Source organism: Serinus canaria, chromosome 5 (genome assembly GCF_022539315.1).
Source record: "Serinus canaria isolate serCan28SL12 chromosome 5, serCan2020, whole genome shotgun sequence".
Taxonomy (NCBI): domain Eukaryota; kingdom Metazoa; phylum Chordata; class Aves; order Passeriformes; family Fringillidae; genus Serinus; species Serinus canaria.
Genome location: NC_066319.1, coordinates 47,127,465 through 47,266,263, shown reverse-complemented (window position 1 = coordinate 47,266,263; position 138,799 = coordinate 47,127,465). Strand labels below are relative to the sequence as shown.

The window sequence follows — 138,799 nt, the reverse complement described above, 5'->3', positions numbered from 1 at the left end:
ACAAGCTGTCATATTTGAAAAGTAACATATTGCACTTCAAAGTTCTAAAGTTATTGTGAACTATCTTGATTTGTCCGAAATGTACAGATTGATATAAGAACCATAAACAGCCACCAAATCAGAAAAAGTCTGAAGGAAAACCACCACAATTTCCCTTTGGCTAACATAAAATCATATATTAAAAAATTAAAAATGTACAAATGTACAAATGCAACAGCTTGTTATGTTGGATTCCTTTTCTGCTCTAAGTCTCTTCAAGGCCCCCTTATTTTTTCTCTTTTTTTTTTTTTTTCTTTTTTTTGGTAGGCCTTCCAGTTTACTGAAGTATCACTTTTCCAACTGCCTTGCAAGGAAGGAAATGCATCTGGGGATCTCAGATCTATGCATTAAAGGAATTCCACAAGATTGTGGAGAAGGCAAATGCCCTTGACTTTCTTGGTTAGAGAACCAGGTACTCCCTACCCACTTAACATGCATTATTTTAGTAAATCTGGAGCTCCTTGATGATTGAGAACTGAAGCAAAGAATTTCTCATGAGCCTTTTGGAGAACTGCTAGTTTAGCCAGTATCTATTACATGCACAATCACGTGGATATTCTCGCCAGCTATATTTCTTTGAAGATGTGCCAGTACAGGCAGTAATAAAGGGGCACATCAGGTTTTAGTCTTTTAAGACTGTAAAGTCTTGCTAGCTCTGTTAATGTTTTCCATGAAAATTATTGGTCCTCATTTGTAAATCTGTGAGTCATTAGGCAAGTACATCCCATTTTCACCAAAATTTTGCATGCCCACGTGCTGTGTGGATGTCAATGGGAGCTGAAGCCAGCTGTATTGATTGTGTGTACTGCAGGTGGGATTGACTTTAGCATTTAAGTATGGCACTGAAAAAGGAAACAGAAAACCACAACTTCTGTCTAATTTAGGAATACAGCCGTTCCTTCAAATCTCTGCAGGGTCTGTGGCACTCACTCATGAACAGCGCATTTACACCAACCTTTGTTCGACTCTTTTTCAAGAATGGAGTGCACAAAAACTGAGCACTATCTATTCTGTTCTGTGAGGGACCCACTGCAACCCTGGACATTCACCTTCAGACCTGAAAAATCAGTATCTGAAGTGTTGTGGAAGTCCAGAAAGTGGTCAAGGTCACCCTAATAGAGCAGTTCATATGGAAGAACCAGGTCCCTGAAAGAGCAGATGGCTTTGGTTCAAGACTGAGATGCAGATTTCTTTGCTGAGGCCCACATGTGAAAATGGATGTGAAAGTGAGAAAGCAGTATCAGGATTCCTTCTCTCTGACAGCATCAATTTTGAACAATTTAATTTCCCATCTTGCAGGCTGTTTGGTGTGAGAATTTTTGGTAGCCTGTAAGGGTTGTAGGTGGGGAGTAGGTTGTGTAAATGTCCTCTCATAACTTTTAAATTAGTTGGATGATATGAACTAAAAAAACCCCAATGACTTATCTTAAATAAAATTCTGAGTGCTGTCACTTTCCCATCTACATCCCTATCTCTTGCACTCCCTGTGGTATTACAGAAGGAAAGCAAATTAGATAAAAGCTAAACATGAGCCAACTCTCTGACTCAGCCACTGAACCATATGTTGTAAGGATTCAGGGGAAGAATTCTCTGCTGTACCAAGAAAACAGAGGCTTTATTAGTTTCTACAGGTTTCCAAAAATGAGACAGCTTGATCTGGAACTGATCTGAAACTCGTACAAGGGCCTCAGCTAAATTACAGAAACAACTAGAAAAACAATTTAGAAAACGTGCTTTCCTAAAACTGCAGACTTAAAGAAAATAATTTTCCATGCATTTCACCAGAAATATTATTAGCTAGTAAAACTTTCAGAGCACCAGTAATTATGAGTACTGCTTGGTGAATCCAACCATCTGGTTACAGGATAAATATGCCATTGCAGAAATAAGATTTCTGTGGTCAAGAAAACCCTAAAACAAACCTGGCTAAACAGAGGTTCATTGAATATTTCCTAATGATTCCTCTTTTTCTTCGTTTAGCTTCATTTTCCACTGTTTCTCAAAGGTCTCATGAACAAAGAATTTCATTATAAAATTACCCAGGATCATGGCAAAATATCAGTTAAAGCCCAAATGAAGACCAAACTAAGTAAATATTATAGTTAGCCTCATAAGCACTGAGCGGCTGCCTGCCTGGGTGGTGAAATCCCATAGACATAGTAAATCTCTTGTTTATCTTTCAGAAATGAAAACGTAGGAGGAATAGAAGGCCCTTTGGAATTACATGCTATAAAACCCAGAAAAAATTCATTGGAATACAAATTTTTATTGGTTGCTATGTTTACCTACACTAGCGGCCAGAAGAGAACAAATGCCTTAACAATACAAATGTAGTCTGGTCTCTTGTTTTTCATACAATACTACAAGGGCAACACATCAATCATTCTTCTTGAAAAAAGCCCATTTGCCTCTAAAGGTCTTCTCTAAAGGGAGAAATTCTTCTTCCCTAGTTTTACTTCAAGTAAATGGCATAAAATTACTGAATAGCCTATACAGAATGGAAGCTTTCTCTTCTGCGGTATTTCTCCCCTTGTGCTGTGACATCAAGGTTTACAATTCCCTCAAAGGTGGTAACTTCAGCATCTTGCAGAACTGGTGGGAAGGAGCAGGGTGAATCATCCTTTCAGCATCTTCCCCAGAGTGGTCATGCTTAAGGAGCCATTATAACCCAACTGAATTAAGACAATTTCCCTCTCTTCTTACCAGAGCAGAGCCTGATAATTCCTACTCCACCATAAAAACCATAAATACCCTACTTAACTCCTTCAACACTCTAAGGAGTAATTTAATTGTGAAATAGTAGTGTGTGTGGGGAGGTTGAGTTCAAGAGAGATTTTGAAAAAATAATTAGAGAGATCGTCTTAAAATAAGTTCGTGAATCAGCGAATAAGGAGTGAAAAATAACGTAACTGTCTGGCAGTACAAACTGAAACTATCATAATAGGTGAATGAAAAGTGGGAGTTGGTTTCTTCATACCAAATAGGAGCCAAAAGAAAAGTCAGAGTTTGGAAACAAAAAGACGCAATCACCAGTGCAGTAATCACAAAGAAAAGCCAGTGAAATTTTCAAAGGGTGAAAAAACCCTTGAGTCTGAAGGGGTAAAAATGTATTTCTGAAGCCCAGGCAAAAAAACGTGTGCCTCTCACATTCTGTTCATTTAGTTATTCTCACAACAGCCTGGCTGCTCCTCCTAGAGGCAGCCTGGGCTCCAGGGGGGCTGACACAGGCACACAGAGGTCACCAAAGCAGTGAGCATCCTACCATGGGGGTTAGGACTGGAAACATCCAGCTGTGTATGCCAGATCACATTGTTCAGACAGCTGAACTCACAATTATTCCTGCACGTGGACACCCAGGTTTCCCAGTCACATACTGGATCACTCTAATTAACCACTCTGTGTTCTCCTAACAGAGTATCTGATATAAAGCTCCTTACATTGCACTGTGTTCTTAACCAGTAAGTACCATCCTGACCAGCAGTTACCCTGCCTGCTCCTCTGGGCTGGTCTTACCCAGCTGGTCTCCAAGAGTTTTTACCAGACCTTGCGCATAATTTTGCTCTCTGGGAACTTTGGGCTGTTTCATTGTAGTCTGCATCATGCTGAGCCCTATGTGATATAGGAAGCAAAATTCTTAGGGATGTTTTTGAGTGGGCATAGTCAGACTAAGTAACTGGAGCAATACTCACTGCACCGAACCTCTTCATTTATCAATATACCACTTAGAGGCTTCCTATTTAGCCTTAACTGAAGAGCCTCTCATCATGACACCTTTGGCCTAAAGGCTTAATTAATCTTTAAACCACAAAGTTGTTCAACACTCAGATATAAAATAAAATAGGCATATTTTTTTATTTGTGGTCAGCTTAGTGTCTGTCATTAGTTAATTCAAAGTACCACATAAAATATGGCTTCAACTTTGTAATTATTATTTTAATTATTCTTAATATTTCTCTGTATTTGGAAATGTAACTGTCTCTCTCTAGTAATCAGGCATGGGGAAGAGAATAAAAGTGACACAGCTTCAAAGGAGAGGTTGATTTTTCAAGCATGAAATGCAATTTAGAAAAGATGTCTCAAGAAGAAATGTTGTATCTGTAACATGCAGCTAGCACTACTGCTTGTCAGGATTTATGAAGAAAACAACTTTGATTTGTCTGAATTTGGAGCCATGCTGCTGTTTACTTTCCTCTAAAGCACTTTGAATCAGAAAAGCAGGGGAAGGAGAGAATTTGCTACATCCTGCCAGCCTTTTGCTGGAGAAGCTCTGTGAAAATCCCTTCACCCTTTATTTCTGGCATGAACCTTAGGAGACAGCAAGAAGCAGCAGAGCCACTGGGACCCAGGAGCACTCAGTGTTATTTTTGCTCTCTTGTGCTGGCGTGCAGCTGTGCCCGGAAGAGCAATGTCACTGCTTGCTCTACAGCTACTGTATAAACTTTATTTGCTGTTTAATGTATAACAGTGTGTTCACTGTGTAAGCCTGTTCAAACAATATAAAGACAGCACAAAAAGCAGTAAAGGTCAGATGAATGTGATGGAGTCCTTCTGAAAGTGCCATAGATACCATTAGGTTTTAGTAGCTAAGGACATTAAACTCACATTAGTGATCTGTGTCACAGATTAACTCACTCAGTTAATTAATTCATGCCCAGCTGAAGCTCATTAGGGCAATGATAGTCTACTCTGTACAAAGAAGCTCTTTATCCAGCTAAGAAGGCAGATGACATTTTCACTACCACGAAGATGATTTTTAAGTTAAACTTTTAAAGAAAGCAGTAATGCAAATATGGATCACTGAGCACAAATTGTAGAAAGATATAGTATTTTTTGGAAGGTCTAATCCCCATCATTAGTGGATAACTAGGGTATCTGCTTCTTTGGTACCCAGATGGCTTCCACAGACTTCAGCTAGTCAGAACAGAGGCATTCATGTAGCATGAAAAAGATCCAGGAAGTCTCATATCAGAAAACCTGAAGGGAGAATCAGGAAACCCAAAAGCAAATCTGCAGCTTCCAATGAATGGACATCCTACCTGTGGCTGGTTTGGGGTCAGAGTGCAGGGGTCTGAGAGGCACGAAAGAATTTGTGCCAATGTAGAAAATTATGATCAGGGCCTTTTCTGTGAAGGTGACTGAGAGGTGGGGAGGAAAAGAAGGGGCGGTGGGAAGATGGAAATGTTTAAGGGATAAAGATGCTTTGCCACCTCTGAGCCCATTTAACCCTTCCCAGGAAGATCATCTGACACTGCAGGGACAGATCAGGTAAGGAGAAGAGAGTTTCTTCCCCCGGGACACCTTCCTAAGGTTTCTGCTGCAACTAAAGACCCCCGCCACAGTGCAGTTTTCACCCACTGCCTATCTGCCTAAAGTCACACACACAGATGCTCCCACTGCTCTTCTTAATACTTCCTTGTTTGGTTCAGACCCATCAGCTAAATCAATCTTCTTTCTGACTGCATTTCCCAGCTCCCTTTCTATACCCAGCTCAGAAATGTCCATGCTGAAGCCCCATCCTCCTCAGGATGAAAAAGAAAAGCTGCTTAGTAAAACCTCCATTTTTCTGGAAGAATGATGTATACAAATATCCCCTTTCCACGCTCCATTTCTTTCATCATGTATCACCTGAATTTCGGATCACAAGCTGAGAAGAACTGAGAGCACAAAGCATTCCTGGCTCTATATAAACTCATGATACATAACAGGGCACTGCCAAGACAAAAGTCTTGACAGATTCAATGATAGTTGCATAGGGACACTACTGGTAGCTGCTTCCTTTACTGTTGCTATCTGAACACCTGAAGGTAGCCTCCCATTTTGTGCAACTCCACATAATCCTTCTACTGCAGGAATAATTATCTGCATTTGGACCCAGAGTCCTTCACAATCATCTTTGCCTAAAGCTCCTATTCCCAATATCTGTGTGGTAGTGTGCTGACTGGTCAAAACATGGAATATCTAGATAGCTGATCTGCAAATATTAAAGAATAGAGAGAAAATAGACAAGAACAGAGGGAGCCCTCACTGGCGTCACAACAAGCCAGAACAAACACATGGAAATTCCTGATGGAGTTCAAGGTGAAAAGGTTCACTTTGTGATATCCTCAATACCTGTAAATAATACTAGAATGTTGCACTTTGCAATTATTCCTTACATCTTGTGCTTCTGGTGGGGAATAGAGTCCAGGTGAGCAAACAGCACCTACAGGAGAAAAAGGTAGCTGACGAGTCAGAAGGTTGCCAGGTAAGAAGGCTCAAGGGGTCCAACATGCTTTTACTACAAGGGCAAGGCAGCACTGCATGAATTACAGTTCCACTGGTCCTTCACTTTCTCTTTGCTCACAATCAACTGCAGGAGCACTACCAGCTGGTTATTGCCAGGGATGAGATGGGAACTGTAAAAAAGTGTCATGTTTCACGTCTAAGGGCAACAAAGGATATAAATTATGTGCTTTAGACACCTACAGGTTCCACACTGAAGTCCACCCTCTTACAGGCTATCTTTGGCTTCTTGTTGGTTTTTTTTTCATTTCAGTTTTACTGGAAATTTCCCTCCTTGATCCTAACCAGAAACACAGCCTTCTTCCTGCACTGTTTTTTTCCAAAGGTGAATTTAATTTATTGAGCAAACAACTGCATATTTCACATTACTAGATCACCTGCCTCTGCTTATATTCCCTGAGTCCAAAAGACATGGGGCCTCCTGACTGATTGAGGTGATTGATTTCCATCTCATAGCTGGGACCAGCTGCTCTCTCACACCCATCAATACTGTTCTGCTTAAACACTCCTGAAGATAATTGGAAAAAAACCCAAAGTGCAAATGGGTTTCATAAGAACACTACTAAAAATATTTCATTGCAATTGATTACTACAATATTGCATGCATCAATTGTGTCAACTATTCCTTGTACTTCCATGGCATTCAGGAGTTTCAGTTCCCAGAAGCAGGACTCAGCTCTGCTGAACTGAGTGTGCATGGGATGGGAGCCTTTCCCCTCAGAGGCAGGCTGCTGCCTGTACACAGTCCTCCACACCCTTTCCTAATTCACACTGGTCTCATCCCCAGATCTGCTCCTGAGTGAATGAAACACAACACCAGAGCAGCTCTAACAACTAGTTTCAGATTTGCCCTTTGGATGAAAAACATTGTCAGAAAACCACTTTTCATTTTCTGAGTAAATGATCTGAAAGATTCTCCAAGAGATCAGCAGGTTTTGTCCAACCCAGCTGAAAAGCAGCAAATTACTGAGTTAAGGGAGATATTGTAAGAGTCAGACAACATCTTAAAGAAGCTTCTAAAACACTGTTCCAGTTCAGAAACTATCAAAATTAAATGCTTCAGTTTTTTCATCTAAAAAGTATTTGGGAAGAAACTATTCAGCGGATTCCGCAAAAGCTTCAGAAGTTGCTCTGGGCAACCTGACACAACATGTCTGGATGAAGATGAGTTTTGACAGGAGTATTTCACCCTGTCAGAGGCTCTTCCCTCTTCACCATGCAGCCGACCTTCCCCTAACTAGAAATTCTCTTGGCTTTTGTAAAAAAAGAAACACAGGCAATATCTACATTATTTGCTGTTCCTCAGGAATGATTATCTGTCCCTGATCTGGTTAATGTTTATGATAGAGTCTGGGTTTATAACACCATTCAACAGCTGAAAGAATATGAAGAACAGGACAGACTCTGTACTTTAGAGATAATTGACTAGAGCAGGAATAAATGTCTCCAAGAAACAGCCATATTTAGAAATAGCTACTGAGCATCAGATCTTTCACAAACTGAAACCTTCAGAGCCCCAAAACCCTGGCTTTTCCTTTCAGCTTGCCAACTCCAGTCACCTCCATGGCCACCCTCTCGCAAAAGCCGTGTGAGTTTCTGAGGAGTAATAAAGAAGGTAGAAGTAAAAATAAAAGCATAGAAGTCTTCTCATTATAAGCAAAACAAGGCTAGTAATGAAACTTGGCATGAAAATGCATTTTTACTGCGTAAGAGATATTTCAAGCAATTTCTCTTCATCAAAAGACACAGGGTAACTCCTGTCTGCTAATATAGGTGCACTATTTGGCCAGACTGTGTCAGATGTATCTGTATATGCCCAGATGGTCAAGACTAGCTGGGTGTGTTTTCAACATGTCCATGACCACCATCATGTAAATTGTTGCAAAGTAGACTCAATGTCAGCTAAAAACTGAGCTAAATCAGTGCTGAATTTGCACAACTGTCTGTTGAAGTATTAGGAAATGCAGAATTTCATGTGCCACTGACAAGTACATCTCAAGACCCTCTGTGCAGATATCTTTATATTTTCCTTCAGGAAAAGCACCTCGTTGAAAAAAATGCTAGATATTGCTTCTTTCAAGTATATGAATATCTGTGCTTGGAAGGAGATTTGTCCGCATGAAAGGTAAAGAACTGCCAATATTTGTTCTCAGACCCACTCATATGTATTTTGTACTCATGGCTCAAGAAAGAAGAACATAAATCCACTCAATAATAAATGTATATGTGCAAGACAAATGAGTGTGTACTTGAACATTTTTCCAACTGTGTTCTCCTGTGCTAAAGGATTTCATCAGAGATAGCTCTCCCCACTGCAATCACACAACTTCATCTTGGGAGATGCTTTAGCTTGTCCTAAGAGAAGACAGCGAACAATCAGACTTGTTGAGACACTTGCAGTTAAGCTTTTTGCACACTTAGAAACCAAATGGAATTAAATCCATCCTTCTTGAGCCCCCTACTAAGGACACATCTGAAGACTTACCATCTTAAAAGACATATGTGAAAGAAAATGGCCATATCAAATATTTCTTTCATAGCAACTTTTTAAAGTAGCCCATTCAAGCTCACCTCTTCCAAAGTTCACCAGTTTCCATCTCTCCACCTTGTAGGCAGAAAGTGTATCATCAGCTGTAGCCTCCCTCCTGTGACCGCAGGGGCTGTACGGGAGCCCGGCTGGGTGCCCCGGCCCGGCCGAAGATGCCACGCAAAGTGCCACTCCCGGATTCCCTCCGGAACCCTGGGCAGTGGTTACTGTCTGTGGCGTGGGTGGCGCAGATGGGATCTTAGCTATGAGGTACCGAAGCAAAGGAAGGAGGAGGGACGCCCGTATAAGAACCAAGAATCTTTAAAAGCTCTTCCCCGGGGGGGTCAGGGACAGATGACAAAGGGGGGCCGGAGGTGGGGTGCGCTGATAAAGGGAACGGGTGTGATAGGAGGAGACACAAAGCTTACCAATAACGAGGACCCAGGGAGGAGCGTGGGTTACAGCTAAGCCACTGAGGATCACACAGGGGCGGGGAAAAACCCCAGGGGCAAATCACACATCAAATTAAGGAATGACTGACACAGAGAATTCTAGAGATAAGGGGGGGTGGTTACCATGATGGGCAGGGCAGGGCGCAGCTCCAATAGGGAGAAACCATTGTGAGGGAAGTACATGGGGGGAACCGAGGACCGAACCATTATTGAGTTACAAGAGGAATAACCAATTCTAAAAACACACAATGCCACAATTAGCAGGCCTGAATTACAAGCAGGACTAGGGAAATCAAGGCAGCTACATGGATTCCTACTGAGATTCAGCCAGTACTGGGAAGTGTCAACGTCTCTGAGGAGAAGAGCACAGTCCTGTGCAGTGCTGCAAGGCGGCACCATGGAGGGGTGTGAGCCACCTGCCATGGCTGTGGTGTGCTGGAGCACGGCAGATGGGCCACCAGATTTGTTTGTTCTCAGTGTGCATTTTGTGTGCTGTGCTCTGGCAGAGCTGGTGTCTGGGCAGCCAGGAGGAAGCCTGCCTGCTTCCCTTGTGCTGACTCTGCTGGGACATGCCTGAGGACCTGGGAGATGACACTTTCCCAGGAGCTGTTTCAGGGAAAAGCCTCTGGACTCATGTGGTGAGAAGCAGAGAGGAGTTTCCCTGCAGGATGAAATGCAAACTCACAGCACAAGTGGAGACAGGGACTCCTGAGACCATGGTTTCACGGTCATTCCTTGTTAGAAAAGTAGAATTATTTATGTTGGAAGGCACCTCCAATGTTGGAAGGTCATCCAATCCCACCACCTGCTCACAGCAGCACCAGCCTGGAATCTAGCTCAGGTTGCTCAGGGCCACATCCAGGAGGTTTTGGATGTCTTCAAAGACAGCAGTTTCATGGTCTCACACAGAGATGTGCCCTTGTATTTCACCTCCCTGTGAACACTCCTTTCCTTAGTGTTTCCTTAGTCTCATTGGTGCTTCCCTTGCTACAGTTTGCATCCCACACCTTGCTCCTACCACTGAGCACTTCTGGCTCCATCTGCTCTCTAGCATAGCCCATTATGTGGGAGAGGACAGCAAGTGCAGTCTCTCCCTTGGCTTTCTCTTCTCCAGGCTGGAAAAGACCCATTCATGCAGCCTCTCCCCACTTGTCCTGGGCTCCAGCACCCAGAGACCATCAGCCATCCTGGAGAGATGGCACAGATGTAGGGGGATGAGACGTCTCTGGCAGCAGCATCCTATACTCTGGTCAGGGTAAAGCAACTGTGCACCCCAGACTAAGAGAAGGAAGCAGACTCCAAGCCAGATTTTGGAAGTGATGGAACATAACTCTCCTCAGGACCCAGAAGGTCTTGACTTCATTGCAGAAAGGAACTGATACTGCACTGGCAATAACGGAAGGGACTCACTGCAGGGGCCCAGGGGACAGAACTGTGTGTGCCTTCCCTCTCAGACCCTTGTGTCTGAGCAAGACATTCCCCTTTGGAGTGAGCCCAGACCTACTCTGTGGGGCTGGCAGGGGGCAAGACAAATGCACAGCATGAAACCTAAGAAGGAGGAATTTGAAGGTGCAGGTCTGCTGTATTCTCACTTGGAAGCACTAGAGAAGGCACTTGACACAATTTTTCCTGATCTGTATTGGCACCTGGTCCAGCACGTCACTACTGACCTGTTTCATGTAACCACGAGTGCCTTTCCTCTTGAAACACAGAGCTCCACAAATTAAATCTAGCCTGGCAGGGCAGAGTGGGATGCAGCTTTCACCAGCTCCACGCTGACATTTACTCTCAGTGTTCTTGCGGGAGGGACTCTGTGCTCTCTGTACTCCAGAGGGCATCAGCAGAACAGCAGCAACCCACTGTGTTTTAAAATGGCTTTTAGGGAAATTAGTCAAATATTTTATAAAATATGCAAGTGCTTCCCTACTAGAGAAGCAAGCATAGAGTGCTTCTAATTTAAATAATTAATTCTTTTTGGACTACAGTCAGCCTGATTTCAAGGGAATTTATAGTGGATGACTCTTGTTAATGTCGTCAATTCACTAAAAAATGAAACAGTATTATTAAGATATTTTAATAATAATAATAATAATAATAGTACTTTAAGAACTCCAGAGTAACTTGGGGTTCAGAGTAATAAGACACCTAATATTGCAGACCAAGAGTACCAAATTGAAGGGTTGCTGTCTTTCAAAATACCAGAGCAGTGCCTATATAAGCTTACTGCCTGAATAAAAAGAGAGCTACCAGTTTCTATGCAACATATTCTGACATCAAATATTGAAAGAGAGTCTCAGCAAATTTCAGGATGGCTTACGTGGTTGGATGAAACTGTTATATCGATGAGAAAAAGAAAATAGGCATCACATTAGATATAACATTGGAGATTGATATAGACTAGATTTTATTTACTTCATTTTCCCTCTTGCACTCCCATACAAATTTCAGCAGGTACTTCAGGCACTTCCAATTGCAAGAATAAATTGCTCTTAAATAAAGTCATATTAAGTTGATTGGTTTTTCCTTCACTTTTTTTTTTTTGTAACTTTACTCATAGCTGAACTTTTGTGCTCTTATTTTTCTCTCAGTGTGTTGCTCATCTTCAGTCTGAATATGTTTTAGATAGCTTCTGTAAGCTTAGAGGCTATTGTTCATTTGTTTACAGAAAAACAGGCTGTGTGTGCCCAGCTGCTTTTTTCAGTTTGTAAACAATTCAAACACATTTGCTAGCAGTCTGGATCAAAACTTCTAGTGAACTAGTGTGCTTACCTTTGTACAGGTAAGAGGTAGAAGCCAGGAGGGAAAGGATTTGCAGAAGCTCCAACAGCCCTAAATGCATAGAACTTTCCATGCTGTACCTACTGGTAGGTTCACGTGTGCAGGCATACAGGCTGGAAAACAGAGGAGAAGAAATGCTCCATCCATTGTTAATCCCTGAGGAATGGCCCAAAGAAAAATACTTCCAAAACATTTATCCTGTTTTTATAAAGCTTTTCTTTCTGAAAGATTCCCTTTTTAACACGCACTACAAGAAAAGGCATTTTCTTTACAAGAAGGACATTGAGGTGCTTCAGTGTGTCCAGAGAAAGGCAACAGAGCTGGTGAAGGGTCCGGAGCACAAGCTTTACAAGGAGCAGCTGGAGGAGCTAGGGTTGTTTATGCTGGGGAAAAGGAGGCTCAGGGAAGACCTAATCACTCTCCAGAACTACCTGAAAGGAAGTTGCATCAAGGTGGGTGTGGGTCTCTTCTCTCAAGTGATGAGCAATAGAAAAACAGGCAATGGCCTCAAGTTGTGCCAGGACACATTCAGTTTGGATATTAGGAAAAATCACTTCACCAAAAGGATTATGAACACCAGAACAGGCTGCCCAGGGAAGTGGTGGCATTACCATCCTTGGAAGTATTTGACAGATGTGTAGATCAGGCCCTTAACCTCAAAGTTTAGTATGGAGTTCTCACTGCTGGGTAAATGGTTGGACTTGATGGTCTTGGATTTATTTGCCAGCCTAAATGACTCCATGATGTATAGCACCTTTCCTCCTTGAATCCTCTACCTCCCAAGGGGATGATCCTCCTAGATGGAAGGTGTTCACTGGGGCACTGACCTGTGAGTTTTCCAAGCCCTCAATCATACCCACATTAGCACAGTCCCTGTGACTGCCCCTCTGTGGGTGCTGCAGGAGCATACCCTCCCATGGGGCCATGTAAAACACAGGTGGCCTGACCACATGGGTCCAGCTCTGTGTGAAAGCAGGCTCTGTTGTCCTGACCTGCCCTTCCCTGTCTGCTTTTTGGCAGTGCTTGCACCTTATGCCAGCCCGCACTGTGAGTACAAGGCAACAGTTTGTCCTTCAATCCATTGCTGCAGGAGGCATCAGGTGACACCACTCTGGCTGAGGTCTGCTGAGTGCCATGGGGTCCTGGATGTACATCTCAGCCATCATCCTGCCATCCCTACAGCAACCCCCAACCACTACAAATGTCAGTGCTGCTGCTTTTACTTTACAAGGGATGTCCCCAGAAATTGGCCCTTATTAATGGCAATGTAGGTAATTAAGAAATAGTGTATCATTTAAAACAAATATGCCAAATAAAAACTATTAAAAGTCTAGTATAGAGGAAGCAAAATACCTCACTGAAAAATACTAAATTGAGATCTGGCTGCGGCATGCATCCACAGCTGTCTTTTCCTTAGGCTCATGTCTAGTATTATGTATATGTTTCACTTCACTCACTTCAGTTACTTCTACTATATGAACTCATGCAGTTTACAGAAGTTAATGGTGCATGTGAAGCATTTCCCAGAGTGAGTAGCTAGATTCCCATTAGGAGGATGTGTAGAAATGCAGTCAACTTGTAGGACTGTTCTCAGAAAAGGCCAGGTCTGGCCATGCATATACAGCAAAAATTAGGTGCCTGCCCAGAAAAATTGTCTTCACTGTTTACTCTGCACCATTCCTAAAGTAATAACACTTGTCTGTCCTGGTTAATGTTTTCTAGAGGACGTTTTGCTTTCATAATGCTATTCAACTGTATAAATAAGAGAGGGAGCTGCAGAGTAGTCCTGGTGAAGACAGCAGGATCCTAGGGAGCTGCTGTAAGTAGTGATCTTTTTTGCTTCCTATAGAGACTTTAAAAGTGTCTCCTCTTGTTGAATCAATTTTAAATATTTTCTAGGGTTGTATCTTATACTGAAATCTGTCCTATATAATGAGGTTTTTATTGTGGCACCTGGATATAAAAAACATAGGCATCACAACTGAGGGAATGAGTTGCCCACACATTGTCAGGTCATTGGAGGAAGGACTGAGAATCTAAAAGCAGAGCAGTGTCTTGCCAGAAAGCAAGGTGGTCTCTGGAGCCAAGGAATCCTAAAAGGGGAACTTTCCTTGATGTACCTCCTGTTAGAAATAGGCCTTGGGTCATTAAAAGTCAGAAGATGGGTGCTTAGAACTTTTTTTAATGTATTGGTGCTTCTTTTTAAGTAATTCTGGTGATTTTTATACTGAAGGTCTACAAGAAATACCATTGTTTAGGGAATGGTGTATCTAATGTCTGCTTCTGTTTTAGATGAGACATCATTGAGGTAATCATCAGGCTCATTGAGAGGGAAGTGGAGAAACTGGTGATTTTCACATGTTCAGAAGATCACAGTGAGGTCAACATTTTTAATGAGCCAGAAACTAGCCTGTGGTTAGGTGTACACTAGAATGTAGAAACTGAGAACCTGGTCTGATCTGTTCTTGCAGAGAGAAGAAAATCCCCTCTATCTTAACCACTGCAGTTTTTTGTCTATTTTTTATTCTCTTGGCATCAGTGATGCTTCATCCCTGAGTGTGTGCAGTAACTCTGGTGCAACAGCAAACACTCCTGGTGGCCTGGTAGAAGAGTGAGAGCTCATGTTCACCTGTTTCCAGGTAAAAGGAGTCTTGGAGGTGAGTGATGCCACATTCTGGGTGCATTCTCCAATGCTAAGCTGGCTCACAGAAGATAGAAAAAACAGAAAACAGCCCTGTGAATGAACAGTAACACATATTTCTAAAGGATAATGTAAACTAGGCTTCCATATGTCTGCAGCAAAAGAAATTACTTTTAATGAAATATTCACAGTGGTTGGATTCTCTGAACAGTCCAATGGTCTTGGCATGTGTTTGCAATCTCCTCAGGGGCTCAGGCATAGAGGTATCAAAATTCTGAATGACAAGAGAAGTGAATGCTAGATGATCATCTGGAACAGGCCTGGAACCTGTTCAGGTGCATATGATTAAATAAGCAGAGCTTTCTGGCCAGCCAGGAAAGCACAGGTGAGTTTGTGATGCTCCTTTGAATAGGCGGTCCTGGACCTATGAAGCCTGTACCTATGAAGCCTTATGATTTCAGAAGCCTGGCCAGGTTTCTGAGGTTATGTTCTCACACACAGATATGGCTAGTCAAGTCTTTTGTGATTTTTTCTGTGCTTGGGTGATTCTTTTTACAAGTCTCTAAATAGCTGATATTTAGTTCAGCAGACACAACTGGTGGTTGTGGTGCTGTGACTTGATGTGCCTGGTGCCCCCACAGTGCTGCTTTCAGGAAACAAATTTCTCAGATTTCCTTCTTCAGAAACAATCAGGAGGGAAGCAGCACCATCTGGTGAGCAAACAGCTTTTCTATTTATGCCTTCTTATGTTTTTGAGTAGTGCAAATTTTCACGTTGCCTGAAATGAGATTAACAGTGAGGACCCCTTATGGGAGTAGTATGGGATGAATATTGATTTCCTGGAATATTACATGGGACTCTAAAGGCAGAAGGTTGTCTCCAGAATTTCTTCAGTCATTGAGACAGAAATCAGCCCTAAAATGGACAAAATACCTATATCCATATAGAAGCAAGTTCTGTCAGTCAGAAAACTCAGTCCAGCCCACTCCCAGGTTTTCTGGTGGAATTATTCTAAGGTAAATTCAGCTAATCCCAGTGTTCTCCATTTTCTTTCTGAGTTGCATAGTAGGAAATATTGTGTGCTAGGGAAGAGGTAATACAGTCAGCAAATATTGTCACCAAGTCTATTACAGATAAATTGCTGCAAACACTGTCTTCCAAGCACTGGCATGCTCTTGTATCATTGCCTGGTTTGACTGAAAGCTCTTCTTTAAAGCAACCTATTTTTGAACACCACAAGTAAACTGTCATTGTGTAACACACACAAAGAAAAGAGGCAGAGGTTAATGAGTTTCCTTCCAGGTTATTCAGACTAGATTTGGAACTAGAATTGAAGTGCTTTTCACTCCTACTGCTATGTTGATGGATAAACTGTTTTTTTCTGGAAATTATAGAAATAAAGGTCTTAAAGAGCTTTCTGCAAACTTAACTCCTCCATGCTGGAAATTTCCTAAAGGCTTTACAGCACAGGTTCTCAGCCCTTTGCTTTTTAATAAATCACTAGCAACTATGCTCCATAGGAAAATCCATCAGTCTTTAAGACCATATGAGAATCTGCATCTTCTGTTTCCTGCTCAAATGGTGTCAGTTGTCAATTTGTCAGTAGTTGATCACTTGCTAACCCAGAAGCCACAATAACATGAAATGAAATAATAAGTATCAAATATGAAATAAAAATCCACAATCATATTCTGAAGGTTGAAAAAGTGCAAATCTTATTGTAAAAGTACCTTTAGGTTTCAAAACAGAGACTAATGAAGAGGACCACATGTATCTTGAAGTGAATGTCTAGATGATCATATGGAACAGGCCCGGAACCTGTTCAGGTGCATATGATTAAATAAGCAGTATCTTGAAAGCCTAAATAACAAAAAAAAAAAAAAGGCATCTACAAATCACAGCTGCTAAGTCTTTTATAATCTTTTGCCTTGAAAACTAACCATTATCAAGATTTTTTTGAGGTCTGACTCATGAGTCTTGACTGTTTGTGATTGGCCAGTACTGAGTAACAGATGGATGATTCAGATTTTATTTAATTATCTGTGAATTCAGAGCTATAATAAAATGAAATTAATTCCATAAAAGTACATAAATTAACAAAAAAATGTGAACATGTTGTAACTACACAGAGAAAAAATATCAGGATAGGGAAAATTGCCTTCAGAAAACTGTAATTAATATTTTACAGAATACTTACAGCAAAACCATTCTATATCCTTTCACCATAATTTTGAGGTCAAGCCAGATAAAATCCCTTCCTGCTTTGCATTCCAAATAAATAGAATTGGCAGTTTGAGGCGCACAGAAAAGCCAATCTATCAGGTCATATTTTGCAATAAATATTAAATGTGATGAGCTAGAGAACAGGTGGCAACTTATGTTTAAAATGAAATGTTTCTCTTTTTTGGTATTTATGTTATTCTTAATAAATTATGACTGCAGCTGAATAAATAGTTCATAGTAAATAATTTATCCACAGGCAGCTTCTGAATCAGCCTTCTGGATATGTGGAAATAGATTAGGCTTAGCTCTGATGCTTTTGTTTGGGAGTTGATTTCTCTTCAAAGTCTGACTAACACACTGGCTCACTGATAGTAGTTCTAAAAACTCAGAAGTGAAGCTCTTGTGTTGAGTTACAAGTATCTAGATACATCAATAATTATTTCAATGTCAAAATCAGAAGAGACCAAACAATAACTTAAAACTACTGTGTACAGTAATTGAAAATGTAGCTGCCAAGAACCCAACCCTTATGGTTCTTACACTTGTCAGTAATGCTGTTATTGCAAATAGGCATGCTTTTAAAATTACTTATAACAAACATGTAAATGTTTGAATATTTGATTATAGCCTGAAAATGTTTTGTTGTTCTCATGAGTCTATCTGTAAGTGGATATTCAACTACTAATACAAATTGCTCCCTCTGATGATATAGAGAAAGCAGGACCATAAGCACAGCACTTTCTGACAAGTCTCTCAAGTTGAGTCATGCCAGAGATGAAAGGTGCAATTGGTGTAATATGTCCCTCTGTGCACAATTTTAGCAAATCTGGCTCATTATCTCCTCAAACCCTGTGCAACTCTTGCACCATTTCTTTGCCCTAGATTCCTCTTTAGAAATGAGGCCTATTGGGACATTCATACCCCATTTCCAAGGTCTCTTTTTAAGAACTTATAGAGGGCAGAGTGTCAGCTCTGCAATGAAATGTGGCTACCACAGCCAAGTGTAACACACTGATAAACCCTTCACCCTTTGACCAGTGGAGCAGCTGATAACAATAAGGCTTTGTTCTTTATTAATGGCATTGACTGCTTCTGCTGTGCTGAAAATGAACCTACTCCAACAGTTTTGTTGAAGAGACAGTACGTTGTTTCAGGTTCTTATTTAAAACATTGCATTATCTCTATTTAGAAAAAAACCCACCTATTTCTCAGAGAGGTAGGTGCTTATATCTGGTTTGCTACTGAAGAACAGCTTCCATTATTTATCCGTTCTTTAAATAGGACACCTTATCAACCTGACTAAAAGTTTATTTAAAGATCTCCTGCCTGCCTGTTTGCTCAGATTCTATTTCCATGTAGCTACTGAGTGCTGCTCACTTGCATGAATTTCCTCTTTCTCCCCTAACTCACAAGACACCAGACTTCTTCTATGATGAAATTTTTAGGAATTATTCAGACCATTAGTGTCAAAAGCAGAGCTGCACCGATTAGCCAAGAGGTGTTTTGTGATGGGATATGCTCCATTCTCCAGCCTGCTGAGGGTGCTGTGTATTCAACTAATCCATGCTGAATTTTGTCTTTGCAGGTACTTTAGGGTGGGGGTGGCAGAAAGAGTTGGCAGACACTTGCCAGGAAACCTGGAAAAATTTAAAAAAAATTCTGGCAAGAATTGAAGAAACATGGAAACTGAGGACAAAAGAAAGAGATACGACTTTTCGATTCAGTGCTAATGACAGAATAACTCTTTCTACTTAATTAATTTACTTACCTCAGTAACATCATCCCCTTTTTTTTTCTTGTAGGATTTTAGTGCAAGAAGATGAAGACCACATTCTACCTAAGTTTGCTGCTGGCTGGGTTTCACACTGTTGCCCACAGTCAGCTCCCACCCAGTGACCACAATGGACATGACCCAAATGACCCAAAGCACCACATACATCATGGAGGTGAAGCGATGGCTTGCCTCAGACTTGTGCCGAACAATGCTGACTTTGCTTTCCAGTTTTTTAGGGAGGTTGCACAGGAGGAACTAAAAAAGAACATTTTCTTCTCTCCTGTGAGCATCTCCACTGCCTTTGCAATGTTGGCCCTTGGGGCTAGATCAGCCACACAGTCTCAGATCCTGGAAGGACTCGCCTTCAACCTTACAGAGATTCAGGAGAAAGAGATACATGAAGGCTTCCACAACCTAATCCACATGCTGAACCATCCTGAGGGTGGAGTCCAGCTCAACATGGGGAATGCCATCTTTGTAACAGAGAAGCTGAAACTCCTAAAAAAGTTTTCAGATGATGCCAAAGCTCTGTATCAGCTGGAAGCTTTTGCAACTGACTTTAACAAACCCACAGAAGCTGAAAAGCAGATCAATGATTATATAGAGAAGAAAACACATGGGAAAATTATTAATTTGGTCAAGGACATGGACCCACAAACTGTAATGCTTCTGGCTAGCTTTGTTTTCTTTAAAGGTAAGTCTCCTCTAGGGTTCACATTCTCACTATTCATTCTTACCAACAAATCTAATGTTGCCTACCTCAACTGAAAACTGGTCTGGGGAAAATTTCCAATGCTCCTTGCTGAAGGCCAGAGGATCCCCTGATGGCATAGTGAAGGTGGAGAAGAGGTAACAGGAGGAGGGTAATGAGGAGGCAGCTGGAGGCCACACAGTCTTGTTTCTCTTTGTGACAGCTCCAGGAGCTCTGTTCCAAGCCACAGCCTTCTATGCAGCCTGAGTTGGTGTTGCTGGGTTTAACTGTAACTCCAATTGTCTCATATTCTTCTAATTTTCAGTGAAGGCACTGAGACATATATGACCTCATGCCTCTTTTTAAATTATTCATGATTCAATAGCCTAACTTACTACATACTCCTTTTTTTCCCCTATCAGAGTCCTTTATAGATGCACACTAACATTTATAAATGGGAGAAGGTAGTAACAAATAGGGGAGAACATTTTAAGGAACAAAGCAGAAACAATGTGCATTTCTGATGTGGGTTAGATGTGCCCTTAAGCCTGACATAACACCAGTCAGATACGAGATCCTACATTATTTTATCTGCAAATTGAGGCTTATGATTAAAGTCAATAGAAATTAATTGCATGCAATATATGCGTACACAGATGATGTTTACAGAAAGGCCACATAGATTGCCTGAACAGAAAAGCAGTGGTAGGTACAAAAACCCACCTAATTATTTCATTACTGGCATCTGAGACAAAAATTCAAAGTGGAATACAATGCACTCTTTTGAACAGCTAAAAGATCCTTGTGTTACTGTGATACACATTCTAAAGTGTCACATTTGAAAATTCAGTATTTAACACATGGAGAAATATTATTACTAGCTGTAAATATTATTACTAGCTGTAAAAAATTTAGACTATGATGAGGTAAAACATTGGATATTCAATTAAATTCTCCTTCTCTGTATCAGGCAGCTGGGAAAAGCCTTTTGAAGCCGAGCATACTGAAGAAAGGGAGTTCTTTGTGGATGCTGAAACAACTGTGAAAGTCCCTATGATGTACCAGATGGGCAGATTTGACTTCTACTTTGATGAGGAGCTGTCATGCACTGTGGTACGGCTGCATTATAATGGCAGTGCTACTGCATTTCTGGTTCTGCCAGCAAAAGGGGAAATGAAGAAGTTAGAGCAAACTCTGGACAAGGAAACCATCCAGAAATGGTCAGACCATCTCTTCCAGAGGTAACTTGTGCCAGTCAGCTGTAGTGGCACCTAATTTATAGTATTTTTTTCTTTTTGGGGAATGCAAACACTGTGAATGTGGCGATTCTGGGAACTGAGTGGGTTATTTTGGGATCGTGTGCCCTAGTTGTAAAAATCTTGCAGCTGGTTGGTATTTAACTATTCTTTTGTTGGTGGATGAGTGACTTGCTGCTCCCCCAACCAGAGTAGAGATCATCCTATTCCTCTCTAAGGAACAGCAAGCCTAGATTGGTGTTTCTAAAATACTCCATGGACTGGGAGGAATGGTTGCAATTTTAAGCCAAATCTTCTATACTGAGATTTCAGCCAGTGTGTTTTTCCTCTCTTATGTCACTGATACACTGTGACTCAGGCATAAGTCTGAAACTTAAATAAAGCATAACTTACACAGTTTGTAGTAATGTTTTCAGGCATGATATGTCCTACACAATTATCTTGCAGCATTCAAGTTGTTGTTAGAACAGGCAAGTAATTAATTGTGGATGTCCTGATGTCCTGATTTTCTGGCATTTTGCATTGAAACTATAAATATCTAATGAGTTTCTGTTAGTTTCAACCATTGACACCAACATCAGCTAATGCATTTTACAACCTTGTTTGTCTGGGAGAGATCTTAGCAACAGTAGATGAGTAATATCAAGTTAATACTTGCTTAATTTACCAAGCTCTGCCCTAATTCACAATTAATAAGGCTGTGCAGTTCACACCCATATATCTCAGTGCATCATCACAGAAATGCCAGCACAGTCAGTAAAAACCTAATGGGTAGCAAACTGAATATGAGCTAATAATGTGATATCTCAAATATCAAAATTAAAATGTATCATTCTCAGCTGCAATATCAGAAAAGCCTTTATCTAAATGAATTTGTGGTGCAAGGTCATTGAGGATCAATATAGGATTAAGTTCTTCATGGGAGAAACTGTGAGAACAAAATGGCAATTTCTCTTCTACTGTTTTGTTGCAAGGCCGCAAAAGACTTGAGCTACCTAAAGGGTAATCACTGCTGTGGGTGACTGAGGATCCCTGGACACAGCGTGAAAAGAAACTCAACAGAAAACACACTGAGCAGGAGCTGCCTGCAGACAGCTCACAGTCAAAGGCAAATTTGATCATGGCCAGCCCAGAGGAGGAAGACAATTAGAGGACATGGAATCCAAATGTGCAGGCAGCAGGGAGCAGACCTTTCCTGGGGCCATGCCAAATGCCCCAATTATGCCAAAAATACTTATTTGATTTGAAATGCTGGGATTTGCCACACTTCTCCCCAGGCAGACATTGTCAGGACTTTTCTTCAGCTCTCCACATTCCTGAGCATCATGGGCTATCCTTTGTCTCTGCCTGTAAAGAGGGGCTCTTGCTACTATTCTACTTAGCAGAGTGCTCTCAGATATCCTGAAACAAAACAGCAGATAAATACTATTATTGCTATTTTTATTATTAAGAATGATAGTGCCTGTATCACCATGAGAAGCACCAGCAATTGAATTGGTGCTCACTGTACATTCAGTGTCCAAACCCCTGGGATTAGATGCTCATGGGAATTAAACAGATTTCTCACCATCCTTTATATTTATATTTATATTATATTTATATTTATATTTATATTTATAAAGGATATAAATATCCTTTATATTGCTGAAAAATCCTTCTCACCGCCCTCTGTGTTTCTCTTCTACCTAACAGATTTATGAACCTCTACTTCCCCAAATTTTCTATTTCTGGGAGCTATGAAATAAGTAACACCCTCAGGAAGATGGGAATTGTGGATGTGTTCACTGACCAGGCAGATCTCTCTGGCATCACTGGCACCCCAGATCTGAAAGTTTCCAAAGTAAGTCTTTTCTTTCACAAACATGCAGGAAAATCCATCAGTGGTAGCATCCAGAAACACCAGGTATATACAGCTCTCAGCTTCCCAACTTGTCTGCAGCTGTGTCACCCAGGCCTCAGCCTGCAATTTTACAAAAGGAGATTGGCCCTTGGTGACACTGGAGATCAGATTAGATTGCTGCATGTCTGTTTTTTACGAAGAGTGGTATTGGCCAAGACTTTTTGGGCAGTATCTGAAACATAAGAGAAGCATCAACTCCTTATTTCTCAAGGAAAACCACTAATGCTCCCAGGCACAGCACAACCTGTCCTTCTCACCCTGGAGACTCAGACCTGGAGGCACAGACACACAATTACAGGTGGAGCTTCTACCCTTCATCCAGTATTTTGGACTTTTTTAGATTTCCATAGCTCCATCCTAACCCTCATTTAAGCAGCCATGACTACAACAATAGAGGTCTTCTGCCTCTACTCACTTCTCAGTGGATCCCCAAAGCAGGGCTGCTTTAAAAGGACTCTGATTAATTTCGCTAGAGGCTGTTTAACAGCACAGAGTGACTCTATTTTCTTTTTTTCTAGGTTGTCCACAAGGCTTCTCTGGATGTTGATGAGAAAGGTACTGAGGCAGCAGCAGCAACTGCTGTTGAAATAATGCCACTGAGTAGTCCTCCAACCATTGAATTCAGCCACCCCTTCCTCATGCTGATTTTTGACAGAGATACAAACAGTACACTCTTCATAGGAAAAATAGTTAATCCAACTATCACTAGTTAAAGTGACATATGAATTTTGTTTGCTACTACTAATTAAAGATGTGAAAATGCATGACATGATTTATTTCCATTTGTACCAGCTCATATATGGCTCTTTGTTAGTAATAGTTTTTATTTTGTGTCATCATCCAAAATTTTGGTATTGACCATGACACTTGCTGAAGAGGAAGGAAGAAATTGTTTTAAATTCAGCTAGAAGATAATGCCTTTTTTACCTGACTGAAAGACAAGGAAAGACCTAAGCTTTGCCAGCATTTGGAAAGAAATGTTTATATTACAATGGAAGACTCCTGATTAATACGATGTAGTCAGCAGGTAAAATGATGAATAATCTTGCAAACAATGCAGAAGTGGTTGCAATTTACCATAAGTAAATCTGAGATGGGAACAGTTGGATCAACATTGCAGGGTCACAGAAACCTGAGGCTTCTAATGGAGACAGCACTGGGAATGTGAAAAGCTGCCTTCAACAGCCTTCTGTACCAGAAACCTTTTATCATTCTTAGGATCAATCTAGCAGCAAATCTTCCTGAGTTTCTTGCAGCTTAAAAGAAAGCAGGAGGATCAAATCTGCCTTGAATCTGATTTTCACCACCTGTTACCAATTTGACAGATTTAGATGGAGTTACTGACTCCTCACATATGTATCCATGAGTGGTGAGGAGGAGGGTGCAGCTGAATAGGAAGGTGAGGTATTTGGACGGCAATTACTCAAGCATACTGTCAGCAGAGATTTGTGGAAAACCTAAAAGGAGACTGTGGAAAATTAGAGGTCTTTCAAATGCTTTTGTCCTTTTACAGCCAAAGATGTAAGTAAGGAGCATGCAATAAGCAAATCATCTGACCCCGGAGATTGGGCACCTAGGTAGAACATAGGGCAGTTTGAAGGCTGGCTGGGAACCACCTTCAATAGACTTACCTTGGCAACTGGTACCAGAAGGAGTAGAATTAGCTCTGTTTTCCCTAAAGTTGTGGAGTTTGGGAAGAGATGAAATGGTGTTATGTCATTACCAATGGTGCTGGGAGCAGTCAAAGACTTGAGAAGCCAACACAATCTCAGCAAGTTCTTGTGTGCTTGCTGTGAAATTAAGAGCAAATGTTATTTTATTAATTGGTGCAAAGCATTGTCTCCTCTGATGCAGTCTAAAGGAAAGCTCCCTTTCTGCTCTGTGTTCCTTCAAGAATCCTGTTAACCCTCTGTTAACAGGATTCTTGAAGGTGCTTTTTGACTAAATATAGTCTCAGTATAGATGAATTAATCAACAACTCATAGCATCGAAGGCAGGACTTACAGTGACAGAAATCCATGCACATTCCTGCATACTCCTCTATCTGTTTGGGTGTCTTTGTAGCCCAACGCCCACACAGCAGTGATTAACAAGCCCCCCAACCTAACTGGAGGCTTTTCATCTGCCTTAAATACAGCTGGAGGGCACAGCCGCCGTGGGTTAGCTTTAGCTGTTATCACTCCTTCTGGTAACTGCTGCCAAACAACGGGCACCCAAGAGAAGCCACAGTACAACCTTTAGGGGGTAGAGAGCTCAAAGAGGAGAGATCTTTAGTTACAAATTTAAGTCCCGAGAGTTGCAGTTAAAAAATGGAAGTAATTGATTTTAGTAAGATGGTTCTCAGTTGGAAGTGTGGAAGAAAACAGAGTGTGGAAGTGTGGAATCAAGAAGAGTGGAAGAAAACAGAGGCCACGGATGAGTAAAATATTGCTTGCTCCCTTGTAAACACTTTGAAGTGGATGAAGACATAAACACAGAAATACAGCATAGTAGGAGGAGAGTTGTCCCCATGTGGTTCTGGGAGAGAACTGAAGAGAATTTCTCACCTAAACTCAATCAGCTTTTGCAGACTGTTAACCCTTATTTTTGGAAGGAGATTCCTTCCTTTCCTACAGTTAGTGCCTTGGTGCCCTCACAGATGTGCCCCCATCACAAGCAGGATGCTGGAATTGTGTTTTCCTCACATAGTCCAGGGAGCAGAGCCCACGGGGCAGCAGGAGGGAGGCACAGGAGCAGCCGCGCTGCTGCGAAGAGCCGGCCCTTCTCAGTTTGTGCTTTCCTCTCGCTGCATCTCTTACCCTACCTCTGCGTGTCTGTAAATGTGTTGGGAGGTTACGGGGACACTGAGCGGTGCCAGCCGTAGGAGGACAAGGTGCCGGCGGTGAGGAGGGGCGTCTGCCGCTCCCACAGGGGATTTCCTGTCCATCAGCCGGCGTCCAGGAGCCGTTTGCTAGACTTGCTTCATCAGGCAATAGCTCCTGCTGGACTGACATCATGCTGTGATTTTCCACTGCGGGATTTGCCAGAGACAGTGCTGAGAAGAGGCAGGCACCACACTTAGCACAAAAGAGCAGCAGACAGCTTGCTCCCTGCCTACATCCGTGCTGCGCTGCTGGTTACGTGGCCCCTTCTCGTCTCTCCCCCCATCCACCAAGTCCTACTCTCTTAATCCTGCTCTCGTCGCTGCAAGCAACAAAACAAGTTTTCCTCATTACACTCACTCTTCTCATTTCCTCTCCGGACCAACTCTTTTTCGCAGCCTCCCACTCTCCCTCCTGCAGGCTAACATTTCGTCCCTCCCACTCGCCGGCACCGTTTGCTCACGCAGGAGGGGAATGCTGCCGGCTCAGCTGTGGCGCCGGCTCCGCCAGCAGGCCCTCCTCTCCTGACCAAAAAATGGAGAGCAGGAAGAAACAGGGTCCCCTGCCTTCCACAAAACATCTCCAGGACGCTTACAGCACAGCGAGGAAGGCTGGGCAGAAAGGCAGGGCTTCAGGTCACTAGGCTATTGCCATTTGTTGTGATGGGCAATGTGGGAATATAAATGAGCCAGAGACACCTCTCAGGGACAATTAAAGACCAGGTTCGTTAGCCATTGAAACAGCTGACACAGCTATAGAGTGCAAGGATGGAACGGAAGGCTGTGCTTGTGGTCATCCCAGGTTTGGGTGCCCTGCCTGTCTCTTGGCCGGGGGCCAGTCCTGTTTCAGTGACTGCACCCCGGCAATGCCATCGGCAGCAGCCTCCCGCTGCTCCGAAGGGCCCATCCCGAGACTGCCGCCGCCTCCTGGGCTCACACACTGCTTGTCGAAGTGGGTATTCAGGGGTTTGCTCTTCTCCCACCATCACTGAGGCTGTACCTGGAGGAAGGGAACCAAAAGTCCCCTCACGGCCCACCGCACACCCTTCAGCCTCCCTCCGAAGAGGAGTCAAGGGAAAGGCGCCCTACTCACGCTTCAGGCCGCTGTGATCTGAGAGCTCTGGCTCAGCAGGAGGAGGACACAGGTCAGTAAAACCTCTGCCTTTGCAAATGCAGCCGTGTTGTTGTTTCTTGTAACACAGTGGCCTGCTTTTTGTTAAACTAACAGCACAGGCCTTGATTCTTTGCATTTGCCAGGCTGTGCTTGGACCTGCCCAGGCCTGCCTGAGGTTTTGTTTTAGCTACTTTTTGTGTAACAGTAACAATCCAGCAATTGGGTGCCAGTACCCACTTTGTTCAAATTTTTCCTTAGCTTTTGATGATTGTATGCAGATATTTGTGTAACCAGGAGATATTAAGAACAAGGAATTCTGCATAGAATAAAGTGCCTGTGGCCCTAGAAGGAAAAATGAAGGCATGCAGACACAGTGGGGTGATAGCAGGGGATGGGAGAGTACAAGCAGAGAATGGTGCTGGACACCACAGAGCTGAAATCATCTCGCCAGTGGTCAGTCACTGGTCATCAAAGCTTTACAGACCTGGGAGCTGGGTGAAAACAGTTTGGGGCATAACCAGTACCTGCAAGGACAGAGGTTGAGTACACAGTGTATGTGAACGCAGCACAGGTACTGTGTCCAAGTGTACTGTGAACCTGTGAAACGTTGAAGAAAATCAAGGGAAGAACAGGTGAGCAAACGTGTAACAGTGATCCCAAGCAGACCCCAGAGCACAGGGATCTGCCCTTTGTACTCCTCCTGGCAAGGATGTTGCCATCCCTTTCCTTAGGTTGATGGTAGGTGAAAAACTGATGTTTTGGAAAGAAAACATCCCTCCCAAACACCGCTTTGTAGTCAGTCTGTGAGCTCTGCCAAGTGCTTCAAACCTTGTGGATCAATGTTGGACAAAAGGCAAAATTTGGTGTAACAGGGGGAGGAGGAATCAGAGGCAAGGAGCCAGCCCTGGGTGGCAGTCCCAGTTCTCCCCCAAAGACCGTTCCCTGGCCTGCCCTCCCACCAAGCCTGCTGCTGTGTGTTGGGCCACAGGACACTCAGCTCTTGCCCACAACTGGGCAGCAAGGCCATGAGGAGGGCTGGCAGAGGGCCACATCATGGGGCAAGGGGACACCCCCAAGCAGAAGGCTATGATCCACAGCCCAAGGACCTTCTGGGTGACCACTCTGGGGCTAACAGGCATAGAGCTCTGTTGAGATCTGTCCCACAGACAGAATTTCACACTGCTTTCTTTGTTAGTCCAGAAACAGAAGAGAGCAGTACAACAGGCATCAGTAGGACTCCTTTCTCTGTGCCTCCTTATCTTATCTTTTATGCTGATACTCTGTTATTCAGTCACTAGAGGTTTAGCAACTTGACCAAAAGCACCTTTTTTTTTTCCCCTGGATAGCTACAAGAAATAAGATGTCATCATTATTTATTCTGTCTTATCTTCAGGAGCTGAGCCAGTCAGCTACAGATTACTGGAAGGCACGAGCATGACTCTACTCATTGACAAAGGAGAGGAGCTCACTGAGAGGAGGTGAAATCACATCTTAAAACTCTAGTAGGTTGCTTTCTTCATGATTACACAGAAAAACTATTTTAAAACAAATCTTTACAGCTGTAAATGACTGTCAGTCCTGTGACAGCAACACAGAAGCTGCTGTGGCAAAACCCCTGTGTGCTCATTCACGTGTCAGAGTTCCCAGCCTCTGACCAGAACTGATGCTGAAACACCCAGTGTTGTTGGTGTTGGGGCACAGAAAACAGCCAACACTTTTAAGGGCACCTTGTGGCAGGTCACTTGTGAATGTGGTTGTCCAGGTTATTGGATGTAGGAGACAAGCATGAGAGTCTGGTTTTGTTTGTCATCGCTCCCTAGGCTATCTGGATATAATTTGAAGCACTTAGATTACAGCTTGATCTAGTTCTATCCATTATTTTATATCCCTGGCTTGGCTATGCTAATTTGCACAGAGAAACTATTTGCCTGGTAAATGGTGCAGCTGAGAGATTATCAGACTACCTGCTGTGTTGAAATAGCTGGCTTCAAAGCCCGGGAAATAACTGTGTAATCAATGTAACATGTTTGGCCACAGGTAAAAGTCTAGCATGACTTAATAATTGTATAACATTTAAAACTTTAAGAAAAGCTTAGGGGGGGGAAGTTATTTTATTTTATTTATTTTATTTTATTTTATTTTATTTATTTATTTTATTTTATTTTATTTTATTTTATTTTATTTTATTTTATTTTATTTTATTTTATTTATTTTATTTTATTTATTTTATTTTATTTTATTTTATTTTATTTTTGGTGGATTTAATTTAAATATTCTCAGCATATATCCTCAATCCCTTATACAGTCATGGGGGAAAGACCCACTACTGGAGTGTCTCTGCAGTGGAAATGAGCTCAGCCTGTCATGCTGGCCAGTGAAGGTGATGCCATCCCACAGAGCCCAGCAGCATCAGCCAAGAAAACCTGTCTGAATCTGCAGTCTTCCCGAACAGGCAGATTTTCTGTGCATGTTTCTTTGTCAAGCTTGCATCCTTTGAAGAAAACAGAAGAAAACCTTTCTAATGATTTCAGATTTTAGTAAAATACAAATGCAAAGTTCAAGGATGTGTTTAAGCTGGTGGCTGCAGAAAAGCTCAGCCTCTTTGGATAGCACAGGAGGTCATCTTACTCTGCTTCTGCCCATGGCCACCAGAGCTGGCAGTGCTGGGGCTCAGCCTGGCCATGTGTGAGGCCACTTGGGCAGAGAAAATGGGGTATCCCCTGGGGGGGGGGGTGGCTGATGATAAGCAGGAGTTGTGAAAGGAGCCTTGGGGTTGTAGCTCTCAGCCTCACTGCCAGGCAGAGAGCCATTGACCATGACACAGAATCCCAGTGTCATCCATGGGGTGTCCCTGAGTGTGCTGTCCTTCCTTGGGTAGCACAGACAAGGGCATGAGGGGAAAGGAAAGATTTTCATGAAGCTGGAAGTCTGAAGTCAGGAATGTGTTTTTGCTGCCATTTTTGTAGGCATGATCTTCCCTGCAGAAAAAACACCAATTTTCAAATGTGCCCTTTAACATGACACAAGCAAACCCCATAATTTTTAGGATATGACAGCTGAGATCACTGCAGAATCAGGAATAGATACTTGAAGACAGCCAGTGCATTTTGTTCCAGCTCAGCTCTGCCTACCCTGTATATTATATTGTAACCTGTGGAGGTCACATTTACCAACACAGGGCATATCTCCAAAGTGCATCAAGAGATGAGTCTCAGACCTCCTGCAGCTGGGGAAGTGAACAAAACCACACATCAAGCCAGCACAAAATCTGGACATTTTTGAAAATACTGGGAGACTGCGATGACAGCACTTTATAATACAGATTTCTCCCCAGCTCAAATGCATCACTGTTGAGATGACAAAAGCATCAGTGGGGTTTAGGACTCTGCTCCCTCCTGGCTGTTTCTCCACACCACTGAGCAGTGCTAGAGCTGCTTGTCATGCCAGCAGGGCTCCCTCTGTGAGCTGTGCTCCAGCAAGGCATGCTGTCTTCTCAGATTCCTTCCCAAGATCTGCTCTCAGGGTGATTGCAATGTGCCATCATTCCTGAGCAAACCCTGGCTAATGGACAGAGAGACACAGCCCAGGTCCTCCCAGCTCTGCATCTGTTTGCTTAAGTCCTGGCACTCAGGCTCAGTGTCCTATTTCTGTCCTACAGATGCACCCACACACAAATACACTTGCACACACTGATCTTTACTGTATGGTTTGTGGATATCAAAGTGTTAGCCACTGTTAGTATAATTGAACCAAATTACTCTAAAAGAGATGGTGGCTAAGGCACTCAGTGCACAGAGGAGGTTCCATGAGAAAATGCTTTGCTAGCTTATACCTTTGTTTTCTGCTCTCTCAGGGCAAATTTAAGATAAGGCTCATGTTTGCTTTGCAGTGAGCATGCTGACGTTGCATTGTTCTTCCACTCTGACTCCCTATTGCTTGATTTTAAACTAGGAGATAAAACTCTGGGCAAAGACTCCACTGCACAGCTCATTTTTCTTTTCAGCAGAACTGAAAAGAAATGAGGCATTTGCATTTCATGTGTGCTTAGGACAAAATTTCTAGCCCGGCTTCAGCTTTTGCTTTTGCAACCTCATCTGTTAGAGCTTGTTTGCTTGCAGGCTTTCAGTGTCACGCTGTGGACTGGCCTCAGCAGCTGAATCTATCACAACTTCTTGAACTAGACATGCTGTTACCAACATAAACTGCAGCATGTGCATAATTAATTAGTGAAATGGTCCTTGCCTGAGCAAGGGCAGTTAAACCCACAGCCTGCTCAGTGGAGTGATGGAGTTATGTCATTATACCACTGTCTCATAGGGAGACTGTTTATGCCACCTCCCTGAGCAGCATGAACTGCACTGCTACAGGCAAACAGGTGCAATTGCTCCTACAGGGAGTCTCCCCCTGGCTCAGCTCTCTGTGAGAACTCAAAACACCAGACCTCTTGGCAGGTCTGGGCATGCCAAGAGGAAGAGCTGCTGTGCAAGTCAGCTGAGTATGGAAGTCACACAGCCACAGAGGGACAACAGACCAAATCCTGTGGTGCTAACTTGCAGTGGAAGCTGTGAGTTTTACAAGGCTTCACATGTTGAATTTTGGTCAAAAAGGCAGAAAGAGTTAAATAAATTTCCCAAAATTATATTCAGTGATGTGCTGAATCATTCCATCTTCCATTACACTAAATGCACACAAAACCAATGTTCTGCTATGATCTAAAGGACTGGTTAAAATAATATAGTTCTAGATTGAAAAATTTCTGTACAGAAACTTTTGTTCTGACATAAGAAATCTTTTTTTTATTTGTCATCTGTGGAAGAGTTTGAGAGTTTAAGCTCACCCAAGAAGTCACTCATGCTGGAACAGAAGTTCACACAAGGTTTTAGGGTAGTAACACTTTCCCATCACATTCCACTGCATTATTTCCTCAGGTAAACAGCCCTATGTCAGTTAAAATTTACTGATGTAACAATGAAACATCTACAGAGAAAGCACTGGTAGTTTTTCTCCCCTTACTATTGGAACTGTCTGTATCTTGTATGTGTTTTTTTCATTTGAAGAACATCAGTTCTCTAGTTTTGATCTCCTGTTTTGTGTTCCTGATCTGCTGCAGCCCATGGTGTTACACTTACCTGGGAGGAGCAATTTGATCTGCTACACAGCAGCAGGAGGCTGAGCATCTGAGCACATTGTCACATGTGATCCGCGTTGCTGGCACACAAGCCTAAGAAGGAGTTGAGACAGGATGTCTGCAGCAGGTTAAAAGCCAAGATGTTTGCCAGACCAACCTATACAGAGTGCAGGCAGGGTGGATTATCATTGGGTCTGACCTCCCTCAAGCATCACAGTACAATGCAATGACTATATTCTACCTTTAGAATGGGAGCATCTTTGTGTCCAAGCTTAGATCTTCCAATGATTACCATGGCTACCTTGTGCCTAAGCTGTAAGATAACTACAGTCAAGCAGAAGATATAGGTTTGGGTGGCAAGTGTATGAACCATGATTTTAAAAAGTCTGTTATCTTACAGTCTCTTGATAGAGTCCTCAATTCTTTGCTATTACTGCACTGTGTGTTCACAAGAGCACTTGTTTGCTTTTTGGTCAGAGAGAGCAAAGTCTTGTTAAATATAGCCACTTGCTCAATAAAATGTAGCTGAAATATCATATTCACCCCACGCTTATCTTCTACCGAACAGAAATGTTGGCTGACAAGAAGTCTGACCACAGGACTGGCTGTCCTTTAGAAGGACAGTGACTGGAACTTGAAGACACCACTGCTCACTGAAGAAGAATGGGTGGTGTCTTGTAATTTAAGCCTCCTGTCAATGCAAATGCTTCCATGCTCATTACAATGCCAAAAAGAAAAATGAATACCTCCATCAAAAGCAAATTATATGATGCAGGAATCTTGCATTCATTCTATAATCACATGCTGACCAAGGTTACTATCATTTACTATATAGCAACTTCAGTGGGATGCAAAAATTGTTTCATTATATAGGGAGCAAAATAGGTGCTTTCAATCAAAAATGCCTAAGAAGGAACAAGTAAAGATGCTAGATGAGGCCTTCTGGGAGGTAAGAAGGATGGCTTGGATGTGTTCAGTCACTTATTCTGATCTGGCCACAGCCCCAGGAAGTGTCTGAAGTAAGACTGCTCCCACACTAGAGATACCACTCTCTTTAAAGGAATATATAATACAGTGTATTATAGGCTTTTAAATGCTTCAGTTTGGCACAAAATCCTGACTGTAGGAGGCTAGGAATCTTTCCAAGAAAAGGCATAAAGAACAGTGCTGACACTGTAGTTATGACTGTTGCACAGAAAAGCAAGACTAACTTACAGCTGGATTGCCACCGGGGTCCTGACAGTGAAGGTGCTTTGAGCTGACCCATGGTCCACATCCTGTGGGAACACAACTTTCTACTCCAAGTGACCCAGAGAGTTCCCTGAGAGACTGCATTGTGCATGCCAACCTCCTGGGAACGTGCTGCTACTAGCCAAGGAAAAGACCTCAAACAGCCAGTTATGTTTCATGGATTGGTGGAATCTTGGGCCACACTTTGAGTGCCTACAAGGTTCCTTTTTCTGAGCTCTGTTCAATAAAGTCTCAGCTTTCTGCAACCTTGATTTTCATCCTTTTCTTCTCTCCTCTTTCCAGCTGTCTTATCACCCTGTAGGAATGGATACTTTTACAAAAACTGTTATCATGAACATATCTCACTCCTCTTTGTTATCCCAGAAGTGAATATTAAGATTTTATCTGCCTCTGACCCGTTGATGTGATTAATTTACCAGCATAAAAATAAGTATCTGAAAGCAAATGTATTTGCACTTTTTTGGTACATACAAAGAGTTATCTGGCCTGCAGATTCACTGAAACCTGGTTTCCATAACTTTTCTGGTGTGGATTATCTGATGTCTGGCAAAGATGAGCTCACCACTTCCTCCCAGAGTGCAGGCTGTAAAAATGTCTACCCTGGATCAGGTCATTCAGCTTCATGAACTTGGTATATTTCAGACCTTTATCACTTTGTCCCGGTGGATGCAAAAAAAGAATACTTTCAAAGTACATAAAATGCAATTGAGAGAAGGCAAGAGAGAGAGAATGAGATAAAGAAAATATAAACTGAATCTCAAAAAACCCAAGCAGAAAATTTATTGACTCAAAGTTCAGAGTTGGATGGCATTTTAACCAGAAAACATCAGGAGCTGGGACGAGCAGTTCTGGGAGGAGTAGCAGCCTAAAAGAAACCTCTCAAAAGAGCTTTAAACTTAGCACCTGGTTTCCATCAGGACTGAAAGTGGTTCATACATTTGCTCCATTTGCCAAATTTTTTCCAATACAAATTATCTTCTCACTAGCAATGTATGTGCATCCTTAAGAAGCTCTAGGTCAAAGATGAGTAAGGTTGCTAAGTGACATTAGCGCCTAAATCAAGGAAGTGAAAAATTAACACCTCACATCTGGCACTGCCCACATATTAAATGCAGTGTTCTTATGAAACATAAAGAAAGCCACATTTTAGTACCTATACAGCTCATAGACAGAGGTTGCTGTCCACTTAATTATTTTGCCATCTAAAAAATTTTCCTTATGAGAAAGAAAATGGAAATGTAGATACTGTAGATACTGTCTTCAAAATATACATACATAGATCACAACACAGATACTGTCTTTAAAAACCTCAGGAAGGGCCTTGTCACAGACCAGCATTAGAAATTAGTAGAACCAGAGAGGCATGGACATGTCTTATTGAAGAACAAGTAATGTAAAGTGCTGGAGCAGCTTAAACAAAGACACCAAGTCCTGTATGAAAAATAATTCCTGCTTAAATACTCCATGAGAGCACAGCCAGGGAGATAGAAACTTTCTTGAGGACAAGTGTTGCTTTTGAATATCCAATCCGTGCATCCTCCAACAGGAAGAGCACACTCAGTGCCAGGCCTGCACTGGTTACTGCATTAATATTTCTATTCAAATGGAAAAGCCCCTAAGAAGCACAAGTACCCAACCCCAAAATGCAGAGCTCTTTGCCAGTCACTCTAGACAATGCAGGTAGCACTAACTTGCACTCATTTGGTACTTAGTAACCCTCAGCACATTTCACAGGTGCCAGAGGGCACCTTTTGCATGTCTGCTACAGAGGCCACAGTGCAGAAATTTCTTCATTACATCAGGTAATTACTTCAGGACAAACAGTCAAACACTGCAAGTCCCAGGGACTTAGATTCATTATCATAGCAGTACGGAGATGCATGTGCAGTGCATGTAAATATAAAATTTGGATAAGAGGTTACTGACTGTAAAATTTTTTGCTCTTCTGAAGGTACAAAAAAAGGGTTTTTTTCCCCTTAGACATGCCAATCTCTTACACACTTTGTCATTCCTGCCTTTCGAGTTGAATTTTTTCCAGGAATTTAAAATAGAATTGCACTTACATTTTACATCTACTGGAGAAACTTTGAAATGCCCTCCCTGGAGAACAGAAATATCTACCAGTGTAATTTTCTTAAATTTGTGTCTCCTGCCTGCTCAAGTCTGTCTCATGACAAAAACTTAGTAAGGCACAGAGAAGGGCAGCTGTCCAAACACACAAAATTATCCTTCTTCCCATCGGAGAACTAAAGGTTGTGATGACACCTGCTGGCTCCATGGGGACTCGGCAAACACCAGCCAGCCCCTTCTAGAGCTCTTCAATACTTGCAGGTAAAAATGGAGGATAAATAAATAATTGTGAATCAAAATTTTTCGTTGCTGCAAGCCATAAAACCACATCAGACAAGGCTAGGAACTTTAAAAGGTCACTTACTCCATTACCTGAAAAAACCCAGGGTTTGTGCTACTTCCATTATACATTATGAATGATTGTTTTACCTCTTACTGAAAATTGATAGTACTTCTCTGGACACAGTTTTACAGTGTTTCATCATTTTTGCATTTCCTATTAAAGATTCCACAGTAAGCTGTGTTATTAACATACAGTTATACTTTCATTTGTGTGTTCAAGGACAGTTAGACAACCTTTGACTGTGAAATTGAAAGCATCATGGAGATACTTCTGCCCTGTTTATGAGCTACTACAGCTTTACTGCTTTGTCCACCTTGTACAGTAGCACACCCATCCCACCTCAGGTGACATTCAGGAATAGGTGTTTTCCAAAGAGGCTTTCACTACAGCAATCCTGTCACATGAACAGTAGCATAGTTGTACAAAAGGGTCAAGCTTATGAACAGTGTAGGCCTGGAGCAACAGTTGCATCCTGATGATTTCAGTTATTATTGTGCATTTTTGGAGTGGGAGAAGCAGCAGTCACCTTGATGAATCAGCTCGTTGACAAAATAAGTATGTTCAGAAGACTGTATAAGGAGTAGTTTTATAACTGTTGGAGCATGTTAGTTTATGTGTTATGAGTAATTTCACAGTGAGACTTCAAAAGTACAGATCCCTGCAAATCATCCATCCCTTGCACTATTCCTGGGATTTTGTTTAGTCTAAGAAACGTGGAAGAGGTTAGATCACATTCAGCCTAAATATTTTCCTGAACTGACACTTTTTACTTTCTCATCACTCTCCAGTATGGTCAGTATTTCTGACTGATTTCACCTAGATCCCTCAAGACAGTTGTAAATACCCTGTGTCTGCCCTTGGGTACCATATTGGTAGCCACTGGCTGGGGACAGAAATCTGCAGGGTCTTGAGAGAAATGTATCTGTGCAGTTACTACCTTGTTTGAGCAAGGTAAGAAATTCAGTTCCAAAAAATCTCTCACTGGGAAGCTGGTACAGATACAAGTAATTAAACCATCCGTCTCCTTCCTGGAGCCTGCTCTCAGTAGTGCAATCATGCCCACCATATCTCATAGTCCACTTAGAATCTCAGCTGTGGTCTAGTTACAAACTGCTAAAATGGGTCATGGAATGTGGAACAGAGGCATTACTTAATCAAGAACTATTGCTGTTCCAAGGAGATCATAACTGGGAGGAATCAGACTCAGCCCAGGGAACCTAAGCCCCCAAACCCCCCAATATTGGGATGACTGGTTTCTTCATGGTCACAGAAGGTTTCCTAAATCTGACTGAGGAAATTAAGTAGAAGGAAAAGCAGCCACTGAAATAGAGGTGTTGCCAGCCCCGCAAAAATTGCAAAAGGAAGAATTCTGTCTTATAACAGAAACTCTCTGACTATTTGGAACAAGCAGCTGAATCTGCCTGAGCAGTATCTACCCCCAGGTACTCAGGAGTCACAGGGCTTTGTCAAACAGATTGGTGAGAACCTGGACTACATCATCACTGCCAAGTTTTTCAAAGTTGCATATGCATCCAAAACCAGTTGTCTATTAAAGAACAGATTGTGTTTAGCTCAACTGCTGCCCAGCCTCAGCACTGGCACAAGCTCCCAGCAGAGACACGACTGGGCAGCAGTGCACTTGTATTGGCCTTGCTTGTTCTGGTTTCAGAGGTGGTTCTGTCCTGAACTGTGCAATTCTGCCAGAATCACACACTGGCAATCCTTTGTCAGAGTAAATCACTCTGAACATGTATAGTTTGGCAGAGTGTTACCCATATGTTGTGTGGAGTTTAACTGCTCAGAAAGCTCTGTTGAATCCAAAGGGCAACTGACAATATAAATAGGAGTTGGTGGGAGGAATATGTTACTCCTGATAGTGCATGGTGGATACACTCAGCAAGGTGTTACCTGGCATAAAAAACTAGCTAGGGCTTTATGAGTAACTAGAGAGGAAGACAATTTTCTCAGATCTCTATACACAGACAATACATCTCATAACAGCCTCCTTTTTCCTCTGGGTAAAACAGGATTGATATGGGCTTTGTGGTCCAGCAAAGATTTGGCCTAGAGATTCAAAGACTTTAAGGTTTCTTCAAACCCCTCTTTTCAGTACCATCTATAAACAACCTTAATATTTTGAATATTAAACATAGAGTTTCTTAGCTTCTAGCAGTGACCACATGTGTCAGCATCCTGGTGCAAGGAGGAAGAGGCTTGTTTGCTACTCTCATTGCAAATAACTGCTGATTTTGCGGAGCACAAAAGCCAGGATCTGTGTCCATCAAGTTTTCCTTGTATTTTCTTTTGGGCCACAACCACAACACCACAGTCTCCAGAAGACACACAGATTCAGAGGCACACCACAGTAATGCAGCTTTGTTCAACCATATCAGATGCAAATTTCTTCCATGAGATGAGAGGACATTTGAATTACAAATCCAACTGAATTAACCACAAATAGATAAAGACTAGGAAGTAGGAAAAAAAAATCCAGTCACATGGACAGAGAACAAAAGTTTTGAAGTCACTGGAGCATCCACAGTAGAGCTTTTTCATGTTTATGGACTAGACTGCCTGATATTACAGGGCCTTCAGTTTTTAACCCCATCCTATTTTCCCATATTCTATAATACAGTGCCTACACTGGGGGCCTATTATGACTGGGATTGCTTCTAAAAGGAAGAATATTTTAAATTCATTTAAACAAACTAGAATTTAAGAATCTAGAGCCTGTGACCCCTCTGTTGAACTCCTTAAGGCATAAACCCCACAACTGCCCCCCAGTATGGTATCCTTGTAACAAGGATACAAATCTGCTTAGACAACAGAGGGGCTACATTCAGTTCTTCAGTCCTTCCTAATGAAATTTTGCATCCTGTAAGCAAACACTCTTATAGAAGCAATACTCTTCAGCAACAAACAAAAGCCTTTTTTAAATTGAGTCCTGGATGCCCTAATTCTTTATGGGCTTTCTAAAATGTCTAATACATCCATTGAGACTGCATATAATATTTATTTTTTTCATTTCAGTGAAAAATTAGAGACTAGTACCCTTATGTCACATTTTAAAGTTAAATTATTTTTCTTTTACAATCCAAATCAAAATTAAGTGTTCTATTTCATTTGGGAGTATTTTTGAAAACAATTTAGGACCATGAGGGGAAGATAGGGAATTCCATGTGTATCTTTTATCTGGAATTAGGCCAATGATCAAAATAGTGAAGAGTATAGACCATCCCACGCTAGAGAAATTGTTGAATGAACTATCTGTCTTAAAGAATGTGCCTTGCCCAACTAATAAGGCTTAAGACCCAAATCTGTTCAAGCAAGACCAACTGAAAATTTTAAAAATTTATTAATGCCTCCCATAGCTCTGTATAACTTTTTCAGGGATATCAGCTTGGCCCACTTCGTATTTTATGGGAGAACATCCCTCAGTGGTTATCAGGCATTGATGCTGGCAGACTGATACCTCACTGAATACCTGGTACACTCTTCAAAAAGGGAGTGGAGCCCTGGCCTCTCCCCTCAAAGTGTGGCCAAATTGCAGGCCAAGGGAGCTGGTAACACCCCTACCAATGTTCTGTACCTTCTCCCTCTCTCCCTCCTTCATGCTCCCCCTGCCTTGGAGAATATTGACATTTACTTTTATGTAAGGGGATAACTTAAACAGGATTGGATACTCTACTGAGTAGCTCAGAGCCTGCCTGATAAATAATTCTCATGAGCTATTGGATGTGGGGGCCACATCCTGATAGGGTGCTGAAGGGCTAAATGCAAATTGTTCTCTTGTTTCTCATGAAAGACAGAACACATTTACTGGAATATAACCCTCCCTTATTATGCCATTTATAGGAAACACATATTCAGTGTTTATAAAGCAGTTAATTTATAACAGACAAAACCAGATTATCTTTGGAAGAGCAAATATTTGTTCAAAAACTTCTAAATGGGACAGACATCTTCATCTCATTTTTAAACACAACTGATTGAGAAACGTAACAGAAGAGCTACCTAATAGGTAAGATAAGATTTATATGAAGCATTTAGATAGTAAAGGAAAAATTATTATATCTTTTATATATATATAATTCAGTTTTATATATTTATCAATGATTCTCTAGATGTGATGTTTTAAATGATTGTAGACTGTAATCAGCTTCTAATGGATTTTCCTCTTGCTCTAATGCCTTCAGAAGAAACAGAATTTGCACAAGAAGCTTTTTTCTTTGATATTGATATGACTAGAAATAAATACTTCTTTAAATGGAAATAATGTTCACTTTGCTCTAACACGCATTTATTAATGAACTGTCTGCTCTACAAATAAAGTGAGTTGTCTAAAATTAGCAATAAGCTTCACTCAGTTCTAAAAATACAAGTCTATAATGTCTATAATTCTACTTTATTGTTTCCAGAACTGTTTTTCCTAGTTCTAGAGGACATGCTCTATTTCTAACTAGTAAAGGTGAATGATACAGCTGCTTTAATGTTAACTTGAAATGTTTGCAATCTCAGATTTTCAGTGATTACTTAGTGCAATTGCAAGGTTTTTATTCCCATGTTCATTGCACCCAAATCAGTAGCAGATGAATATGTGTTTGCCTGAGGATTCAGGAATCTTGAATGTTGAATAGTTTGGGATAAACCTGTAAACAAGAGCTTCTGCATTTGTCCTGCCCTTTCTGTCCAAAACCTCTCTGTGTTGGGAAGGCAGAGCCCTCTGGAAGGCAGCTCAGCACTTTGCCCAGCCAGTCCCTTCACATCTCCTGGGGGAAGCTGGTGGCCAACTAAGCCAAGTCCTGTCCCAGACCTCCCAGAGAGAGAAGCAACACTGACGTCTGCCAGATGCAACACTGTGCAGGAATTGCACCCTGCCTAGAAAAGCTGAGGAAGGGCTTGTGCTCTGTAATACCTGGTGAGCAGTTAGGCCTGATGCTAACTGCATTTAGAGGGAGGAAATGCTGCTGCAGTGATTGAATATGATCAAAAGCAAAATTTTCCAATCCCTGCCTCTTTGCTAGAGCTGACTCTGCAGTGTCCAAGGATGCTTCTTCAAAGTAGGGATGACTCCCAGAGGAAAGAACCTCTTTCTTTGCTGCCAGGGCAGGTGCAGCATTGCAGCAGGAACAGGACCTCTGTGCCTGTGCTACTTCCCACAGAAGTGGGTCACTACACAAGCAGAAGGAATGCTCAGCAGTTACTGCCCTAGCTCTGAACTGCACTGCTTCAGCCTGCCAGGGGACAGTGAGTATCCCAGCACTCCAGATGTCACAGGCACCGCTTGACCAGCAAGGCAAGAGCTGAAGTCAAGTCATCCCCTTCCCTACTCTAGTCCTGAAAATACAGACACTGGGAATCTCATTAAAAATAAATCAAGGGTTAATGGGAAAGAAAAATAAATAAAAAACCATTCACTACGTATTTGCTGCATATTTTGCTCTGTTCTCTGTCTGCCATGCACTCGAGAGCAGGCATAACATTCATGGAATTCTCTGCCTCCCGATTAAGTCATGACAGCCCATCTGTGTTGCAGCAAGTACAGAACGTGACCTATTATCTCAAAAGAAAATAGCACACCACCTGACTGCCAAAAGCACCTCGTGACTTGGCACCCAAATGTCTCAGTACTCACATCAACATACCTTTTCAGGACTAACTCCCACAGCCTGAATCAGCCAACTGTGAAATTCAGCTGAACTCTGAATAAACCAGATAAAACCAGCTTTCCCAGATGCCAAATCACAAATTATACAATGACCGTAATTTGCTGTTACAGATCTTAGCTTAAAAGGAGTAGTTAACAATTGCCACGTGATTCCAGACTGTTGAATCACTTACTACTTTAATGATGGGCCATATAATCCATCTTTTAATCTCATTTATCCCTTTGCCCACTGCTATACAAAAGGAATCTGTGCAGGTTTGGTGGTCTTGAATACCACGTTTAATTTACAATGGGAAAATGCAACTCCAAAGATTGTAGCCATTCAAAATTTTACCATGAGGTGCAATCCAACACTGCTGTATGGGAGAGAATTCATATATTGCTTTATGAAAAGATGGATGATAATCATATTTGCCCTTTATGTTTGCAAAGTGCATTTCATTTGCAAATTTACACAATGTCTGATGGTGAGGTTTGCCTTAGGTGTCCTGTAAGATCTACCTGGTCTTTTCTGAATATTTTGGAGTAAATACCCTGAAGATGCAGAAAGACCACTTTACTACATTTTTGACCTTTTGCATTGTGAATGGAAGAAAAAACAAAAACGTAATTTTGTTGCCTTTCTTTTTTCTAGGGTAAAAAACAGCTCTAAAGAGCCCATTATTGGATGTCAACATGAAAGCAGGAATCTACATACTTCTCTTAACTGAAATATGTTTTGAATTCATCCAGGCTGATATCAAACCTAAATTTCCAAAGGAGGAAAAAGAGATTAATTTCTTGGAAAGAAATAACATCAGTATTTCCAAAGGGTGGTATCATCACAAAAATATTTCTAAGCCTTTTGAACACCAAGGTTTTGAAGACCAAGGTCTTGAAGACTTCACTCTTCACAACTTCACTGAAAAGACTGCAAATTTTGGTTTTAACCTCTACAGAAAAATTGCAATGACACATGATAACAATGTAATCATCTCTCCATTTTCTGTGTCAGCTCTCATGAGTGTCTATATGATGGCAGCCAAAGGAGAAACACACAGACAAATTGTAAAAGGTCTAAACCTCCACGCTGTGAAGGACAAAGCAGATGGCCAACATTTACCAGCTTTGTTTAAACAACTGACAGGTAATATCACAATGAATGAGGAATTTCTCCTTGTGCAAGGTGTTCTTTCTTTTATTCAAAAGGACTTCAAACTCAAGGAGTCTTTCCTGAATTTATCTAAGCAATACTTTGATATGGAATTCCTGAAAGTGGACTTTGAAAATTTAACACAGGCAAAACTTTTCATCAATCAAAACATTAACAAAATGACCAAAGGAAAAATCCCAAAGCTTTTTGAAGAGCTGGACCGCCATAATAAAGTGGTGCTTGTGGACTACATTTTCTTTAAAGGTAATTGCTGATTTTATTTTCAGAATAATTATTTATTAGGACAATCAAGACTCTAACTTCAGCTACATTAGGGGGAGTTTAAATGAATTTAGATGTCCTGTTTTCTCTATGTCTTTTTCTAAGATTACTTTTTTCTATTCAGCTCATAAATTAGGAAATTATTTTTCATGATAGGAAACCACAGTTCTTCTGTGCTGTCTTCCATAAAACAGAGTCTCAAAGAGAACAAAAAGCCCTGTATCAAACTATCTCAATCCATCTCCAAATTATCCCTCTTCATGACAGAACACAATGTTTTATTTTAATTCACCCATTAAAATGAAAAAGTAGTAATCATAATAGTCTTAAATGCTGAATACTGGGCATAAAATCATGCACTGATTTAACATAGTACACAAAATCATTGAAGCAAGAAATAATTTCTCTATTTCTATCAAGAATCATCTGCCCCAGGGGAACCCAAGTACCCCATTATATTAACTTACAGGGGGAGGGAAAGAAATACCAGTGATGGTCAGGAACCATTCCATGGAGAAGTCAGTGAATCCCCATCCAAAATATTGGATAATTAAATTAAATACAGGATACTGAACAGCTGGTAGCGAATTTCAGAGAAGGTTACATGTTACAAAAAATCAGATGCTCACCAGGCATTGATAAAACAAAGATAACATAAATTCTGAACTTGACGGGCAACTAAACAACCTTAGAAAATGATTTCCCTTCTTTCTGTGCAAATGAAGCAGTTTATTTTGTGGATTACTTTGGGGTTTTTTCTGTAAAAAAAATTTATATACAATAAATATAAAATATACTGAAATTGTCATCCACTTATCCCAGACACAACTGACAGCCATTTCAACTAGATACAGAAAATATCCTATAGTTTTTAAAACTTTTTAGAACATTTTTCTGAACAAATCTAAACATGCATAATGATTTATTTTCTTTCTTTCCTCAGGCAAGTGGGTCTATCCATTTAATTCCAAATTCACGGAAATTGAGACTTTCCACATAAACAAATACAGAAGTGTACAGGTACCCATGATGTTCAAGTCAGATAAAATTAATTCCACTTTTGATGAGAACTTAAGATGCACTGTGATTAAGATACCGTACAAAGGGAATGCCCACATGCTGATTGTTATCCCAGAAAAAGAGGGAGACTACATTTCAATTGAAGACCATTTGTCTACAGAGCTTGTGGAATCCTGGCTTGGAAACATGAAAACCAGGTATTGCTTTGACACTCATGAGGCCCTAATGATGTCTTTGATGTCTCCTGCAGCAAAGCAACAAAGCCCAGCAAAGATTAGCTGGTCTTCCTAAGCCTTTTCCACAGCCCAAGTGGCATGTGAAAGCTGTGACTCAAAGGCAACAAAACTTTGGCTCATTTCAGTTAAAAATGTGATGATTCTGTGAGAGAGGGCATGAGTTTTTCCATATTCTTCCTTAGGTCTCCTCTCTCCTTAAATTTAGTACTGCCAAACAAAAACCACTATAAATCTAGACATTTATTAAACATTTCTTACTAGGGGAAACCCAGAAGAATTGATAAATTTGAATATAAAAATGCATACCCAAATGATTCCTGTGAAATGCAGTTCCTGAAGTGAAAATTCTTTTCACCAATCAATAAATTAGTGTGTTGCCCTGGTATGAGGGCACTGGGACTGCTGGTGGAAGTATTTATACAGAGAAGGAAATGATTTCTAGAATCACTGGCAGCCAACAGGTTAGAAATTATTTTCTGCCAACCTAAATGCCAGCAGAGACTCTCCAGTTTTTGTCCCTTCTTTTTCTGTGTAAAGCTTAATTCCTGAGTAGTGTGCATTTCAGCAGTCAAGTGACCATTTGCTTTAATTTTTATTTTTTTTAACAGAAAAGTGGATATTTCATTTCCAAAGTTTAAACTAGAGCAAAAATACAAAATGAAGAAACTGCTTCAAGGTCTTGGAATTAAAAAGCTCTTTACACGTTCAGCAGATCTTAGTCATCTGACAGATCAGGAATATGTAGCAGTTTCACAGGTAAGCCCACTAAAATTATTTGCTATTTGGATTATAATAGTGTATAAACAGCCCAGCCAAGATGGTCATGTAAGTTTATAGGGACACTAATAGCAAAGTACCTCATCTGCCAGGTATGTGCAATCTACACATCTTAATAAGGATGGATCCCACTTCAAGTATGAGGTGTCTAGAGGAAAGGGGCAGTGACATCTCATAGGTGCTCAACACCTCCCTGAGCTAACCCATCACAGGAGAAAAGCTCTGCCTCAAGAGGAATATGGTTGGCAGGGAATGAGCATAATTTCACAAAAACTGTGAACAAATAAGACAATGTGAATGAGAGTCAAATGGCTAAAGCCCAGGCAAGGAAGGAAATTCAAGGAAAGAATTCCTCATACACAGTCCAGAGACAGGTATATTTCTCAAAAAATAAAGAAACTTTGAAAGTTTAACTAATAAAATCTCAAAAAGGTAACAGTGAGGAAGAGAAGTCAAAGCACTCCCATTTTTCCCTCTATATACCATGGAAGAGAGAAAACAGAATCTCACAGGAAAGGATTGGCACAATATAGTTGCACTCCAAACCATCCAGATGTTCGATTTTGTATGCTGAAACTTTCAAAGAACCTTTAAATGGGTAAAGGCAAGGGCAGTGAATGGCCAAGAAGGCAGGAACACAGCCCCACAGAAAAAGAGGAGCAGGAAGAGAAACTTTGTACCACTGTTTAAGGGAGAGCACAAATGAATTTCAGAAGACTGACGGAAAACAGAGGTAGAATGAGAAGCAGAAGAGAGTGGAAGACAAAGGACTTGTCAATCACATCAATATCAGGAAGGAATAGGTCTATGTGACCAGGGTTGTTTAATGAAAAAGAAACAGCTAGTCTATAAAAAGGACAACTTGCTGATAATAGAAAATTAAAAGGTATTGTCAAAGAAAGGAGATGAAAGACAAAACACACAGAGATACTTGTGCCCACAAGAATGGAGTGTGTGGAACAAGATGAAAAGCAATGAATTCAAAATACAAATTCATACAAATGTAAAAAAAATTCTGAAACAAGATGAATTTATAAACAAAATCCAAATAAAATAACTCTCACACAGGATTTAAAAATGTAGCTTTATAAACTTATGTAAGGAATTGTAGCATGCAACTGCTCGTGGTTGTGGAGGGTTGTATGGCACAGACAATCCAGGACCACATCTCCAGGAGAGGCTTCCCAGAATGGGATCTCCAGAGATCCCTTCCAACTTCCTACAGAATGGGTAGGGTTGGAAGGGACCTCTGGAGGTCACCTGGTGAAACACTGCTCAAGGAAGGTCACCTCGAGCAAGTTGCTGAGGTCCATGTCCTGACAGCTTTGGAATATCTCCAAAGAGGAAGAATCCACACTGTGCCAGTGCTCAGTCAGCCTCTCATGAGAAAGTGTTTCCTGGTTTTCAGAGGGAACCTCCTCTGTACAAACTTGCTTGTTCAAACCTCCTGTGTTTCATTTGGTGCCCACTGCCTCTGGCCCTGTCACTGGGCACCACTGACAAGCCTGGCTCCACCTTCTTTGCACCCTCCCTTTGGGTATTTGTACCCTATAAGAATCCTTCTGGTGCTGCTCTTAGAAGTCTCCCTACACCAAATCCTTATAGAAGCCTTTGTGTTTAGCCAGTTAACAGGGTGGGATAATAAACACTTCTATACAAGTTTCAAAAACCCTCTTACTTGATCTAAAGGTTTTCAAAATGGCAGTGGCTTGAAAAAACAACCTTTCTGAGAAGATCTAACATCCTAAGAATAAATATTTAATGGATAAATTTGCAGTGATTTTCAGTTTGGTATGAACTATTTCACTGTTGGGAAATATAATAGTGATCTGCAGCACTTTTCTCCCTTCCTCTTGTACCTTTCATGCTGATTCTCAGCAGTTAACTCTATTGTGTTATCAAAAAATCACACTTTAACAGGTACTGCTAACTGATATTAGAAGCAATATGTGCATCAGCTACCAAGTGCCAGAGGAGCATCCTGTCCCTAGGAATTGTGAAAGACAAAAATATTATTTAAGAATATGTAACAGAAACCTCACACTGGTGAAGTCCTTCAACTGTTTTCACATAAGTAATTCCTAGAATTAGGAGTTTAGGAGCTGTAAATCCACTAGATGTCCAGGCAGTTCACCAGTTCAGACACTAACACAGCAGAAGCACTCATAGGTATAAGCAGGCTGAAAGAACAAAATGGAAAAAAATGAAAAAATGAAGAAATGAACAATCAGATTATGCCAGGTTGCAATTTCAGTGGGAGTGGAAAATATTCAATGCAGGACTGTACCTCATTGCTCTGCATATTTAGTCTGTGTTACCAAGTGTACAAATTAGAAACATACAAGGGAAAAAACAAAGATTGGTGCATTTCCATAAGCTCTTACAAAATCAGCTGTGAATGACATATCCAGCCAATCAGTGTTTGTGACTGGTGAAAACACATTTCCTACAACTGAGAAACTCCTTTGCACAGCTAGGTGTCAAAGAGAAGCACTCAACACAAAAAAAAAAAAAAAAAAAAAAAAAATGCAATGGCTGTTTCATGCAAAACCCCCAATCTCAAGTGAGGTCTGTGCCCAGAAATGTGGAAATGTGCAATGACTCCTGAACTGGCATCCACACAGTGAGCATTGTGGGCACAGTGGCTGTGCTGACTCTACCAGTCTGACAGAGGTGGATTGCACTGAACTGCTCATTTTAATCCTTAACAGAAGCCTACCTCAACTGAATGCCTTCAGCTGGAAAAATACTCTTCATGTTAGCATTTACTTCTGTCACATCCTTATTTCTGCCTTGCACTTCAGGTTGTCCAAAATGCAGTTATTGAAGTGGATGAGGAAGGAACTGAGGCTGCAGCAGCAAGTGGCTCAGAAATAACTGCATTCGCAGTGCCTCCTGTCATCAGAGTGGACCGGCCATTCCTCTTCATGATTTTTGAAGAAACTTTTAAAACATTACTGTTCATTGGCAGGGTGATTGATCCAACAGAAATGTGAATAAAGATAATAGTTTCTATTCTTTGGTATGTAAGACGCTTTATTTTTATTAATTTATTTTATAATAAAAAGACACTGAAATATGAAATGTGAAAACCTGTTCTGTCTCTCCTAGCTAGCACTAGGTCATCCTACCAATATTTTATTAATGCCACACAACAAGCTAACTTCATTAAGGCTCAAAGCAACAAAAATGTGACTTGTAAAATCTACCTTTGGTAAAAGAAAACCCAACAACCACAGAAGTGAGATTTCTAAAATCAGTATTTTAGTGATAAAGATCTGGAGATCTTTATTTTATTACTATAGAAATAAGTCTATCATGAAGTCTACCTTGTGAGTGTGACTTCTTTCAAAGCATTTATGCAGACTATCAAATCACCTCATTTTCTCAGAGTACATGATGTGCCTTAAAAATTCTCTGAATTAAAAAAAAAAAAATTAGTTCTGAAGAATAATTTAGGTTTTCTGAGTTTGGAAAATCTGTCCTGTACTATTTCATAGCACAAAGCTAGACCTCTCCTAACCCCAGAATTTCTACCTGTAATATCATCTAGACACCAGGGTGAACTATGTAACAGGACTCTAACTGAAATAAGGAGACTTTGGTAGGAAAAAACATACCTCCAATAAAGTGTAATAAATCTATTCACAGAGTTGATCCTAAAATCCAAAAGGTGTTGCCATGATGTTTCAGAAATATTTTCAGAAAAATATTTCCATGATCTAACCACAATTTCCTTTATTCAACTACAGCAGTGCATCCAACAGAATGACAAGATCTTAACATTAAATAGATTTTAATTAGCAGAGTCCTGTGTATAAAGTACAAAACAATGCAAAAAGCTACTTCTAGGTTTATGTAACTAACAGATGTCAGCATTATTATGCTTGCTCATACAACCTTCACAAAATAATTGCCCAAAAAGGAGCAGAAGACTTCAAAATCATTTGGCAAGGAACTTCACAGGTGTCTATCAGCAAACACAAGATACCTCTGCTAGAGAAGATACAAAAGATACATTATAGGATCAAGCTGGTAAATCTCTAAAAATCACCCCGGTTACCAGTTGGTGTCTGCCCACAAGAGCCCAGACACTGATGTACCCCACTCACAAAAGGACTTGCTATCTGACTGGACTGTGAAGATGCATCTAACCTAACTCCAGACTGCATTACAAATGTATCCAGAAAGAGAATCACTCCTCCTGCCACTGGTCTACATGAAAACCAACAAATGCCACTGCACAGTTGACCTTCAGCTGTTATTTCAGAGCTACAGCTGACCAGCAGGTATAAACAGTGCTCTGAAAGGTTCAAATACGTCGGTGCTGCTTAACAGCACTAACCCAGAAGTAAGTGGCCCCTAAAAGAATGCTTGGATGGAGGTCTGTAGTGCAAAGGACTGATGAAAGTATGCACAAGACACCAGAGGTATTGCACAAGGAAAAAGCCCAGTCCAAAAATATCTAAACAGAGCATTTCAAGATTATATTGAAGGAATTCTAAGTTATTGAGTAGAGCACATGTTTTAAATGACAGACAGTGACAGCCAAGAAGAAACAAAAGACAGACTGTTTATAGAACTCATTACCTGCTTATTAAAGGGAGAAAGAGCTTCAATTTTCTGAACTTACTGGTTGTCCTTCATTGCTCTGCAAGGCATCAAAAGAGCAAACACAGTTTTGAGTCCTGTTCTACAGCTGGCTACTGATGATTTGAGTTTGGTCCTGCCAAAGTCAGACTAAGAACAACCTGGGCAGTCTCCTGTGGCCCACGGGTGAGCAGCTGTAGCTGGCAACTGAGTCAGCTGTGCCTGGGGAACTGGGACTATCTGCTTGCATCAATGAACCAAAAGCAGAACCCAGGAGGAGCCAGCCCAGGTCATCCGTACACCTCTATCAACACTGAATGTTAAACATCATAAAACTCAAAGAAGCTTTTAAAGAAATCTGTGATTTACAAGCTCCTAAGCCAGGCTGCAGAACAAACTGAAAAATCAAGTATTTCCACAGAACCCAAACAATGCCTGTGACTTAAGACAGAGAATACTGCCAAATCTAACTGAGGTGTAGGGAACTTAAGCATTCAGACAGTGCTTAATCCAAAGAAACATTTTGTACTTCGTACGAGACAGCATACACCCAGCATTATTATTATTTAAATAAATACCCTCCATAGGTAAGTGCTTTTATTTATTTTAATTATAAAAGATGCCCTGAGAATTTTTCTTTCAAGAACATGCATGTACAGCATTGTCCTAGGTTTTATTTTGAGTAAATCATCATTCATGTTTTTACATTATAAAAAGTAACCACACTCACATATGCATACACAGACCAGATCATCATTATCATACACCAATACATTTTAAAAACCATATATTTCTGATATCAATATATTTATGCTGCCTCCATTTTGAAAGAGAAGCTGACAATAGCTTCATAATCTCTCTCAAGTATTGGCATAAATAGAACTTTTCAAAATATCATTGCATGTTTTTCCACATAAATTTTGATAGAAACATTAGCATTAATACAAACAAATGCAGGTGACATCACTGAACCATGACAGCTTGAAATAGCAGCTGATTAAAAACTAGATTCATTATTATAAATTATTAAAGTGAAAATACATTTTGAAATACTAAAATTAAAACAAGTATTTATACAACAAAACTTATGAAATAAAACATTTTTTTTATATCATCTGGAGACATTTGCTTTTAGATTGCTTTGAAAGTTACACAGGATTTTTATGAACTTAGTACTTGTAAAAACATTAATTCCAAATTCACAGCACAATGCTTCAAAAGTCTATTTTTTTTAAATGGTTCTGGACTTTGGTCTGAAATTAGGTTTGCAGATTCTTTAAAATGTGGGATTCCTTTTTCATATTCATAACAATTCCTTCTATTTCTTCCTTAAAATATGGGAGGCTAAGGGTTGCTAAGACTGTAAATGAGCCAATTAAATAATGGGTATGTGCATTCTAAATCCAAGACTTCAAACTAGAAAGGCATAACTGAAGAAAACAAAATCTTCTCCTTAGCTGCAGCAGTTAAGAGTACATAGCTGAAGTTATAGTTCATATCATTTCACTATGATGTCAGAATTCTGCAACCATTACATTATTTATCAGAACATATTTTCCAGCTTGGAATTTTATTTAAAAGATTTATTTTAAATTTTTAACATTGCAGGATGCATTTTATTCAGTCCAGGCATTAGAGAGTCCCATCTGCTGCTCCCACCTTATCCCACCAGAATGTTGCTTCCTCCAGTCTCTGGTTCCCTCATTTTTTGTCAGATGATCTAGGAGTTTAATTTTCTGTTTTTTCTTCATACAAAAGAAGAAACACACATAATATGTTGTTACTATATTATTACATTGCATAGCATATTAAACTGCTATTGTGCAGAACATTTAACATAACTCTTAGCTGCTGTACTTTAAAAATTATGAGCTGTTTATTGCACTCAGTGCAAAAGCCAAATGGATATATTCTGAGGGCATTCTTCTCAAGAAGGGTGAAGTTCTCCATTCAGGTATCTAGAGAAGTTCCTGTAGGGATGCATCTGAGTGAGATGATTAAGGTGGCACAAAGCAGTCTATTCATGGCTACAAAAAGTGCCACTGGCAAATTGCACTGTGATTTCTAGGTGTTCTGTTGACCACAAGGTGATTCAGGTAATTTCTGGCTTTCTCATGCCTTAATTTTTTAAACTTTAGATATAATGTTTTTTAGTTTCAAGGAGCTGTAGCTGTAAATTACCAACTATTTATATCAGGCAGAAATATTTCCAAGCTGGGTGTAACTTTTACAACTCTTGGAAAAACCAATTTGCATCAGTATTTTACAGTACCATTTACAGATAACACAATATATTGTTCTGTTTTACTGTTTTAAAATCGCTGAATATTTCAAAACCACATATATGATATTTTAATATATCAGTGTCAGGATACCTATTAGCTTCATCACAGAAATGGGACACAAAACACAAGCCAGTAGCACTGGAACTGGGAACTTCCAGCATCATAAATGTCATGATGAAAACATGATTAAAAGCTGTAAGTAACCAACTCCAAATGTAGCAAATCATGGCAGAACTATTTCATCTTGTGCTTTCTAAGCAATTATATGACTGGATGAAAGACATTACTTTAAGATACTTATCTTAAACATATAACTGGTACATGCACCAGACTGGAAGACTTATAGGTCAGTTGTGGACATCTTATAAAATACTGATACTTATTTAGATTTGTTGTTGCATAAATAATTAACTTGAACTAATAATAAATTAGAATTTTCTAATAATAAATTAGAAATACAATTTTTATGCAAAAATAAATCTACTCCCTCTTTTTACAAGATGGAAAACTGGTACCTCACATCCTTGAAGAAAGTTTTGATTATAAGTGAAATAAAATCAGCCAATATTTGTATGTCTACAGGCAAGATGCAAAATACTTAAATGCTATCTATGAAGTGGATATATTCATTGACAAATCTATAAAGTTTCTAAATAGTTTTAAACAACTGCATGTTGAACATTTGCAGTCATATTACATCAAAATAAACTCAAGCAAAACATCTTCTAACAATCTCATAAAGCTGAAAACATTCAAAAGAATATAATAGAGCTACATAGCCTAATGATAGAAGATCAGACTGCTTGATAGAACAGAGTGTTCATGATTTATGTCAATGTCTGCACTAGGATGATTCATGATCTAACTGGCAACTCTTGAACAGGAAGTCAGAAAAACTTTTCTGCTCTGCATATTAAGAAAGATCTCTTGTGGGACAAAGTACTCAATCAGTACTTTTTCTGATTCTTTCTTATTCCATCAGGTACTTGAAGCAGGTAGCCTTCTCTTTTGTGATTCCCTCTTTAAGTTATATGGGTGTTGCTTTAGCATAATTCTGGCATTTTCTATGGCCTAAGTATTACCTAAGACCTAGCAACTGACCCCTACACTAAAACAATACTTCCTTGTCACCTGCTTGTGAGCACTGGACCATGATTTACTATTTTTTTTCTTGTAGCTGTGTTATTTTCAAGAAGAGATAAAACTTTAATTGGCACATACTTATGAATTAGTTCAAACTGAATGTCTGAATGCATGAGTGTGGTAAGAAAAGACTTCAGTTCTCCACCAAAGTAACTCTGAGTTTTGAAAGATTCCTGGAGCACTATCATATATAAAATCAGAAATTCTTCATCCCTGCAAACTGCACTATATTGTCAAAAGTGAACACTTGCCAATATTCTGTAGAGCAATTTTATGGGAAATACTAGGCTTAAGCAATTAAGCAATATTTTATCCAAACATATACCACTTCAAACTAAGAATCATTAATTTTATCTGCTTATACTTTAATTTTTGTGTTACTGCCCACATATTTACTTCCAAAAAGAAACAAATTAGAAGTTACCCTCCTCAAGTTGCAGCACCAGAAAACTAAAAGTTAGGTCTTGCCAGAATTAAGATGGTCAGTGCAAATTTTAATGAGCACATACTTGAATCTGCAGGATGATACAGTCTAAAAAAACACCAAAATATTATTTTATCACCTTAGTGAGTTTTCTGCCTTAGTCAGCCCACCAAAGGTGATGCTCATTGATGAGCATCTATTTAATTGTACCTCTCACTGTATGACTTTCAAATTCTCACAGAGTTATTTCTGTCAGTTGCTTCTATATTTGGATATCAATTTTTTCCATCATTAAACTTAGAAAATAATGCTTCCTTGAAACTGACATTTTTGCTGTTTTGTTGTTGTTTCTTTTTAATTTAAGCGTGCATATGTTTAGCACCAGGCCTGACTTCCTGAGTAAAAGAAAGATAAAGAAGTACAGCTAAACATGGCTGTGATTGAATGCATTTACCACCAGACATTCCTTAATATCTCCCCATAGAGCTGCTTCATTTTCTTATGAAAACAGTTAAATAGTGGGTCAGTTTACAAATGAGAAGTTGAATCTACAGCACAGCAGACATTAGACCAACCTGAGAGATGTCTTTTCCCATAAGAATACAAAATACTAAAACTCTTATTCAGAACTAAATGCAGGACATCCTAAGCTTCCTCTTCTTTTCCCCAAAATGTTTTTCTTACCCTGATACATCCTCTTTAGCTTCTGACCCTAAGCAGTTCAGGGACTTTCTGAAGCAGACAAAGCACCCAGATGACTGTGTTTGATCAGATACCTACTTTCAAATACTCTGCTCTTAGGGTATTCATTTGGGAATGGTACATAGAGACTTGAAGCTGTGTTTTTCACATTCCACTCTCCTGCCTGAAGACAAAAGTGGAAACTGCTCTCTGTGAGCCTTTTCCTGTCCCTCTGTATTTAAACAAAAGATATCAGTTTTATTTTAATTGAAAGACAGAAAAATCTTTGAAATTTGGAAATGTTTTATGTGATTAAAAAAATATGTCTAACTAACCTTTGCACCTCACTGCTTCGTGAATATTAATCCATTCATTTTCCCCAAATCCTTGTGGGACAGCAAGTAATTGGAATTTCTACAGATTGCTAAAAATATTTACAACATTTGAACTAATTTTCTGGTTTTAAAGCAAGGAGAAGAGGCATACAGTGATTGGGGTGAAAGAAAATGAGGTTTTGAGCACACCTAATTTTTTAAACTATGTAGCACTCCATTACATTTTATGTTCTCAAGATAAATGCCCCATTTACTTTAGAGATAGCTGAAAATGTCAGCATGTCTACTAATCTAACTGCTGACTTTGAAATGGTGCACTTTGAAATAAGTGACCCCCTAATGATCACCTATAAAAAGTCTGAAGTACTGTGGGTAGTATTAAGAGAAGCCATTAGACACTGGCAAAGACAGGGACAGAGGGCAAAGTGATTTGGCAACTTAAAGTACTATTCCTGTGAAGCCACTTACTCAACAGAGGCCATCTGCTTTCACAACTTACCTTCCAACCTTCTCTACAAAATAAAAGCAGTTTTTAAAACTACAGGTCATTATGCAGGCTTGAGTTCATTCCAGAAAACAATTTATCTTGTACAGTGAAGATGGTAAAATTCCCGCAGAAAAACAAATCAAGTACACAAGGAGCTAAATGAATACTGTCCTGAGAATTTCTTTTTTTGTTTGCTAAACTTTTTAGTGCTTTATTTTACAATTTAGTAATTTTATTAACTTAAAATCCTGACTAATGCTGGGAAGATATTTTGGTTTATTTTTTAAAGGAAACTGAAAATGCAGAAGTGAAAAAATATGTTCATCCAGCTATTTAATTCACCAAAACAGACCATCACTATTGTTTCCTCTCTCCACCTAGCAAACCAGTATGTTTTCCCTCTCCTATCTTAGCTTCCAGTTGCAGTTTCTGTTACATTGAAGTCTACTTTCTCAGATTCCCTTTCTTGCTGTAGCTGGCTCCTTCCCTTTCTCCATTCTGCCTTGGCTAAGAATGCAAATCTGTGCTAGCAAAGAAAAGTCTCAGTTTGAGCCCACAAAATTACAGCTAGTCAAATGACAGTAATTTAGTTATAGTGTAAAAGGAATCTGCAGGGAATTTGCTGCTAGAGTCTACAGAGATTTGGCTGAGTGTGTGTCACAGTGATTTTCTATGACTTACAGTTTTAGCACAGGAGCAAAAAATACATCTTTGATTTTTTTCTTGCAAAATGCTGAATAGAACTGGCTGATGTTTAAAGGAAAGCAGCCTGAGGGAGATGCCTAGCATTGAATTTTTGGTTTTTGTAAATGGTAAGGCAAAGAAGGCAGCATTAACAACAAATACCAGTACCAGTTCATCATAAGTCTCAAGATTCATGATGGAATTGTTACATAATGATAAAACATATATAAGTCCACAAAAAGAAGGAAAATTAGGAACTAAGGAAAATTAGAAACTAAGTAGTCTAAAAATACTTCTATTTCTCCAACTACAGGCAGCTAAATCACTGTGACTGCAGGTATTACATATCAAAGGCACTAACCTTCACTTTTTCCCATTCCACCCTCTCAATTATATACCAGCTGAATGCAAATATGTGCAGGAGAAACAATGTGAAAGACTAATTAGAAGGTAATGCCATCTTAGAAGCACTTACAATTGCATACACCACATTTCTACCTTGCTATTTTAGCACTTCAAAATCTGTGTGCAGAAGTATAATAAATACAGGCCTAACTTTACATGGCTCTTCTGAGTTCCCTCTGAAAATATTACCAGAGGGAATATTTTTAAGAGTTTAACATCTTGTCACCAACTTACATGCTCATCTTTCGGGACTGACCCTCCTTATTCCCATTGCTCTTTTGGTCAGCTGAGTTGAATAAGTTGCGAGAAGAACTGGAAGGGAAGGCAGCATTCCCACTATTGCCAGCAGCACGAGTCCTGAATGAGTCATCTGAAACACAGAGGGGCAGCTTAGACAAAGAACTTCGGTTGAAAACACTTCACAGAAAGTAAACAGAATGAGCTGTTTTTCCTGTGACAACAGTGGCTTATTTCCTATGGCACTAATACAAAATTTTAATGGAATGGTTTCTACTTAATATTTCTTCAAGTATTTTTATTAAAGAGTCCCACTAAACAACTGAAATACACATTTTCAACAAAAAATATTCATCCATTTAATGTATGTAAAGAGTGGGATCTCTTGGGCCAATCTTTAGCTGCTTAAAATTTAGCTATTTAATGTAATTTAGTGGCTAATGGTTGTGAAATGAAAGACAGGTTTCTCTAGGAAGCCATTCATCTCAATCTTGTCTTTGATCATCCAAATTCTTTAAAATTTAGTAGAACTGCAAACAGTAGTTTATCTCCCTCAAGTCAGTAGCATTTTTACATAATATTCATTCTCCTCATGTAAAATAGGTGAGGAAAAACCCCAAACTCAACCTTTTTATGATACCTGAAATTCCAACCAGGACATGACAAACTCAGTTTATTTCTACTATTTTAAAATGTAAATTAAAACAAATGTGTAGGGGGAAAAAAAAGAATCTGAAAAATACATTTATTAGACTAGCTCTTAAATGCCTAAATGTATTGGATATCTATTATTCTGCTTTCTTTAGGAGAATGATAGCTTAGAGTATACCTGATATCCTCTAGATGTCTATGATATCTAGAGTATACCTAACTGGGCCCATATATTTAATAACCAAGCAAAAAAAACCTAAAGTAAAACACATTACAGTAACCTACTTACCACTAAAGGACAACATACAACTCTTTCCCATTCCTGGTACTGAAGATGTATATCCTGTAGCAGAATTTTTACTTTAAAAAAACCAAACAAAACAAAACCAAGTTGGCTATTTCAGAAAGTGTTCCTCTCAATTGTACCATCCTGCAGTTTAATAGTATTGGAGGTTATTTCTGAGTTTATATGAAGAAATTAAATGAGAATGTTGTGCTGAAATGTATTTAAGAAATGTATTAAATTAAATTTAGCAATTAATATTGAAAATTACTTTTAATATATGATAAAAGGTGACATTTATTAACTTAAAAGGAATTCATAACCATTTCTAGGCTTCAGCATGCCTTAGATGTTTCTTCCCTCAGTTAATCAATTACACAGAAAGCTGAAAATATAAGTCACAATTCAGTGAGCCCATCACTGCTTTCAGAGATCCATGAGCATTAATTTCATAGGAGCTGTCTATTAGCAAACATTTGCCTATGAGGTAAGCAAGGAAGAATATAAAGATACTTAGGACACTTGTCTATGTTGCTGTATTTTGGATGCAGTACTTGAGTACTGAAAGATTGGCTTCGAACCAGCTTGGATTTTTTTTCTTCTTTGCCTAAAATTATAAAGAACATTTTTAAATACGAATATTGCATTTCCTCTATAATTAAGAACACTTTTAAATATATTTTTCTGTCAATCTATGGTAAATGAAGGAACGAGATGATTTAAATACTTCAATTAAAAAAAACAAAACCTTAGGTTATTATTTATATATTACAGAGTAAAACAAAACTAGAAACCATAGAAAATACATTCAGTTCTAGGAGAAGTATCTTTTCCTCTGTGCAGTAGGTGTAACTTGGGTCCACAGATGTCAACAGAAGCTTTCCTGGGGTTTAACCTGATGGTGTGAGATCAAAGTGTTCCAGGTGAGTTTTTGAACTATTCTTACCTGCTGATGTACCAGAAGAGCTTCCAGAAATAGAGAGATTGATACTTTTTGCCAACACTGATGATGTTTTACTGTCTCTACCTAAAAAAAAAAAAAAAAAGTCCAGTAAAATCCCTTCCCTCTTAAAACTTAAATTTTTATTAAAGAAAGAGAGGACATAACAAATCAGTCCTGGAACAAGAGTAATACTATCTAACCCAGTGCTACTAGAACTTCAGAAATACCACAGAAAAGTACTTACACTATGTCCCAAAATGAAAAATAACAGAGAACCAAAACTGTAATGTGTTTTATTATTAAAGCCAAAATAAAAACATTATATTACATATACTAGATTATTATATTATATATAATATATATAATATATTATATGATCCAATTTTTCATAAATAACTCCAGAATTACATAAAAATAATTTTGATATCCAATTTCTAAATCTCTGTTTATTGTATAAAGTGTCTCTTTCCTGCTCCTTTCTCTACTACCTTTGTAGGAGTAAAGCATGCATAAACATGTACACAAATAAACAAACTTACGCTTCTTTTCAAACATTTTATCGTTAATATTTGTCGATCTTCCTTCATTTTTCTGCTTTTCTTTTTCTAATTGTTCCTAAAAGAATGAATATTTTTCTTAGATATTACTCAGGTAAAAGTAAATAAATTGTGTTCCCGAATATCAGTTCATTTCTACTCTCCTGCTAGCACAATCCCTGATGAATAACCAGAGAACCAACAAAGTAGTATAAAAGAAATCAGGGTAAATATCTCATTTAAAAACCACAGTCTGAAGAAAGCTCAGAGTTGAAGTTCACATCTATAACTTATAATTAAAATTATGCCTGGATTTTGGCATTTTTTATATTGAAAAAGATACAGACATTGGCAGCTGACAATGTAAAAATTTTCTGTAACAGACACTCTGAAAATAGAATATGCAACACTTTTATTTCATATAATTCAATGAAAATGTTTCTCTTAAATTTTAAGGTGTGTCACATATATTCAAACTTTATAACGATCTAAAATTAATATCTACAGTTGATAAATCTTTATGAAAAACAAAATCAACTATGTAAAATTGTTCAGGTTCATGTAATTTATTTGCCCTTCTGTAATACTACTCAGCCTAAAAATATATTCCATTTGGTGACTAGGTATCACTCCAGCTTCAAAAACACTATACAATAGCAGCTTATTTTGTATACCATTTTCACAATAAAAACTGTTAAATGAACTATAATTGCTCTAATCTATATTTTTCATGGCATTCTAATTACTACCCAGTCAAGAACAGAAAGAGGTAATTAATTCAGGTCAGGGTTTCTGGAAAATAGTTCCTACAAAATCAGCTACTAAAATTAAGGACACTCACTAACATATTCAGTATTAAAATCTTTAGCAGTCAGATATATTTAAGTAGGCTGAATGGCTCTTCATGTGTTTGGGACTGGAACATGTCCTAATTCCCTGTGTCCCTCTCAGGTTCCCCAAAAGCATGCCTCTCACTGACAGTGCTAATGAGGCCTTTGTGATACAGGAAGGTGGCACAGATCAGTGGCCTATACCATAGAAAAACTCAATTTTCTAAAGTGCAGCTGTAGAGACAGGGTAAAAACTGATGTCATCATACAGCACACCGTAGCACTGGAAGCTCTTTTGCACCAGGCAAACACTTTCAGTATAAAAGCATTAACTGTATCCACCTGCAGACTGCCTGAGCCAAGGTCAAGACTTTGAGAGTGTGAATGCAGGTCTGAGAGCCCAGCTGGCTCAGGACACTGGAAGTGGCAGGAAATCTGTGGCTCAGGTATACTTGCTCATACTGACCCACAATACCCATTGACATCAAAGTGCACCACAAAGGTAGGAAAGAAGGACATTTTTGGGACACTCCTCAATCTCTTCTGGTTCACTACAAAGAAGTTTATTTACTACAAGTCACAGGAACCATACTAACAATTTTAGGATTTTCTGAATCCTGTCAGCTGCTCAGCTTTTCCCACCTCAAGCTGGAGGGGAGGCAGCAGACGGGAGGACTGCAGAGGTCTAATCTAGGCTTTGTGGAGATGAGGTGAAGATATAAGCTGTTTGCTCAAGTGCCCACTGCAGCTTTTGCTTTTCTCTCTTTCCTGGTTAATTGGAAAGCCTGTAACACAGAGCATTCTTCAGCTTCCTTGGGACAAAAGAAGTTATGAGAATAATTTCTTTGCCTAGGGAAGCTGTATGTGAATTCTGAGACGTTTCATTGGTCAGTTTATCATGTCATACATGGCATTCCTCAAGAAAGTCAAGTTTGTCTTTCTAATTAATACAGCAAAATTTAGGTAGTAAAGAAAAAAGTAAAAAATGTTGAGGGACTTAACCCTATTATAAAATGTAAAATGAAATCACACCCAGATAATGAAACTATCAGGTCTCTCCAAAATACAAATTTCCCCTACCTTAAAATTACTGCCTCATTAATATAGAGCTAGAAACTATTTTAAGCTAATGACAGTGTACTGATAAAATATACCATTTCCAAAAGGAGATGTTCTTGCCTCTCTTTTTCTTGATCCAATAAATCATTTTCATAAAATCTTTTCTGAAACTTCAAAATAAAATCAATAAAAATAAAAAATCACTACATGAAAATGGAAACTAAGAGTAGTTGATAAGTATTAAAGTTAGTAAGTACTTACAGCATCTACAGAGATCTCCATTCTGTCCAATTCTAACACTGTCTACAAAGAAAATTAAACCATTATTTATTATTACTCTGCAGCATGCCACACTATGTAGCAAAGAATTGCCTTTTCTTCCTACATATTTGAAGCCTATGCTTTTATTTTTGTGGCACAAATGCAGTTTAAAAGCATCAGAGAGTATTCTCAGAGCCCTGCTGAGACTCAATGAATAGATTCACAGAATATCTGTATGGAAATCAAAATACACTCAAAGAAGCCCCACAGCGAGAACAGCTATAGCACAGGCATAGGAACCAGGACTGAAAAAAGCAACCCAGGAACCTCTGTCTAACTCAGAAGGTTCCACACAAGTGTTCACCCAGTCCCTCTCCTGCAGACTGGCCATCTACCAGGGAGGAAGGAATGGCTGTAAGGAAGCCATCTACCTGTGATATTTCACTTCATGGTTTCTAAATTTGAGACTAAGCATGGACATTCCTTAAAGATGCATTTTTTGAATATTCACATTAAAAACACATTTGTAACATTTTAAAAGCCTGCAAATGCTTTGTCTGTATATTGCAAAATATCTAAAATATCTAGTCTAACAAGATATCTCTGTCTCACAAACCTGATGAGTTTTACTAGAATCAATATTCAATCTTTCTCTAGTCGTTTTTTTTTCATAAATGGTCATTAAGCCAAAATCCTGAATTTGAATCACTACAAAATAACTGCAATATAAGTAACCAAGGAAACATTAACACTCCCAAATTTCACAGAACATACTATTCTACATCATCTTTTCATTGTTCAAAATTACGTAATAGAGAATGGAATTTTTTAATCTCCTGTTCTTACATTGAGAAAATCCACAGAAAGCATAACTTTAGTCATTTTAACTTTCAGTGATAAACCCAAGATTAAATGCTGCTTAAAAAGAAAAATGCTTACTCTTTTCACAATAGTCAAGACATCTTTGTCTTTCTCTTGACACAGAAGTTTCCTTATACATAATTCCAACTGCTGAAGTAAATGTTTATCAGTGGGAATCTTCAGAGTAGATTTGACTTTTGGCAACAAACAGCATAGCTTCATTCTACAAAAAAAAACCCAAACAAACAACCCAAATATTCACCTGTTAATGCAGATGCTTAACATAAATCATTAATTCTCAATGCATTGCATGTTAGCATTTGACACAAAATAACTAAGTGGTCTTATTTTTCAGAAGTGATTGTTGCTTATGTGTTGATTCCAGTCACACTGTTTTCAAAAAGTCTCTGTAGATCATGAATACATGATCATGAATACATGAATACAGTCCATAAGCATCTTTGGGTTTTCTGGGCTTCTTTTTAAAATCGAGAAAAATAAGGAGGCCTCTGGATTTCCCAAGTGATATGCACACCTAACTTTATCAGTTACCTACTGACCTGCTTCTGGGATTTTCTAGCACCCTTCCCACACTCTCCTGCAACTTTAGTCATTCTGAAGGCTCTTTATGTTTTTACTCAAGTTCCATTATTTAAGCAAAACATAAAACTTATAACAGTATTTCTTAATATTAATTATTTGAAGCTTTTTTTCCTGTATACTGCTACATATTCTACATACCTGACATTTGCCACTGGGTCATGTGTAAGTTCAAGCACAGGTAAAAAAAAGTATTTACAAAAGAATGATTTTGAAAACAGTTCCATAATGAATTCACAAGTATCTAAAAAACGAAGTCTGTTCCAGTAACTTTTTCCTTGTCCCAGTTCTGAAAAATAAAAATTTGTAGATATTATCTGTCAAGTTTTCAATGTCAGATAGAAAACATTTCACAGGCTGACCTTTGACTTAAAAGAAGATAATCACAGGCATCAAAAGAAATACTCTCAGCTTATTTCAATTCTTTCTTTTAGTAAAAAAACTAACATTCTAAAATCAATTAATTGTGTCAGTGAGCCCTTGAAAAACCAAAAGAGCAAGTGAACTAGCTACAGTGTTAAACAAAGAATGCCTTTCAAACCATGTCACAGTAGTACCAAAATCACTGTGTAAACATCAAGGAATGTTAATGAGAACTGTTAAAACTCCTAAGCTAGCTTTAAAACACATCGCATACACCAAAACATCAAATTTAGGTGACTGATTAATAATTAATTTCTGAGATTTATTACGCTGAAGTATCTAGAGAATTTTACTTCTACAGCAGAACTCTGTTTTTTATATTGCTGCACCCACAACTTAGTAATTTTGGCTAAAAGAAGTAGGGTTGGAAGGGTCTTGGCATATTGTCAGTTTCTGCATTGCCTCTTCCCCAAGCCCTTTATATAAACTTCTACAAGCTCCAGCTGTATTCCTCACATATGCACTGTACATTTTGCTGGTGATAACATGAGCAACTGAGTGCCTTCCAAGCACAGCCCCTCCAATGATGGAAGGAAATTGCACTGAATAAATGTAACTGTGAACAGATCCTCAGCCAAAGCTAACTTTCCTTTCTCAGTAATGGAGGAAGGAGCATCTTACGTTCGATCAGTTTCTGAATGACCTCGTGTCTCTGCTCTTGTTTGCGGTTGTAGCGCAAATACACGCACAGGGTCCGAGCAGCTGCTTTCTGCACCGGCAGGACATTCTTGAAAGAAACAAAGGGAACACAGTTAAACCTATCTGCAAGAGTATGACTAAAAACAGATACAGAATTAGAAGAAAAATAGCTAAAAAGTAGCCTAACTTTATAAAGTTTTAAATAAATGCCATAATGTAAGGGAGAATTAGGAAGTTTGGCCAGTTCATGGCCTGCTTCTTTATTCCTTCTGTCCAACTTGTAGATTTAACTATTTCATAAGCACCTTAAAATATTCCATGTTTGCAAGGCACCTCCTGTACTGCAAGTGTTAGAAATAAAATTTACTCATCATCTCTTACAGCAGTTTTATTCTTGAATTGACTCAGTGAAATTTCAGACTCTTAGCTCTAAATAATAATTTAGTTTAGAAATGCAGAGTTCTTTCAAAAAGAACAAACACAATGTAATGTATGGAATCAGGAAAAAGAAGGCATATTCCAGAGAAAAAAAACTTTGATTTAGCTAGAAACAAACTGATGATGAGTACAAGGAAAGGAAGAAGCCTTGGGTAGGAGGAAAACTGTCAATCCAAATTTTGCTCCCCAAATGGGGTCAAGTTTTCAGCAAAAATTCTCACAGAAATAATGACAGGGCTTGATATACCATATGAAAGGGATAGAAGTTTAACATAACACAGGAGGCACTACACATAGCAAATATCCAGTGGTCTAACTTGCATTAACAAATAAAAGCAAATGAGGAAGAGACAGGTGGGCTCACATTTGTCAAAATGATTGTCAACATCCTGTGAAGAAAACGGTAATAGATCTGATCACTTGATATGATATGAGGGAGACATGCATATTTCTGTAGTAACTTCTCATGTGTTCTCCATTTTAAAGAAGTTGCTGCTCTCTGTTCTGCTGTTGTTAATGCAGGAATCAAGTCAGGAATAGAGAGTAACTAGAAACAGAACGATAAACAGTAATTTTACATTTTCAAGCTGTGTGTCTTGTCACTATGCTTAAAAGGCAAATCACAACAATATAAGAAGGGAAGACTAATACAAAAGCTATTTCAGTACCTAGCTAAATACACTTTCATCTCCAATCCCTTCTCCTGACAAAGGAAAACTAAAGACCGTTCTCTTTGTAACATCCTTTTACAGATATTAAAACCATTACACCAACTCTCCTCAGCATTCTCTTTCTCAAACTAAATGAATCCCATTTCTCTTTTATCCTCTTATCTTTGCAATTATTGTTCTCAATCCCCTAATTAGTTCTAGTAGGAATTAATTTTAGTAGGAATTGTACACCTTTTCTCAGTAGAAGGCAAAGAATACTTAGTAGACAAGCTAAATTCTCTTTAATATTAGGAAAAATGAAACAAACTGCCACACCTGACATGGCATTTGCTATATGTTATATATATTTACAGCTATAAACAACTGACAAATTCAAATTTTAAATTACACTGTCAACTTCTTCACATACAAAAAAATAAATTTCTTCAGTTCTTATACTGCTGCAATATCTCAATTTATCATACACTTAGGAAGTATGCTCAAAACCAGCATCCTTCCTGTTCCACCTTAGAGGTGAGGAGGCATGGATTAACCATCATCCAGAGCCACATACAATTAAATTAGAAATGGTGGGAGCTGAGTACATATTTCTTAATTCAGTGTCTTCACTTCAGGAAATAGATTTCGTTCTAGCAGCAGCCTGAAAATGGCATCCATGAGCAATTGATACATCAATATGGAAAAATTTAAAATAGGCATTAGCTATTAATCCCTTAACACAAAACCAAGTTTTGTTTTCACTTAACTGTGGTTAATTAGAAAAAGAACATGTATAAACTGTTCATTTTCATATTGACCCTAATATTTTCAAATTTTTTTAATGTTAAAGCTTATAATGTCAACAATTAAAAAAAATTAAAAGTAGAAACTTCATATCTCTTCAAAGCAGAAACTGATCATGAAAGCCTCTTCTTACAAAATTTGTCTGAAATTTTTTACTACCCTCATTTAGAAAGAAAATTTGAAAAACCCCATGAAAATACCCACCTTGCTTTCTGATCCATTCTTTTCTCCTCTATTAGTCATTAGTTCAAGGATTTCAGGAAGGTGACCTACTAGGGCATCCAACACCTATTTAAAGAAAGGCTGCATGAAAGAAGTCTGTAAATTAACTCAACTCCATTTTTAACTCTCACCTACATATCCCTGCTGACACCTTTCAAGTTACTGCTCTCTCATATTGAAAAGAAAATGGAGATTAGTTGCATTGATTAGTTGCACTGATGACTGATAGTTTAATGCAGTAAGTAATACAAGCATTACAGGTCTCAGTTTTTATTTATGTGATCAGACAAGTTTTCAACCTGGAGTAGTCTAACTTACTACCAGAGAAACCAGTTTCAGAGGAAATGGTGATTTTTTTCTTGAACATGTCCTATTTTTACATCCTAAAAAGTCTCACTATGCTTACTGCAATATAACTGATTCATGGTCTATGCAAGTTACCATGGACCAAAACTCTTTCTGTAAATCTTGATCTTTGAACCACTCACAATTTCTTTATCTCCTCCTCAAATAGACAATAAAAATGAAACAAAGCAAAAGACCTTGAATCCTCTCAACTATTATTTTAATACAGTACCAAACCCAAAGCTTTTTAGAGTTTGTAAGGTAATAAATAATACAGCAAATAAAACTATTTAGAATTAGTATTTTTATAAGCTAATAAATTTAGTGTGGGTTTACTAAATTCAAACACCTTCCTATTTTCCTCCTTTTTATTCACAGAAGGCTGACATCTTTATGCAGAGTCTGTGCAATAGAAGTAAAAGCTGTTAATCATTTTAAATTGTTACTCTACTCTGTTAGTGAAGAGCTATTAAACATGAAGATAATCTGCCTCAAAGTAGCAAGCAAAAAACGTTTCAATAAAAGTGTATTACCTCCAGTGACTCATCCTGTAATAGTGTAACCAGTTCTTTATGTATTGTGTACACATCAGAATTTAAAAGCTTAGCAACCTAAAAAATGACAGTAAGATAGCAAGGTGAAACATTCTTCAGTTCTATGGCACAACACTACTTTCTTACATAACAACAAGCAGAAAGAGACACCAAAAAAAAGCATTTAATATCAGCTTCTTAAAGTTGTGTACTTTCCCACCGATCACATTAAAATATGCTTATATAAAGAACATGAGATAAGAAACGGGTCTATTATCTAACTATGAAGCATGCTTTTAGAATTAACTCTATTTCACATTTAACAAGAATTTTTTAGGCTGCACTGCAAGGCTAGAAATTCCCTTGAGGAATATTCAAATGCTGTGAATTAGGAGAGTTAAGAGTCAGCCTGCTGTATAATTTACAGAAGATGAAACGCAAAATTTTCTTATCCTGTGCTGGATTTTAAGTTTCCCCAATCTTCCACTTGAAGTTTCCACTCCTTACTCCTTTTGGCTTTTGGCAGTGACTCATGTGATTCATAAGTCTCATGTAAATTTTTAAAAAAAACCAGCAGTCCATCTCCATGCCATTAAAAAGCTTTTACAGCAAGCATAACACAAGGAATGAGATTTTCTTTGCCACAAGAAATGTTTAGATGATGGTTATTTTAATGTTCCTTTAAGCCAAGTGAAAATAAGAGCTTACTTCCAACCAAGATGAAGCTTTAAGGAAATGGCTACAAGGACTTTTATTTTTTGGAAAGTAATCCAGCTAGCAGGGAATGCCACACATTACTCAGTTTTGCCTGTCAGGTGGTTGCCTAGTTAAACTATTAAAATTAAATCAACAATAACGAAATGTACATTTAGACCAAGGTATAATTTTACAGGTTTTTGGTATTTTTTAAAAAAACAAAAAGCTAAAATACTTTCCTTATATTCAGACAGTACCTTAATAGTTCTATACAGCTAAAATAAAATAAAATTATGTAGAACTGATGCTAATTTTACAATTTCAACAATTATGTTGGACTCTCATTTATCAAAAAAAAACATTAATAGGTGATGAGAACTGGAATCCATACATCCTTCTCACAATGATGGAAGTAAAGTCATTTTTTTCCTCTACTATTCATTTAAAAGTTTTCAGCAAACTGCTTAATTTACCAATTTCCCCAGAAAAAAAAAAAAAAAAAAAAAAAAAAGGCATCAAAGCTAAGCTCAAAGACTGAAACACAAGAGTGTTAGGAAACACATTTTAATTTCTGGAATTCACTCCATATAGTTAATAACACCTATGCATTTGTACATTATTTTCATTGCTCCTTACAATCTGACCTAGCAGTAATCTCTTGTAGACAAATATCACACAACTTCAATAAAATAATGTGTGTATATGGGCTATAAACAGAGGTTAGAAGGAACCAAACACCCATGAAAAATGAAGTAATTTCAATACATTTTCTTATGTCTTTTTATCTTGGTTGAACAGCCCCAAATGTAAGCTTGAAGACAAAAACAAAATAAAACAAAACCATGTGAGCAGTAACAAAACACCATTGTAGACTTACTTCAAAGAAACTTATGGCCATGGTATATCTCACAGGAACTTCAGGGTCATGACAAAGGCAGAAGAATATAGAATAAAGTTCTAAATGGAAGTTCTTGGGATCCACAAAAACAATCATGGCCTGTGGAAGGATAAATCCTTTTTTAACTACACAGCTAAAAGGATGACACTAGCAGAGATTATCAGATGAACTTGAGAGGTAACAGGTTATTATTTTAGGGAGGAAGTGTGGAGGTTTTGCTGGCGTGTTAAAACACAGGCACCAGACAAAATCCAGAGATGAAAACTAAACCAAATTTATTTATCTTCCAGACATACTGCGGCCTGATTTTTTTGAAGATAAGAACTAAAACCATGAGATATAAAACTTCAGATTTATAATATTGTAACTGTTTTTGCACTCTAGCAAAAACTGCAAATGGATTCTTCAAAAACAAAGAACATTTTAGCAAGCAGCAAAGCAAGAATCTGAATTTCAATATGATTGTGTCTGTACATACCTTGGTTTTGCTCAAACAAACCAACAGATGTCTACTTAAATTCAGTGTGTTTGCCTTTAAAAGGCAGAATAAAAAAAAACTGTCTACTGGCTCTTAGTGCAAACATGTTTTCACTGAATACAAATGCAGGATGTTAAAATACAAAGCGGATTTACAGAAATATGACTTGTGTATTTAAAGACCCCACATGAAATTGAAAAGATTTTCTGTACTCAGGCAGGAACATGACTAAAACATCAACCTGAGCATTCAGTTTCAATCTCCAACTCCCTAGAATGATGTGACACACAGTGAATGTGAAAGTGTAGATTCAAGTGGTTTGAAATTGGGGACTCTGCTCCACAGACCTTTTCCCAAATCCTTTGTGCTAAGCATTTGGAGAAAATGTGCAGGAAAGAATAAGACCAGTAAACTCTTAGAACACCATTTCTTTGGTCCAAATTTGCCAATAATTTTCTCAGGCTCTGCAAAGAGTAGTATTTCCTGCTAACTCTTTTGCACAAGCTCACTAACTGAAAGGTTGCAGGAAAGAGCTAAAATCTAGCTAATAATGAACAATTTGGGAATAACTCCTCTATCACTTGTATACTCCTATTTAGCACACATATGCACAACACTAATATTAAACCTAAAATAAATATTACTTACTGGAAAATTGTAAGCACAGTTCTTCCTCACTGAAATATATTTCTTTTCCTGTTCCAGGGTTTGCAGATGTAGTTGATTATCATTATGCCCATTTTCCTGCTGTAAACCCAGTGTGGAAAGCTTCTTATAAAATTCCAAAAACCGCAAGTGCTGTTCAGGAGTAAAAATGCCTCAAAAAAAGAAAAAAAAACCAAACAAAACAACAAACTTTCCTCATTACAAATGCTATTAATAATGTACCCAAACAAATCTCACTTTAAAATCTATCATATATCTTGATTTTATCCCTTCCTCCTACCCCCTTGAATCCAGCAGAGTATAATTAGTACACGCAAGTGTAGTGAACAAACTGGAATGTAATTAGCAAGAAGAATTAATAAACTACAAGTACATTAGTAATAAGAGAATAACCAAGAAAAGGCTCAATTTTGTATTCCAGAGGACAAGGAAAAGCTATCATTGATTGGCATCAAGAAGGCTGAAATTCTTAAGAATTTTTTTTTTCAAATTCCACTAATATCATCAGGCTGAGTACAATTAGTAACTCTGACAAAAATTCCATCTTTAAGCAGAGAAACAACAGGTCAGTGGATCTGATCTTAAACAAGAGGTTTTCAAAATGTGCAGCCAGATGTGCTTCATTCCTGTACTCAAAGTACTAGTTGTTGAAATCTTAAATAGCAGAATAGAAAAGAGCTGAAGTGGTACTTATATTTAATAGCTGCAGAGGGAAAGGACAAGCTATATAATTATGTAAATCAGGTTACTTTCACATGTTTGAAAAAACTAAAGCAAACCAAAAAAAAAAATAAAATCTACTACTAAATACCAACATCCACACACCCCCACATATACCCTCCCCCCCCCCTCCCCCCCCCAAAAAATAGCAGTGGCCAACATGGCAAAAGGAAAACTTGTCAAACTGATTCAATTTCCTTCTAGTATGGGATAACAGGACCTGTGAAACAAAAGAGGCAATGAGGGTCATGACTTTCACAACAAGGGAATGATAGATTAAAAACTATAAATGTGCTCCAAAACTGCTTGGAAAAACAACTAAGAGAAAACTACCCATATACTGTGGACAAGTAGTTGCCTAGGATAGGTAACTGAATAAAGAAAGTTGTATCCTAGTTGTGGTACTATTTGACAGTATTTTTATTGATCTTCGGGATGCTAGACAAGAAATTTTCCTTATTCAGCATTCTGAAAGCATCAGCCAAGGACAGAGACTGCTTATTCTTCAGAAAGACAGAGATTAAAATGATCTTCAGTAACTGGACATATGGTCTTAAAACTTGAGACTATTATTCCATGAGAACAGCAGTAGGGTACCATGCTTAGCCTGATCTGCATCACCTGCACAAGGCCAGGAAAGAGAAAGACTAGCTGCTAGATTTTTTTCAAAAGGCAATTTTTCATACTGAAAAAAGTGAACAGCAATACATTTGGCAAAACATGCGAAGCAATCCTTTCACTTCATTCAACTGCCCTAAGGCATAACACGTGGAGAAAAATATGAACTTGTCAGATGGAGTTCAGAGGTGAAGAAAGATCAGGAGTTAGTCATTCAACCTAGAGAAAAGAAAACTGGAAAAACATGATAAACACAGGATGGACTGTCCTAGCTCTCTGCCTCTGAAAATCACATTTTGACACTGTGGAACAGCCATTTCAAGTAATCTGCAGTGAAGCAATAGTCACTTTGATCATCTCTAACATAATCATGAAGGTTCATTTTAAATAGCTCTAGGAAAGATCAAAGGTTTTAAAAGTCTAGGGGGAAATTATAATGTAAACCCATGATTCTGTGCTCTTCCTCCACAGGTAATACATAGTGGGCAGAATTATCAAGGAAAGTTGTGCAGTGCTCAAATGAAAATTCAAGCACAGATTATGGGTATAAAAGTAATGAGTACAGATTTGGCCTCAGCTGCAGCTGGGGAATCCACATGGCATCTCCTGTCTCCCCTGAAATTCTTTCTGGGCCACACTCTGCACTGTGCCTTAAAAAGGAGATCAAGCACAGAAAAGAACAAAGTAAACATCATAATGTTTTCAAAGGTTTCTAGTTTCAAAAATTCAATCATCCAAATCACAATCTCCAAGATACCCAAAAAAATTAGTCAAACCAATTAAGATGAAACACCATGTTTCCATCTTTGGCCCTATAGAAACAAAACAAAAACAACACTAAACAATATGCAACAATAAACAAGATGGTCACCCTAAGAGGAAATTTCCAAAATCTAACTAACTAGCACTTCAATTTTCCCCCCATTTCAAGGGGTTCAAATTCTCCAATCTTCCCTCACATTTCAGATTTTTAAAAAGAAATTAAATCATACCATATAATCCATTACACAGTTTCCCTAAATGGAAAGATAAAGAAACGAGGATAGATTCATCTGTTTTGAAGGATTTTTCACAGAAGGATTTCACTAATGGGAGAACAGTTTGACTCCGATCATCTGAAAAACAAAAGAAATTTTTAGAATTAGCCATTTGTCAACATTTTAAAAAGAGCACAGAGACTGAACTTCTGCAATAAATTGAGAAAATTTTTTTTAAAAGCATTCAAATTTAACATTCTCAGGATTACTTCAGGCAGGCACTCACTGAAGGTACAAAGCAAGAGGTAGAGAGAAAGATGCTAAATTTAGTACCTTTCCTGTTATGTTCATTTTTTGTTTGTTGTTAGTGAAAAGGATGAGGCAGAGAATAAATAGTGACTACCTTCTCCATTCACCAAGAATATACAGAGGGAAAGAATACTGCAGTACTCCTACAATAAGATTTCCTACAATAGTAGGAATACAGGGAGATCAAGACTGAACATGACTGTGATAGTAAATAGAAAAATCAGGATATTCTGCAAAATAATTTTTTAAACCTACTGAGAAGTGTTTCAAAATCTTTTGGTATACAATAAATTCACAGAGAAACAAAATAATACAGGACACAGGAAAGAAATTAAATAATTTAGAAATTAAAGCCAAATCCAAACACTGTGTCCTTATAAAATAATTGAGCAAATATTTGAAGAAATCTGTATCACTGGACTTATTTTAAATAAAATCTTTGTATTAAAATGTTTGCATTTTAAAGGGATAATGATTTTTAATGGTAGAACAACAGCAAAATTCAGCAAATAATTGTGGCTGAACGAAGTTAGACTGGCCTAAAGAAATATTTTGATATTGTGGGAGAGACACTTTAGGATGTAATTTTGGGTAATCTACCTTCAAAAGTGCTCATTTTCTAGTTCAGCCACGAAAGCAAAACCCACACAAACCCAACTTCTAGAAACACTCCTTAAAAACCTGTAAATAACCCCTGATTGCTTTCTCTAAGCTTCTTACAGTAACTCATAGCAGTAGTTACAGCAAGGGGTGGGGGAGGAGGAGTGAAGAGTGAGAGGTGCAAAGAGAGGCACAAACTTGTTAGCATCAATACAGAGGCTCAAGAATTAGAAAATTTACCTACTACCATACTTACTGATATAAACACTCACTGCTAAAAAGTCAATTTACAGTATTCTCCCCAAAACTATACTATATTTTTCTTTTCCTTATCCACTCCTCTATATGGCTTAAATACATGTATTGTAGTAATTCATCAACAAATTGCTGTACAGTACATTTTTGCTGAGCTAACACTTTGTACTCTGCGTACTGGTAGCACTACATTAACTAATTAAATACTAGCAAGATAATATTCCCATAATTTATGCAGTTATTTTACTCATTCCATTTAGGTGTGTTATATTAGAAACTTGGAATATGATGATTGATTTCATGGACAACTAGCTCACCTTCCTTAAAACTTTCTGCATATAAAGCACTACAAGACATGAAATATAAGGAAATATAAAGGACAAAGCAATGAACAAAATAAATAAATCAGAAATATCTGAATAATGCAGTCGGAACAAAAAGCATTTAAATACAATTATAAGATGCACTAGGGCACTAGGAATTGGGCTAGGAAGCCTGAATTATGTTCTTACCTGCATCAAACATATCCAGCAGGTTCACCAAGGTCTCAAAAGCTGCCAGGCGTACACTGCTGCCCTCATCTCGTGCCAGCTCCACTAGCTCAGGAAGCACCACAGTTTTTGTTAGTTCTGTCCTGCAACATGAAGCAAGCAGTCAGAAGAAAACTTACAATGAAACAATACTGCCACTGCAAAACAGAATTTGGCCTTGAAATACTCATTTAGATATTTTTTAGGCAGCTAAGAAGAAAAAAAGCAGCAAGTTCTAAGGAAATTAAAGTTAAATAAAAAATCTCCGGTCAATCTCAGGACTTTTCTTCTTTGTCAACCAAGGAAACATGCAGCCTTTAAATGCAGAACTTCATCATTAAAAAAGCATTCAAATTAGCTCAAAAAAATCTGAGAAAATGTAGTCTTAAAAAAAAAATTAAAGTACTTTAGCTATTTCACTGTATCACTAAGAAAATTGTTATGATCAAATATGTTCAATATGATGATCCAAATTAAAAATTTAATAAATATAAGCTGTGTTGGATTGAAGTGTCTGGAAATTTTATACATCAAAGATGTGCCTTCTTTACAGAGAACATCTACTGCTCAGAGAAAATGCCATTTCCCAACTAGCCTAAACACTGACTTTTAGCCTTGGTTTAAAGTATTAAAAAAAGGGGCTCTGCTTGTCCATTTTGCCTTGGTACATACTGACCTACTAAAATACTGCTGCTACTTAACTCCAGGATGCTGAAATAAAAATGCTCAAAATATCCCTTCCAATCAGACAAAAGCAGTTAACAGCTACCCCTTTTGTAAGTCAATATAAACAATAATCCTTTCAAATGTTTATAATCAGCATCAAAGTGATTTGCATCTTACAGAGTTTATTACACCTACCAGCAAATCAAGAGGTGTTAACAGTATTCTTCCAAACAAATTATTAAACACTCAAATAAAATGATGAGAAAATGACAGATCATTTAGTGGCAAAAACACTGACTAGTAAAAAGAAGTATTTGGACTGCTGTCCCATTATACCTTCAATATTTACCTGAAAATTTGCTCATGTCTGTTTAGTTATTTTGTTATTTACCTACTACCTATTCATCCTCAACACGACACACTGGAATAGCTCCCATAATGAAAGCACTAAATGTCCACCATTTCTCATGAGATTAAATCATTTAAAGCACTGAGAAGGAATTAAGCAAAAACTTCAGAGATAGAAGTCTATATGAATACATTAATGCTAAAAACAAAAGTTGGTGAGGAAAGAATTAAAGAAAAAATGCACAGGACAGATCAGTAATTGATAACAAAGTATTTAGCCCTATCAAACCCACTGTTCTAAGGTGGGGTAAATTACCAGTAATGCTGTCATTTGCCACTGCATAATACCTATGATTGTTTTAAACGTTCAACTCCCGGAATAAGTGAAATTCAGAGTAAGTGAAATTTAGTTCATTTTAAAGACAGTAAACAGAATTTAGAAAATTTCCTTTCCAGTATGCTTACTTTTAAGATCTAATCTATATCTCTGCTGTCTAGCACTGGGTAACCAACGTTACTTGTTAAATTTTCAATTTGTAAAAGAAGCTACTGCTTTTTTTCTTCCCTGACAAAATAACAGGTAGAGAGGCCTCGAATTTTAAAATCTTTGTTCGTTCAGAGACCAATCCTGTATGTACTTAACATTTTCTTTTATTAAAGTTCCAAACTTTTTTCAATCTTATGGTGAATATTGAAAGCCTTCAAGCTTTGAGCTAAAGTTTGTTACTGAGCTGAAATTTGCTTACAAAAGCCATTCAGCATTTTTCCTCAAAACGCTGCACAATAATTATTAAAACTGCCAATACTTGTCAGAATTTTTAAATAAGACAAATACCACCAATGGATAATTGAGATAATTTCAAGAAGCTATAGATGAAGTCATTATTTAAAAAATCTGCTGGGTTTATGGTTCAGCAATTTTATTATAAAAGAGAAAGAAAAATCTAAAAATGGAAAAGAGACAACTGCCAACAGCCAATTACTAAGAACACATCTGTACCTTCCAAATTCATTATTGAGTATGCATGAATTCAGCAATTTTAAAAGGAGTTTTTAGATTAACATTTTAGAGAAATATTTTGCATTTAAGATCAGTCAGGCAAGTTGCACTCACCCTATTCCTCGAGCTACGTGTTCCAGCTGCCGACACATGCAGGCTCTAACCTCGTATTCCACATCCTGGCACAGGGATTTTACCAATGGAAGAACCTCTCTTTTAACACTAAAAATGTGAACACTTTTTATTAATATATAGAACAAGAATTTATAAAATCTATTGAGTTGTACTGAACTTTACTCACATATTATTTGTATATCCTATATATTACTAATTTATCACACACAGTAAAAGATTTTTCTGATAATCAGCAATTAGAAAAGCATCTTGTACATTGGATGCAAATATATGTTACAAAGAAACAGGAAAAGGAATATTTGCTGTCATTATAATTTGCTCATATTCATCTATTATTTCTTATAAAAGAAATAATTTCTCTACAAAAATAGTAGGTAGGCTGCTTTAGTGGGATACTGTCCTCATTTGATAACTACTAATCCTCAGTACAATTTCTGAACAGCCACTGAAACAATAAAAAGATTATATAAATGGAAATGCAAATCCCAATTACATGTCTGTAATACCTCATCTTTGATATGCAGGTATCACCCAAGACATAATTAGGAAGAAAGGAGAAAAAGAATTTAAGATTAAAAGCTTGAATATTGCAATGCCTTCAGGCAAGTAGACCAAGTATTCGTGTAAATCAATGGCAGATACAAAATACAAATTTTGATTCTTATTTCAGTAAAAACACATATTACAACTGGACAGAATCAGCCATTGTGTTTCCTTTCACTGCCCAAAGTTCTGTGGTAAGTATTCATAAAATATCTCTGTAAAAATCCTTATGATGTTGCAAAACTCAAGATAAATAATATGTAGACAATGACAAGCAAATTTTCAAGCCAGCTTGCACAGCCTCCATTCATTTCAGTGGAAATTAATTTACTTCATACAGAAAAAATTTAGCCTCAAGTTTCAAAAACTGTACAGTCTTGGAAGTCTGGCATTTTAGAATACACTAAATTAGGGCTACATAAAAAGAAAAAAAAAGACTTTTTAACTTGGAACACTGGAGAGTAGAAAAACTAATGTTCCATGACAAGGACAGGATATAAAAAACCCTCAGAATAACATCAAATACAAAGTTTTTAATTATAGCATAAATTTTATGAGAAAAAACTGTGCCATTCTGTAGAAGAAAGTGGAGATATGCTTACATATTGCCTACTCCTGAGAATAGATATGTCTTCTGGGCCTGTACCGAGAGCCCTTCTGAAAGGGGAATGAGAGTGCACCCTGAATTTTACTCAGTCTGCCACATTCTAAACCTGAGGACCCAGCTCTAACTGCACTCAAGAGCTCTCTACCAGAAGAACAAGATATCCTAGAAAATTCTGAGTTATCTTTATAAAATGTAGTGGCTGTGCAGAAAAGGTGCTAAGACCAGTTTACTGAAATGTGGGGATTCCTGCTTCTGAAGAGCAAGGAATCATGTTGAAGAAATACCTCAAAAGATGTGATTGCTATGGCTACTAATGAACACTACTATATTCACAGAAGATTCCAAGTAATCCATAATAAAGTCACTTCTTTCCATGAGATTGTAACATCAAAAAAATAAATGCAGCTACTATTTTGACAGAGTCCGAGAGATTTGGAACATAAAGATTTGGTAACATTGTCAAAAATCCTACTCTACCATTTTCATTAAATTTTGCATGTTCAACAAGTATATACATATATATATATATATATATATATACAGAGCAAATGAAGATTTAGATAGTTTCCTTTTGGGTGCTTCTAGCTCTTTTTTATTGAAGAAAAAACCCCATAACCTAAAGAAATTTATTCCTAAATATCTTGTCATATTGTCCTGTTGTTCTTCTTTCCCATTATGCTGAATTCTTATATTTTGGGGCAGATCAAAATCATTGTTAGAGTGGGCTTCCTCAACTAGGCAGTTTCTGGGCATTTAGTGGCCCATGGTGGATTTCTGTTGTAATTCAGAGTCATGTTGTGCTGGATTGCCCAGATACCAAACACATTTGGGGAAGCAGTCCTGCTATCACAGGCCTGGATAAACTGACCAAGGAAAGGACCACACCAACTGCTCTGGGCACAGTGACTCAAATTGACTTTCAGCACTGCACCCTCTTCTGTCCAGGCTCACAGACACTGAATCTAAGGGCTGGAAAATATCAGGGAATAGCATGAGTTCCTCATATATCTACATTTTAATTAGGGATAGAAAAAACCCCACCAGATCTATATGCTAGATTTGGTTACATAATAAAAACTTAGGAATGGAATTCCTCTTCCTATGACAAGAAACTCAAAGGAGATGAAGTTGTGTTTTGTGCCTGTAAGTTTGCAGAGAAATCCACTGTGTGACTTATTTTCTAGTAAGAAAAACAATATGGAAGAATGGCCTGAAAATGGTATCCATTTTCAAATCTGTGAAAGAACACACAAATTCAAGTTATAAAATGATGAACATCAGCAAGTCTAAACATTCTAGTTAAATAATGAAAAGGATCTCTGAAAAAAAATTATTTCACTTTTGCAATAAAGTCTACTTTTCTTGGAGTAATTTTTATCAACTAATAAAGAAATACTGGTTTACACTATGGAATGAGAATATATTGACAGTCTACTTACATATGAGCTTCAAATTTGTTAGCTACTTTTCCCATGATTTTACAACTAACTAAGCGGGACTGAAGTGTTTGAGAAAGCTGTGCTTTGGAAACAAGTGGATTCAGAATCTACATGGAAAAAAAAGAAGAAATATGAGTGGAAAAAATTGTGAGCATCAAATAAAGTATTCCTCTTCTTAAAAAAAAATCTACAAAAACATATCCCAGATGTTATTACCCTTTTCACTGAATTAATCAGTACTAACAATAATGGCACCTATGCACATCAATAGTCAATTTTGTTCAAATTACCTATTTTAAATTACATTGCAATTAGATTTTGAAGGTGACTAGAATATTTTCTCTGTGTTTCTTCCAACTTTTTACCCTTTACAAGCTGAATTTTTAAACAGTTTTGAATTTTACTCTTATTTTAAGAGGGATTTTTATACTACACAAACAATCATTTATTTAAATCTCCATATTGTTTTAAATTATAAACACAGTCAAAAGCTGTTGCAAAGTTTTTGAACTTAACAAAATATGAACAATTAAAAGTGAATAAATTAGCTGACTAAAGGGGACTGGCATTATAATTTAGTGTAAGATTTTCTTCTTCTTTCTTTCTTGAGCTACACAGTGAAAAATTAAGAGTGTTTGCAGTGCATTAGAGTTTTGGTATACCACGAACTATGAAATACACTAAGGAATGGATCTCCAGCATTCAGTTCCATTTAGCAGATATTGGAATTTTAGTCCAATAGTAAACAAAATGTAGTTTCTTCATGAAGACACAGAGTGAGATACTACCCTGTAAACCAAAATAGGATGCAGGAAAACATGCTACTGAGAATACAAAGTGCAGTAGAAATGTTACAGTTGGGTGTAAATAAGTGTAAAGTAAACTTTATTTGCTGAAGAACACTACTTTTTTTAAGGTGACCTTCCTGTCTCACCTTTTCACCCATTTTTGCACACTCTTACAGTGTGTTCCACAACCATTACCATTTTCACAGGTATGGAACTGCCACAAATCTGACTGAGGTGAATAAAACTTGCAGGGAAATACAATCCTACAATCCTAATATTTTTTTTGTGATCATGAAAAATTAGTATTACCTCATGTCTGACAGTTTCTTTTGGTAAAGCTTCTATTACAGCAAGAAGAGTTTCTAGCCATGCATTGCTGACACCTGTTTAAAAGATATGAATTATATATGATGTCTTATATTGTACATACAACAATTAAACCAAAACATCTACCAGTTTTACAAAATTTTCTCTAACTTTTTGCACACATCTTCAAGGAGCTATGAATCTGAAAGCCACTATATTAACATTCAAGGCTTCAGAGTATGAAGTAGGACAGGTAAGAATCAAGGCCTTCCCCTATTTCTTTTCCCTATATAAAATTAATAAGTACTCTAATTGCTTAATAAAGTTAATTCCCTCATTTCATTCTTTTCTTACGCCCACTGAAACTTTCTAGTTGCACAACAGGCCTTTTCTTTCCTTTGTATTCTAAAATTAGTGTCAAAGAAATTAAGAAAAAATAATCAACACAGAAGAAATGTCAACCACCCTCCCTCCATTTTCTCAGCCACAAAATGTTGGTACTTCAGAAGCTCAGACTCAGAAACAAGTTTGGGATTTAATCCTTCAGACAAAGTGAGAGGGGTTCTTCTGCTTCAATCAGAATTACATTTAAATATCAGTATGAAAGTGGTCAGCATGCAAAAATCTTCCTGTTCACGTGAGTCTGGATACAAAGTCACAGTGATTGCACTCACTGTTGACACAGCATTGTAGGGTCACTAAGGAAACAAAACATGGAGAGGTCATTAGCCATCAGAGTGGCTGTGCAGCCCTGACCTGCATCTCTGTGTTCCAGGTTCTGGAGAATGATGTGTAGGAAGGAGTGGGAGTACGTATGAATGGACACCGACTCCTCTTGCAGAACAGTCAAAAAAGAAACAGCAGCTGTTAACTGCATTTCCACTCCTGCAACATGCAGAACCTCCTGTATAATTACAAATTATAACAATTTAGAGAGTGAGGCAGAAATGTACTGAAAGAACATCCAAAGTTTTACATTCACTTTTAGAATTAATATACAACAACCAGGATAAAGTACAAAATTTGCTGTAAAATTATTTTCTTTAATAGCAATTTATTGCAGACATTAAATTTTCTATGATATATCATCAATCTTCTAAGAAAAAAAAAGTTACTTATAACATTCTTTGTGACTTTAAGTTCCATCAATGCAGTGCGTGGATTTTTCTACTTTACAAAAGGAGAGGCAGAAACAGACCAGCCAACAATTGCACTCCTGTTGTTTATGCACATGAATTAAAAATAAGTATTCCATTCATTCATTCAGTAAGAGATACTAAAATAGCAGAAGGCAATTTAAATTTCATCCCTTGACTAACATGGAATGCAAATGAAAAGTACATATATACAGTCTTAAGAATAAAGCAAGATACACTAGAATATTTAGCTGGCTAACTAAACATTTGTATTTCTGAGCTCTGACACACAAGAATGTCATGAATTGGGCTGTCTTTAAAATCATCCACTCAAAAGTTAAACAAAGTTAATATGTTGAAGTGAAATGTAATATCACCATTTTTTTTAAATTTAAAAACAGGCTATTTAAATTTTAAATTTCAGATTTATGCAGGATGCGATCTTTGACACAGCATTCATTGTAAGTATTAGTAACTGTAAATATCTGTCAACTAAGTGAACATTCTATTTGTGAGAAAATAAAAAGTTCATTATTCTATTACTAAAGCATTACACTCATTTTACAAATTACTCCAAATTCAGTAGGAATCTAAAGCCCATACTTCCTACTTAGCACTTTATATATGTGGTTTTGTTTATTTTTTAAACTGCTTGATATGAACAGTGGTTTCTCAGATCACTCACCAAAAATCAAAAATAAACCCAAATTATTGAAAATAAAAATAAGCCTGGATCAGATTAAAAAAATAAATTAATTTTACAGCTAAGTGCATAGTTGCTTATGGATTGTACTCTTCATTGGATTACAAACTGTCTGCATGGCTGGGTCCTGAGTGTTGGTGAATGGAATTACATCCAGCTGGCAGCCAGTCACAAGTGGGGATCCCCTGGGCTCAGTGCTGGGGCCAGTCCTGTTTAATCTCTTAATTCATACCCAGGCCAAGGCCAGTGGTTTGGGGTTTGACAAGGCAAGCACTGGGTCCTACACCTGGGTCACACAAACCCTGCAGTGCTACAGGCTGGGGACAGAGTGGCTGGAGAGTGGCTCTCCTCACTGAAAGGATGGTCAGGTACTGGAACTGGCTGCCAGGGACGTGGTGGAGCCACTTCCACCAGTCCTGGAAGTGTTCAAAAGGCACCTGGATATGGAACTCAGGGACATGGAGAAAATGGTGCTGCTGGGTAAACAACTGGACTCAATAATCTTAGGTTTTTCCAGATTAACAATTCTATGACTCTAAGCATTGCATATGAGAGGAATTTTGCTGAGAAAATAGTTTGTAGAGAACATCTGAGAAATTACTATTTGACTTGGTATAAAACAAGTTCTCATTCTACAAATGTCAAACCATTTGTACATACAACTGTAGAATCATCAGCTTATTTCAAGGAGATCAATAACTTATCTCTGAAGACCTGTCCCAGTTTACAACCATGTTTCTTTCTAAAAGGATTCTCTGTCTTCTTGCTCCCACAAATGAAAAAAAGAAACAGCACTGTGCTGCTTTCCATCAAAGTATTTGCATTCAACACCTATGGAACTGCCTTCTTCTTATTTCCACAGACTCTGGCCTTGTTCCACCACTGCTCTTACAGCCACAGCCAAGAAAGAATAAGGACACCTACCAGTTTTGTATTTTGAATATTTTTGGGATCAGAATACATGTCCATTCGTTGCTGGGATTCTGGCTTAACACTTGTTCAAAAAAACATCACCAAGAAAACCAAGAGAACTATCCACACACTGTAGATGCTAACACAGCAGTGCAGACCAGAAAATTATGGAGCAGTGCCAGGTTAACAGTTGGACTTGATGAACTTAAAGGTCTTTTCCAACCTAAATAATTCTGTGATTCTATGAATTCAGTTTTCCGTACATATTTACTCTGCACGCAATACAAACAGGGTTACTTACCAACAAACAAAGTTCCCAAATAGTCTCCTCCACTGATCCACATAACTCTGGATAGTCATGTGTGAGAACACATTCTCTGGATGTGCCTCCTCATGGACCTCGGGAGACATTGAAATATAAATTTCTAGACTGCTTACACACCTGCCTGCACTGATGTTTACACTCAGAACTGTAGAGTTCTGCATTTGGAAAAGTATGGGTCTCCTCTTTCCATTTCTATAAAACCCAAGCTGAGTAACTTAAATTAATATAAATTTATTTATTTAGAAAGTAATGTATTTTTCTATGCATGGATACTCCACAAATTTTCACTCCAGACCAAAAAACCTCTCCCTGTCTATCTCGCTCAGACAAGCATTAAGTATTCAATGGAAATTTAGGGTATAAACATGTTCTTAACTATTCTAATGTCTACAAGTTAAACTCAGGCCTCAAAACCTAAAATTTAGAAAGCCTAGTTTATTCCACTAATTGGAAAAACGAAAATTCATCTCTAGTTTAAATGCACATTTTGTCCTGCAACAACAAAATTCTCTTGAAAGAATGCTGCAAGCAGAGATATAGTCAAATCATTTTAGTAATTGCATTGGTATGATAGAAATTTTAGACTAAAAGACTAAGAGACACAGAAATAATGGAGATTACAGGAGCTGAAGGATATAATGAGAATGGACCTTAAAATTAATGTACGGTATAAGGAAGGAGAAAAATTACCCTACCTGTTCTTAAACTAAAAAAATCAGCTACAGAAAAGAAAAGCTTTCAAGAGGAGGCTGATATATTAGGAAAATAAGTAACTCTGAGAATGAATTTGGAACTAATGAGACAACACTGAATAAAGCTTGATATATATACAACAACAAGAATAATCATAGTTTGCTGCAATCACAGCATTTGGAAAAATGTCTTATTAGTCATTCAGAGGGACACCTGCAATCTCCTTCCATCACTTTTGGTTGCAGAGCTCAAAGATGGAAAGCAGGAAAAATACTATTAACATCATTTGAAAAGAGCCATTTTGTGCACAAAGACAGAAATGCTTGTAACAATGTCTAAGCTTTCCCTAAATCTGCATTTCAATGACTTCCAAGGTTCATGAGGAGGTGCATGCAGAAATCCAGAGTGGGCTTCTCTATGCAGAAGAACGCATATAAGGATGCAACTTCATTTTAACAGCAGAATTTTAAAAGAAAACTTCCTTATTCATTCCTACATTAACATCTAAATTCTATACTTATGTTTGTTTAAATAGCATAATCAAAATGCCAACAATTAATTCAATAATTACTTATGCATGTATGTCGCCGACATGTTTTATGAAAAATCCTTTACTTAGGATTTTTCCTCTCCTGAGAGCTGAGAGGCCTCAGGAACAAACTGTAAACAATTCTTATCTGCTACTGTGGAATGCAACAGGGGATGTCTGTGATTGGCCCCGTCAAACTGTTTCCAATTAAGCGCCTATCACAGAACACCTGTCCGGCCGTCTCGGTCTGGGAGATTACATTCTTTTCTATTCTTAGCATAGCTTTGTAGTGAAATCCTTCTCTCTATTCTTTTAGTATAGTTTTTATATCTTATGTATCATATAATAATAAATCAAGCCTTCTGATACATGGAGTCAACTTTGTCGTCTCTTCCCTCATCCTGGGACCTCTCTGAACGGGGTAACACATGTATGTCACATTTATTGATGTATTGAGTTTACTCATCTCAGATCTAAAACACAGGTTAAACATATAGTGTCTTTGACACAATTTTCATTTAACTAGATTTCACAGAATGATAAGCAATTTGCATACACCCATTTCTATATTTCTAGAAATAACCAGGTTTATCAATTTTTCACAAATGAAATACAAATTTGCAATGTATTCAGACTGAACATTCCTTGTATTTATTTCTTTCTTCATCTGCTTTACCCTCAGCTCTTATAAAAACATTAATTTTGCTTTGGGTGTCTGCAAGTATGCTAAATAAGTACACTGGTTTCCTTATGCAATTATATGGCAACAACACCTTCAAAGAAACAGCCCTCTGAAACTACTACACAATGCATTTTTCATGTGCCAATTTGATTTCACAAATGATTACTCCCAAGCTAAAGAGGCAGAACCAAGTGCAGTAATTTAAATCAGTTTATTTCCCTGCTATGGCAGATTACATTTGCAAGACTCTAAGCGCAGTGGAGTTCAATTATGCTTTTAGAGACTATAAAAGTTTCCATATAATGGTCAGGATGATTCCTCCAATAAAAAACAAGGTTAAGAAAAAAATAATAGGTCAAATTAATGATGTCAAACACTATTTTGTATTTAAAAGTGCAGTGCACATGGTTACAACATAACTTTACTTCTACTACAGATAAATAATATTTGATAACAGAACACCCTTGAAGGACTGGCTTTTTAAGAGCAATGCCACAGAAAGGAACTTAATTCATACACATTCCACAAAATTTCAGTTTATAAAGCTTAAACTTTAAAGGAACTCTTGGATTTAGACTGACCTCATTATATTTTACTTTTTTACCTCTGTCTGGAGCCCATTAGCTTAGGTTTCATTTAATTTATCATCTAGGAAGACATCCAGTTTGGGTTTAAATGATACTGTAAGATGAAATCCACACTACTTTTCTCAGTAATTTGCTCAAAGACTGACTGCATTTATTATTAAAGTTGTCTGCTTCATTTCAATTATTTCTATCTTCAATTCCTACTGCTTCTTACTTCATATACTGTTTTCAGTTGAATGTCATCAATATTATACAGGAAGATACTTTTACAAAGTAACTAAGTACAGCCTGATCAAATATCACACTGAGATCCAACTCCCACTGTACAAATACTTTCCTATTCATTATCATACTTCCAAATATTCTCTTCATCCCTAAATAAAAAACTTAAAATAGAATCAAAAACTGTATTCCCGTATTAGGCTTTTTATTGAAGACGGGCCAAGACCACCACTTCTGAACAGCCTGAAAAATAAAGGTGGAAAATCTCTAGTGTTTCTTATTCCTCCTTAATTTTAGGAAGAATTCTGCTCTCAAAGTAGAAAACCAGAGGAAAAAAATGGATTCAGTAGGGTAAGCATAAAAAAACCAAACCAACTTTTCTTGAAGCCAGTAGGTTGGTTTAGAAAGACTGTATTACATATGTCAGATTAATTGGTGGTTGTAACTGCAGATATTTGGTGCAAGTTGAAGGGTTACCAATTACTTTGCAACTTCAAGTCATTCTTCTCATAGCACTTTTACACTCATACATATTTCAGCAAAATGCCTATTGACCTGCATCTTATAGTGCAGAATGCAACCAGAAGCACTTTAATGTTTTCTAAACCATCTGTCACTCTGCACCAGTGCTTAGTCCTGAGAAGAGCTGTTTCTTGACCATTTGCTGAATCTAAATAATCATCTCCTTTTAAGAAACAGAAGTCTCCTGAGATCAGGACAGGACGTTTCAGGACATAAGATGAAGTTAAGAGGGTATATCTGTTATTCACAGAATGCTTGAAGGCTGGAAGGGTCTTCTGGAGGGCATTTTGTCCAATCTTCCTGCTCAAGCAGGGCCAGGTACAGCTGAGACATGCTCAGACTGCCTTTGAATACCTCCAAGGAGGAAGACAATAACCTCTCTAAGCAACTTGTGCCACTGCTCAGTCACACTTGCAGTGAAAAAATGATTCCTGATGTTCTGAAGAAAGCTCCTGGGTTTCTGTTTATACGCATTGCAAAAACAGTTGCAGTTCTGTCACTGGGTCCCATGGCAAAGAGCCTCTCTCTGTCTTTGCTCTGGCAGGTATTTGTATACATTGACAAGGCCCTCTCCAACCCTCTTCTTCTGCAGGGGTCCTAGGGGTCATTAGCATTATTAAGTTTTGCATTTGTGATTTAGTTTGTTCTTATTTGGCCAAGGCTGCTCCTAAAACCACACCTTAAATGAACTTGTACATTTCTCCTGGGCAAGGGTACATATCTAGGACAGAGTGGAAATATAGAGAGTTATCTTCTTCACAATCACATAATCATAGAAAAGGTTGGGTCGGAAGGGACATTTAAAATTCAGCCAGTCCACCCCCATAGCAATGAAAAGGGACACCTTCCACTAGACCAGGCTGCTCAGAATCCCATCCAGTCTGACCTTGAACATTTCCAGGGATGGGGCATCCACAACTTCTCTGGGCAATCTGTTCCAGTGCTTTATCCTCCTCATGTCAAAGAATTTCTTCCTTATATCTAGTCTGAATCTATCCTTCTTCAATTTAACCCCATTGCCCCTGACATATCTCAAAAGGCACTGCCAAAAAGTTTGTCCTCATCTTTTTATAAGCCCCTTCTTAAGAACTGAGAAGTCAAAATAAGATGTACCCAGAGCCTTCCCATCTCAAGGTTAAACAACCCAAATATCCCTAACATAAAACTACTGTGCAACATTACATGGTCAGCATGCATTTATCACAACTAGCAGTGACTTACTAAAAATATGGAGGGCAGAACATGAAATTGCACAGACAGCTAAAAGCAAACTATATTCCTCTGGACAGCACCATGAAGATCTTAACGTTTGGATGAAAGGAGATTCAGAACATCAGAATCAACCATTATGACTGGATAGTCCTCAAAAAAAAATTCTTATAAAAGCTGTCAAAACACTGGTAAATCTTTTAGAACATTTAAGTAGTAGTAATTCTGCTTTTTTTCCCCCTGTTGTAACAATTTAAATAAAAACTATAATACCTGTAATACTTAATAAGTTCAGTGAATTAATGTGGAACATTAATGTGGACATACACCTCCTAAAGATTGAGTTTGCAATAAAAGTGAGATTTTTTTTTTCTTTGTTAAAGTAATTTAAGAGGCAGAAAAAGATACATTCAAACCTCAACACACAAAGCTTACTCTGATTTTTGGTAGAACCCGACGAAGAGTTTCTGCAGGATTCTGTCGCATAAGGACTGGAAGATTTGCCACCACACTTGTTCCTTGGATATCCTGACCAGAACTTACAAAAACATAAACAAACAATACATTACTCACTATGATGATTACAAGCTCATGGCTTTCATTAGAAAACAAAACAAAATCAAGAAGAAGAAACCTACACTGCTCAGGTTTTTCAGGCAAGCAAAGGCATTATTTTTTTTGATAATATGTGGTAAAAGACCACATTTAAAAATATCAACCTATCAAGCTATTATATATCATTTCATACATGGAATGTTTTAATTTTTAGTGTAGCTTTGCATAAAAATATGAAACTTTTGAAAGATCTTTTCAAACCAGATGACCAAGGCAGTGGTTTCATGGAATCTTTTGCCTTATGGCAATACAAGGGATAAACCATAGGAAGGGGGCAAATAGAAGATATACATAAAAATAACACACATTGTACAGAATTTTAACAGAAATCTACCATTATTTCCTTTTTGTAGGGAAAGCAGACAGCCATATAGTCATATGCACACAAACATGATTAAAAAAGGATGTAAAAAACTTGGTTAAATTACAGATCTTGTACCTTTCTCCTCATTCTGTCTCTCTCAATGGTATCCCACAACTGAAAAAGGAAAAAAAAAAAGAAACAAAACAACAAAAAAAAACAGGGTGGGAAGGAAATGGTAGGCAGCAATGAAAAAAAGCATGAGGTGAAAAGAAAAATTACTCAAATAGATCAACTCCTAGAATAGAATCAGAAAGCAAGAGGGTCTGCATGCCAAAATTAAAACTAAACATCAACACATCCTTTTCCTTTGGCAAGGCATGCATATCTTTGTGTTATTCAGTAGTAATGCAAAAAGCCAAGGTAACTTGGAGAAGCTATTTAACTGAAATTTTATTCATTTTGTATCAAGATGGAGGGAACCCTAACTGCTAAAAAATGCAAAGAAAATGCTACCTTTATCCTTCAAAACGTAAAGAAAAGGGAAGCATTTCCCTTTAAACCAGAAATTCTTAGTATCTGGCCTACTGCCAATTAAGAAAGTGAAGCAGGAGGCATTTCAACACCTACACAGTCTGTAATTTTCCAACTGCAGAAGATGTCTCTTCTATTTCTACCAAATGAGCTGCATCACAGATTTTCTTTAAATATCAAAGACTCCAGAATTATAGTGAATTATTGCTAAATGCTCAGATGTACACATTTTTATACTAATAAACAAAATAAAATACATGTTAAATCTTTTCTTCAGAGTCACAATAAGCTCAGTGTTTTGAAGGCACTATTCCTTCATTAACACTGCTAACTATAGAAGAACACAACAGAGCCCTATACTTAGAAGCAATTTAGCTCAGCCTCTTTTGTGCTAGCAACATCCACATACCATTTAAATGTAAAACTTCAGGACTCATCTTCTGAGTTCATCCTACAGGAGATCCCAGTGACTTAGCAATGATGGGAATCCTCCTGCAGGGAGGGAAGCTCTTGGGCCCCAATGTTACTGCCCAATACTTCCTTCCTCTGCAGCAGCAGCTGCTGGCCAGTGGTACCAGACCTGGCCCAACTGTAAGACCCATTGTAAAGCACTTTTCAAACACTTCTCAAGCACAAGCACAGCGCTAAGCTGTCACCTTCTAGCCCCTGCATTTGCTTTTGCTTGTTTCTTTTACCATCATAAAATGAAGTCCACATAATAATTGTGATGTCTTAAGACTAAAGCAAATCCTCCTAGAAACCATTTACAAATATTTAAAGGACAGAAACATGCCTGTGAGTAGTCAGCCTGGATTTGTGAAGGGGAAATCAATCCTGACCAGCCAAGCTGACAACGTGACTGGCTGAGATGGTGGAAGTTGTTTAACTTATTTTAGCAAGGCTGTTGACATTGTCTACCATCATATCCCCATAGATAAACTGATGAAGTACAAGCTGGACAAATGCAAAGTGATGCGGACTGAAAACTGAGTGAACCATTGAGCCTAAAGGGCTGTGATTAGTGGCAAGGAAGCCAGCCACAGGTTGTTTACCTCATGGTTTACCTTACTGGGGGGCAGTAAGGTTTTCATTAATGAAACCCCCTATCACCTTACTGGGTGATAGGACAGAGTGCACCCTCAGTATGCAGATGACACAAAACCAGGAGGAGGTGTTGACAGACCAGAAGACTCTGCTGACTCAAGAAGCTGGAGAAACAAACAGGGATCTTACAGAGTCCAGCAGCAGGAAATGCAAGTTCTGTAGCTGTGGCAGAACAGCCCCATGAACCAGTAGAGGCTGGGGGCCAGCCAAATGGGAAATAGCCTGGCAGGAAAGGAGCTGGGGGTCCCAGTGAACACAAAACTGACTTGGAGGGAAAGGTAGCTGACAGCATCCTGGGCTGCACTCAAGAGCATCACCAGCAGCTCAAGGAACATGATTATCCTTCTCCATTCAACACAAGAATCTCAGACAGGCGGCAGCAAGTTCATCGCAATATTTGTGCAGAAACTTAGACAAAAGGGATTTTTAATCTTGAGAAGAGAAAGCTTGGGGGCCTTATTTGACATGTATAAACTCTGATGTGAGACAGTAAAGAAGACAGAGGCAGATTCTTCCCAGCAGTGCCAGTGATAGGATGCAAAACAATGGGAATGAATTCAATATACAGGAAATTCCACTTAAACCTTAAAAAACCCACAAATTCTTCTATGTCAGAGTATTTAAATATTGGAAAGAGTTGCCCACACAGGTGGTGCAGTCTCCATCCATAGGATTCAAAATCCTGCATTCAGGACAAGACTGAATATATTGCTCTAATTGACACTACTTTGAGCAGGAATTTGATCTCCAGAGATCCCTTTTCACTATACTACGATTTTATTCAAGGTACGTGTTGCCAATTTTGCATACATTCATGAAGCCCAAGGAAGACAATAAGATTTCTCATATTAATTTTTAAAGCATTTTTAAAAACAGATTCTACAAGGTAAGAACAAAGAAAATTTTAAGAGTCCCTGGGTACTGAATTAGGAACATTTTTTCTGGAAATGGATGGAAGGACTACAACTCCTTCTGCAGCATGAAGAATGAAGATTAGTCACTGAATGTACTGCAAGACAATATTACCACAAAGGATTTTGAAAAAGAAAAGGCAGATTTACATTTCTCTCTCCTTTATTCACAGCAGCCTACAAAACACGATGGCAGGAGCAGAATACAGAACTGTAAAGAAAATTGAGGTACAATGTTTACCCAAGCTTTAACTGAAGCTCTGTTTGTGTAAAGGCTTTTCTTTCACACTATGGCTAACTGCAGCAGTTTGGCAAAAATTATTTGTTAAATAGCCATTGTTGAATCAACCACTCAAGTCTGTGTTCTGGGTAAACAGAAGTTCTGATGAGTGGCTGCAGGGAAATACAGTGTTAACTCAACACCCCTTAAGTGACATTATTTTCAGTGCAAGATTCTGTAATGTTCTATGTTGGTCCAAATCTGAATCTGTTAAAGACAGAAGAAAAAAAATAGCAACTTCAATGAGTAAGGGATTAGAACTCCACAATTAAAAAAAAAAGATTAAAATATTCAGTAACTAACTGGGTAATAAGAAAATGAAATTCACAAACACTCAAATTTGAAAAAGGGTGTCCATGGTTGCGGGAATCTTTGGACATATTCATAACTCACCAGGAAAATGTCTTGAGCAACGTGATCTAACATCAAATGGCATCAGACTTGGAAGTTGGCTCTGCTTTAACCAGGGCATTGGACCAAATGACTTCCAGGGGTCCCCAATCACCTAAACTATTCTGTGACTGGGATTCATAAATCCTAGACTTAATTTCCTATTTGCATATAAGCTCAGGATCTGACAGGATTTAGCCTTTTCAGAATTATTCCATTTCAATTCTCCCTCCAGGATTTCTATTTTCCTGTACAATCTACACTTGCCAAAGCAAACTAGAAATCCAGATAAATATTTCTGTCAATAACATAAAAGTGTGTGGCTCATAAGACTTCCTTTGAGAATCATCTTTAGTTTATTGTGAAAAATCTTCATGGTCTATATATTAAATAAGAAGAAACTAATCTGATTTTAGTATATATCTGAAATTACACCACTACATGTGAAACTTCTTCTGTAATAAAAATAAGAACTGAAACCCAAGATTTAGCTGCATAGTAGCTCTGAATTCATAGCAACCTTGTTTACCAGGATAGGTTTGGTCAACTGAAGTCTCTTATTTTTGTTTCCTTGCTGAATATCTGTCAAAGAGAGAAATGAGAATTTCTAACTCATACAGATATCCCTTTCTGTTCCTGAACCAAACCAAATACATTATAATTATAATTATAATTATAATTATAATTATAATTATAATTAAATATAATTATAATACATTATAATTTCTTTTTTCCTAATACCATTAGATCTATGAGTTTATGCATTAACTATTATGAGTAAACATTGATCTTTTCTCCCTTGAATTAAAAGTTTCAAGAATGCAAGTGCCTCTAAGGAACACACTTTTCCTCTCAAATATTACCTCAATATCAACATTACAATCTCCTAGAAGATAAATGTTTCTTCTTCCTTAGAGGATTTACTACACATATTGCATTTTGTATGGTTTCTGGGTAGAATGAATTCGTTTTGGCATTTTTTTATTTTGAATTTGAATGTGAAAAGTAAAGCCAGTCTTTTTACTTCAAGATCAAGATAATGCCATTTCCCATTCCTAGGTGATAGAGCAATCATGAACTACAAGCTGGTATTATCTTTCATTCTGCCAGTCTTCACCTTAAAATTTTCACATTCAACAAGATTTGTCATGTTCACATCATGCATTATGTGCTATAAGAAGTCTTCTGAAAAAGTACAAGGCCTGTAATTTTTCTAAACTGAAAGTGAAAAGAAAAATCACAGATGCTAACTAAATTCTAGAAGGGTAAATTACTTCTGTTGACCTAAATTTCTCTTATAGTCTAATTTAGACACAGGATATCTTTTCATTCTCCAGTCTTATTTTTTCTATTAGTATACTTCATTCACACAGAAAGGAAAACTATAAATGACCTAATAAGTACTAAAATCTACTTAGAGTCTTCTTCAGTTTGTGGGTCTTACCTGTATGAAGCATTATTAACAACAGATCCCAAAGCTTGCACTTTATTAGTGTATGTATTTCTATCCCGCCTTCTCAGCCTTTCTGACCATAGCATATTCCATCTGGAATCAGTTCCATACTTCTTTTTTCATAGCAACTCTAATCTGACAGTCATAGAAGCTGATGAGAATTTCTAAAAAATAGAAAGCTGTAGCTGTACATTTCAACCTCTCCTTTCTAAACTGACTCACAGGTCTAAAAAAATTGTTTACTTTTTCAAGATTTATTGACAGCTCTAACAGAAGCTGCCACTTCACCTCAACCCTTGCTATGAGCCTCTTCAATCATTTAAAAACAAATTATGCTGTGCTAAATCCACTTGCAATTCCTCTGCATGCTATTAAGAAAAGCACATTAAAGGTTAGGAAAGCAACTGTTAACTGGTTTCTGCCTATATCTGCTTGGCTTCATAAAAAAGACCTTTCTGCATATGCAAGAGTGGAAGGCAATAGTAAAAGCCTGAATAACCCTAGCCTTTTAGAATTAAAGTACACATAGAACTTCTTACCAATCTTTCAAAAAATTCAAACTTTTTAGAATAGGTTTATAATCCCCATAACAAAATCCTACTCACAGTAGAACACAGACAAATGGTAAACAAAACGTACTTTGTACAAGAGTTAACCAGCCTTTTTTAAAATCACAGGGACTGGATCAAAAGAAAATGCAAATGTAAAAGAACCATAGAGACACTAAAAAAAAAACACCTGAGTACAGAATGAAAGTACAGGGTATTAGTACAGTCACTGAATGAAAAGCCACAAGAAAATAAAAATAAAAAAGGGTAAAGAGAGTTTGAAGGTTTGATCACAGCATTTTCCTCATATGCAAGAAAACCATAACTAGGTATCTTAGATATACTTTATATAGATATCTATATATTGTAAGTAGATAGGCATAATTTCTAATAATACAAGCTAAGCTTATGTTTTAAATTGAAAAATATAGGAATCAAAATGTGAGCACTGAAAAATATACCTAAAATTTTAGAAACAATTTGAGGCTTTAGCTATAGAAGCAGCTTTATTCCCAGCCAAGGAAATCTAACTGTGGGTTCAGAATGACTTTCAACAGTTCATATTAAATTTCTATCAAATTACTGCTGTTACACTCAAAGGGCCTGATGACTCAAAAGCAAAAAATAATTAGGAAATGAACATGAGCAGTGAACTTACTCCATATAAGAGCTAGATTTTAGACAAGTTAGAAGTGGAAAGCTTTGCTGGTTCACATTCTATTAGTTATTCAATGAGTACACATAGCTTCAATACTCATACTTTCAAGTAATTTGGACTCATGTTTTCAAGTACACTCATATTTTCAAGTATTTTGGACAGCTACTTCAGACTGATGCAGTTCCATGCATCAGCAATACAGCCTCAAACAGCTGACTCTAGTGCTGCTTTCTCATGTATCAAAAGCAACCACAGATCGAAGGCAGCTTTCTGAGGCAAATACACAAATAACTAAAATCTGTTCCTGATTAATGTTCTGTCAAAAAAAAGTGTTTTACTTGCTTTATGTTCACTTTGGAAAGCAGGATAAAAAATTCAACTACTTAATTAAACAGAAGAGTTAAAGTCATGTCTCTCAAACAAACATAAGATATGTTCCATGTTGGAGTGGACAAACCAGGTAATACATTTAACATAATAAATTGAAGTAGTGACACAAATCTTTCAAATTTCCAGCTCTCTGACAGAATAATTTCAGACAGTAGATAAAAATGAGCATTACATATACAGATAATCTATATCTGCATAGTTTATAAAACCATTATCAGCACACCTGCCTACCTGTGCTGGTTTGGCCTGGGGTAGAGTTAATTTTCTCTCCAGTGGCTGGTACAGGGCTGTGTTTTGGATTTGTGCTGAGGACAGGGTAGATACTAAAGAGATGTTTTCGTTATTGCTGAGCAGGACTTACACAGAGCCAAGGCTTTTTCTGCTCCATGTTACGGAGGAGACTGGGGGTGCATGGGAGACTGGGGGGAGACACAGCCAGGACAGGTGATCCAGGTGATGCCTGAAGGGATATTCCAGCCCATAAGGCATCATGCTCAGTAGCTAAAGTGGGGGGGAAAAGGAGGAAGGGGGGGATATTTAGAATGATGGTGTTTCACTTTCTAGTGACCATTACACACGACAGGGCCATGCTCTCCTGGAGCTGGCTGAACACCTGCCTGCCTGTGGGAAGAAGTGCATTTGCTTTGCTTTGCTTGTGTGCATGGCTTTTGCTTTCCCTATTAAATTGTTTTTATCTCAGCCCACAAGCTTTCCAGCTTTTACCCTTCTGATTCTCCCCCAGTGAGTGAGTGGCTGCATGGGGTTTGGCAGCTGTCTGGGGTTAATCCAAGACACTACTCAATTATGTTTAGGTAACTGTAGTAGTCCTAGTAACATTCCATATCTTCAAAATCACTACAATAATCTTAAATAGCCTTTTGCTACACTATTTTTTCCTCACACAGTCGTATTAGCTTATTTCTAGTGATATAGTTATCCCAGAAAGAGTCTGATGTTCTGCAATGGAAAGAATAAACAAAAACATTTACCAGTAATTCCACCCACATTTACTAAAATTAGTCCAGAACCGTCTCTGAAGAAAAGAATATCTCTTTCCTTTGAATGCATATCAAATATGCTCAGCTGCATAGATCCTTCACAGCATATATTCAGTGTAAAGCACCAGAATTTCTGGCTTATCTATTTACTATGTTGATACCAACATCATTCTATGGAAGAAAAAGTAACACAGAAGAAAAATTATGTTAAAAAGCATCCATTGATAAATACTACTTGCATGCCACTCCCCTGCCCCCCTCCCTATGGTTGGTTTGTTACTGAAAAAGAACTTTAACTGATCACTGAAAGGTTTGGGACAATAAATTTTTAGTCTAAGCTCATGGTGTAGTATTAACACAATATATTATTTTCATGAACAATACTTTTATTAGCTATGTGAAGAGGCATCCATGCAAATGGATACAGACTGGCAGAATTTACTGTAAACACAGCCCACAGTGCTGAAGCTATCAATGTTATTCTGGTGCATAAATAACTCCAAAGTTCTATACAACTTCCATTGGGCCAACACAGTCTTTACAGATGTCACAAAAACCATCTCAGTTGGTATTCACTGTGCAGTCTCCTGAAAATAATGAGCTTGAAGCAAACTCTCAGTCACAGCAACAAGAGTAAAGAAAATGAAAGTGAGAAAGGGGAGGAATAACACTTGGGGAAAAATACTCACAGCGTCCTTTACCAAAAAGCAGGTAAAGTGAGTCATGAACATCTCAAATGACCTATCAAGTACTAAACTCTCTTTTTTAACCCATTCTTTTTCAGCACATGGGTTTTACAGATGTGGGACATTATACCAAATAGATCCAAAAGCTGCTATGTTCCAATTGTTCATTTAAAAAGACCAAACCCAACTTCTTCATTTAATAAGAAAGATAAGACACTGAAAAAGTTTTTTACTTAATTCCCCCAGAATTTGCAATAAATATGTAAGATACAAAGATCTGTATATCAATTTTATTGATCTCTCTACACTCTAACACATCATTCTCAAATAGGTGAGACAGTTTAAGTGATCAAAGCCCAAGTGTATTTATCCACAATGAGTTGATTTTTACATACCAGTATGCATCTAATGTTTGCTTTACATTTTGATAAAAACAAGAACAAATAGACATACTCTTGGGTTAAAACCTGTAATAAATAAGCAGGTTAATTTTAAGTACCTATAATTCTTTTCTCCATTGATTTAGTGAATATCAATTACTGCAGTTGGAAAAAAACAAAAATAAAATTGAATCTTGTCCTGAATATAACTAACTATAGTCTAACTAATTTCTAGTTCCCAAAATGACAGAGAAATAGGTGTCCTAGTCCTGAGCTTTGAAATGAAATTACATGAAAGAGATTAACTGTTTATAACAGAAAAATTTTGGTGCGAGCAGCAATCAGGCAATGACTCATGTTTTGCTGTTTAATATGGACATAAATCCTCCCCCTCAAAAAGCTCAGTTACAATTTCAGCAGTGAAAATGGCATCTTTTCTGTTTCTTCATTTAAATATAGGATTTTTATCTCCAAGCCTGCCCAACAATGTAAGCAATATTATCATGCAAAAAAGTGTATTAAAGCAGATGCCTTTCACATTTCTTTTTCACATATGTTTATTCTGCTAGAAACAATACAATCAACCCCTATTTGCAACAAAAATACTATTAGCATGTTTAAAGCATTTTCCTTCTGTCCCTAGTTGAGCCTTCTCAATACATGCTTGGCAACAGAAGTTACCAAGCAATTTCACTAAGGAGGAGGAGAAAAAAAAGCCAGTATATACACTTTAGAAAATCTAAAGCTGGTCAGCTGCACTTCTCATGCAGCATGGACAAACAGTAAATCATCCCATTTTATAGGCATAAACTACTGCAAGCAAAATGAAATGGTATTGTTGAGTGCAACATCACTTCTGCTGTGCAGCTCTGTTAATATCAATTGTGTTATCAAATGCTTTGATCCACCTGGAATCCATCTTTCCTGGTCTACTCCAACTGGGAAAGAGAAATGCTTTGGAATTAAACAAGCAGCTTTGAACAACCTTTATTTAATTGTAGTATAAACTGATGGCTGCAGTGCTTAATGCTGTTTTTTGTTGTTCAACAATAGCCATGGGGAGGCAGCAGGGGTGGAAAGAGAGAAGCAAATTGATACCTACCTAAATTAATTTACTGGTTTTACTTCAAAAAATGTTGTATTTTTACTAGAGGCATAATTGACAATTTGGACACAAAGCTACTCCAATAAACAAAAGTCCTCCAAGATTTTCTGTTTATACCTTTTCTCTTAGACTATCACATAAAACCCTGTGGAAACTTATGCAATTTTACTTAAAGTTGCACTGCTTTGCCATTTATAAAACTAAAATAAAAACTCTATAATTCTGATTTAAGATAGACTGGGGACAGAAAAAAATTCTTTTTTTTTTTTCCCCAACAATCAAATAAGAGATTTAACTCTAAAAACTCATGAGAAAAATGTCATAGGAAAACATCCTGTATTGGTCTATTTCCAAAGATAGAAGTGTTCTCTTAAACTGGATGATTCTTGAAAAATGGGTAAGGACAAGAAGAACACATAAATTACTTTTTTCCCTATTAGAAAGAATATAGGATTATGCTCTTTGAGACTGCAGCCTTTCTTCACCACTACACATCATATTGACTTAGCAATGTGGGTCACCTTCATTTATAGAATCTTACAAACTTTGTCAGTTTTTAAAAAAATCTGAATATCTGAAGTCTTGCAACAACCTCTATTACTATACTCAGCTTGGACTCACACACACTTAAAATGATGCAATTCCATTCATGCCAGTTCATCTATCCCTGCTCACACACTGCCTACACCTGACTTTCTTAGAGTAAATTCAAGAACAAGCAGAAGAATGTGAAAGTAAGCATTACATAGAAACACTGAGGCTAAATTCACACGTTTCTGTAAACAAAGCAGCTGCAATTTTGGAATTATGCAATTACTAAGAAGGACTGCCTATGTGTAGCCTCTTAGGAAAGGTAACACATAAGGGATAGATGGGCAAGACCTTTCCAACAACAGCTAATGAGTTCAGCAAAACAGAGCAATTAATTACCCTTGGTCCTGCTCTGAATTGATATGACTGACAAGGAATGACTCAGCTGCACTGTACATGAGAGTTGTACACATTCTCACAACCCACAGTCACATAACATGGAATAAACAAAACTGCTGCTAGAACAACTGCTACCAAGATACAGGGACCTATCCCAAGCCTGATATTTTTATTTCTTAACATTAACCCCTCAGAAGGTAATGTTTTGCAAAGAGAAACATGCAGAAACATTTATTTGAATGTAAAAGAAGCTGAATAGAATAATTTAAATAAGAATACCTGCATCATCAAGAGCCCATTCAAATAATAGCATGGATGTGAAACATCTGGTACCTTCGGCTTGTGTAAAAGTATCAGGCAGCATCAAAAAAAGCCTCAGACAGATATAACCAGGAGATCTAGCAAAAATTTTCAAGTGGTTCTTTATCCCTTTCTTCATTCTGTTTAATTATCCCGCTTTCACCAGAAAGACATTTTTCTTCCATATATAAGGGTGGATAGGCAATAGGGAATAAGCATTCAAAGGCAAAGATTCCATCTTGTCAAAGTTTGCTTTTCAAAGCCTGCAAAGGATACTGTTATTATTCAGACTGCAAAGACACATCCACAATCTGATCCAGGAAGGTAAAGATACACTGGGGGGAAGGAGAGGAGAATCAAGATGTAAGAATGCCAGTGACATGTCAATTCTCAAAGGGTGAATTTCAAGAAAAACTCAGTTATGAACAATTCCCACCAATGTGCTTTTGTATTACTGGTGTTTTTTAAAAAATCTTTGCCTGAGGACATAACTGTCTTTGGCTAGAGATGCCCGTTCTGGCCTCAGTTTTTGAATCTGAAGTGACCTTCTTATTCAGGTACAAACTCCTATAATTGTGTATAATGAAAACAGTTGGTTCTTTAGCTGTAATACTGGTTTTGCCAGACTATGTCAATGGAAGTCTTTGCTATAGAAATCACTTCAATTTCCTTTTCTATTTGTCCTCAAGAACTAAAGAGAACTTCTCTTATACAAAAAACTGCCCCTAAAAGATTAAATAAGATGCTCCAACCAACATTGGAGAACTTCTCAATGAATAATGTAGACCTCTTTGAGTTGCTTCATCTCAAAGACTGTCTACACTCCCATTCTGTTTCCACAGTGGAAAAAAATTCTAAGTGATTAAATGATCCTGGTTTTGTTTCCTGTGACATAAAGCTTTGGGCTCCAAGGCTTGACAAAATCCAGGGTAACTTAGTGTTGGCATTTAGAGTATCAGCTGGTGGAACAAGGAAGAAAACTTTAGTATTATTAAAGTTAACTCTAAAATTAACTAAATGAACTATTATACAAGTTTACCCCAGAGAGCAGGATTAATTTTAAATCTCAACAAAGCTATTTCTTGTCTCATTCCAAATTCTTCTGTCACAGCATATCTGCCAGATATGATGTGCCCAAGACTGCAGTCCTAATTCCTGAAGACCTAAATTTATAATCAGAATTTCACCTCAGTAAAACTTCACATAAAGCTTACGGTGTAGCAATATGAACCAATATATAGTGGAGTTCTATCATCTTGCTTTGCAGAGATTCAGAAAAGCTTTTAAACAGCCCTGAATGCAAAAATACAGGGTGTATCAGCATAGCAGCACTAAGAGTCACTCTTCTGAAGAGTCTCAGAGTACTCAGATGTTTTGGGACAAGTAGGGGTGCATACTACTAACCTGCTTTTAGGGAAGGAGTGGCTGAATCAGTACTAACTGCTGCTGCTTATTTGTGCTGGCAAGATATGGAATCAGAGTGCAGGGCCAGAGGAGCATCACATCATGACATGTGAAGGGCTTCCATGCCTACCACAAAGCAGTCCTCAAAACACCAGAAGGAAAAAAACCATGTTTTCCTTTTGCAAGAAAGACATGTTCAGTAAATAAGGAATCAGTGGGATATTCTCATTTAGAGGATGGTAGTCATTGGCTCAGAGTCTGTCGGACATCAGTGATGAGTGGTGCCCCTGAGAGGTCCATAAAGGGACCAGTGTCATTCAGTATCTTCATTAATGGTACAGACAAAAGGATTGAGCGTTGCCAAAGCAAGTCTGCCACCAACACCAAGCTGAGCTTTGCTAGAACACCATGAAGTTTAACAAGACCAAGTGCAAGGTGCTGCACCTGGGTCAGGGCAAACCCTGGTATCAAAGCAAGCCAGGGGATGAACAGATCAGAGCAGCCCTGCTGGGAAAGATTTGGAGGTGTTTGTGGGAGAGAGGATGGATGTGAGCTGGCTACTATTGCACTGTGCAATAGCCCAGAAAGCCAATAGTCTCCTGGGCTGCATCCAAAGCAGCATGGCCAGCAAGGTAACATGACTGCCCCTCTACCCTGCTCTCATGAGACCCAACCTGGAGTGCTGGGTCAGGTTTCCTCAGCAGAGAAAGGAAACAACGTGTTTGAAGAAGAAGGGTAAAAAAGACCCTGTCCAGAGGAGGGTCACAAAGACAACTAAAGGGATAGAGCACCCCTCCTGTGAGGAAAGGCTGAGAGAATTGGGGTTGTTCAGCCTGGAGGAGAGAGCAGCCTCTTACAGAAGCCTTACAGTACTTTAAAGGGTCCAACAGGAAAGCTGAAAAAAGACTTCTTACAAGGGCATGTAGTGATAGGACAAACAGAGTTAGCTTCAAACAGAGAGTAGGGTTAAATTGAGGATTAGGAAGAAATTCTTGACTGTGAGGGTGGAGAGGCACTGGAAGAGATTGCCCGGAGTTCCCAACCCTGGAAGCATCTATAGCCATGTTGCATGGGGCCTTGAGCAAAGTGGCCTAGCTGAAGGTGTCTCTGTCCATGGCAGGGGGTTGGAATTAGATGACCTTTGATCCCTTCTGACCCCAGCCATTCAATGATTCTATAAAAACTGACTAGAGATTTGTGTTTCAGTCACTAGCACACAACAGTCATTATTTTACAGGGTACTATCATATGAAAGCATATTCAGAGTAGCCAAAAATGGACAGCTTGATCTACTCTTTGAAGAGTCTGTACCTTTGATGTATTCTAACACAAAGTATTTTATTTTCCCATCTACATCTTCATAGATGCATTTCCAGGACCTGACAAAAACTAGTCCAATATTATCATCTCTTGCCAAATAATTATAAAATTTAATTAGTATTATTGAGCAAGCATGAGGACAAAAGCTCCTTATGTGCACAAAATGTTTTTATAAACACTTGTAACTTTCTAAGGAAGGTGATATAAAGAAGAATTTAATATTTATACATTAATTATGTGACATCTAAAATGAACTGTGCAACTGTTAAACCTATTTATTAAATGCCACTGCTCATCCGAACAAATCAAAAGAAACTCACCCTCCTGCCAGGCAGCAGGCTATTTATGTATGGGATCCATCATGTAGAAAGAAAGAAATATGGGAAATATGTTGCTGGATATTCCTATGTCAAACATTTCTAGGAGAAGATGATAAGGTTTTCCTAGGACAACAGAACAATTTTTAGAAGTTAAGAAAACCCAAAGATTTTTCAACTGTGTTTGATATTCAAAAATGCATCTAGTTTTTCCTTATTATGCCACGAGCAAAGATGCTCTAAAACACAAACATAATTGACATCTCCAGAGAAGAATCTGACAACACATAAGGAAGAGCTACCTGGTCTCACACATCACAGCTCAGGCAGACTTCCAAATCTCAGGCAGAGCTGATCTCCATTTCATGACCAGGTGAACCATGTAGGGGGGGTGTAGGGTATGGCTATGGGCTACAAGGACTTCAGCAAAGCCCTTGGCACTGTTTCCCACATCTTTCTGGAGAAGCTGACAGCTTACCATTCGGATGGGTGTGCTGTTGGCTGGGTGAGAAACTGTCTGGAAGGCTGGATGCAGAGAGGGGTGGTGAATGCTGCTACATGCAGTTGGCAGACGGTCACTAGTGGTGTTCCCCAGGGCTTAGTGTTGGTGACAACCCTGTTTGATAACGTCATCAATGGTCTGGACAAGGGGATCAAGGCCACCCTTGGTCAGTTTGCAGATTTCACCAAGTTTGGTAGGAATGTCACTATGCTGAAAGGTAAGAAGGTTCTGCAGGTAGATCTGGACAAGCTGGATCCATGGGCTGAGGCTAGTGGTATGAAGTTCAACAAGTCCAAGGGAAGGTCAGGTTCTGCACTGGGGTCACAACAACCCCACACAGCACTACAGGCTGGAGGCAGAATGGCTGGAAAGCTGCCTGGTGGAAAAGGACCTGGGACTGCAGGTTGACAGTGGCTGAACACAACCCAGCAGGGCCCAGGTGGCCAAAAAGGCCAATGGCATCCTGGCCTGTGTTAGCAATGGTGTGGCCAGCAGGAGCAGGGCAAGGATTGTCTCCCTGTATTCAGCAAAGGGGAGACCACACCCTGAATGTTGTGTTCAGTTCTGGGCCCCTCAGGACAAAAAAAGACATTGAGGGGCTGGAGCATTGAGGGCACCAGAGCTGGAGAAGGGTCCAGAAGACAAGACCTGTGAAGAGCAGCTGAGGGAGCTGGGGGCATTTAGCCTGGAGAAGAGAAGGCTCAGGGGTGACCTTATTACCCTCCACAGCCACCTGAAAGGGGTTTGGAGCCAGGTGGGGATCAGACTCTTCTCTCAGGCAAAAAGTGGCAGGATGAGAGGAAATGGCCTCAAGCTGTGTCAGGGGACATTCAAGCTGAGGATCAGGAAGAACTTTCCTTAGTTAAGGCTGCTCAGAGCAGTGGGAGATCCTCCATCCCTGGAAGCGTTCAAAAAATGACTGGGCATGGCACTTAGTGCTACAGTTTATTTAACATGGTGGTGTTTATTCAAAGGTTGGACTCAATGACCTTAGAGGTCTTTTCCAATTTTAATGATTCTTTAAGTCCATTTTATGTCAAAAGCCTTGTTATACAAACAACAGCTGATACTTTCTATCCGCTGCTCATTTCAACCAGTACTTAACTTCACAGATTCAAAGTATACATTCAAAATTAGAGTAACAAGAACTAAATCTGGTTTGCTATTGACAGGAGAGCCATCTACCAGCTGTGAGTTCTTGTTTACGCTCCCACTTACAGCAGCACGAGCAGTTGCGTTTTGTTCCACACTTCATTGGAAGCAAGCGTCTGAAAATTTTGTTAGAATTAGAATGTATTCCCTGATCTGACTGTGAGATTGCATGGCTGCAACAGCACCAGCGCTGGAACACAAAACTTATCAGTACCATGCAGTCACATAAGAAAGGAGAGGTGAGCTCCTCTCTGATACCAGGAAGGCTTCTTTCAGATTAACTTGACTGTGAAACAAGACACCAAAACTTCATAAGCCAGTCAAAGTTTCAGGCATTTCACCCCCTCTGAAGCATTGTTCCCATGCTGCTATCCAATTCCTTTGTGCTGGCACAGGTCTTCTTTAAAGTATACAAAGCCCTGGACCACACAGTTGATCAGTTTTAAAGCTAACCATCATTTTCAGGATTTGCCTCAGGTAAAGCCCCCAGTGTGCTGTGCAGACAAAAGGGCAAAGATAGTTCAAACACTAGAACAGGGAGAGGACTTGCACTGCCATCTTCCTGCACTGTAGCCTGAGAAAGAAAACTGAAACTTTTCTCTCTCTTTTTTTTAATGTTTCTCAATGCACTACATTAACTCTGCTCTGTATATTCACAGCTGGCTCCTCAGCTGCAGTTTCAACTCAGTAAATATGATTAACAGAAGTATTTGCACCAATCTAAATTTAAGTAGAAGTATGTGACTTAGCAACACTTTAGGAGTCTACAGGTACACCTTTTACTTTAAGGTGAAAGAATCAATTTTATACTCATTAGTTTATTTGAATAACATATTTAAGGTCAAACAAATTGTTCATCTGTCCAACTAAGGGAATCAGAATGAAACTTTTATAAAACTAAAGTTGCATTTTGAAAAACAAAGGATGGGTAAAATGAAGAAATACTTTTTACATTGATATTTACAGCTTGACAGGACAGATGGAAGAACTATTTTCCAATATGCTGAGCATTACAGCTGGATCATTTAACATACCATTAGAACCATAAACTGTATAACTGGAATACAGTAGTCAGTTTTCATGATTATGTAACACACACCAAAAAAGTTGATTCAATGCAGAAAATCAGCTCCTAAAGTTACATGTAAATGAAAGCTTTCATTTAAAATCAAATTATTTTAAAGTGATTTGACTGAACCTACAGAAAAATTAAATTTTCCAAAATTAACACCATCACTGAAAACCAGACCAAAAAAAAAAAAAAAAAAACCACAAGGTTTTAAACAGTAGTGGTTTTGACATTCAAAATCAACAATATATAATGCATTAAAATATCTTTAGAATTTGAGAATGCTCTAGCTAATCAAGGATAGCTTGTACAATAAAGTACAACTTTTCTTCTTGTTGCTGTGGCCTTTTTAAGTCACCATAACTTTAGAGGCATTGAATTCTTTCCAGTCTAGACAGAGTATCTATTGTGTCTTCAAAAACTGTGTTAAATGTTTCAGAAAGGGATTGTGTTGTTTTCTACACTGATAGATAGGATCTCTCCAAAAACAATGGTTTTGTTCCTAAAAGGGTGAATAATTCAATCTTTCACCTTGATAACTCATTGTTACTGTGTTATTTTGAGTAAGACACAAATGTCAAGGTCTGGAAGCTTTAACACTAAACAGGCACAAATTAAAAAAACAAAAAAAGTAGCTGAATACAAAATCATATTTTGTATTTTGTACACACAACAAAAGCCCTAGGGAAATCTATCAGAAAAGTCGTCAGAAAAAAACCACCCTGCAGTGCATATGCCAGTAAGCATCCAAAACGAGATTCTCATCAGGCAAAGAATACTTACTTTGGACTGTATACATAAAAGAGTGAGCTACAGTAAGACAAATTAATATAAGTAATAACACCAATCAAGCACCAGAAAACATGGAAAAACTAATTACAAGCAAAAATTCACAGCAGGAACAAAAATTATTGTCCCTGAGCTGCTTATTGCCACTGTCCTGGTAGAGGTTACGATGCCCTGAGGTGGAATGCAAACTATTCAGTTGCTTCAGTGTGTTCCAGCAGCTTCTCTTAATCTGCTGATGGTTTTATGATAAGCCATCAATCTTGACACTGACTTGGTTGAGATGCACAGCTATTTTGCTGTCTTTGTTCTTCTGTTGGGCCAGCATCATGCAAAGTACAGACAGAATACAACTCTTCAGTGATTCCTGTTAGAGGCTCCAGAAACCACCAAATGCACAAGCTGAAGCTCTAAAACATAGATCTGAGACCCTCAAATGCCTCTCCCTCTCTAAGTCCCTAAACCCATTGGTTTCAATGAGAAGTTCACAAACATCCCTGACAGTCTGGTCTAAGGAAGCCCAGTTCCTCTACCAGAATCAAGGTTAAATGAGATTAAAATAAATTACAGTGCACTTTTTTTCTACATTCTTATTAAATTAGAACATGCTCAGTCTAATTGCAGAATGTTACCTAATTAAAACTGAGTATTCTGGGCATCAGTGATTTAAAGCAGAAGTTCACTTATTCTCAAGCCATATTAAAGTAACCCTAGCCACCAGGAGAGCTACTACAGCCTCTCCTTTTGCTTGCAGAACTGTGCCTATACCCACATGATGTAGCAAATCAAAGAGTTGATTTATCTGAAAATCAATGCAACTACAAATTACCAGCTTTAGTAGATTTTCTTACCAATCCACCTCATTACATAGTTATCTGAAAAACAGTACTAGCAGAAAAGGGGAGGCTGAAAGCAAAGACATTCACTAGAAATAATAATGAGAGAGAGATTAACTTTTCAGGATTATCAAAATTACAATTATCACTTTAGAATGTGAAACCAAATTATGATAGGCAACAATAGAGACATGATTTCTTTACAATGAAATCATGTCTCTATGGAACTGAGATCTCACACAAGATCAATCTGTCTACATACTCACCACATGCTAAAAACATTTGTAGGTATATAATTACCGCATACTTAAGAGAACACAATGAACAGAAATTTACAAAACCTCTGACCAAACATCATGGCTAGACACACTACAAAATAATCATTAGATGGTTACAACACATCCAGGATGAGCAATGAAATTAACTTTACAGTATCAAGTAAAAGTCCACACCAGAAACTGTATGGTACTAGTGGCAAATGAGAAGCAAAGAACACAAGAAGTGAAAAGAGAAAAGTAACTGATGAAACTCTGAGAGTTGTAAAAATAATACCTTCTCATATATAGAGTAAGCAAGAATCAGTCACTAGGGGAAAAAAAGAAAATCTATCCTCTCCAGATTGGATCTCAATGTACCCATTTTCAGACTACTACAGTAAAAGACTTGAGGAGCAGATAGCTTCTAAAAACAAGTATCTAGCAAACATACAACTTTGCATACAAGCAAATCCAAGTTCAAGAGTGGGGAGAAGTTTGGGGGCAGGTTTTAGAAGGAAAGGATGTGAAAAGAGAAGAAAGTGGTTTTTTTGTTCAGAATAAAAGCCTTTAAAACATGAAGACTCTTTCTGAACTTCTTCAGAAAATCACTAGCAATCATTAGCTTCGCTGCAGCATACAAAGGTTTTACCCATTATTAATCAGCTCCATTGCACTGTACAAGCAACACTGAAGAACATACTCACCTCAGTAAATTTAAAATCTACAACTTGCAGATTAGGGTGCAATAAGTAAATGACAATACAAAAAACATTGTGACAAAAGTAGTATTTTGATGCTACCTGTAGATATTTAAGATGAGAGATCTGCTTTCTATTATTGTTCTTGTATATTTTTAATGTATATGGAGATAACACCATCCTTTCCAAATGGGATACAACAGAGGTGTCATTAACAATTTGATAACCTCAGCAAAGCTATTTCTATAGACAGATTTTCAGAAAAGGCAGAGGCTTTTTGGATAAGATCAAGGTTAGTCCCACGTAGGGAACAACCTAAAGGACAGTGAATAATGCATCTGTGTGAGAAAATGAGGCACAGGAAGACTGGACTGACATTACTATCAAACAGCAACAGGCAGGTATACTGTATTAAAACAGAGGGAAAATTCCTGACAAGCCAGAAGTACATACTCTTGTACATTATATAAAAGGTACTACTAGGTTACTACTAGGTTACTACTAGGCAGCTTTTCAGCTCTGCTTTTACTCCACTCAGTACAATAACAGGAACATGCTATTCAACAGCAACAGATTCCACTGGATGACTCTATTAACATACATGCACAGCAAGACTAGCTTACAGAAAGCAAGCAGAGTTGAAGGTACCTTTGAGCAATGAGAACAATGCATTCATAAAATGAAATTTTATGAATTCTTCATTAAAAGAAAAATGAATTTTTCATTAAAAGAAAAAAAATGTTATGTCTCAAACAGCTGCTTGAGTAGAGAAAATCAGATAAAGATGTCAGGAGAGGGTCAAGGCCAGGTTGAAAAGCAATTGATAAGATGGAAGACATGATGTGGAGCCTTTTGCCATTTAAAAAGGCAACGATCTACTTAGGACATATATGCTGGACATATGATTTTTAAGTGGAAAAGGAGCAAAGAAATTTGCTACCACACTGGAAAAAAAAAAAAATCATCTATGCTGGTTGTTGAGAGGTAAAACCCAGAATGGATATACATCCTTCCACTGATATGTACCACATGCAAACTGTTTCCTCTGAATTTCCCTGCAGCCAACAGACTGCTTTGATTACAGCATCTAAGAGCAAAGCAAGTTTTAAAAGCCTCTATTTAATAAATTTCAGTAGTCAGTATCAAAAGCAGTATCAGTGGACAAAAATGATAACTTACAAATAAGTGCTGCCATGCACCCCAAAAAGAGAAAACTGTATCACCAAGAATATCTACTCTAAATACTGAGCACAGGCATAGACTAGAAAAGCACTTAAAATAGCAGAATAAGCAAACTGAGAGGGAGCTGCAGCTGGTTCTCCAATTACTAGGTATTGTTTAAAAATGCATATTCAACTCAAAATCCCACAAGAACATTTGTACTCTCAAAGATGACTTACACGGTAGTTGAAAGACCCATACTTTAAACTACCAAATTTAAGTTATTCAGCTAGCTACAAATAAATACTTTCAACAAGAAGACGAAAGTAAATGATGAAAACTAGAAGAGAGGGAAGTATTAACACAGTATTTTCTACAGTAATTTCTAAGGACTACAGAACTAATGTCTCAAGTTTTCTCTTCTGAAAGTCCAAACGCACACAAGATGCTAGAAAAGCTCTGTTACCAGCCTGTGTTAACTGCCCATGAGTGAATATTTGCTTGGAGTGAGTATGAACTCCCTGAATTATGTGTATTAATAACACTGACACTCAGGGAATCTTGCAAAATCAACTGCAGGGGAAAGGATGATTAAGTACAACTCTGTGCTGGTGAGGAACATACTAAAAGCTCAGAAATTCTTACAGATGTATAAAGACACCGCATTATAGGGTGATTTTTTTGTAAATTACAGTACCTATTTTCATCTTGCCTATATGCTTAATATAGTTGAAGGTAAAATAATTACTAATAGACAGAAAATTAAAGGAGTGAAGAATAAAACACTAAAAAATCTGTATGTAAACACAATGGTCAGCAATGTTTCACAGCAAAATTTTAGAAAATACCTGAGTAGATAAACAGCCCTTTCAATATCACTGAGTTCTTCATCAACTGTCAATCTTTCTATTTCTTCTGGGGTCTGTCAAGTGTGAAATAGAGATTATGAGTTTACAATGCCTGACTACTTCACTGTTTTAATTTTAAAACAACCCGTTTCTCCCCACACATACAGGGATAACTTCATGAGTAATTTGAATTTATTCATGAAACCTCTAGCCAACATTTCAAATTCAATCAAATAAATCTTTCACCAGGAAAAGATAGAACATCAGGGAAGTACAGTTTCAAGTCAGACACTATCACTATTAAACAAGTGGCATATAATTTAATCTAAAGACCCAAGCTAGTTTATTTGTACCCATCTTAATATTCTCATGCTGACTGAAAACATCAAATCCCTGCTCTATAGAATTCGAGACTGTTTATTCTAAAATGACTGTCAACAATGTTCCATATCCTGGTGCTGTAAAAAAAGAAAAAAAAAAAAAAACCAAAAAACAAACAAACAAACCCAAACAAACGCCAAGAAAAGCGGTCTATTCACCTATTTGTGCATAATTGAAACAGACCCAATTTAAAATGGATTTTAAAGCATCGTTCTTTTTCGAGGTATATACCTTCAAGCTCCTGCGTACTGGCCTCTCTATAATAGTTAATTCCTGCAGGTCTTCTATGTATCCAAAAAGACTGCTATGACTAAAATCCATTTTGGAGAAGATTATTGGGCGCATGTAACAACTAAAGCCTTCGGCAGCCGACGCCGTCCCCGAGCCTCACATCGCAGCGAGGGCGGCAGGAGCGAAGCCCCGGGGCGCTCCCGCGGCCGGCAGCAGCCGCGGCTCGGCGCGCACACTGCGGCAGCGCCGCCGGCCGCCACCCCCGCCCGGCCTCCTGCCGGCAAACTTTCCGCTCCGCCCGGGCGGGCAGGCGGCGGGGCCGGCGCCCGCAGCCCCGAGAGCCCGCTGCAGCCGCAGGTGCCTCGGCGGGCGGGAGTTTCGAGCCAAGTTTGCCCTCGTCGCTGGCCACCCCCGTCCGCAGCGAGGGCGCGGGGACCGGGGTGCCCCCGGGCGCCAGAAGGGCCGGGCGGAGCCCTCGGCCGCGGGCTCTCTCCTCAGCGGCGGGGCAGGAGGGCAGGGCAGGGCGCGGAACGGAGCGGAGCGAGAGAGCCCCGCCGCGGTGCCCGGGTGCCGCCTCCCCGCCCGCCCCGGGAGGAGGGACGGTCGCTGTGGTGCAGTGACGCTCCCCGCCCCCGTCCCGCGGCGCAGCCCCTCGGCTCCTTCCCCGGGTGAGAGCCACAGCCCCCGGCCGGGGCAGCCTCGGACCCCCCGGGCCGGTCTCCGCGGCAACGCGGCGCTACCGCGGCCTCCGCGGGCAGCAGGGGCAGGGGCAGCGCCGGGCGCGGCAGCGGCGGAACGCGCGGAGGCGCGGCCCCCTCACCCCCGGCCCCGCTGCGGCCTCGGGGGCTTCCCCTCGCACGGCGGCAGCGCCGCGGCCGCTGCTCCTCGACCCCTGCCCTGGGAGGCGCCGCCTTCCCCACCGGCGGCGCTGGGACCCCCACCAGTATCGCCCGTCTCACAGCTCTGTCAAATCAAATTACACCGGGGAAACTGAAAACAAGTGCTGTTCTTAATGAAAACTCCACACCAGGTCCCTCCCTCAGTGAACGCTTTTATATAATGCTAAAAAAAAAAAAAAAAACAAAACTACTTTTTTGGCAGGAAACTGAAACTCCGATGAAGACATCACTTACACCCTTCATAAATTCTTATTCTTCACGTTTTGCATTCTAGACGCAGGTTACACACCACTCACACTCACAGCAGCAGCACAGATTTCCTTACAGATAGTTTTCCTGATGTATGCAGTTAGGCCTTGGATGCCTTTACCATTTTGGCTCACAAATGTGGATTGCCTTGGGGGTTGAAGGGAGAGTACTTTTTTTCAAAATAAAAGTACGCTAATTACCTCTGATTCATATACAAATAAGCATGGATAATCTTTAAAAACTTAGTAAGAGAGCTTCTTTTGGGGTGGGTTAGTGATGCAAAATGCATACAGGACAAGAAACATCATACAGTTAGACTCAGCATTTATTGACATAAATAATTCACCAGACCTCTAGACGGTGGCCTTTGCAATGGTTATATAAACACATCAGTCACACTCAGACCAGGAATTTAAAAACCTGTAAATATTTCACAAGAGCTTATTTGAGGGAGTGCGATGTTTTTTATCCTTGTGAAATGCCCACGTGACCAAGAAAGTTTTGTTGATAAAAGATTAGAGGTAATTCTAGAAATTGTAAATATTATATGATACTATGTGGTATATTGCCCAGAATTTTATTAATTTTTATTCTGTGACTGGCAAGCACCTCAGCTTTTATCTAGCAAAAAATAAACATTTTCCCCTATGTGTTACTTCTCTGTCTACCAGTTAGGCCAAATCCTGTGCTTGGATAAACCAGTAAAACATTAAAAAAAATTACAGGATCTTCATTAATTTTAAATGTACAACAGAATTATTAGCAGAAAAATCTAATCCAATATACATATAAGTAATTAAAGTGTTATGTAATAGCAAACCATTTGGAATTTTCAAGGCATGATGATGAATTAAAATGAGAAACAGTTTTTTGAACATCTCCTTTGCAAAATCTTTTTAACCAGGGAGCATCATTAGACAGAAAATACAATAAATAGCTGTAACTGAACCTAAGGCCTCTTGGAGTGGGTAAGGAACTAGCTCTATGAGAGGAAATTAAAAAAGAGTTTTAGACAATGTTCCCTTCTCAAATATAAAATCCTGGCATGCAGGCTTCTTCCAGTGATAAGTATTAGGAAAACATACTGAAATCCCAAACACAGTTAGTTAGGAAAATCCTTTTGCAAGTTCTTTCACGGCCAATCTGTGGTTATTTCACCTTGCAAGTAGCTCTCATGAATTATAGAGATCTTCTGAGATCAAAGGTATTTTCTTCTGAATGCCTTGAACTAGGAAGTCAATGCAGTTTTCAAACAAGGAATTCCAGAATTAAATTTTAGAGCCTAAAGAATACAGAGTTTGAATATGCAATTAGGATGATTTCTCATGTTATATTTTACACAAACTTTGTAAGCCACTAAGGAAGAGAGATTTTTATAAATGTGTAAACATTTAGAAAAACATCTCTTCCTTACTGCCTTTAAAAAACTGTCCTTCTAATTCAGTCCAGGAAACACTGAGCAAATATGATTCCCATTAACTTTAAAATGTGTAGGTATGTCAAAGATATCTACAAATATCCTTGAAATGTGAAAAGTAGAATTTAAAAAAAAAATTTTTTTTCAATAAATATAGTACTGGACTAGAATAAAGAACACAGAAGGAATCTCATTTTGACCCATACATTTGACAGAAAAAATAAAGCTTGCATATTTTGTTCCAAAACCACATACATAAAAATGAATCCACTCTGATAGTAAACCTGCAGGCAAGTGGTCTCTCATTCTCATCTGTGATTAAAGTCAAGTGACTTCCCTTCCACTGCTGCTGCTTTCTGCTCCTCCCTTTTCCATTCCTCTCTTCTCTCAAATAAAACTCTACTCTCAGCTTCATTCCAGCCTTGTCATAGCTATTGTATTAGAATCAAGAGCTATTTCATGCTGCTTTAGTGAAACCCAGATTGAACGGGAGCCTTCATTTTAACTCAAGGGCTGTGTAACCTTGGAAAGACAGTACCAGGCTGATTTCAAATAATCCTTCCTTGAGGAAGACAACTGCAGTGCACCTGGGAAAGTGGCACTCATACCTAGTGGAAGAAGAGAGAGAGTGTTATTCATGCCTTCTAAAGCAATGAACTCTAAATTCAATGCAGGTGAAGATTAAAAAAAAAAAAAAAAAAAAGGAAGATAACATAGGTGGAAGGATTTTGTACCTGAAGGATCCTTCAGGTACTCTGACTCTACCTAAGGATTCTGGGGTGAAGTGATTTGTCATGTTGGACAGATGCACAGTTCTCCTTTGCTACCCAGCAGTGAGGTGTCTGCCTTCCAGAAACTTCTCTGAAAAAGTTGTGTTTCTTACCATACCTGTTACACGTACCAAAAGAATCTACCTGTAATTAAACCATTCACAGAGAAATTGAAAACTTGTGAGGTCTCGGAATGTATTGCAATGCCTGAATTAGCTGAAAAATGAAGGAACTGGTTTTGGAGATACAGAAAGACATGCCAAGAAATGCTTTCAGGTAAAACATGCGTGCTCCTGATTAAGAGTCAGAATTTCTCTTGCAATAGCCAAACCAAATAAGAAGGAAAAATTCAGCAAAGTATTTTTTAATTATGTTGGGGGGGAAAAAAAACAACAAAACAAAACCACAATCATTCTTCATTTCCCATTTTCCCTAATTTAATAGTCCAAAGAAAAATAAATACCACTTCATAATGAACACAACATAGGTTATGCACTGCGTAATTACAATTCTGCTCAGGACTCAGCACCTGAACTGTGCAGAAGTTCAATTCAGAATTTTGTCTGCTCACCACCACTGAGAGACAGCCAAAGCTGCAGCAGCTGTTGCTCACCATTTCCAAATGAGCGACCTCTGACTGGAATTGGTTTTTACAGTCCACCAGACTCTTAAAAAATGCAATTTTGATGTTCAATCTAATCCCTTAGCCTTACAAAACAGGGTTGTTTTTATTCGATTTGTACTCCAAGTAAAAATGTAGCCATGAACAGTGGTTCTTCAGGAAATCTCTATGTCAAGGCAAACCTGTAACAAGAATAATATAAAAGAAATATGCTCAAAAATATGAATCTACTTCAGAACAATGCTTGGAATGTTGCACACACAAACCTCAGTAGGAAAAAGATATGATTTAGTGTATTTTCCAGTTTGTTGCTAAGAAACTGTTGCTTGATTTCACTATTGTCATTTGCAGAAAAATTTTGATTGTTCTTTTGCCATTTCGGTCATCTCATTGTAACAGCTATATAAATATATGGGTTATAAAGGGAAAAGCACTGGATCGTGTTCAATGTGCTTTCATCTGTAGCCTGGTCTCCCACAGTCTTTCCTGTAACTTAGTTCTCTCCAAAAAGATCTAAAAAAATCAAATAGATTATTTTACAAGAACACAGAAAAGATCCTTAAATTTATTTTCATGTAAGGTATAAAATCTGTAAGATTGCAGTCATTGTGCTCACCCTGTCTTTCTCTGAGAGCTAGGAATGTGCTCCTGCAGTGTCTGATCTGCTGCCCTCTGTCCAAAAGTAGCTAAAAGCACATGCAGAAAGATAGAATAAATACAGAGAAAACAGAAAGTGCTATTTGTATGATTTTTTTTTACCTGACAGTAGGACCTAATACCCAGCTACTTTACAAATTTTAAATGAATTATTTTCTATTGCAAAAACTGGCTCTGCTATATTCATAAAAAGAAGATGATGAGTCCAGTTCCTTGCTATGACAACCATGAACACTGTCATACTCATGTCAAATATTATATTAAAACAACTTTTTGTTTTCAAGTGTTATTTATTCATTAGTTGTCATAGAAACTTAGGATTTCTTACATAAAATTACTGTTGGTGAGTTTACAAAGTTTCTTCATGTGTTAGTGTCCTTTACTTTATTCTTCCTTTCCTGGTATGTAAAGACTGCAGTCATATTTGCTCTAATCCTGGATCAAAAAAGCTAAACTCAGAATTGAGTTTTCACTCCTAAAACAGGCTCTTCATTCTCCTGCCCACCCTAGCAGCTCCCTTGGCTCCTGCTGCAGTTTGACTTCACCTCTCTTGAATTAAGGTGATCAGAATATAGTATTGAAAATAAAAAATATCTAGGAAAGAATGCCTTTTGCAAAGAACAAAGGGAGTTAGTTTACAAAACAGACTACATTGGCAGCTCACAGTTAATATTGTGGTCAGTTACTCCTTTCATCTACAGTGACCTAAAATTAATTAAGTCCCATGTTAATGGTATACATTCTCAGTATTAGCTTTAGCTGAATAGTGCTGTACTTTGGATAATACCATTCATCCAATTACACTGGTCCTCAAGATCCTTTCAATTGGCCTTGATATCATAATTCCCCTCTGTATTAATAAGTGTGTCATCAGCAAATTTAACATTGTATCGCAGTTATTCATTAAATAAGATTAGTCCACAAGACTTTAGGAAACTCGAGCAAACTCCATATAGCTGATAGGTTAATCTATCAATATACACACCAATGTGCTCCCCCAAAAGAAACATACATTTCCCTTCCTCTTTAGCCAACTTCATTCCCCTTGAAGTTCTGTCCTATTCCTTCTTCCCCTATGAAGAATACTTTGATGTTGTCCAAAATTACATGCAATTTATTTTTCTGCCCAGAAAACCAGTTACCCTCTTAAGGGACATGGTCTGATTTCCCATTTCCTCTTGGTTAACCAATACTGACTTTTACTTAATTTCCTGTTATCTTCATAACTCCCTTTAGCATTCTTCTCTTGAAGATACATTCTGAAATATCTACTGCATCTGACTGCATTTGCAACCATTCCAAATGTTTCTCTCATATTAAATGGAGTTGTCTTTGCTATTCTTCAATCACACAGAAAAATCTTCATCTTGATAAATCTGTACTTGAAAAAGTCTTTGCTACTAGAACTAAACATGCCAGTACTCTTAAATCTCATGCTTACAGATTATCTCATTCTCCTGGTTTTATGAACACATTCTCTGAAGGAGGAGCATGATGCTTGACAAAAGTAAGAAATGCATTTGTGAAGTTGGAAGAACAGAGAAAAAGTAAAAAAAGGTAGCACAGGCAAAGGTAGCATTTTCAAATGAGGTTTAACAACAGAGAGTTATTTTTTCCATGGTGCTATGCTGTAAGATCTTATCAGTCCTAGAACAGTATTCCAGAACTGCTGAAAATGACAACAAAGGCCTTAAGCCCCAGAACCAAGGCTTTACCTTGCCACTTCAGGACCAGCACAACAAGCCTCATCTGGCTGCATGACAGAAATGAGAGAAGAGCAAATTTTACAGTCTGCAGAGCACAGGAGGCATCAGGTCCCCAACTGGCCAGCAGCTGCATGTTCTTCAGGTGCACAGCGCACTGTATTAATATAAATCACAATACAGTGACATTCCTTTGTTAGCAGAAATAGCTATCAAAATCCGTAATTAAGCACATACTGACATTCCTGCAAGAGATGACAAAAAAAAAAAAAAAAAAAAAAGAGAGAGAGAGAGAGTAGAGAGAGAGAGAAACCAAAGAATTTGATTACTAAGTGAAAGCCTACATCAGTTGCTGCACATTCAACTGTTCCTGGTGCTGAACTCAGCTACATGAATCCCAAAATTAGGGGTACTGGTCAAAATATGCTCTGGCTTAGGTGTCCTTAGGAGAATTCTTCCATATTTTATAAAAAAATCAAAATATTAATTGAAAGGACATATAACATATATTATGTCATACTGCACAGTAGGGACCAGACTGCCATCCCTGGGCTACTGATCTGCAGGAATGTAAATTTACAGCTGGGGAAAACAGGATCTGTTACCAGATAAAGTTCTATAATGAGGACATCAAACCCTTCAAGTTCTCTTGGGCTCTCAGACATACTGGCTTAAATACCTTGGAAACTATTGATAAAATAACAAAATATGCATGTACTGACATGAGTTCTGCAAGCAAATGACATAATTCCTTAACTTATTAATACAGGTTAGTATCTTCAATTCACAACTTCCTGGTATTTAAAGAACTGTTGATCTAAAGAAGCCCTAGGCGGATAAAGCAGACACGTTTCATTTGTCATTTACAGTTTTACTAAGAGCTCACTCTGCACTGTCGATAATGGAATTGTGTTTACCAGGAGTTTAACAGCTGACTCTCTCTTACACATGAAGGTGAATTTCTCATTGACAAAGCCTTGTCACAACATACCAAAGCTGGGCCTCTTTCAGGTCACAAAGGCTCAGAAAGATTAATGCTACAAAGGCTTAGGAAGATTATTGTTACTGTAATACTGAGCAAATGTTTAGTTCCCTTGGTTATCCCATTTCAAAGCAACTCAAATAACCAAACAGAGAAAGTTACCATGCCTGCGCCAGCTATTCTGAAGCTCACTGCTCATTACAAACAGGCATGTCCCTTCTTTCAAACTGAGACTTAGGGCTTGCAATTCAGTCCCTCAGTCTAGAATATAGAACTCAGTAGTGATCAAAAAAAAAATCACATTAATTTCCGCCCCCCCCCCCCATGAATTCTTACAGAAAAAATCAGAGTACTCCTTTCTCCTGTAAAAACATGTCCACAATTACACAGAAAGCATAATTCAACATAATTTGACAAATTGTTTCCATGATAAATCTTTTTTTCAGGACAAAGCTGAAAATTCTACAACTACGAAAGGACATGTAATTATACCTAGGAATAACAGGTAAGAACTCTTCTATCCAAGGTTTTTCATTATTTTTATTCAGTGTCAGTGTTAAATCAACCACACCAGAATTTCAGAGTAATCTATTTATTTTGCTTCTGCAAATTTATTTTTGCTTACATGCAGTAAATAAGAGGAAAAAATGAAAAATATTGTAAAGCTTTTTTGTCACTTGTTTTAAATCTAAACAACCTGTAAGGAAATGTAACAAATCTGTACTTTTAATGAAGGAATGCATGAAGAGTGCTGAGAGCCTTCCTTAAGGCTGGCATGAGGATGCAGTCCCAGTTCCTGTCAGTGAGAGAGTCCTGTTGGCCATCTCTGCCTCCAGCTCAGCACTACCTAAATAAGGTTTGATGGCTGTAGTGTAGAAGGTACCATGTAAAACATGTAAACCATGCACAACAAGAAAGGGGAGACTTCTGAAAAAACTGAATTCTGTAAGTGCCCCAGAGCTGAGGCTGGGGAGCTTTGCCTCATGCCAAAGTCACTGCCTCAGCTCACAGGGCTGCAATGCTCGCTGTGGTGGCACAAGTGACACTGCTCCCTCCTGACTGGCAGCCTGACCTTCCCCTCTCTGCCAAAATCCACTCACCAGGAAAACTCCTGCAGCATGTCCTTTCTGCCACAGAAAGAGCAATTTACTCACTGGGGTCTGTTCTACACACAAAAACCAGCAGCACTGTCTCCATCTCCACAGGCACATTTTCCTGGTATTTCTGTGTGGGAAGAACAGTATTTTATCTTTGGGGGAATTTCTAAGTATGTGAGACATGGTTACTGTGCATATCACAAGACATATTTACAAGCAAGTAAACTCAAGGGTGTGTACATATTTCTGTCCAGACAAGCTCAGGAAAAATTCTAACAAGACTGAGTAGTGCCAAAAAATACACTTAATCCTGCTCTAATAATTAGATTATTAATAAACTACACTGATATATTTTACAAGAACTACACCAGAAATAAACTACAGGGGAGTCAGTCCCTGCTCTCTGAACTCACTGCCTGTCACTGATTTCAACTCATCTCATACAGAACATCCGGACTAAGAATCAAAAGCTCTTTATCCTTGCTCATGGAATATTAATTGGAAGAAACTCTTCATAGTGTGCATTGCTAAGTCATTAATGATGACTACCTGGAACTGAAACTGTCATTGAAAACATTTAATATGCTTATTTCTGCCCTTAGCCTTAAAATATTAAAAAAAAAAAAAAGTAGAGAAAACAATCCTCTGTTTTGCCATCTTCTCACAGAACCAGGAAAGACCTGCAAATACCAAACAGAAAACAGAAGCTGTTGCACCAAACAAACAGAAGTTGTTGTAGTTGTACTTGAGCCTTCTGTCCCAGTCTCTATCACCTCCAAAGCTCCTGGTTTTTAACTCACTCTCCCCGTCTCATAGCAAGACGCTCTTCTATACATCAGCCAACCTTTTAGAAGGGACAAAACCCTTCCATTATATTTATGCCGTCCTCTTCCCACGCCAGTATCCGGCTGCGAAGAACATGGATCACAAAAGAGGAAAAAGACCCTTGCTGTGACCTCAGTGGTGTTCGCTCCTTCCCTGTAGCTAGTTACAACAAGTAACTCTGCCCGTAGAAGGCATTAAAAACAGCACCACACGAACGCCCAAGCAAGCGTGAGAGACAAATCTTTGTTGCTGCAGGAGCAGTGACACCGAGCCCCCACAGGTACGCATTCCGGCCGGGATTCCAGGCGGGATTCCCGCGGTCCCTCACGCCTCACCTCGGGATCGGCGCCGCGCAGTGACGTCACGCACCGGGTAACGTCACGCACCGGGTAACGTCACGCGGCAATGGCGGCGCCCAGGATCCCACGCGGGGCCCAGCGGAGGTAGCGAAAGGCCGGGCCTGGGCAGGGCCCGCGGTCTCGCTCTGTGCCCCTCCGTCCCTCTCCGTCCCTCTCCGTCCTTCTCTATCTTTCTCCGTCCCGGGGCTCCTGAGCGCGGTAAGCGCTGGGCGGGGCGGGGGGAGCAGGCGCCCGGAGCTCCCGCGTGTGGCGGCGGAGGCCGTGCTGGGCCCCGCCGCGGCTCCGCTGCTTCCCGGGGCGGGCAGGGGTGGGAGCGCTGCGCGGCCTGCCGAGGGGATTTATCCAGCAGTCCTGCTTTTATCTCCGGAGGTGTTCCAGGAGGGACGTAGTAGGCCTGGCCTGCCTGTTGTATTTAGTTATATTATAGTTTAGGTTATATTTTAGCTATATATATATTAGCTCGAAGTTATATTTATGTTATTGGTATATTTAAGAAAGAAGTAAAATAATTATTCTGTGGATACCCGTTTGCTTGAATATCAAGGTAGTCTCCATTGCTTGGATTTTAAGGCCTTCTTTTTTTTCCTCCCTCAGTTTCTTTTTTAGGTAAAAAATGAAGGCCAGGAAAGGAGGGAGATTTAGATCTTCTTTTAAATTGAAACGAAAAGGCATTGAAGTAGTAGGAGAATGGAAAACCGTGCCAATCGACCCCAATCTATTTGCTGAGGAGGAGTTTCAAGATATAGTGTGCTTGGAGGAACTCACAGAGTACAAGATAGTAAGTTCTTCCAAAGTGGGGAAAGTAAAAGAGAAGAAGAGAAAGGCTGATAATGCTTCTGAAGAAGGCATTGAGGAGGTGGAAGAACCTGTTGTTCCTCCAAAAAAGAAAAAGAAAAACAAAGATCTGAGAAGCCAAAGAGATAACAGCAATACTCCTAATGCAGCAGAAAATGATGTGCTGGTTGATAAAGAGGCAAAGTGTAATGAAATAACTGAAGAAGATGCTAATTTTGAGGACCATGGACATGTGACTGAGAGCATGTCAAGCAGAAGAGACACTCCAGAGAAGAAGAAAAAGAAGCCTAAAAACAAGGCTTCTCAAGCACAGGAAGCCCTTCCATCAGTAGCTACTTCTAAAAAGGTCAAAAACTGGACAACAGAAGTTTTAACTGCCTCAACTGATCAGAAAGCTGATGTGTCTGCATGGAAAGACCTGTTTGTACCTGAGCCAGTGCTGCAGGCCTTGAGCTACCTGGGGTTTAGTGCTCCAACTCCTATTCAAGCCTTAGCCTTGCCTTCTGCCATTCGGGATAATATGGACGTTCTTGGTGCTGCAGAAACAGGTACAAGTCTGTTCAGCTGATCCTGAATGCTGGGGGCATCCCTTTCTCTCCTTAAAATGTAGCCCATGGCTGCAAGGCTTTATATGCAGAAGAAGCAGCTTTTCTGTATTATAAAAGAGCCTTTGTCTTTTGCATATCCAGCATATTAGTGGAGTTTTAAAATTTTGAAACTTAGGTGTTTGTAAACATGGGAACTTACATGTTTGTGAATGTATATGTTTGTAAATATGGGAACTCCCGTCTTTACAAAGCATGCAAAGCTTTGAAGCCTCAATGAGTTTCTGTGCTTTTGGCAGAAGTCTCTTTTCTGTTTCTTAAACTTCTTCCTTTTTTGGGAATGGTAAGGTGATACTCTGCAAAAGGCAGAATTAATGAAGCAAGCAGGGTCATTTCTGCAGCAGCCAAATACAATCTGTGGAGATATCTGTGGAGATAATAGTGTGGAGCAGTAAATAAACACTGGGCACAGTGTTAAGTGTGAATATGACCCAAGTCCTACTCAGAGCAAAACGGGCCCACCCTGTGCTCTGTCCCCCGGTTTTGGCTGTGTGTTGTCACCAGCCCTTCTCCCTTCTTAAAGTGAGTTATTGCATTAATGATTTGAGAGGTAGATTCACATCCATCTTGTTCTCAGCTCATGCTTTGAACATTGCTAGCCTTCATGAAGTTTGTTACAGCTTCTTCTTTACTTAATGCTATGAAGTCTCAGAATATTATGGTCCCTCAAACTTTGCTGTTCATACCTTTGAAGTTTTGTCTTTAGCAACATTTTTTTCCCTAAAACACCTAGAGAGAGGAAGCACAATTGGAAGCTGCCTTGGTTTAAAAGCTTCCTTTAGACTCTCTTCATTTGTTCCAGTTGCTTTATCTCACTGCTTCTCTGTAAAGTCATTTTCTGCTCTCCAGCAAGAAGGTATAGTAACTAATAAGATATGCAGTCATTTGCATTTTTATTTTAATTAGAAGCTGCATTGATGCTATTAGCTTTAGTAAGATTAGAAAGCCCCACAGGGAGTGTTTTTAAAAATGGAACTGAAAATTTAAATGGTGTTTTTTGTACTGCAAAAAAGTGCCATTTAGGCAGTGCTGGTAAGCAAACTCCTCTCTAGCTGCAGAATGGAAAGCATGGTTGTTGGCAGGCTGTGTTCTTGCTTTATAATTTTGTATACCCCTGAGGTAGTAGGAATGTGTTTTGCTCATTTATTCTTTCCAGAGTGAAATCCGGATTCTCTCCAGAGAGTCCATCATGTTCCTGTAGAAACTTGGGAGATGTGGACAGCTCCCTGTCAGGATGTGCTGCAGCTGGGAGAGGTTGAAACACTCTAGTTCTTTTTTCTGCATCCTCCAGCACCTCTTAGCTTTGGGTCTGAGGGAGGCATATGCAGGGTTAAAGAACTAATAATCTTTTGTAGTAGCAGCATTGAGAAGACTGGGAAGATTTTGATATGGCAGTAGATCCATGTGCAGATCAGACAAAGGGAATGTCAAAACTTGGTTTTGCAGTGGGTCTAACCCGTGCTGTTCATTACTATGTAGAACTAGTGAAGTTTCTGGGTAAGGAGTCAAATCTATGTGAAATTATACAATATGAAACTCCTTAAAAGAGCACAAATTGGCTTGAACTGTAGTACTAAGATATTCTTTCCTTCTGGTTTTGCATGCCTGTCTGTGTCTGTGGTTTGTGTGTTACAAAGATAACATGTCCTCTGAGGTGATAATTTGTTTAATTTGTGGGTGAATCTAGTGCCTGTAGAATAGTCCTGATTATCACAGCCATAATCTGTCTGGGTGCAGTACTAATATTTGCACCAGCAAACTACATTGCATTTAATTCAAAATCAGCAGTGCTCTTCACCTTGAAAACAGATATTCTGTATTACAACCTTACTGTATAAGTGCTCTAAATACAGGTTATAAACATTTTCCACTTCAAGTGCAGGCTGAAGTCATTAAATACCTCCCAGCCATGCAGAAAGGTGGGTAAATGGATACCAGACTAGGCAGCAACACTGGTCAGGATGCTGACACTGGGCTTATCTATATTCACTCATATTAAGGTTCTGCCTTTAAATAGGCAAGATTCTGTGTTCCTGAATTGGCAAACCTTTACAACTTTTTGATATGGAAGGAATTGAGATGAAATTTCCGGAGGACTGTTTTCCAGCAGTGACCTATTACAGGAATGGTGTAATAGTGTCTTTTCTCTGGATGCTGCTTTCATGATTAGTGAACTGCTAGATCTGAAAAGCTTAACTGGGGTGGATGTGCAACCAGGCTTTTCCTAATGTCTTTATTACTGACTGATAGTTCAGAAGGAAATATTTGGCAGGGAGGTAACTTGCATTTAGTACCGTGAACCTTTGCAATTAAGCTTGCTTTTGACAAGCGCTGTCTCTCCAAAGTGGATTCTCTCTTTTGAATTAGATGTGTAAGTTCTGATTATAAAAATGTGACCCAGTGGTAGATCAGGAAATTAGACAGTGGGGTGTTTCAAAATACATTATCTTAGAAAGTTGTAAATACAGGACTATAAATTGAAGATGGAAGCTAATCCTTCAAGTGCATTCCAGTTTGTCCTTGGCCTCATTTGTTGTTCCTTTATTTGGAGAACGTTGATTAGAACTTTCAATTAGGGCATGGTATTCTCCTTATGGGCATACAGTTCTTTAAAAATATCTTGACTGCAACTGCAGCTTTTTAAAAACACTTTTAGAACAAATAAATATGCCTGACCTGCTAGAGATTGGAAAAATACCTGTTCCCCAGGAACAGGGGAATGGAGATGTATAAAGGGAACGGGAGAAAAGATGCTACTGCTGCAAGTTTCTGGTCTTCTAAAGATCATAAGTTTGCATCTGTTACAATGGTGTGTTTTAAGAACGGTGTGTGATTGGCTGTTGCTTTTCTCATCTTTTCAAATAAATGACTTGTCAGTCTGTGTTATTATTCTTGTTTGTTTTTTTTAGGAAGCGGCAAAACGCTTGCATTTGCAATTCCGATGATTCACTCTGTGCTGCAGTGGCAAAAATCAAATAACTCAACAACCAGAAATGACAGTGTTTCTAAAGAGTCCCATCAGCATCATGATGAACCAAGATGGGAAAATGAGGATGAAGCAGAAAAACTAACCCATCAGCAGGTTGAAGATCGCGGAGATGAAGATGATGCATCTTTCACAACAGGCTGTGTGAAGGTGCTGGAAAATGTTGAATTTGATTCCGATGACGAGACACACACTGTTGGCTCTGATAAAAACAGACCTCTTTTAGGACTGGTCCTTACTCCTACAAGAGAATTAGCTGTACAAGTAAAGCACCACATTGATGCAGTTGCAAAGTTTACAGGTATGTAAATCCCAGAGGCCATGTTCCACAGCCAGATTAGACTGTGTTTGGATCTTGGCATTGGTGTTGAGCCAGAATGTGTGCTGCACTTTCTTCCATAAAATCATAAAATTAGTACAGCTTTTGAGGGGTTAGAGTTTTTAGCCACTGATGTGTGAGAAATGCATGGAGATTCTTCAGTGAGATGCACATGGTGGTAAGCAGTTAATGTGAGCTATTCTGCTTTAAAATGTGTCTTCCTTCAAAGAGGTATTGATTCATGCTCTCACAACAAAGAATCAGTACTAGATATCTGTCGACAGCTAACCTTGTTCTAGTTTTGGGTAATGTAGGCTCTATATAATTAATAGTTTCATTATATATAAAATTTTGATTATATATATAATTTCTTTTTTTTACAGGTATATCAATCTTTGTATATACTATATCTATAACTTTCATCTGTCTAATAAAAAAAAAAGTTATGGCCATAAATACTTAGAGTAGATGGCATTGCTGGATTGTCTGTCTTATCTCCTGCAGCAGTCAAGCCACAGAAGTGTTACTAAATAACATTCCTGACAAAAGCAATTCCCCCCTCTTCCTTTCCTTTCCAAACCAGAAGTCAATATATCTGTTAAGTGAATGAATGAGGACATGAAACTGTTGAAGACAGTGAGTTTTTCCCAATTCTTTCCACTTCTCCAGCACCAGTAATTGTTTATTTATTAAAGAGGTTATGTAGTGCAGCACGCTACTTTTAAGCCCATCCTTCTTTCGTGTCTGTATGCCCTGCTGTGCTCCTCAGTCTGCATCTGATTACAAGGCTTATTTTAACTGCTGGGCTGAAATAATCAATTTATGTCATACAGTTCTGATAGGAGCAGTGCTATTTATGTATAAAAATCTGCTGCCCAAGTGATAATACAGTTGCTGCAGCAGGAGAGGCAATATTTTGATGTGGACTTTTTATTGCCTCAAACTCACTTTGTGAAAAAAAACTGCTGTAGTGTTTCACAAGTAATCCAGAAAAGAGATCAGTGGAAGCTGGGATACTGTAAGGGTCTTGCACAGTAGCATTGAGTTTTTCAGTGGCCAGTGTATTCTTTGAAGAAATAGAGTGAAATAAGCCATATGTGGAGTCTGCTTCCAAAGATAAACTCCTTTTAGTACCTCTGCAATCTACTTAAAGCTAACGAGGTCTGTGCTACTGGGCAAGAATCAGTAATCAGGTGGGAGCATGCTTTGTAGGATTATTCCATAGCAAATGAGCAGCTATTTAGCAAGACAAGCATTTCTCAGGCTTATTCTTGAAAGAATCTTCTGGTTATTCTTAACAGGAATATGTTTGTTCATGCAAATATAAATGAGAAAACACGAGACTCAGAAATTTGTTTAAACAAAATTAACAGCTATGGATGTGATTCTTCATGCTGTTGAAACACTGGTGCACTAGTTCTTGGCATCTAACGATGATGAGAATTCTGTAAAATTGAGTGCGTTTCTGTATGCTCAGTGTTACATAAAACCCCTGAAGTTTCCTGGCCAAAGTGCTTGTTGAAGTTGCAGTGTAGACTGTTTAAAACACTTCATGAAGCAGATATATATAAAAACATTCACTGGTAAATTAGTGAAATAAAATCTGTTATTTATATGTTCTAGGCATTAAGACTGCAATCCTAGTAGGTGGCATGGCTGCACAGAAGCAAGAACGTGTGCTGAATCGAAAGCCGGAAATTGTAATTGCAACCCCAGGCCGTCTGTGGGAGTTGGTTAAAGAGAGACACCCACATCTTTCAAATCTTCGTCAGCTCAGGTAAGGGCACCTTTTCAGATAACTGCTGGATACTGAACTGGGCAGCCCTGCATACTGGTTTGGTTTACTAACAGATTGAATAATTTAGACTACACTAGGTCACCTATTTCTGTGTTGGTGTTTTATTGAAATGCACATTGGTTATTTTGATGGAGAGAAACATCAGTTAAAGACAGTAGTAAAAACCTGATTTTTCAAAAAGAAATGCAGAAGGCTACTGTAGCTGCCTCAGGATACCTGGTATTCCTTTTGGTTTTTATGCATAACATCCTTTATGTGTTTAGCAGGAAAAGTTGTTCTTAAATGTATCAGGTTTGTATTTAGCTGCACAAGTGTATTTTTACTGTGTGTTTTCTACTTGACAGGTGCCTTGTGATTGATGAAGCAGACCGAATGGTTGAGAAAGGTCACTTCTTAGAGCTGTCTCAGTTGCTGGAAATCTTAAATGATTCACAGTATAACCCTCGACGACAGACTTTTGTTTTTTCTGCCACTTTGACTTTAGTCCATCAGACTCCCGCAAGAGTGTTACAAAAAAAGAATGCTAAAAAGATGGACAAGAAAACCAAACTAGAATTGTTAATGGAAAAAGTAGGAATAAAGGGCAAACCCAAAGTAATAGACTTAACAAGGAAAGAGGCTACTGTTGAGACACTGACAGAAACCAGAATCCACTGTAACACAAATGAGAAGGACTATTATCTCTATTACTTTCTTCTCCAGTATCCAGGAAGAACCATGGTCTTTGCAAACAGCATAGACTGTGTAAAACGCCTCAGTTCTCTCCTCACAATCCTAAATTGTGATCCTCTTCCTCTGCACGCCAACATGCACCAAAAGCAAAGACTGAAAAACCTGGAAAGGTTTGCTGAGCGAGAGAGGTGAGTTGATTTTGACTTTACTAGTAGAGAAAAAAAGAAATTGCATAAAGGGTGGTGATGAGGGGGAAGAACTCTGTTAGAGTAAGAACAGGTTGGGGAAGTTGTCTGAGGATGTGAATCCCCTGGTCATGAGCCCAAGATATTAATGATTAAGGATGAGGTTTCGCAGTTAAGGTGATGAACTGGAGCAAGTTCAGTGGAAGGCCACCAAGATACTCAGGAAGCTCTGGCTCTGCAAGAGAACAGGCTGAAGGGACTGCGTGTTTGTATTACCTGGGAAAAGTATTTTGTAGGGAGCTAATACTAGCCTTCTGACACCATAAAAGAAGGTTATTCAGAAGATGGAGCCAGGCTTTTTAGAGTGGTGCTTGATGGGAGGAGGAGGGGTAATGAGTGCAAGTTGAAATAAGAGATTCAGGCTGGATATGAGAAAGAGCTTTTTCTCTGTGAAGACAGTTGAGCATGAGAACAGGCTGCTTGTCTTGGACTTTTTTGAGACTCGGTTGGATAAAAGCCCTGAGCAACCTGATCCAGTCTTGCAGCTCATCCTGCTTTGAAGAGATTTTTCTAGAGATCTCCTGAGGTCTACTAGAGCCTGAAATAGCTTGTGGTCCAGGAGCTTGTTGCTGCTGAAGGAGCTGTCACTCCCCTTGTTTTCAGACATTTTTTTAGAACTGTCCTGCACAGCTCTGCCCAGGTCTGGGCTCTCCAGCTCATTTAATCCTCTGTAAGTTAATGAATCTCCATAAACCATCAGAAAACTAACCACTTATTACTCATTTGCAGGTTTAGTCACATAAATTAGTATCCCGAGGGTCAAAGTATCTTTGAGTAATGCAGAAGAAAGGGCAATTGTACCTTTCAGCAGTAGTGGGCAGCCAGGGCCTACCCATGCAGACCCATCCTGCCATATTAGAAAACATTGCTTTGGGTTGTCTTTGGCATGGCCTTTGGGAGGAGATTTTTAGTGTCATTTCTTCCATGGTGCAGAAGCCTCACAGTTGAGTCCTGCTGTGAACTGCTGCGTGCTGTCTGGGAGTTTGTACCTTGTTAGTAGATCCAAGCATGGAGAACAAAGGTTGAATTGCTGTGATGGAGCTGCAGCATCCCTTGGCATATGTATTGATAGCATTTGCATAGGTCAGGTGAAGTGTTTTCAGAGACTGCAGATTTTCAAGGCAGGAAAGAAATCTATGAGACCATCTCTCAAGGCCTTCTGCAGATTGCAAGCTGTAGAATTATCTGTTGTTATTTCTGCTTTGAACCTTGTAGCAATAGAGTATGCAGTCAGATGCCATAAAATCGTAACAAATTTCTGTTACCTGAAAGGTATTCATTTCAGTTGCTGGGAGATGTTTTTAAAACAAACTGTTCCATATCCTGGGGGGACTTCTGTCTCTACAGAGACTGCTTATATAAAAGAACAACTTTTTTGAGTAGCTCATTTTGTCTAACAATAAAGAGAAATAGTAACTGTTAGAACAGAACTCCCCTCTTTATTTTTAGGATTTAATTTACTGAGAGTGTATTTGAGTGCAAGTTGGTAGAAGACACTTCACTCCCAAAAACCTGTTATTTAAATAGATAATGTTAATAATGTGATTTTTCTCAACTGGTGAAACTTTTAATAACATGTCCTGCCAGAGGATCAACTGTGTTAATGGCAGGGTCGTAGCAAGCTAAGGAAATTCTTTACAACCTAGACAGTGCACTGAAAAGTGTAATGCAGGGACACATACCCCCCCTTCCTCATTGAATAGCAATTTTTTCTAGCATTCTTGTGAACTTAGAAGGAATACATAGGAAAACAGGATCCAGCAAGGTAATGCATTTACTTATTGAAAACAGGATAGACTTGCTAAAGGCAACACTTGCATTTTAAATTTTAGTTTAAGAATTATTGTTTCAAGACTGCCCTTGAGGTGAATTTGGTATCATTTCTGTAAGGGCAAACAGAATGCATATGTCCTACAGATAATACAGTATAAACCTGTTTCTTAAACTGCTGTGGTAGAATTCTTGGTGTCTGTATTTTATGTTCCTTGGCAAATTACTTGCTCTTCAATTTTACATTCATTAAATTTTGTCACTTTCTCAGCTGTGTCCTCCTGACAACAGATGTTGCGGCTCGTGGTCTTGATATTCCTAATGTCCAGCATGTCATCCACTACCAGGTTAAGCATTTTTAACGTTTTTCCTTTTACTATTTTGGTTTGATGTAAGTTTTTGCTGATCCAAATCCTGAACACTGTAAAGCTGTAATTCTTGGTCCCATATATAGTATAGTCCCAAGTGTAGAGATTAAAACATTTAACTGTCCTTAGTGCTTTGTACCTAAAGATCTCATTTCTGCAGTGACTGTAGGTAGCATTCTATGAATGTGTGATTATGTATCAGAAATGACATAATAGATAGGATCCTCCTTGCTTTTTGCTTACCTTTGATAAGCAAAGGTAAGCAAAGGTGTCAAATTACTCAGTCTTATAACTCTTCTCTGAAGACACATAAAAAATTTTTCTACTTTGCCAATGAAATGACAGAGGGTCAGAAGTTAGGAAAGACTCACAAAAGATTACGCAAGGAAAAATTCTGGATCAGAGGACACAAAGTGTGTCCTGACATCATCTTTTACATTACTTTCATCTGTGTTACATGTTAAAACCCAACACTGTTTGGCAGCCTCTTGTCCGAGGCACGGCAGGCTGCTGGCCGCTGTGCTGGCCGGCCCCATGGCTTCTCTGGCTTCCTGCAGGTCCCTCGCACCTCGGAGCTCTACGTGCACAGGAGCGGCCGCACGGCCCGAGCTGCCAATGAGGGCCTCAGCCTGTTGCTGATTGGCCCCGAGGACTTGATCAATTTCCGGAAAATCTATAAAACACTGGAGAAGAGTGAAGAGCTGCCATTTTTCCCAGTTGATGCCAAGTGCATGACTTCTATTAAGGTAAAGAAATAACAGTCTTTTTGCAGCCTGAGTAGTTGCTTCCTTATTAATATTACTGATGTGGTATTGCCTGTCGTGTTCTTTCCAGGTTTCAGATGAAATTTACTCTTGAGGATCTGGATTAAAACATTTAGTTAATTACTTAATATTTATTACTATACATTACTTAATAAATATTACTTATATTACTTGTATTTATTGATTATTATATTATTTAATAATTAATTTCTATTTTTTAAGCAATATCTATGATTTCTCATCAATAACTTGCCCAAGAAAGTTGTTCAAATATCAGCATCACTTACGTTTTTCCAGAAACAGTATAGGGAAGTGGATATGTTTTGTGGCTGTGGAGCTGGGATGTCTCTGCTAAGTACATTGTTTAAAGCCTCTTATGTTAGGAACAGACTAGAGAACAGTAGCAGGTTCAGGGATATTCAGTGGTCTTCACCTGCCTCTTCCCATCTGAAGTTGTGAGTTGTCTGCTTTTCTAAAAGTTCCCATACTGTGAAGCCACAGCTGCCACTGAACCCTGTCAAACTGAGTGTTTCCCATTCCTGGATTATTGCTCATTTTAAAGAGCATTGAGTCACTAACTCACAAGATAGACAATGGTTAGAATTTACCAAACAGTGTGTTTAAGAAAGCATCTAGTCACTGCTAATTTTCTACTTCTTTAGTAAGAGACTAATATCTCAGTGTTCTCTTAGCAGCTTGGATGGTCAGTCATATACAAATGGGACATATTTAAATACTAGATTTTAAAGTAATCCAGCTGGGGTAGAAATGTCTGAATATGGCACAGTCATTGAGAACAGGGAAGAGTGCAAGCAGTCAGATAATGCAGCAGGTATCTTCCTCATGGTATTTTGATTCAGGCTTACCTACTTGGACTGGACTGAGGCCAGGGTCTACCCCACTGGCAACAGCAATACTTGGGAATAATGACAGGAATTTTCAAAACTCAGGCTTGCTGCAGATAGGGTATTCCTTTCAGGAAATGCAGCTTTCTGAAAGAGGAAAGGAAATCAAATAAATGCTTCCATGGATTCTTTTTTTTCTCCTCTTGGTAGTAATGAAGATAATCTAATTTCCACCCCTGTCTCCCCCATTGTCCCCTTCCACCCACTAAATGTTTCTAGTTAGTGAGAGAAATCTGTTACTTTGAAGAGTGTTGCTTCAGAGGTTCCTTCTGCGTTTCTTGATGAGTAGTTGTTGGCTCTTATCATGCTCTGTCAATTAATGGGCAAATAAATGTTGTTTCTACACTTTCTTTTTCCTGTAACCTCTCACAATGATCTCTCCTATCTGTAATACTGCTCCTCTCCCCAGAAGAGGAGAGGAGCAGTATTACAGTGTCCCCTCTGTAATTGTATTTGCTGGACTCCAGCCTCATAAGCCCTTGCAACAGGCTTTGTCCTGGGTTTAATCACACAAAGTCATTGTAGCTGGGACTAATAGCGCTGCTGATTCTTTGTCTGTCCCATTGGCACACTCATTCTCTCCTTTTGCATGCCTTCATTCAAGTTCAGGAAAAGTTTGAAGGGGTTTCACTTGAGAGGAAAAGAATTGTTGAACCAGGGTAGATTTAAAGAGGACTTAAATTTTACAGAGATGGAAAAGCTTACTTTAAATTTCTTGTAATGATCTAACAAGTGACTGATTTAGTAGTCCACTGCAAGTGTTACTTCTCTCTCTCTCTTTGTAGTAACTACCCTGGCAGTCCTGGCTGCTGCTGTTACTGTGCAACGCCTGACTATTCTGATTCCTGCATGGTTTTGCTTTATGCAGCTTCAGGCACATTCCAAAGAGCAGCACTTGCTTCTAGTTGGTTCATAATGTCTGTTAGTGCAGATTTTCTTTCCACAGAGAATTAGTTATTTGTTTGGGCCAGCTGGAAGCCTGCAGGTCAGGTTAAGTTTGCTGGACATCTTTGTTCCACCTATGTGCAGCTGGGAAGAAGGACAGGACATTCTGTCCTGTGCCTAAACAAGATCCAGGTGCATTCCTCAAAATATGATCTGTTCCTTCCATATGGCCTGCAGGAGTTTACTTTCTTCAGAGTGGAATGAAAGTACTGGCTGCTCCTTACTGCTGAGACTAATAACTCTGAGATCAAGCTGTACTATATAAGTATGAAACTTGGAAATGATTGGTATCTGAATCATGGTTTGTTCTTGATGTCTCTCAAGTGTTTATAATGATTCATTCATAGAAAGTTGAGTTAACATTCAGGTATGTTTAGCAGTTGAGATGTTTAAGAAGGGAGATTCTATCATGGATCTAAGGAAGGAAAACACTAGTGAATGATGATGTGTTATTAGGTGGGACGTGAGTAGGGAACAAAAGTGTCTCTGCATCCCAGTTGTATTGCAGTGCATGCTCTCAAACACTTACTCTGCTGAAGTACCCCACATTTAAACCTGATCATAATGTCCAAATGTGTTTTCATTGCAGGAACGGATGAATTTGGCAAGGCAGATTGAGAAGGCAGAATTTTTCAACAGTCGGGCAAAGCAACACAATTCCTGGCTCCAGCAAGCTGCAGAGGCTCTTGAGATTGATCTTGATGATGACATGTTGATGGGCAAGTAGAAAATGTTTTTTCATGGATATGCTCAGTAGGGCCCATAGTGCTGGTGTCCAGAAGATGCCTCACCATGGCAGAGAAGCTTCAAAAGCTGCAGGGCAGGGGTTGGGGTGAACAAAAGCAGTGTTTGTGCATGGTGTTAGTGCTGTTTTCAGGATGGTCAGGCAGCTGGAGCTGAGGAAGTGAGGTGTGAGTGTTCTGGCAAGTTGCAGACAAGTCTGCATGTTGTAGGACCAGAACTGGTGAGCTTCTGGCAAACACTTCAGAGTAGTCTAAGCAGCCCACTGTGTCCTGATTTGAGTCTTGTCCCCTCTTGTCATAGAGAAGGCTTTTTCCACACTTCTGCTTCTCTCTCCCACTCTCTTGTAGTCAGGCATAGGGACAGGAGCCTGACAGCTCTGTGTGGGAACAAGCAGGAACTGCTAGGGAACACCAAATATTATGTGAGCCTAAAGTAGGTTGAGCTGTGTGGGCTAAATGGCCAATACATATATTGAAATTGATGAGGTTTTTGGTGGTTTGTTAGAAGTAAATAATTTCTTATATTTTTAAAATTAAATATTTTGCAGGCTGTAGCTGAGAGAATTTGTAGGGTTGTACAACTGCAATGGCTATTAGTTCAATGCCATGAAATTTTGCAAAGCTTAGACTCACTGTAAAATGCCCCATTATGTGTTCATATTTCAGGAGCTGTAGGTATGATGTCCTGCCAGTTCTTTGAAGGCAGGCTGAATAGGATTACTGCAGAGGTCACTTCAGATTAGTCTGGCTCTAACCTGTTAGCTGCAAAGTTTGCCAATGCCTTTATTTTGAAACATGTTTAGATTCGTGTCTTTATTCATGCCTGGACTAGCTGCTTCTCAACCACTTTGCAAGCAAACACTAACCATCTCTGTCTGCATTGTTCAGGAGTGCTTTCAGATAATTAGCACTCCACTGTCTTGTTTTGACATAATCTGAGTATGCTGTGCTTTGGAATGAATTTCCAAGTAGCACATCCAGTCCAAGTAAGTTGTAACTCTCAAGTGAAACACTTTCTAATTGCCACCCAGAAACTTGCCAGGTTTATGCTTTAAAGTGTACTCAGTCTCTAATTTGTACGTGGCTTGTTGGAGCCCAATGAAACTCCCAGTCATTCGTGCCGTAAGTGAAGTGCCTCTTACACAGTCACAAATGATTTAGTAATGTGCTTTCAGTTTTACCTTACAGCAAGCTTGATTTCATTTTTCTCCTCAGTTCAGGCCTTAACTATGGCTACTCAGTAGTCAGGATTCTTCCTGACCTCATTACCTTGTGAACAGCCTGGGTGATCTGAAAATGTCACAGATGACTTGGAGTTGAGTGACCTTGTTAGAGAGAGAAAGCTGGGTCAGCATCTGCCCTTATCAGGTCTTAGAAACACCTGCAATGCAAGATTTTTCTTGTTGTAACATTCTCTATCTTTTGATTTCTGCCCCAAGGAAGAAAAGCTAGTGAGCAAGAAGAAAGCCAGAAGCAAAAGATGCTGAAGGGGATGAAAAAACAACTGAAACATATGTTGTCCCAGCCACTGTTTAAAGTCCTTATGAAAACCAAGTACCCAACACAGTCTGGAAAACTACTCTTGCCTCAGACATCAGAGGGCATTTCAGCTCTAGGTGCCATGTCCAAAAAGCAAGCCAAGAAGAAGAAATCAATAAAATAAAATCAGATAACAGCAAGATCATTCAGTGTGACAGAAGCAAGGACTATCCTCAATCAAGGCTGTTAGTGCTTATGGAGGAACCCAGCTAGAAGACAGATTGTGTAAGGATGTTGCCTGTGTATTGGTTGTGCAGGCACAAAACAAAATGCTGATTTAAAGGGCTTAATTAACATGTGGTTAGTTACTGTTGAATCTTGTCTTGGATATTGGTTTTTTATGTTCTTATTTTTTTCATAAATCTCTATATTAATAGAAATTAATTAGTTTTCACATAGTTCTGATAATTAGTCCACTTTGTGAGATGGGTAAGAGTTACTGAGTGGAATTCACTGTGGACATACTCAAATGGTAAAACTTGATTTGAATTTTAATGTTTTTGAAGGACAGGGGAAGATCAGCTATATACAGTGCAAGTACAGTCTGAGCTGGTGGTAGTGGGAGGTTTGGCTTTTACTGCCTCTAGCTCAGTGTGGAAGGCAGAAAATACAGATAATGTTACCAGTAAGTCTACAGTTCTGGTTATGGAAATGTCCCTGTTTTCTCCTCTGATAATATTTCTGTTCTGTTCTCCACCAGGTTTAATTCTCTTAGTCCTGTGTTAATACATTTGAATGTGCAAAAAAAGTTAGGGTGGCAGTGGGTCAGGACTGACCTTGGGAGATGTGTAGATTTCTGAGGAATAAGTGTTGATATTCAGTGTTTTCTTGATTTAATTTTGAAGTTAAGCCTGTATTTGAAAACATGTTAGAACCATGATCTTCACTGTAATAGAAGAGATGATGTTTTGAAATGTCACTTTTGAGGATTGCTCCATGATAATTGTGCTTTTAAATAATTCTAATCTGATCTGGGCAAATATTTTTTAAACTGTTTTTTAAAATATACCAGAAAAATATATTTTGAATTTTTGTTAAATTATATCTGCCATAAACTTCAAAGCCTCTGTCTGTTTTGAGTTACTTGAAATTTCTAAATCCCTCATAGCTGATGCTGTTTACACTTAGCAGGCAAGGAGAGGGGAGAAGTACCCAAAAGTTAAGAGAGTGGAATCTGTATTGGTGGGAGGACAGGTAACCTCCACCTTCTGGCTCTGGGTGAGGCTTAGTTTCTGTGTCTCAGACCGTGTGGAATGAACCAGTGTCACTGCCATGACAAGAAGCACCAATTTACTCTGCTACCCAGGGAAATTTGTCTGTGGAGTTGAGACTTGCTAGTTATGTGAGAATAGCAAACTCTTTATTCTTTCAATCTGTGTAAATAATTGAAGCTCTCTGTCTCTGGAGGGCTTTTCTCTTGTTTTCATGCATTACTGAAGAAGATCTCTGACAGTGTAATCATAAGCACACAGAGCTTGTCAATGATGTATGAGACTTTCCTTGCAAGGCACTGTTTGTCTCATGCCCTTGGGAGCAGAGGGGAAAGTTTTGGGGAGAAGAGATGGGAAGGTTGTGTTTCCTCTCTCATGTGAGGAGATGCATCTTTGGAGTTAATGTGACATCTGAAAAACAAAAACAATTTTATGACAGTTCTTTGTAAGGAAGGCTGAAAAAAGGAATTGAACAGAGGTAAGCATGCCCTCATTTTTTTCGCATGTCATTTTAATCAGAGTCTTACATTATGATAAGGAAACTTGTATTGGTTTTGCATCCTGAAGGGTTTGAAGACCAGGTAAGCCTTTTCTGCATCTTATGATACATTTCTGTTTCCATTTCATTGACAAAATCAAGGCTGGATCCTGACAACAGAGCTCAGCATCTCCCTGTCTGAATCTGCATGAATTTTGGCAATTTCTAATTCCATGAGATCATGAGAAGAACTGAGTTGGGGGAAGTGAGGGTATTGTTATTTCATTTCTATCATTGATATGAAGTTTTTCAGTTGCTTCTGTTTCCCTGTGTTTAACCCAGCTGTCACACTCCCAGCCCACCATCTTGCCAAGTCTCCCCAGGATGGAGCATGGCACTTGTGCCCTCCTTGCTGCTTTCATAGAATCATAAAACCTAATTCCACCATGCCCGATAGAAAAGGGCCACATCCACTTGTTTATTGAACACTCCAGGGGCACTGACTGCACCACTTCCCTGGAGAGCCTGTTCCAATGCTTAATGGTTCCTGTTTGCTTGTGGGACATGCTCTGGGGCTGGTTTTCTTCTGCAGCCTCTTATGTGCTCTGCATGAACTCTCAACGCTTAAATCTACTGATGCTGTACCCCCACAGGAACTAAAGCAGAGATTGGACCCTAAAAATATCTCAGTGTCTTAAAAAGAACACTTGTCTAGAGCTCTGAAAGCTCTCTTGTGGCTGCTTGTTTTGCCTTGTCATTATCTTACCAGGATACCCTGAGTCTTCTAGCTAGAGGAAAAACCTAATATTTGCTTTAGCTAATTTTAAAAAATTGTTAAATCTGTAACTGAAAGATAATACCATTTCGCAGCCCCACTCCTATGTGAATGAAGCTACTGCAGAAAGAGGACAGTAAAGTGGAATGTTCTCTTTATCTCTGATTTGTATGTGTACTACTAGTGCATATTAGACAATGAAGAGTTGTACATCAAGTCCATATGGGCAGTGTAATCTTCATGTTTATCAAATATGTAGTAGCAAATGTTTTCTCTAATGCTGTGCTGGCACAGCAGTTATACTGAGGCCTCTAACCAGTAATCTTGTGTTTTGTGGCAGCTTATATCTGCTGAAATACCCATAATTAAAGGACTTATTAAGTCTCTTTTAAGCTGTCAAAGCAACTTCCAAGTAGTTTAATAAAAGCATGACTTCAGCAGAGTCGTGGTAGGCTTCAAGCTGATACAGAGGAACCAGTACTACCTAACAGAAAAGTGAAACAATAGCTTCTGAACCTTCTTTTTTAATTTCTGAATGCATGGGGCCCGTTGATCTCATCCCTGCCACAGAGTTCCTGCTCTGTCATAATCTATAAAGAAAAGGAAGAGTCCCTGCAGTTGAAGGCATCTGCTGAGGAGATAGTTTGGACAGGATCTCACATACTAGACAAGAGAGTTTCCTGACATTCCCCATGCCTTTTCTTTCCTCCCCTGTATGTTCATAAAAGAGTAAATTAGCAGAGCAGAAGCTGGAGTGGTGCCTTGCCATATGCCTGCAGCCCAGGCACAGGGCTGGCCATGTGGCACAGGGGAGGTAATTCACACCTTCCTGAGAGAGGGCCCGGTACCCCACACTTACTGCAGTTAGTCTGTATCACTCCCTGAGGGACAGGATATGAGAAAGGGACACTTTTTGACAGCTTCACCTCACACAGCCTGACAAGCAGGAAAATGTGGTAAGAAATGCTGTGCCTTCCGGGGTGTTCAAATGCTCCCTGCCATGTCCTGTGCTAGCAGGATGTGGTTTTTGGGTGCCTGAGCTATTCCAGACTTCTTGATGAATGGCTTGGTGAAAGAAGGAGCTCAGAAGACATGAAATGAATGACTGATGATATAGCAAGCAACAATTTGTAAGTAATACCCAACAGTCATTGCAGAAAAATAGGATGTTGTCAGTGATCATAGGTTTGGGAAGTAGAAGGGAGGCACAGGACAGAAGAGCTCTCTTTAGGAAAATTATCCTGGTAACTTCTGTAGATCCCCTCTATATAGCCCCCTTCTGGCACTCAGGAAGATGTCTGATACCGTTCGGGCCTGTGAGAGATTTTCTATTTCAGCTTCTTTTTGTGAAAGGTATTAAAAAGCTTCAGTGTTTTCTCAAGTCAGTCATAAGCTCCTCCTGGGGTTGGCCTCCCAGAGTGAGTAAGAAAGAAGAAAATAATCTGTCACTCCTGTGGCAAGTTTATTGGCCTGAGGAAGCAAGTGAATAAGAGCTGCTGTGCTTCCTTGCATTGGAGTTCAGCAGCTCTTGCTGTGAAACTGGAAGAAATTGTAGCCAGTTTCCAGAGCAACCAACTTTAGATGGTACAAATTGCCAAATTTCTGTAGGTGAGAGCTGCACATACAGAACATAAATACAAAACCTGGCTTGGAAAAGCAGAGTAGGCAGTACAAAGTACATGGGGGCTTTAGTACCACTGGGCTAATAAAAGGTCTAATTATTTTTTATTATTGATGTGATTATATCAGTCTAATCACTAGAGTGGATGGTTTTTTAGAAGTAAAGTTTCTTTTTCCTTACTCATGGCAATATCTATAGTAGTATAAGCTAGCAGGTGTTATGGAATTACACACATTGGCCATCTTAACAGGGTCCAATCCTAGGATCCCAATGATTATTGTCAACTCCAAGTGAAGGTTTCCAGTTCCTCTTTTGCTAGTTCTCAGGTTACAGGTGTGTGCCTCTGGGGAGGGACCCGTTGCCTAGACCATGCCCCCCAGTTGTACCCATACCAACCATCCCCCAATCTGCACATCTCTTCACCTAATTCTGCTCAGTGGTCTCTCAATTTCATATGGTTTTCACTATTGCTGGGCTGGACCTTCTTAAATTACCTCATTCTCTTTGAATTGTCTCCTTTGTCCTTGCATTCTAGAAAACAAAAGGAACTAAAACATCTATACAATGTAGAGTTTAATTCTAGTATCTTAAGGTATAGAAGACAGCCCAATAATAAAACTGGTTGAAACCATCTGTATTGTGCCTTTCTGTCTTGTAGATACTTTTGTGTCCCTGATATAAATTTGTAATTCATTCCTCTCCATCTAAGAGTCATAGCAGAGACAGTGGTGGCAGATACAGCTAAGTGCCTGCCAAACACTGTTTCTGCTGGTGGCAGGTATTTCTAACAGCCTAAAAGTTGTTTCAAAGGTACATGACTACAAATTCAAGTAATTTTGTCTTAAAGAGCCTTACTCATTTTTTTCCCCTCTCCTGAGGACTGTGAATGATATTGAATGTGTAGTTGTCACTGTGTTCCTAAAATTGTATAGATGTTGTTTAGTATTCCTGCTGGAAAGTGAGAACCTCTAGCAGGTTCCATGTTTTCAGGTATTCCATATCTGGTAAGGATGTTTTAATTACTCCCACAGTGACAGTTTTCCTGGTGGGAAAAGCTTCTATCTGTTCTGAGAGCTGATCCATGATTACCAGTGCTCGTAAGAGGCATGTCAGCATAACCACTTTGAAAATGGGAAAAATGAATATGATCATACTTCAATCTCTTGTTTGTGTTTTGTGTTGGAAAACTTTCAACATGTGGAACAAGAAATCACAGTACTTTTCATTGTCATATATTTTCTGGGGACTACCCACATTTTTTCCATCTAGTTAACAATTGCCATCATCTCTCCAGGTATTTTATCATGAAACCACTTAGCCAAACTCATTAAATACTTTCTTGGTAGAATAGGTGATCTCCCAGTAGGCCAAATTCCAGTTTCATCGTTCACAGCCTCCCAACTTTTCCATTGAGCCTATTCTTCCTGAGTAACCTCTGCATATATTTGGGCTGGATTACTGATCTCTAGTCAGCCATCAGCAGAGGGAGTTATTATGGTGGCACACTCATTATAGGTTGTTGGACAACAGTTTTAGTTGCTTTATCTGCCAGATCATTTGTTCTGCTTTTGCTGGACCCTTTGATTTGGGCTGGACAGCACACTACAGAAATTTTCCATGGAAGCTGAATAGCTTCCAAGAGGATTCAGATTGCAGTTCCATTAGAAATATACTTTTTTGCTGAGGCAAGGAACCTTCATTCTTTCCAGAGCATACCCATTGCATGACACCCTCCAAAAACTTACTTAAAATAAGAATAAACACTGCTGATGTCCCAACCAGGCTGCTTATACTAACCCAGTTAATTCATCAAGGCTTGTGGAGGTTCTGCTTCAAGTACCTCTGGCTTTTTCACCACTGCATAGCCTACATATCATTTTCCATTCATGTAGCATAAAGATCTGTCAGTGATAAGGGTTTTGAGTTCTCTAGAAGCTGATCCAGCAGATCTTCATGTGAGCAGCTGGAGTGAAACAGCATAATCATGACAGGGCCCATCATCATAAGGAGCAGGCAGTAAAGTTGCTGGGTTTAAAACACTACATCTCTTCAAAATAGCATTATTCTCATTTAAGATAGTTATTTTAAATCATAGTGCTGTGCCGTTTGTGGGGGCAATGCTTGCGTAGCATGTCGCTTTAAAATCAGTTTTACTTCATGGGGGGCATCCAGAGTTGAGGGGCGAGCGGGGGGGGGGGGGGTGATGCTCTGCTGCTCTCCATGACCGTCGCCGCTCCCGCGGC

The 138,799-nt window shown here is 38.7% G+C and overlaps 4 protein-coding genes across 11 annotated transcripts; 3 read left to right on the top strand and 1 right to left on the bottom strand.

Annotated features, from left to right (window-relative positions):
* The first annotated feature begins 13,807 nt into the window (after positions 1–13,807).
* LOC103826450 (alpha-1-antitrypsin-like) lies at positions 13,808–23,327 on the top strand. 3 transcript variants are annotated; one of them, XM_009101778.4, is made up of 6 exons: positions 13,808–13,897; positions 14,618–14,717; positions 18,745–19,410; positions 20,378–20,648; positions 22,356–22,503; positions 23,082–23,327. In XM_009101778.4, exons 3-6 carry the CDS (start codon positions 18,762–18,764, stop codon positions 23,274–23,276), a joined length of 1,263 nt encoding a protein of 420 aa, XP_009100026.1. In that variant the 5' UTR covers positions 13,808–13,897; positions 14,618–14,717; positions 18,745–18,761; the 3' UTR covers positions 23,277–23,327. The 3 variants fall into 3 exon arrangements, with proteins under 3 accessions (XP_009100026.1, XP_009100027.1, XP_018762817.1); XM_009101779.4 differs by having other exon boundaries at positions 14,618–14,735; XM_018907272.3 differs by lacking the exon at positions 14,618–14,717 and having other exon boundaries at positions 13,852–13,897.
* A 15,908-nt stretch (positions 23,328–39,235) lies between these two features.
* Positions 39,236–47,459, top strand: SERPINA10 (serpin family A member 10). Its single transcript, XM_009101783.4, has 5 exons — positions 39,236–39,350; positions 41,632–42,393; positions 43,355–43,628; positions 44,276–44,423; positions 47,249–47,459. The coding sequence occupies exons 2-5, from the start codon at positions 41,673–41,675 to the stop codon at positions 47,438–47,440; spliced, it is 1,335 nt and encodes a 444-aa protein (XP_009100031.3). The 5' UTR covers positions 39,236–39,350; positions 41,632–41,672; the 3' UTR covers positions 47,441–47,459.
* Positions 47,460–49,664: 2,205 nt separating this feature from the next.
* Positions 49,665–108,622, bottom strand: PPP4R4 (protein phosphatase 4 regulatory subunit 4). 4 transcript variants are annotated; one of them, XM_009101784.4, is made up of 25 exons: positions 108,438–108,622; positions 107,826–107,899; positions 86,328–86,430; positions 79,129–79,276; positions 78,376–78,449; positions 77,279–77,385; positions 74,669–74,776; positions 72,523–72,644; positions 70,862–70,984; positions 68,514–68,683; positions 67,367–67,486; positions 65,794–65,871; positions 64,898–64,981; positions 63,604–63,786; positions 62,784–62,889; positions 61,881–62,028; positions 61,218–61,362; positions 60,279–60,320; positions 60,113–60,187; positions 58,132–58,207; positions 57,596–57,676; positions 57,163–57,256; positions 56,656–56,726; positions 55,713–55,848; positions 49,665–50,779 (listed from the first exon to the last, which is right to left on the bottom strand). In XM_009101784.4, exons 1-25 carry the CDS (start codon positions 108,549–108,551, stop codon positions 50,755–50,757), a joined length of 2,607 nt encoding a protein of 868 aa, XP_009100032.1. In that variant the 5' UTR covers positions 108,552–108,622; the 3' UTR covers positions 49,665–50,754. The 4 variants fall into 4 exon arrangements, 3 of the variants coding, with proteins under 3 accessions (XP_009100032.1, XP_018762815.1, XP_030096204.1); XM_018907270.3 differs by lacking the exon at positions 60,113–60,187; XM_030240344.2 differs by lacking the exons at positions 60,113–60,187; positions 86,328–86,430; positions 107,826–107,899; positions 108,438–108,622 and adding an exon at positions 81,425–81,496.
* Positions 108,623–118,018: 9,396 nt separating this feature from the next.
* DDX24 (DEAD-box helicase 24) lies at positions 118,019–134,120 on the top strand. Of its 3 annotated transcripts, none has more exons than XM_018907274.3 (9): positions 118,019–118,101; positions 118,612–119,360; positions 122,327–122,704; positions 124,346–124,499; positions 124,865–125,380; positions 127,479–127,554; positions 128,133–128,321; positions 130,779–130,908; positions 132,372–134,120. In XM_018907274.3, the coding sequence occupies exons 2-9, from the start codon at positions 118,631–118,633 to the stop codon at positions 132,593–132,595; spliced, it is 2,397 nt and encodes a 798-aa protein (XP_018762819.1). In that variant the 5' UTR covers positions 118,019–118,101; positions 118,612–118,630; the 3' UTR covers positions 132,596–134,120. The 3 variants fall into 3 exon arrangements, with proteins under 3 accessions (XP_018762819.1, XP_018762818.1, XP_050831204.1); XM_018907273.3 differs by having other exon boundaries at positions 118,026–118,215; XM_050975247.1 differs by having other exon boundaries at positions 118,026–118,215; positions 130,779–130,912; positions 132,376–134,120.
* The last annotated feature ends 4,679 nt before the right edge of the window (positions 134,121–138,799 follow it).

What these genes read in the sequence shown, in the direction of transcription:
- PPP4R4 (XM_009101784.4), bottom strand. Translation starts at nt 108,551, where the DNA reads ATGCGCCCAATAATCTTCTCCAAAATGGATTTTAGTCATAGCAGTCTT. An exon ending in CTCTTCTGGTACATCAGCAG is followed by an intron (nt 57,257 to 57,595) that starts GTAAGAATAGTT and finishes TTATAATTTTAG; the next exon opens with GCAAAGAAGAAAAAAAATCC. An exon ending in AACATAGACAAGTGTCCTAA is followed by an intron (nt 56,727 to 57,162) that starts GTATCTTTATAT and finishes GTTTTTTTAAAG; the next exon opens with TAAAAATTCTGCTACAGGAT.
- LOC103826450 (XM_009101778.4), top strand. Translation starts at nt 18,762, where the DNA reads ATGAAGACCACATTCTACCTAAGTTTGCTGCTGGCTGGGTTTCACACT. An exon ending in TAGCTTTGTTTTCTTTAAAG is followed by an intron (nt 19,411 to 20,377) that starts GTAAGTCTCCTC and finishes TCTCTGTATCAG; the next exon opens with GCAGCTGGGAAAAGCCTTTT. An exon ending in TCAGACCATCTCTTCCAGAG is followed by an intron (nt 20,649 to 22,355) that starts GTAACTTGTGCC and finishes TCTACCTAACAG; the next exon opens with ATTTATGAACCTCTACTTCC.
- DDX24 (XM_018907274.3), top strand. Translation starts at nt 118,631, where the DNA reads ATGAAGGCCAGGAAAGGAGGGAGATTTAGATCTTCTTTTAAATTGAAA. An exon ending in TCAAATCTTCGTCAGCTCAG is followed by an intron (nt 124,500 to 124,864) that starts GTAAGGGCACCT and finishes TCTACTTGACAG; the next exon opens with GTGCCTTGTGATTGATGAAG. An exon ending in AGGTTTGCTGAGCGAGAGAG is followed by an intron (nt 125,381 to 127,478) that starts GTGAGTTGATTT and finishes TCACTTTCTCAG; the next exon opens with CTGTGTCCTCCTGACAACAG.
- SERPINA10 (XM_009101783.4), top strand. Translation starts at nt 41,673, where the DNA reads ATGAAAGCAGGAATCTACATACTTCTCTTAACTGAAATATGTTTTGAA. An exon ending in CTTGGAAACATGAAAACCAG is followed by an intron (nt 43,629 to 44,275) that starts GTATTGCTTTGA and finishes TTTTTTTAACAG; the next exon opens with AAAAGTGGATATTTCATTTC. An exon ending in AATATGTAGCAGTTTCACAG is followed by an intron (nt 44,424 to 47,248) that starts GTAAGCCCACTA and finishes CTTGCACTTCAG; the next exon opens with GTTGTCCAAAATGCAGTTAT.